The sequence below is a fragment of the Lampetra planeri genome, chromosome 77 (genome assembly GCF_965212315.1).
Source record: "Lampetra planeri chromosome 77, kcLamPlan1.2.h2, whole genome shotgun sequence".
NCBI lineage: Eukaryota > Metazoa > Chordata > Hyperoartia > Petromyzontiformes > Petromyzontidae > Lampetra > Lampetra planeri.
The window spans coordinates 3,011,751-3,155,929 of record NC_136182.1 but is presented as its reverse complement, the minus strand read 5'-3'; the positions used below and the strand labels follow the sequence as shown (position 1 = coordinate 3,155,929).

The window sequence follows — 144,179 nt, the reverse complement described above, 5'->3', positions numbered from 1 at the left end:
GGATGACGTTATTGTCTTTGGTAAAACTTTTGATGAACATCTCCAGAGGTTGCGGGCGGTTTTCCTAAAGATGCGGGCTGCTAATTTGAAATTTAAGCCCCAAAAATGCCATTTGTTACGCGAGTCGGTGCGTTATTTGGGGCACATCGTAGGGCGCTCGGGTATTGCTACCGATCCCGCCAAAACGCAGTGTGTCAGCTCCTGGCCGACTCCCACCTCGGTGGGAGAGGTCAGGAGTTTTATTGGCTTCGCATCATATTACCGACGCTTCGTCGCTAATTTTGCAACAATTGCCAAACCCCTACACGCGTTAACATCTAAAGGGGTTCGGTTCCACTGGGGTCAGGATGAGGAAGCTGCTTTCTGCTCCCTTCGGGACGCGCTGGTGAAGGCTCCTCCCTTGATTTACCCAGATTTTTCGAGGCCGTTTTTGCTCGACACCGACGCGAGCAACACGGGTATTGGAGGCGTGCTTTCCCAGGTGGTTGACGGCGTGGAACGGGTGGTCGCGTACGGCAGTCGGGTGTTGTCTCCAACGGAGCAAAGATATTGTGTCACCCGTAGGGAACTGTTGGCAATTGTCTATTTCATCCAACAGTATCGCCCATATCTGTACGGTCGGCATTTCACCGTCCGCACAGATCATGCGGCACTGCAGTACGCCCTGAAGGTTCAACAGCCATCGGGACAATTGTCCCGATGGCTGGAGGTCCTCCAGGATTTCAGTTTTGAAACCACTTATCGTAAGGGCGTTCGCCACACCAACGCTGACGCTCTGTCACGGATGCCAACCGCCTCCGAATGCGCATGTCTCCTGGGGTCGGGGCGTTGCAAGCCAGTGGGGGACGTGATGGTTCCGGTCCTGGCGGCGGCCGCCGACGATGAAACGGTAGTCCCCATTGATATCGCCGAACAGGGGAGAGATTCCCTGCTTGGATTGCCCGTTGATGAATGGGGGCGCCTCCAGTTGGAGGATGCCTCCCTCCTCGCGTTGCGTCGTCGCGCCGGGGAGAGGGGGCGTGTGACGGGTCATGCCGACGCATGGGAAACCCATGCGGGCTTGCTTATGCATTGGGACGGGAAATCCCAGCGTCACCGGCTGGTGGTCCCTTCTGGCCTACGAGGTAAGGTGGTGTGGGCTGCTCATGAGCGCCTCCTCCACCTAGGTACCCAGAAAACACTCGCCTTGCTTCAGCTGAATTTTTTTTGGCCGGGTATGACAAGGGATGTTGCTGATCTGTTGGCGGCATGCCCTCAGTGTGCGCAGCGCAAACCACCGGCACGGGAGTCGAACCCGCCCTTACAATCCATCCAGGTCTCCAGAATAAATGAACTGGTCGCACTGGATATTCTGGGGCCATTCCCCGCCACCTCCAGGGGAAATAAATATTTGCTTACTGGGGTCGAATATTTTACGCGCTGGCCTATGGCCTGGCCCCTGGCGAATCAGTCGGCAGCAGCCATCGTCGACGCCTTTGTCCAAGGTTATGTCATGGACAAAGGTGCCCCGGAGCGGTTGTTGACCGACCAGGGTAGAAATTTTTCGGGGAAACTCCTAAAACAAGTCTGTGATCTCCTGGGAACGAAAAAAATTCGAACCTCCCCCTATCACCCGCAAACGGACGGGATGGTCGAGCGTCTGCATCGCACCATCACGTCTATGTTGTCGCAGCAAGTTTCGGACTCACAGGCTGATTGGGACTTACAAATTCAAGGGGTTCTAGCGGCATACAGATTGGCTCCCCATGCTGCGACGGGGTTTTCACCTTTCTTTCTTATGTATGGCCGCGAACCCGACCCACCTGTTCGGGCACAGTTGCAGATCCACGTGCCGCTGGGCAAATCTAAATTGGACGATCACGTTAAATTTAACCTTGACAAACTGACTGAGGCGCGGGATGCGGCGAGGCTAAATTCTGACAGGCGTCAGAAGGCGAACGAGCGCCTCAGACTGGCTCGCGCGCACGTGCTGCAGTGGAAGCCGGGGGACAGGGCATGGCTGCACTGTCCCCAGGTACCACTCGCGACCTCCTCTAAACTCGTACGCCCGTGGCGGGGCCCCGTCGAGGTTATTGAGGTTTTGAGGCCTCAGTGCGTTCGAATCCAATGGGGGAGGCGCCGGTGGTTTGTACACCCCTCTAGGCTGAAGCCGTTTGTTGCGGTGCGGGGGCCCACGCCACGCACGCGAGGCCAAGCATGTGGGGGGTCGACCGACTCGGAGGGTCCGTCGCTGCTCTCGCCTGATGTGTTGCCGGCTGTCCCACCCACAGGTGTACCGGGAATGACGGGCTCACGCCCTGGAACCCCCACAGGAGATGCCGACAGTCGCGCGACTTCAATCGCGACCTCACCTCGAATGGGACAGCCGCCACCGGATGGTCCGCCGTCCGGGGTTGCCCCGTGTGACGGGCCTGCGGCAAGGACGCGCGCTAAAATGCGCAGACTCTTATAATATACAGCAGGAAGAAAAAGGAAAAAAAAAAAAAAACTTTTCTTATTTATTTTCCTTCACGTGTCATGGTTACTGTATGCTGCGTCGGTGGTGTGCTCCTTGCACACTGAGTGTGTTGTGTTGTGTGGGCGCGGTGTGTGTGTTGTGGGTGCGTTGTGTGTCGTGGGTGTGCTGTGTGTGATGGGGGAGTTCCTGGCTAGTTGTACATACGTGCTTACGGATTTCGTATTTATGCGGGGGGGGGGGGTGCGTCGGACATTCCCTTCGGGGGTATGGTTGTTGTTCTTGTTGTCGTTCTGCTATTTGCATTTTGTTGAAAAAATGAGGCACACACGGGGTCGAGGGGTAATTGTTCCTTTATTTGGAATTGTTGCAGCCGGGACGGCTGCGAGCTGTAATGGGGGGGGTGATGTAGGGCTGTTACGGGAGGGCTGTAAGTGCATACGATCCAATGGGTAACAAACACAGTGGGCGGAGTTACGGGAGTACACGGGGGGGGTGCCCGCAGCGACGTCCGCATCAGGCAGCCTGGGGGGTTGTGATCCTGATGGGGGGTATAAAGGGGGAGGACAAAGAGAGCTCGGGGCTCAGTCTGGGAACGAAGGAGGAAGAGTGAAGATCCTCTAGCTAGAGCCCTGGACTCCCCTCGACGCCGCCCTTGTCAGGGCTGCAGAGGAGCGAGCCAGAGGCGTGGTTCCGTGAACCAGGGTTAGACCCTGGGACTCCGGAGACCGTAGCCCGACTCACCAGTGTCGGGCCAGTTAGCCTCCCCTAGCTCGTTAGAGGAGGACTTGGGGATAGGTGAGATTAGCTAGGGGGTATCCCCAGTTATCCGGGTGAGGGGGCCGCTACCCCCTCTAGTGTTGTCCTGTACCGATAAGCTGAAATAAATATACGTGTGCCTCAACCTGGGTGTCCAGCGTCTTCACCGGTACTTCACCTGCACTGAATGAGATGCACACACAGTCACTCACCTGCACTGGTTGAGATGCACACGGTCACACACCTGCACTGATTGAGATGCACACAGTCATTCACCTACACTGGTTGAGATGCACACAGTCACTCACCTGCACAGGTTGAGATGCACACGGTCCCTCACCTGCACTGGTTGAGATGCACACAGTCACTCACCTGCATTGGTTGAGATGCACACAGTCACTCACCTGCACTGGTTGAGATGCACACAGTCACACACCTGCACTGAATGAGATGCACACAGTCACTCACCTGCACTGGTTGAGATGCACACGGTCACTCACCTACACTGGTTGAGATGCACACAGTCACTCACTGTACTGGTTGAGATGCACACAGTCACTCACCTGCACTGGTTGAGATGCACACAGTCACTCACCTGCACTGGTTGAGATGCACACAGTCACTCACCTGCACTGAATGAGATGCACACAGTCACACACCTGCACTGAATGAGATGCACACAGTTACACACCTGCACTGGTTGAGATGCACACAGTCACACACCTGCACTGATTGAGATGCACACAGTCACTCACTGTACTGGTTGAGATGCACACAGTCACACACCTGCACTCATTGAGATGCACACAGTCACACACCTGCACTGATTGAGATGCACACAGTCACTCACCTGCACTGGTTGAGATGCACACAGTCACTCACCTGCACTGGTTGAGATGCACACAGTCACACACCTGCACTCATTGAGATGCACACAGTCACTCACCTGCACTGGTTGAGATGCACACAGTCACACACCTGCACTGGTTGAGATGCACACAGTCACACACCTGCACTCATTGAGATGCACACAGTCACTCACCTGCACTGGTTGAGATGCACACAGTCACACACCTGCACTGGTTGAGATGCACACAGTCACACACCTGCACTCATTGAGATGCACACAGTCACTCACCTGCACTGGTTGAGATGCACACAGTCACACACCTGCACTCATTGAGATGCACACAGTCACTCACCTGCACTGGTTGAGATGCACACAGTCACTCACTGTACTGGTTGAGATGCACACAGTCACTCACCTGCACTGAATGAGATGCACACAGTCACTCACCTGCACTGGTTGAGATGCACACAGTCACTCACCTGCACTGGTCGAGATGCACACAGTCACACACCTGCACTGGTTGAGATGCACACAGTCACTCACCTGCACTGGTTGAGATGCACACAGTCATACACCTGCACTGATTGAGATGCACACAGTCACTCACCTACACTGGTTGAGATGCACACAGTCACTCACCTGCACTGATTGAGATGCACACAGTCACTCACCTGCACTGAATGAGATGCACACACAGTCACTCACCTGCACTGGTTGAGATGCACACGGTCACACACCTGCACTGATTGAGATGCACACAGTCATTCACCTACACTGGTTGAGATGCACACAGTCACTCACCTGCACAGGTTGAGATGCACACGGTCCCTCACCTGCACTGGTTGAGATGCACACAGTCACTCACCTGCACTGGTTGAGATGCACACAGTCACTCACCTGCACTGGTTGAGATGCACACAGTCACACACCTGCACTGAATGAGATGCACACAGTCACTCACCTGCACTGGTTGAGATGCACACGGTGACTCACCTACACTGGTTGAGATGCACACAGTCACTCACTGTACTGGTTGAGATGCACACAGTCACTCACCTGCACTGGTTGAGATGCACACAGTCACTCACCTGCACTGGTTGAGATGCACACAGTCACTCACCTGCACTGAATGAGATGCACACAGTCACACACCTGCACTGAATGAGATGCACACAGTTACACACCTGCACTGGTTGAGATGCACACAGTCACACACCTGCACTGATTGAGATGCACACAGTCACTCACTGTACTGGTTGAGATGCACACAGTCACTCACCTGCACTGGTTGAGATGCACACAGTCACTCACCTGCACTGGTTGAGATGCACACAGTCACTCACCTGCACTGGTTGAGATGCACACGGTCACTCACCTGCACTGGTTGAGATGCACACAGTCACTCACCTGCACTGGTTGAGATGCACACGGTCACTCACCTACACTGGTTGAGATGCACACAGTCACTCACCTGCACTGGTTGAGATGCACACAGTCACTCACCTACACTGGTTGAGATGCACACAGTCACTCACCTGCACTGGTTGAGATGCACACAGTCACTCACCTGCACTGGTTGAGATGCACACGGTCACTCACCTGCACTGGTTGAGATGCACACAGTCACTCACCTGCACTGGTTGAGATGCACACAGTCACACACCTGCACTGAATGAGATGCACACAGTAACTCACCTGCACTGGTTGAGATGCACACAGTCACTCACCTGCACTGGTTGAGATGCACACAGTCACACACCTGTACTGGTTGAGATGCACACAGTCACTCACCTGCACTGGTTGAGATGCACACAGTCACACACCTGCACTCATTGAGATGCACACAGTCACACACCTGCACTGATTGAGATGCACACAGTCACTCACCTGCACTGGTTGAGATGCACACAGTCATTCACTGTACTGGTTGAGATGCACACAGTCACTCACCTGCACTGAATGAGATGCACACAGTCACTCACCTGCACTGGTTGAGATGCACACAGTCACTCACCTGCACTGGTCGAGATGCACACAGTCACACACCTGCACTGGTTGAGATGCACACAGTCACTCACCTGCACTGGTTGAGATGCACACATTCACTCACCTGCACTGATTGAGATGCACACAGTCACTCACCTGCACTGAAAGAGATGCACACACAGTCACTCACCTGCACTGGTTGAAATGCACACAGTCACACACCTGCACTGATTGAGATGCACACAGTCACTCACCTACACTGGTTGAGATGCACACAGTCACTCACCTGCACTGATTGAGATGCACACAGTCACTCACCTGCACTGAATGAAATGCACACACAGTCACTCACCTGCACTGGTTGAGATGCACACGGTCACACACCTGCACTGATTGAGATGCACACAGTCATTCACCTACACTGGTTGAGATGCACACAGTCACTCACCTGCACAGGTTGAGATGCACACGGTCCCTCACCTGCACTGGTTGAGATGCACACAGTCACTCACCTGCACTGGTTGAGATGCACACAGTCACTCACCTGCACTGGTTGAGATGCACACAGTCACACACCTGCACTGAATGAGATGCACACAGTCACTCACCTGCACTGGTTGAGATGCACACGGTCACTCACCTACACTGGTTGAGATGCACACAGTCACTCACTGTACTGGTTGAGATGCACACAGTCACTCACCTGCACTGGTTGAGATGCACACAGTCACTCACCTGCACTGGTTGAGATGCACACAGTCACTCACCTGCACTGAATGAGATGCACACAGTCACACACCTGCACTGAATGAGATGCACACAGTTACACACCTGCACTGGTTGAGATGCACACAGTCACACACCTGCACTGATTGAGATGCACACAGTCACTCACTGTACTGGTTGAGATGCACACAGTCACTCACCTGCACTGGTTGAGATGCACACAGTCACTCACCTGCACTGGTTGAGATGCACACGGTCACTCACCTGCACTGGTTGAGATGCACACAGTCACTCACCTGCACTGGTTGAGATGCACACGGTCACTCACCTGCACTGGTTGAGATGCACACAGTCACTCACCTGCACTGGTTGAGATGCACACAGTCACACACCTGCACTGAATGAGATGCACACAGTCACTCACCTGCACTGGTTGAGATGCACACAGTCACTCACCTGCACTGGTTGAGATGCACACAGTCACACACCTGTACTGGTTGAGATGCACACAGTCACTCACCTGCACTGGTTGAGATGCACACAGTCACTCACCTGCAATGGTTGAGATGCACACAGTCACTCACCTGCACTGGTTGAGATGCACACAGTCACTCACCTGCACTGGTTGAGATGCACACGGTCACTCACCTGCACTGGTTGAGATGCACACAGTCACTCACCTGCACTGGTTGAGATGCACACAGTCACTCACCTGCACTGGTTGAGATGCACACAGTCACTCACCTGCACTGGTTGAGATGCACACAGTCACTCACCTGCATTGAATGAGATGCACACAGTCACTCACCTGCACTGGTTGAGATGCACACAGTCACTCACCTGCACTGGTTGAGATGCACACAGTCACTCACCTGCACTGAATGAGATGCACACAGTTACACACCTGCACTGATTGAGATGCACACGGTCACTCACTGTACTGGTTGAGATGCACACAGTCACTCACCTGCACTGGTTGAGATGCACACAGTCACTCACCTGCACTGGTTGAGATGCACACAGTCACTCACCTTCACTGGTTGAGATGCACACAGTCACTCACCTGCACTGGTTGAGATGCACACAGTCACTCACTTGCACTGGTTGAGATGCACACAGTCACTCACCTGCACTGAATGAGATGCACACAGTTACACACCTGCACTGATTGAGATGCACACGGTCACTCACTGTACTGGTTGAGATGCACACAGTCACTCACCTGCACTGGTTGAGATGCACACAGTCACTCACCTTCACTGTTTGAGATGCACACGGTCACTCACCTGCACTGGTTGAGATGCACACAGTCACTCACCTGCACTGGTTGAGATGCACACAGTCACACACCTGCACTGGTTGAGATGCACACAGTCACTCACCTACACTGGTTGAGATGCACACAGTCACACACCTGCACTGGTTGAGATGCACACAGTCACTCACCTTCACTGGTTGAGATACACACGGTCACTCACCTGCACTGGTTGAGATGCACACAGTCACTCACTTGCACTGGTTGAGATGCACACAGTCACACACCTGTACTGGTTGAGATGCACACAATCACTCACCTGCACTGGTTGAGATGCACACAGTCACTCACCTGCACTGGTTGAGATGCACACAGTCACACACCTGTACTGGTTGAGATGCACACAATCACTCACCTGCACTGGTTGAGATGCACACAGTCACTCACCTGCACTGGTTGAGATGCACACGGTCACTTACCTGCACTGGTTGAGATGCACACAGTCACTCACCTGCACTGGTTGAGATGCACACAGTCACTCACCTGCACTGGTTGAGATGCACACAGTCACTCACCTGCACTGGTTGAGATGCACACAGTCACTCACTGAGACTTCGTCCCACCGACTTATTCCTTAAGTGGTGCTGCCTCTCTACTTCTCTGGCCCCGCCCATCTACTTCTGGCCCCGCCCCTCTCCTTCTCTTTCTGCGCGCTTCGCTTGGCTGCCACCGGAGTTGATGGAGCCCCGAGTCGCATTCACTGCTGGCGTCTGAGAGTGGCGATGCAGCAGCGTGCTGGGCTTGCGATGATGGCCTGGATGGTGCTGCTGGCTCTACCGCTGCTCACGGTGGCGCAGCAAGGTACCAGCTACACCCACACGTGCACGCGTTTACATAACTGAGTGGCCGATGTAAATTCTAGTGATATTCTAGAAGGCATAGAAAGCTGAGTGATATAAATTCTAGTGATGTTCTAGATAGGCTAGAGAGCTGAGTGGCTGATGTAATTCTAGTGATATTCTAGAAGGGCTAGAGAGCTGAGTGATATACATTATTGTGATTTTCTATAAGGGCTAGAGAACTGTAGTGAGTGATGTAAATTCTAGTGATGTTCTAGAAGGGCTAGAGAGCTGAGTGATGTAAATTCTAGTGATGTTCTAGAAGGGCTAGACATGCGAATAGTTAAATTATAGTTGTGATATTGAAAAACTAGAGAGCTGAGTGATGGATATACTAGTGATGTTCTCCAAGGGCTAGATAGCACACAATGACTCACAGACTCTCACATAGACCCACAGACTCACACAGAGACCCACAGACTCACATAGAGACCCACATTCTCACACAGAAACCCACAGACTCACACAGAGACCACAAGACTCCCAAAGAGACACACAGGCTCACATGGAGATCCACAGGCCCACACAGAGACCCACAGACTCACATAGAGACTCTCAGACTCACACAGAGTACCACAGTCTCACATAGAGACCTACAGACTCACGTAGAGACCCACAGACCCGCATAAAGACCCACAGACTCACACAGAGACCCACAATCTCACACAGAGACCCACAGTCTCACATAGAGACCCACAGACTCACGTACAGACCAACAGACTCACGTAAAGACCCACAGACCTCACGTACAGACTGACTGACTCATATAGGAAACCACAGACTCACGTAGAGACCCACAGACTCACATAGAGACCCACAGACTAACCTAGAGACGCACTGACTCATATAGAAACCGACAGACTCACGTAGAGACTCACTGACTCACATAGAGACCCACGAACAACATTTGAGTGGCTTTCCGCTTGCCTAACACTTTGATAGTTTTTTTTTTAAACTTGGAAGATACAAACAGGTTGTCTCTCTCATCCCTACAAACACGGCCACTACAACCATGACCACCACTGTCACCATCACCATCATCACAGTCAGCAGGATCAGCAATACAACCATAACCACTACTAACACTATCAGCACCATCACAATCAGCACCATCCCCACGGAAACCATCACCACCACTGCCATCATCATCATCACCACCGCCATCATCACAATACCACTGTCACCATTACCACCACTGTCACCATTACCAACAATGTCACCATCACCACCACTGCCATCATCATCACCACCGCCATCATCACAATACCACTGTCATCATCACGACCACTGCCACCTTCACAATACCACTGCCACCATCACAATACCACTGTCACCATCACCTCCACTGTCATCATCACGAACACTGTCACCATCATGAACACTGCCACCATCACAATACCACTGTCACCATCACCACCACTGTCACCATCACGAACACTGCCACCATCATGAACACTGCCAACCATCACAATACCACTGTCACCATCACCACCACTGTCACCATCACGAACACTGCCACCATCATGAACACTGCCAACCATCACAATACCACTGTCACCATCACCAACACTGTCAACACCACTCCTACAGCGGCACATTGCTGCCCATTCTCCACACGGCGTGGCAGTGAAGAGTGGCGGTCATTTTTGATTGCGGAGTTGGCAGCTGTTGGTTCACTTGAATGTGTGGGGTAAGGAAAGTGTGGACGCGTGACCAAGACAGCTGAGGCCAAAGAGGAAATTGAGCCACGGAGTTTCTTAATGAGAGAGGCTTTGAGGGCAGAATAAGTGAGAAGCGAGCTTCTGAGAAGTGCCAGAATGTGATGACACCACACGACCCACCCACACCCAACGGGAGAGCCCAGCAAGCGGGACTAGGGTAGTGTAGTATATAGTAGTGTAGTCTATCGTAATGCAGTGTACATTGTATAGTAGTGTCGTGTATAGTGTAGTGTATAGTGTAGTCTATCGTAGTGTGTGTAACACAGCAACACAAATGCTAGCTTCTGCAGTGACGGGTACACGGGGATTCTCATCGATGCGGAACTACAGACGAGACCTTTATTTAGAGCGGTAGATACAAAATGACAGAGAGATATGGGAAGTGGGCGCATTGTCCGCATGTTCATTTTGCTACTTACATCCTCCCAACAACGCAGGGGCGTTGTGTAATGCATGGTTTTGTGTGTACGTTTAGCGAGAAGCCGTAGACATCTGACAGGCGCATGTCCAGCGTGGGTTCAAGCGAGCCCTGACTGTGGCGCTGATGAGGCACTGAATGCCGAAACCGGCCCAGAGTTTCCTTGTCTTAAACCAGTGCTGGTTATTAACATTTGCTGCAGCCTTGCACCCCTTTGGTTCTCTCATTTGTTAACAATGTACAATGTTAATACATACATAGACTTGGTGAAACAAAGCAGTTGTACTTACGTGCCCGTGTTGAAGTTGTGTTCGATGATTTACCTTCTAAGAAAATCTGGCCATGTCTCGCATTCCTAGAAAGGTCATCTCGCAAACCAGTGGGTGCGTGATGCGTCTCAAGTTAAAAAGCGCCACTGCCTCCCAGTAGGCTGGTGGCTGAGTGAGGAGTGGATTGTCTCCACACTTATCATTGCCTCCTCCTCCTCCTTCAACTCCGCTGGCTTCACGTTCACTACACCGCCGTCTTCTCAGATACCCGACGACGCTATACGGAATTGAAATCTCAGAATCAGAATGTTTATTTATACTGCAGCAGGAGGAATCCAAAGAGCTATTCATATCTTTATCACAGATGTCCAGCAGGGGCACGGGGTCAGAACGTTACAACAACAAACACGATACTCACAAACACGATAGGAGTGCAAAGTATAGGAAAGGTAAACAAATCACTTCACAAAGTAAACAAATACAACTAATGAAAAAAGATTTGACCAGGTAAGGTCCACCATTGAGCTATGCAGCTCTTTTTCAGAAGCGACCTGGCTATCACAAATGACAGCTCAACGAAGTGGCTTGTCATCATCATCATGTGGACATTTCTCACAGCCAAATGCTCTAAACGCGTGTTTCTAAATGTGGAGGGAAAACCAAGAGGACCGCGAGAAAGATCCACGCGACTACGGGGAGAGAGAGAGACACGCGCACTCAAAATATACAGCAGCAGGCGTCATTGTCGGGATCGAACCCACCCACGACCTCCTGTATACCAGGCGAGGTAGTTAACATCTCAATCTTAACTTGGAGCTTTCGTGACTGCAGGAATTATTCTTTGTTTTTTTCGGTAAAGTCACGTATAAAGAAAAAATAATAAATTAAATAATAGCATACGACGTTTCGATTGCAACACAAGCAATCATCATCAGGTATAATGAAATAGCGACATCTCGCCATCGCGGCACTCTACCTGGGAATAAATGCCCCCCTCCCCTTTCCCGCATGGGTTTTGAGTTGACAGTCACTTTCGGAACCTCAAAGACAAAGATCCCCCGTTTAGCTTTAACAGACTGTAGGGGCAAGTGCTGTTAGCGAGCACCTATGAAGGCCGGAACGGTACACGAGGGGGTGGGTGGCCAGCACCACGCCCAACCGCCTTTGTCTCCCAGTGGCGATGTTTACTACACACTGCACCAGGTACTCATTTGAGACTGAGACGACCTAGGGGAGGCCCAGGACCGGCTCAGATAATCGTCACCGGTGTTGGCCGTGAGCGGGAATCGAACCCGGGTCGCCAGGTTCGTAGCGCAGCGCGCTAAACCGCTACTACACTACCGCTCCCCACACTATGGGCTCCGAGTTGACAGTCACTCTCGTAGCCTCACACACAGACACACATCACACACGCTCGAACCACAGCGCCCCATTGCTCCAGAGGCCCCCCCTCCCACCCCCCAGGTCACGCTCACAGAAAGCAGAAGCGCCGTGTGCCCCTTGCGAGGCACCGCGTGGCGCAATCCGACCGCAGGGCGGCGCTTCCGTGTTGCAGCGCCACCCCCTCCGCTCACTTCACGACCTTTTGTTTTTGCTACTGCTGCTGCCTTCCACCCGAGCAGTAAAAGTATCAGCAAACACGAGGCATTCTGAGACGTCAACCGATATTTGTGTTTGCCTAGCGTCTTTCACGGCAACAGCAGCAGCAGTAGCAGCGTGTCGACTCGTTTTACGGTGAAATAATTTGTAATGAGGAAGTAAAAACTGGAAAAGTGCGAAAAGACAAAATTGTCTCGGAAGGAAAATATTTTGACATATATGGCCACTGATAGCTAGTCAACAACTTGCCCCACCATATTTTTCCACTCTTGTATCTTTCTCTGTGTCGCCTTCTCGCCCACTACGTTCTAAATCGTTGCTGTCTCTCTCCCTCTCTGTTCCTTCTCCTTGTGCTCAATCCAAGCTTTTGTTCTTTCTCTGTCTTCTCTCCCACCCCATTAACTGGAAGAAACTATCCCAGTCTCCATATTAAGCAGTCGCCTTCACTCAATAGTGTCCATTCCTCACTCAAAGCTCACCTATTGTTCCCTAGCTCACCCCGACGACCCCCCTTAATCTCCCCCTCACCACCACCGGTTTCTGTTCCCTCTTCATATTCTCATTACACGGCTATCACTCATCAACCCCACTCATTCAATCCATGCATCATCATTCACTGTCATCAATTTCACTTTCACCAAATACACGCATCATCACCACAGATTCGCCTCCCATCGCTTTCGCTCATCTATTTAATTCACCTCATTTTCTCCATCACATTCATATATTGTGTACTCTTGTTCGATTCTTTGGCAAAGCCGACTAAATCCACAGCTCGAGGCTCCTCTGGTTAACGCTTTGAGTGTTAACGGCAGGACTGTGGACATCGTAGCACAATTGTTGCGACAATGCAACAAAATAACCCGGGTTTTCCACTCCCGCTCACGGCCAACACCAGTGACCATTAATTAAACCGGTCCAGGGCCTGCCCAAGGTCTACTCATCCTAAAATGGTGCCTTTTGAAAGCATCGCAACTGGGGAAACAAAGGCGGCAGTGCGTGGTGCTGGCCACCCACCCAGTTGCATGCCGTGCTGGCCTTCGTATGTTCTACTCATTTATAGTACTTGCCCCAACAGTTTGTTCATGCTAAACGGGGGACCTTTGTCTTTTGCTATTGTACTTGGCAGGTCAATGAGAGATGGCGACGGCTTGGGGAGCTCTTCATCCAGCAGTGGAATGAGCTCCATTGAGGTTAATTAAGACATCGGTGTTTATACATTTCTGTGTTTATACATTTGTGTGTTTGTGTGCAATTAAAGACCTCGCAATCGACAATTCTGGGGTGTATGCAGTCAAGGACACGAGAAAATCAGCCAAGATGGAGCAGCATTCCAAGAGCGAGCAGCAACTGGTTGTCGATGAGGAAGTCGCTAATGGTGAGGAGGCGGAGAGAGAATATCTCGCGAATCTCTCAGATCTGCTCTCTCTCGGCGGGGTGTGGGAATCCGGTGCCTGTTTTGTCAGCTCCTGCTGGACTGAGGCTGTGGAAAAAGTTCACAATGTTCCAGCCCTTCCAACCACTGCCATTGGAGCAAAATTGTAAATACAATTTTAAAAATTGCGTCCTATACTTACATTTATAAGCGAACCACACCATGATGTGTGCTCTCAAAAAATACCTCGCCTCCCCTTTGGCCGAATTCCTCAGAACCTGATTGGTTCTGGGCTCATCCGGTGCCTCAGCGATTGTCAGTCTGCTTGATGTCACGAGCCACTCGTGTCGTGACAAGCCCCTCGTGTCGTCACAGGACCCTTGTGATGTCACAAGCATCTCATGTCACAAGCTGCTCGTGTCTTAACAAGCCCCTCATGACGTCATAAGTCCCCTGTGTCATCACAAGCCGCTTGTGCCGTCACGGAGCTTGTGATGTCCCAAGTCCCACTATGAGGCAGAAATGAGCTTTTATTGTACTGTGCGCGTGTGTACCCATGTGTGTGTCTCGGGAGCGGTAGTGTAGCGGTTAGCGTGCTGCGCTACAAACCCGGTGAGCCAAGTTCGTTTCCTGCTCATGGCCAACACCAGTGACATCTGAACAGGTCCTGGGCCTCCCCTAGGTCGACTCAGTCTCAAATAAGTACCTGGTGTGGTGTCAACATCGGCAATAGGGAAACAAAGGCGGGCGGGTGTAAGTGCTGGCCATCCACCCTGTCGTGTGCCATGCTGTCCTTCATAGGTGCTGGTCGCTAACAGCACTTGCTCCAACAGTCTGTTAAGGCTACGCGCGGGATCTTTGTCTTTGTGTGCGTGTTACCATCAGCCCCACCAAAACTAAGCATCTGTACCATCGGACACTCCACCCCCACAACTCCCAATTGTTGATGGAGAAGTTGTGGAAAGAGTGGAGAGTTTCCCATACCTGGGCAGTGTGCTGATGACCGGCTCTGGTTTGACAGCAGAGGTCTCACTCCGAATCAGTCGAGCGGGATTATCTTTTCATCGGTTGCATAACGCTGTGTGGAAGCTACCTGGTCTGTCACTCCGCACGATTCTTCAGGTCTTCTCAGACACAGTCATTCTCTCCATTCTCTACGCTTGCGAAACGTGGACCCCCCCTAAAAGAACATCTTCACCGGTTAAAAACATTTAGGCTGGCCTGCCTACGATCCATCCTGGGCTGGATTGTGTCAGGAGCTCACAAATCCTTGAAAGATCTGGACAAAGTCCCATCGGTGAGCTCCTCCAGCAGGCAAGGCTGCATTGGAGCCACTGCACGCCTAAACAGTTTTTGTTCGACCGGATCGAGGGGGCTAAACGCGTGTGTCACGGGCTAGAGAAGAGATGGAGTGATGTGGTACTGGAGGACATGGAGCTGAGTGGACTTGCCAATGACTGGTCCAGTGGTGTCAAGATCGGCCTCTGTGGAGGAGGCTCGTGAAGGACGCTACTGGGCAGTTGGAGGCAGTCGCCCTCCAACGACAACGGAGGGGGGAGGAGCGACGCTCACAACAATGAGCGGAGCACCGGGTGGATAAAGCACATGTAAGTTGACATAGTAGGGGGCACATGTGGTGCATCAGCCAGTCATCTCAGTCAGTCGACCTGTGGCACCTGGGTCTGCCCCATGACCTGCTGCCAGTGGGCATTCGACACTTCACGTGGCCTCAACGTGCACATAGCCTGGCACAATCGTCATGGTAACATCACCGCCACTTCGTGGCAAATGGCGGTTGTTGTTGTGTGCGTATACCCAAGTGTGTGTGCATGTACCTATGAGTGTGTGCGTGTACCCATGTGCGTATACCCATGTGCGTATACCCATGTGCGTATGTGTACCTATGAGTGTGTATCCATGTGCCTCCTCCCCTGTGCCCCATAATCTTTCAGACTGTAATCTTTCGATCCCGCCGTCTCCACTCCACTCGACTCCACGTGCGACCACCACTCTCCCGTGTCACGCCCGCTCTTCGCGCTGCATCCTCGAGATGATCACGTGGTCGAGAGTGATTTCCATTGAGGAAGCAGAGACGATAGTGACCTGCAACGGGAGCCTTTGTAAGGTCACGGCATCAGGGTACCAGGGCAGAGTTCGCCTGGTCACGTCGCAGCCCCACAACGGCTCACTGATCCTCACCGATGTGAGGTTAAATGACACCGCAAAATACGGCTGCGAGCATCAATGGAGACGCGGAGATGTAATCCAGAAGAACACGATCACCGTGGATCTCAACGTCACTGAACGTGAGTGCTGGTTGCTACGTCATCATCGGAGGGCGAGCTCCCAAACACACACGCCAGAGAAAACATCGCATAGGTTGATGTCCATGGGTTGTTGCCAGGGTACAAATAATAATAATACACATTTAGAAGCAGTTTTCACTCGCTTTCAAAGAGGAAAGATTTAGTCAGATGCACGAGTAACCAACGGACCAAAGGGAGGGTTGCCGGGCCGCGAGCTGTCTCCAACAATCACCTAAGCTCTGCGTTCAAGTTCATTTATTAGGTATAGCCCTGTGAGCCATTCGGCTCTTGAATCGGGTGCAACCGCAACAAACAAAAACACAAAAACATGAACAAAAAAACATCTTAAAGTGAATATGTGACTGAGTGCAAACAGAAAATCCAAGAAAAGACAGCAAAATATTGCAGAAAAAACACCGTACACCAACGCTGTGTGCAAAAATCCCAGTGAGATGCAAGTCAAACAACAACAACAAGACAACTTAGATTAAGGCCATCAGTCTAACTCTGTACTACAACAAACAAACATGGCTAAACCAATACACTTTTCGAAATCACCAAAATAAAGCCATGAAAGCAATGAAACAGTGATCATAGGAACTGTGATGGAATTTTCACAATAAATTACATAAACAACATGTATTACCAAAACCCTGCAGCCATAGCTGGCTGCATGAGTCACTCCACAACAGCAGGAGCATCAATCGGAGTATTATAATTTTTCAATGCACTTTTAAGATCAGCACACTAAATCAAAACACAGGTCATACTTTGCAGCGATCATCCGGAGCGAAACATTTTATTTTAGGCCACTGAATAGCACTGGCAGCTAGGGGTGTACAACTCCTCTAGAGCAGTTTTGAGTGAAGATCTCATAGGTAGTGACTTCAATTTATTGGCAACAGCATTCCAGACCCTGGGGGCATCAATAGCAAAGACCCTTCCTCCAGTATTTGTACGGCAATAGGGAATATGAAGCTGGTAAATGAGTGTAGACCTTAGGTCAAATTTGTTCTTGAAACAGAGAGGAGATCCAGTAGGTAATCTGCGGATTTTTTTGTAAGTACATCATGAATAAATAAGATCTGGTGCACAAGCCGTCGAACATTCAGAGATGTTAAGTTTGACCCAATGTAGAGATCACAGTGGTGAGTCCTATATGGGCAGTTCAATGCAAATCTTAAGGCCGAATGATACATTGAGTCAAGCTTCTTCAGTACAGTACTTGGGGCTGATTTATACACGATGTCACAGTAATCAAGTAGAGGCAGTATGGTAGCTTTTATCAATTCCAAACGGAACATAGGGGGGTAGCAGTGCTTGTGTCGATATAGAAAACCAATTTTATTTTTTGTCTTTTTCCCAATATAATCAATGTGATCTTCAAAATTCAGTTTTGAATCCAGGATGACCCCAAGATACTTATAGATCTTGACTTGCTCTATTTGATAATTATTTAAGGAATGCAATTGGGGGAAAATAACTTCCTGCTTTAGTCCTGGTGAGAAGCATAGCACCTTGGTTTTGGCAGGATTTAGGACTAGTTTAAGAGCAACTAGCTGATGTTGCAGTTTGTTGAAATCACTCTGGAGCTTAGCAATCACGTCATCCGGAGAGCGGCCAGCAGTAATCAGTACCGTGTCATCTGCAAAAGATTTACCCTGGAGTGATCCAGTTCAGTGCCCAAGTCATTTACATAAAAAGAGAACGAACAAGAGGGGGCCGAGAATGGAACCCTGTGGAACCCCTTTCGACACATGGAGATGTTTCCAGCCAAACTACACATCCTGCTCAATTCCATTGCAGTATTTTTCCCTTCATAAATACATATCATATAATACTTTTCAAATCGTGTTTCACCTCGTTATCTTCACAATCTCCCTTTCGACTATTGTATAATTGGAGTGATAATTGAATTTGTTAATTTTACCAAATCCATCACGTACGTTTCCAACCGTGATGATCGGAGGTGTGGGGGGAAGGACAACAAACTAAACACAACAATAAGCAGCCGTTTTAAAGAAAACAGTTTGCCAATTTAGATGGATGATTTAAAAGTTGCATAGCTTCCAAATATTGGAAGGGAAGAATGTTCCAGACGGCCACAGCAGCAGCACATCTGAAAGCGCCGCGTGATGATGCGGTGACCAACGTCTTTGTTCGATGGAGAGCCAGAAGTGGAGTGTATTGTGTAGTGTATAGTGTAGTGTATTGTAGTGTATAGTGTAGTGTATTGTAGTGTATAGTGTGTGTATAGCGTAGTGTATAGCAGTGTATAGCAGTGTCTAGCGTCGTGTGTAACGTAGTGTATAGTGTAGTGTATAGCGTCGTGCATAATTATAGCATCTAAAAGCACCACGCGATGATGACTAGCAGTAAAAAGCCGCTGCTGCTGCTGGGAGGAGGCGTTCTGAGTCTCTCGTTCTCCAGAGGGGACCACGATTTCGCCTCAAGTCACCGAAGCCGGGCAAAAGGAACGCAAATCGGACGAAGGCCGAGGGAGCCATGGCATGGTTGAAGCAGTGAAGCCAGGTGGGGGGTGGCGTTTCATTGGGCTGCTGCTGCTGCTTGCCGCTTTGTCTGACCGAGTGTGGCGTGAGCCCTCTCAGCACTTGGTCCACCATTTGCTACGTTGTTCAGTGTTGACCAATTACACGCGATAATCACCATCATCATCGGCTAGATGGCACAGTGGTAAGACTCGTGCCTCAGAAAAAAAGCAGCTGAGTTTGATTTATTTCCCGTGGTGGTACTGCTGTTTGTACTTTCTCTCCCTATGTTCTGCTTTGCATTCCTCTGGGTGTGCATTGGTTTTCTCTGGGTTCTCTGGAATCGTCCCATAGCTAACAACAACAACAAATTTGGTAGAATGAAACTTGTATTAATACCAAACAATCCGTTGCTTGGAAACCTCCCTGCCTGTAATTTACTCAACTGGGACTACACACAGACACATTGAAAACGACTGAAAACCCTTATGGAAAAAAGGCTTGATATATAGTCAGGCTTTACTGGGTGAATGGGCATAATAGATTATCGAAAATTATCATCACCATCTTCATCAATTAACATCGTCTTAAACAACACCAAGTATTGTAGTAGATAATTCTGGGTAATGCTTCTCACCTATAAGTCTTATTCTTTTTACGACACAACCAAAATGTCGTATTTTAGCCGGTTTGTCTCTCGCCTTTCCAAACTTTGCAAACACCAGCGGCTTTTGTGTGAGCACACAAACTCTGGATCGGACTCGCCATTGCGTGGCTCATCAGCAGTGTGAGGTGTAACTTAATGAGAGGGAATGCTCGTGACGATGGCAATGGCTTTGTCGTTGTATGCGTGCTTTTTCCCCTCTGGAAAACGAGAGAACGGGGAGCGGTCGTGGAGTGGTTTGCACGCTGCGCTGCAAATCCGGCGACCCGAGTTCGATTCCCACTCACGGCCAAGACCAGTAACGATTATCTGAAGCGGTCTTGGGCCTCACCTAGGTCGACTCAGCCTCAAACGAGTACCTAGTGCAGTGTGTAAACTTCACTACTAGGGAGACAAAGGCGGCCGGGCGTGGTGCTGTCCACTCACCCCCTCGTGTACCGTTCCGGCCTTCATAGGTGCTCGCTAACAGCACTTGCCCCAACAGTCTGTTAATGCTATAAGGGGGATCTTGTCTTTGTACCTGCTTCAATATTAAGCTGCACTTTCATGGCATTTCACAGATTCGCATTAATGTTGCCTTGAGCCCGGAGTGCCCTTGACGTGGTTATAGACAAAGGCGATGACATTGAGGCATTGAGAGAAAAGAAGCAAGAATAGAAAATAGTGAGATTGCGAATGTGAAAGGAATGTGTATGCTTGGGAAGTCGACTGCCATGGGGCAATGATTGCACGATGACACAATAATTATAATAATTTAAATTTATAAAGCGCCCTTAAATAATCGTTCTAAGTAGGAGCGAGGAATGGCAGAGAGCAAGAGGAGTAATGGCAGGGTGCTGTAACATCTGGAGAATAACATGCGTGTTCAGTAAAAGCCTTGTACGTTTTCCTACGTAGCAGGCTTTTGCAAGCAACGTAATTCATAATAAAGGATATGTTGGGTTAGATGGCGTAAGTATACATTTATACTATTTTATACCTACGTGACTTTACCGAAATAACCAAAGAGTATGGATCTCTGTAGTCACGAAAACTTCAAATCAGGATATAAATGTGTCGTTTGCCCTCCACCACCCGACACAGCCAATTCTGGCACAATTTTCCCGATGATGCTGGATGTTGTAATTACCAGCGGAACATCTCGGTACTCAAAGTTGTTAATGTATTCGATTTACTCTCCAACACACCGATTAGTGCTGAACTAATAACTAATTTTACATGTGCTGTGTTACATGACAAACCTTACTAATTGGCCGTGTCGGGTGGTGGCGTCTTTAACGGCGCATTTTTATTTACGAATGCTATTACTAATTCCTAGATTGAAAACGAATTTCTTTAGAACTGCAGCTTATTGTTGTGTTTAGTTTGTTGTCCTTCCTAACCTCCGATTAGCACGGTTGGCTACGTACGGTGCAAACGAAGTTCAACATACATACTACACTAAACACTACAATAAACAATACACATACACTACATACTCACTACACACGACACTATAACAACTATATACTACACTACTATATACGATACACTATTCATTACTACATTACTATACCAAATTTAAAACTAATTTCTTTAGAACTGCTTTTTGTGTTTAGTTTATCATTCCCCTGCACCACCGATTAGCACAGTTGGCTATGTATAGTGTGAAATAAGTTCAACAATCACACCCCACACTATGCACTACACGATACTATAATACACACAAGACTAATATACAACTATACATTGCACTATTATATATATACACTACACCACTATACTAAATTAAAAGCATATTCAACATACACACATAGTCTGTGCATTCTTAAACCCATCTGTTTCCTGCCAGAATGATGCTTTGTGTTGTAGGTTAGAGCCACCCCTCGGACAGTGGTGGATTTGGTCTCTGTTGCCTTCTCAGAGCAAGAAACCAACACTGCAGCCCATGTGCCTATGTGGTACTACATGCCGGCAGTGGTGCTAGTGGTGGTGATGGCAGTGGGTCTGCCACTCCTGTATCATTTCAAATGTAAGTACAAATATAATAATTATTAATTATTGGTTGTTATTGATAACGCCGGACCATTTTGCATCACATTCACAATCGCCGTAGTGTAGAGTGTAGTGTATAACAGTGTATAACAGTGTATAGTGTATAATAGAGGTTTTTGGGTTAGATCGCGTAAACATATAAATGTGTCGTTAAAACCCGCCACCACCCGACACAGCTCAACTAGTAAGGGTTGTCATGTAAACAGAACATGGCAATTCGTCACTAGTACAGCACACCGGTGTGTTGGAGAGCCAAGCCATAACATTTACAATCTGAGTACGACGTTTCGCCAGTAATTACAAATAGCTTCATCAGGCGACAGCCAGATTTGTGGAGAAGTCTTACTGTTTCGTTCCTTATATAGAGGCGTAGATGTGTTGATCACCCTTCTGTGCTCTTGCACAATGTTGGCGGGGGGGGGGGATTACTGAGGCAACGTACATTATGCATCTGCATTATGCGAGCCCTTTGAACTTGTCCTTCCTGTTTATTGTGTCTATTAAAATAGCCCTACCCCCCTTTTTTCTGGCAAAAAAATGGAAACCTTTTTTTACAAGGAATCATGTGTGCATTAGCCACAACACTTGTCAAAATGCAAACAAAAAATACATTGTCCTTGAAACTGGTTGGTCCACACCAGAGACGGCTTTCTTTTGAGCCTCGTCTCAATTGGTGCTAGACCAGAGGACGCCAAAAGGCGTACAGCTCAAAGACAATGCACTATCAAAGTAATGAGGGCTCGGGGTAAGCATCTACATCATTATACCTCCTTTGCCAGTACCAAAATATAATAATAGGGTTTACCCCCCCCCCCCCCCTATTATTATATTTATCATATTTTGGAACTGGCAAAGGAGGTCTAATGTTATTTTGATTTCGAAAAATTATCTAATTAGTCTTGGCCAGTAGTAACTAGTTTTGCACAAAACTTCAACATTATAAAAATCAATTGAGTGTCCTTGTTGGCACACGTGTTCTGCTATTGCTGACAGTTGTATTTTGGAAAATGTAATATTTATCTGAAATATAAAATTCCCTGAAATATTACATTTCATCTCTCCCGACTCCACCCGTCATCTTTGACCCATATATTGTCCTCTTAGGATTGGATGGCGATTACATAATAGTGCCTGTACCCAGTTACCCTCTTGCACCCACTAGATGGCGCTCTCTTATTACAGTAGTGTAGTGTATATTATAGTGTATGTTGTAGTATACAGCAGTTTATAGTTTAGTGTATAGAAGTGTATAGTGTATTCTATAGTGTAGTGTGCAGTGTATAGTGTAGTGTATAGTGAAGTGTATAGTGTGCAGTGTATAGTGTAGTGGAAAGCCGTGTATAGCGTAGTGTATAGTGTTTTGGAAAGCAGTGCATAGTGTAGTGTATAGCAGTGTATAGTGTAGTGGAATGCCGTGTGTAGTGTAATGGAAAGAAGTGTATAGTGTAGTGGAAAGTACTGTATAGCGTAGTGTATAGTGTTTTGGAAAGCAGTGCATAGTGTAGTGTATAGCAGTGTATAACATCGTGTATAGTGTAGTGTATAGCAGTGTATAGTGTAGTGGAAAGCATTGTATAGTGTCGTGGGAAGCAATGTGTAGTGTAGTGGAAAGCAGTGCATAGTGTAGTGTATAGCAGTGTATAGCATAGTATATTGCGTATTGCATAGCAGTGTACAGTGTAGTGTAGAGGAGTATGTAGTGTGGAGTATCGTGTATAATATAGTGGCGTGTATAGCAGTGTATAATGCATTGTATAGTGTAGTGTATACTGTTCAGTGTGTAGTCTATATTGTGTAGTGTACAAAATAGTGTATAGTGTAGTGTAAAGCAGTGTATAGTGTTGTGTATAGTTGTGTATAGTGTAGTGTATAGAGCATCTGAAAGCGCCACGCGATGATGAGGTGGCCGTTTTTGTTTCACATTCGCAATAACAATGATAATAAAAGCCATTTCGCCGCGCTCTGACATTCCAAGGTTTCGTCGTGATGATGCGCAACATCATCTGCAGTGCAACGTGCGTCTCTAATTGCTGTCGTAAGGAATCGTGTGCAACTTATCCGTGGACTAAGACCCTCCCCTCCCCCATTCTGGCCTTTGCATCCTGAGTGGCTCACAATTGACGACATCAAATTCATCCCTCACTCTACTTAAGACCAAAACAGGAGAGGAGGATTTCTCCACAACTCTGGCTGTCGACTGATGAGTTTGGTTTGTTTTTGTTTTTGTAATTACTGGCGAAACGTCACCAGCTACTTTTATTATAAATGTCAGCTGTGGGTTTACTCTCCAACACACAATTAGTTAGTGCTGAACTAGTAAATAATTGACACATTTTGTTTACGTGACAAACCCCTTACTGATTGGCTGTCTGGTGGTGGTGGTTACAGGTTTAACAACTTATTCATATTCACGTGATCTATAACCCAAAAATATGCTATTATGGACCATGATAATCATACAGTGCATTCATTAACGCGCCAATTACTATTAATAATAACAGGGCGCCACGGTGGCTAGGAGATGTTAACTACCTCGCCTGGTATACAAGAGGTTATGGGTTCGATCCCAACACTGACGCCTTTTGTATATTGGAGTTGGCATATCTATCTCCCCGTGGTTGCATGGATTTTTCTCTGGGTCCTCCGGGTTTTCCCCTCCACATATAGAATCATCATCACGCGGTTTAGAGTAATTTGGCTGCTATAGATTTACACACGATGATGATAAGCATCTGCATTGAACTATTATTTGTGATAGCCAGGTTGCTTTTGAAAAATAGCTATATAGCAGCTCAATAGTGGTAAAAAACTAAAAACATTGTTAAGGTTATTTAGTGTATTTGCTTGCACCGCAGGCGAGAGGTGATATGTGTGTTGGCTATGTCGGTTGATGGAGGTTTATCATCAATTCAACACCTATGTGGCTTTCACAACCAATATAATCCATAATAGAGGTTTTTGGGTTAGATCACATATATTTAAATGTGTCGTTAAACCCACCACCACCTGACACAGCCAATTAGTAAGGTTTGTCACGTAAACAAACATGTCAATTCGTTACTAGTACAGCACACCGGTTGCGTGTTGGAGAGTAAACCCACTACAACATTTACAATTCTAGTACCGTGACTTTTCACCACTATTTACAACAACCAGCATAATCAGGCAACAGCCAAAGTTGTGGAGAAATCCTCCTTCTGTTTCGGTCTTATTAAATATTTGATTCAGAATTCGTCGGATAACTCACGTGGCCACGATCAAAAAAGAGCCAACGACGATGGTGAACCACCGTAATGGAGTTATCATTTCCCCAAAGGTAAGAAGAAATCAGCGGCGGTGCCGCCGTACCCTTCCACGAGCCTGGAAGGGCGGATCGAGCCACGCGCCATGCAGAATGTGAGCTTCAAAGCAGTACACTAAAAACCCGGTGTTTTTATAAAAACCGTATAAAAAAGACTACAATATACACATTTAATACACAGATAAACTAATTGTTGTGTTGAATTTGGTATCACCCCCCCCCCCCACCGCATTTCCATTTGAAAATAACTCACAAACAAACACCGCCTTATCATGGGACCTTTTTCCAGTTTCAAAGTATTAAAAATAAGCATAGGTTTTACCCTTTCTGACACTAAAACAGATGTTAAAAGACCAAAAAGGTATCCAATGATATAGTTACTCACCCCGAGCTATAAATGTTCTGACACGTGCATTGTATTTGTACAGTTCACATTTGGGCATTGTGCTCTGGTCTGACATTGCTAGTGAGACTCAACCATGATGAAGGCTGTCTGTGGTTCAGGCCAATCAGTTTAAAAGACAATGCATATGTAATAATTCTCCAGAGACGGATTCGGAATCGGTCCTCTTTATTTTCACTCCACGGTACACTTTCTCCCACACGCTCCGTTGCTGGCAGACAACGGAGTGTCGGAGGACTCCCACCAGCTTCCACCAAGCACGTGGCAATCCGAGCCCCGCTCGCGCGTGGCTCTCGCCCCTGTTCAGTTCCCAGTCTCCTCCCGATCCTTCCTCTCTCTCTCTCTTAACCCCTTCGTCACGTGGTCCTCCCAGCCAATCCTCCATGGGCAATCTCGACCGTTCCAGATGGTTCCCTGTCAATCCCGGGACCACGCCTCTTACCCGGATCCCCATTGGCTGGGGCCCCAATTGGCTGGGCCAATCACTCCTGATGACATGCCGTGATCACGCCGACCCCACGCTCCCTATCTCAACCCTTATTGGCCACAAGCAGGACCGGCAAGCCAATCCCCCACGTGAACCCATCATAGCTGTTATTACATCACCCCCCCCCCGGTGAAAAAAAAATAGCCGTCTCGGCTGGGAAAGGGTGATAAACCAATTCCGAACATATTATTAGGGCACCAAGGTGCGTTTAACGATATGAGGGTGAACCGGCGTCCTTGCGCCTACAACATTTAAAAGTCACCCAACAACAAAATCACAACATACATTAGGGCGCCCCTGCAGCGCAGTGACAACAGTAACAACAGGGAATTAAACGAACGGACAAACGTTAACGAAACGGGAGAGATTTCGACTGCGTACGTGACGCGGGACCCCCTCCGCTTGCAGCGCCTGATCCCTTCGCTTCCGGATGGACAGGAGGTGGTAGGCTCGAAGAAGAAGTAGGTTGTGGATGCTTGGTCACGTCCAGGTCAGGTTCCCTTGGAGGGGGGGCGGTTGGGGCCACCTCAGCCCTCAGAACCTGTTCATCTGTAGGATGCACAACACAGTCCCCCTTTGGATCAATGGGTGTGGCAATCGGCGTGGTCGGCTCGACGGAACCCGGCAGGTCAACTAATGGGGATGACGGGCCGACACGCGTGTCAACATAGGGTTTAAGCCGTGAGGAGTGGACATACCACCGCCGATTTTCATACTGAACACGGATACTCTGCAAGTTCCGAACATCTATTAGTGTTACAGGCCCACGCCACGGCCTGTGCAGTTTGGGGGATGTGCCCGCCGGCACCTGGGGGCAGTGAAGCCACGCCCGGTCCCCCACTGACCAAGACACGTGAGTATGCGATCGACGCGCATAACGTTCGTTCCTTGCCTGAGCACGGGCTGTCGCACACCGGGCAGCCTCTCGCGCCTCCGTCACTCGTTCAAGCGATTCACGCACGTGGTCAGGCAAGGAACGGGACGGTCGTTTGCCCTGCTGACCCAATTGCACGTCGATGGGCGGGACATTCTCACGGCCATACATCAAAAAGAATGGTGAGTATCCCGTGGATGTGTGAGGAACCATGCGATAAGCCGCCAAAACGCCTGGTATGTGCAGGTCCCAATCGGTTTGCTTTTCACTGACCGTGTGACAAAGCATAGCCGAGAGGGTGCGGTTGAATCGTTCCACCATACCATCTGTTTGTGGGTGGTAAGGGGAAGTGCGAATTTTCTTCGTACCCAACGCGTCACAAACTTCCTTAAGCAATTTGGAAGAGAAATTCCGCCCCTGATCCGTGAGCAGCCTTTCAGGTGCCCCTTTGTCCATGACATACCCGTTCAAGAAAGCGTCAGTAATGGATGCTGCCGTCTGGTCGGGTAGGGGCCAGGCCATCGGCCATCGAGAAAAATATTCCACCCCCACGAGAAGGTATTTATTGCCTCTCGCCGTCGGGGAAAACGGCCCCAGAATATCGAGAGCGACCAATTCGTTAATGCGGGACACCTCAATGGAACGTAACGGTGGTACATAGGGGTTCCGAGGCGGCTTCCTCTTTGCACAGTCCTGGCATGAGCGAACAAAGTCATTGACGTCCGCCGTCATACCGGCCCAAAAAAAATCCTTTTGCAGCGCGCCCAAAGTCTTTTGGACGCCGAGGTGCATCAATTTATCAGCGTGCAAAGCACGAAGCAGGTCATAGCGAAGCGAAGTAGGCACCACCAAGCGTGGTCGGTCAGACAACCCATCAGTACACATTAACAATCCTGACTTGCCTCGGAACATTTGCCATTTCCAACCCGCCAATCGAGATTTTTGTTTCCCTATCAATTTCCGTAGTGGAGACAGCGAGGCATCAGCCTCCTGCTCCCGTAGCCAGACCGCGTGTGGCAGCCGTAAAATATCGTCCGTGTCCACCGACCCTTGCTGGTCGGCCTCCCTCGCACCCGCCCCTGCATCCTCATCCGCTATTGCCCCCATAACCGGACAAGGTAAAGCGGCCGGTGCCGCACAGCGGTGCGTGCCCGTCAGGCAAGTGCACGGAGGAAGGGGCGGCAGCCTTGAGAGCGCGTCAGCGTTCGCGTGACGGGTCCCCTTTCTGTATGTAATATCAAAGGAAAATTCTTGTAACGATTCCAACCACCTAGCCAATTGGCCTGACGGTTGATCCAATTTCAAGGAGTATTGTAAAGCCGCATGATCTGAGCGAACTAGGAATTTCCGTCCATACAGGTACGGCCGGTACAATCGGACAAAGTGAACAATTGCCAAAAGTTCCCGCCTCGTCACACAATAGCGTGTTTCCGCAGGAGACAAAACCCGGCTGCCGTACGCGATCACTCGCTCTACCCCGTCCTTACGTTGCGACAAAACGGCCCCAATGCCAATATCACTAGCATCCGTATCGAGGATGAAGGGCTGTGAGAAATCTGGGTAATCCAGCGTCGGCGCCGTGGCGAGGTGGTCCCGAAGTGCCATAAAAGATTTTTCCTCTTCCGCTCCCCATTTAAACCTTTGATTTTTGCCAGTCAGAACATGTAAAGGCTTTGCCAACGTCGCAAAATCCTTGACAAAGCGGCGATAATAGGAAGCGAACCCAATAAACCGCCGAACGTCTCCCACCGAAGTGGGTGTGGGCCATTCTCGCACACATTTCGTTTTCAGAGGGTCAGTGGATACGCCGTCCGAACTGACAATATGACCCAAGTAACGGACAGAGTGTTGCAGAAGGTGGCATTTTTTAGGTTTAAATTTAAGGTCAGCCGTACGCATTCTTTGAAAAACCGCCTCTAGACGTTGGAGGTGTTCTTCGAACGTGCGGCTGAAGACAATTATATCGTCAAGATATATGAGGCACGTTTCCCACTGCAGTCCGGTCAGCACCAATTCCATGAGCCGCTGAAACGTCGCCGGTGCCGCATTCAAGCCCATAGGCAACCGATTAAATTCAAAGAGACCTTGCGGCGTGCGGAATGCCGTTTTTGCCTTCGATTCATCGTCGAGGGGAAGCTGCCAGAACCCCGAGGACAGGTCAAGGGTGGAAAAAAACTTAGCACCCGATAAAGCGTCCAATGAATCGTCCATCCTCGGTAAGGGGTATGCATCTGCCACCGAAACTTTGTTTAACCGGCGGAAATCAACACAAAATCTTGTACCGCCATCTTTCTTCTTTACCAGAACAACGGGCGCGGCCCAAGGGCTGTTGGACGGCGAAATGATGTCCGCCGCCAACAATTCATTTACCGCTCCGCGCACGTGATCCCTTTCCGCCGGGCTCATGCGATGAGGGTGCATAGAGATGGGAGGCGCCGCACCGGTGTCAATATGGTGCGACAAAAGCGACGTGCGGCCGAGGTCCAAATCATTCTTACTGAAAACATCAGTGTACTGTATTAATAATGAACGCAGGGCGTTCCTTTGTTCGTTCGACAAGGAAGAATTTTCTCCGCACAATTCTGCGATCCAACGTTCTTGAGAGCGATCGTGTGGGGGCCTACCAGCGGGCATCCGTGCGCGCGGCGCCGCGTCGCAAGAGGCGAAGTCGGTAGTGGCGTGAGCCAACACCGACCCCTCTGGAACAATAACGCGGTCAGGTCCCCCATTTAACACCTGTATAAAAGGTGCTTGACCCGGTCGCACGATCGTTTGCGCCGCTGCTAAAGAAAATGATTTTGATGCCGAATTAGATGGGGATAGCAGCACGCCTTCTGCACCCTTCCCCATTCGAAGGGGTTTACGGTAACGCAACGGTATTAACATCTGTGCTCCCGGCGGCACTTCCACCGTAGCGGCAACAACGGCAGTGACTGCGTTACCTGTGGGCGCGCTGGCCAACAAGGAAGGCAGGAACGCCATACGACGACCCCCCGGCATTTCTAAACAGTCCTGGTCGACTCGTATTTTCAGTGGCATCCGACGCAGGAAATCAGTACCGAGTAAGCATGGAACAGCGAGTGAGCGAGAGATCAACACAGGTCCTGCGGCTGTAATATTTCCAATTGCGATGCTCACATCTACCTGGCCACAGATACCCATGCTTCCTCCATTCGCGGCGACACACGCATCATTAACCCTACGTATCTGCGACGCAGGGATGGACAGCAAATGAAAAATAACGTCAGAAATGATGGTGGCCGACGCGCCCGTGTCCACCAAGATGCGCACATCGACGCCGTCGATGGTACCGCGTACCGTCGACGAGCCCGAAGCCGCAGATACCACCCTGCGAGCCAATTTCTTCCACTGCGTAGCAGAGCGAGTAACTGTGGCGGGGGAAGTAAATTTTTGCTGAGGAGTGTGAGAATGAGTGCGAATGGATGGGTGATGTGACTGGACCTGCCGGGTGTCCGATATGTGCCGACTCGCCCGAGGTTGTTGCGGCTCCGCGGCAGGTGGAGGAGATGGAGGTCCCCTCATCGGCGGAGGCGACGGTAGAGGCCGACAGCGGCAGTCACGGGCGAAATGGCCCCGTCTGCCACACTTGAAGCAAGCCGCCGATGTCGGCCGGCGGTCGGACGACCCGGCCCTTGCACGCGGACGGCCCATGTAGTTGCCACGCTGGTCGCGCAGCCGTCGTCCCGGAGTCCCGTGCGAAACAGCAGCAGTCAACATGTCGTCGTCGCCCGAGTCGTCGGAGCAGTGGACCACCAGTCGTGGAGACCACCCCAAGGGTGGGCCGTCGATCTCTGGTTTCCCCGTCCACGCCGCCATCTGGTCCCAACGCCTGATATTAAATTTTGCGTCCAGGCAGCGCGCCACCCATCGCGATGTAAGCGGTTCGTGGCCGCACACAGGCAGCGAAATCTTGAGTTCCTGAGCCAACTCCAGCATACGGGAGAGGATGAGAGGATCCAAATGGTCGGCCGTCGCGTCGGGGTAGGCAGCCATGGCCAACGCCATCAACGCCCCACGATAGGCCAACGGCGATTCCTCCGATGCTCGGCGACGTAACATGAATTTTCTGGTGGCAGACGTCGGTGGGTCATAGAATTCCGCCATCTCCGCGAACGCGTCCCGCAGTGTCTTCTTCTTGACCGCCGGGATGGAACGGAAGACCCCCAGAGAAACATCGTCGAGCAGTGTAGGAAGCGCTCCCAGTGCTTCCTCCTCCGTCCAGTTGACGGATCTAAAAGCTGATTCGAAACGCCATGTGAAAGCACTCCAATCACCCCCGGCGATGAATTCTTTGATTTGTGGAAGGCGATGTCCGCGGTGGCAAGCGCGCGCCGCGGGCGTCTCCAACTGCCGTTCCCGCTCTCCACCCGTAGCTGACAAAATGGCGGCCGGCGGCCGCGTGGCGGTGGGCGCGTCTAAAATGGCGGCCGACGGCTCCGGCGCAGCCGCTCCTCCCAGGATGGCGGCGTCTTCCCGCGTAGCAGAAGGAATGGCGGACGCAGGTTCCTTGACCGGATTCCTTCCCACGGCGTCCAGGTGCTCGGCAATCTGGCGGCCCGCAGCTGGTGAGGATGCCACCGCGGTCACCAGACTAAGCAGAACGGCGCGTAATGACTCGATCTGCTCCGCCATCATCTGCCACTCGCCTTTTGTTCCAGGAGCGGTCGCATCTTCCGTCGGTCGACGCTGAGAGACATCGAGAGGTACATTTTCAGCCGGCGGCATAGGGGCTGTAGCTCCCAACAGCTCATCTTCATCCGTCTCGACTTCCTCCTCCTCCGATAGAGGTACAGGTGGGTTCTTTCTTCTGGGGTGCTTGGACATCTTGACGATCGTCCAAACAGTCGCAGAAGTACTTCTGACACCAGTGTAATAATTCTCCAGAGACGGATTCGGAATCGGTCCTCTTTATTTTCACTCCACGGTACACTTTCTCCCACACGCTCCGTTGCTGGCAGACAACGGAGTGTCGGAGGACTCCCACCAGCTTCCACCAAGCACGTGGCAATCCGAGCCCCGCTCGCGCGTGGCTCTCGCCCCTGTTCAGTTCCCAGTCTCCTCCCGATCCTTCCTCTCTCTCTCTCTTAACCCCTTCGTCACGTGGTCCTCCCAGCCAATCCTCCATGGGCAATCTCGACCGTTCCAGATGGTTCCCTGTCAATCCCGGGACCACGCCTCTTACCCGGATCCCCATTGGCTGGGGCCCCAATTGGCTGGGCCAATCACTCCTGATGACATGCCGTGATCACGCCGACCCCACGCTCCCTATCTCAACCCTTATTGGCCACAAGCAGGACCGGCAAGCCAATCCCCCACGTGAACCCATCATAGCTGTTATTACACATATATTACCAGAGAATGTTTGCATGTTCACCACAAGTACGTGTGGTTAATGCAGAATTGATTCCTTGCAAAAGGTAACTATTTGGTGTTTGCAAATCTTAACTCCTGTTTTATTGCCAGAAAGAGTAAAACCTGTTCTTCTTTTGCAAATAACTGACAAACAGACACAGCCTTTTTGTGAAGTACCCCAAACGCAGACAATCCCTGGGGTTGGAACTTCACGAAGCTGCTCATGGTCCCACCCTGAAACCGCAGCAACTGCACAAACCATGGCAGCAGCAGTAGATGCAGATGATAGCTGCTAATGCAGCATTGGAAAATGGAAAACTCTCTCCAGTAGCAGTGTTGCCATGACTGTGGTCATCCAGAACAGAGCCGTACCTCCTGTATACCAGCCGAGGTAGTTAACATCTCTGAGCCATCTGTCTGCTTCCAGGACGCTGCTGGCGAGGTCTTCTACGAGACGGTGAACATGGGCGATGGAGAGCGACGCGATTCTATGGCGGGCGAGGAGCCCCACATCCACGGCTCCATCGACACACACTCATCCAGAGACCCATGAACTCATCACACAGAGACGCAGAGACTCTCCACACAGAGACACACAGACTCACACAGAGACTCATAGACTCACACACAGATCCATTTACTCTCCACACAGAGACCCATAGACTCACACAGACCCATATACTCTCTACACAAAGACCCAAATAGATATACACAGACTTACACAGAGACCCAGACTCACACAAAGATCCATAGACTCGCACAGAGACCGATATACTCTCCACACAAAGACGCACACAGAGACCCCCAAGCTCACACAGAGACCCATAAGCTCTCAGAGATACCATAGACCCACATCGAGACCGATTGACTGGCGCAGAGACCAATTAGATTCGGACACAGATCCACAGCCTGAAATATCGCATCGCAATTGTACCGTGACTCAAGTACTGTGTGATTGTTGCAATGTGTGATTGTTAGGATTCGATGAAATATAATTTTTTGTCGACCCAGGTCAAGAGTGGTGAACATTGAAAATTCATTTCTTTAGAAGTGCTTTTTGTTTTTAGTTTGTTGTTCCCCATCCCACACCTTCGATTATGGTGGTTGGCTACGTACAGTGAGAGAGAAGTTAAACATATATAACGTGTACGTTATTACTCTTGCATATTTTTCCAGCAAATGCGAACTCCGGTTATCCTCGCAGCAGCAGTGACGATATTTGGGCTAGCTCATCGAACAATGGCAGTCACCGTATCGCGCGCGTGAGTTCAGATGCGCTTCTGCGGCCGACTGGAACGCTCTTCCTTCCGCTACTAGGAAGTCACTGGGAGCTATGATGCACTTAAAAAAACTCGAGATTGATAAACTAATTTCTTTAGAACTGCTTGTTGTTGAGTTTAGTTTGTTGTCCCCCCCCCGCACCTCCGATTAGCAAGGGGGTCTCGGTCTTAAATCACCTCGTTGTTTATTTATATATACTTGACTCTCAATTATCCGTGCTAATGATGGAGAAGATTGGCGCGAATATTTCAAAATCTTAAATAATCCAAAAATATAACTATTTCCCACGGATATCTATGCCAAAAACGAACAAGTGACCGATCCATGATGGGCGTGCTCAGCGATAACACGTTCCTGCTCCGGTCCAGCAGAAGACTTGTCCCACTAAGTGGATGATAGCAGAGCCACAGCCAATCAACATCAAACTCTGCCCACTAAGTGGATGATAGCAGAGCCACAGCCAATCAACATCAAACTCTGCCCACTAAGTGGATGATAGCAGAGCCACAGCCAATCAACATCAAACTCAGCCCACTAAGTGGATGATAGCAGAGCCACAGCCAATCAACATCAAACTCAGCCCACTAAGTGGATGATAGCAGAGATACAGCCAATCAACATCAAACTCAGCCCACTAAGTGGATGATAGCAGAGCCACAGCCAATCAACATCAAACTCAGCCCACTAAGTGGATGATAGCAGAGATACAGCCAATCAACATCAAACTCAGCCCACTAAGTGGATGATAGCAGAGATACAGCCAATCAACATCAAACTCAGCCCACTAAGTGGATGATAGCAGAGATACAGCCAATCAACATCAAACTCAGCCCACTAAGTGGATGATAGCAGAGATACAGCCAATCAACATCAAACTCAGCCCACTAAGTGGATGATAGCAGAGCCACAGCCAATCAACATCAAACTCAGCCCACTAAGTGGATGATAGCAGAGCCACAGCCAATCAACATCAAACTCAGCCCACTAAGTGGATGATAGCAGAGCCACAGCCAATCAACATCAAACTCAGCCCACTAAGTGGATGATAGCAGAGCCACAGCCAATCAACATCAAACTCAGCCCACTAAGTGGATGATAGCAGAGATACAGCCAATCAACATCAAACTCAGCCCACTAAGTGGATGATAGCAGAGCCACAGCCAATCAACATCAAACTCAGCCCACTAAGTGGATGATAGCAGAGCCACAGCCAATCAACATCAAACTCAGCCCACTAAGTGGATGATAGCAGAGATACAGCCAATCAACATCAAACTCAACCCACTGAGTAGATGATAGCAGAGCCACAGCTTATCAACATCAAACTCAGCCCACTAAGTGGATGATAGCAGAGATACAGCCAATCAACATCAAACTCAACCCACTGAGTAGATGATAGCAGAGCTTGAGCTAATCAACATCAATCAAATTCAGCCCACTAAGTGGATGATAGCAGAGCCACAGCCAATCAACATCAAACTCAGCCCACTGAGTGATAGTAGAGCCTCGCCAATCAACATCAATCAGATATTGCAACTGCTGTCCTGTCGCGGCAATATTGTGGATTTCGGATTAACCGGAGCAACATTTTTGTCGGTTAAAGAACGTGCCTTACAATGAACATTTCCAAGAATAACAATATGTAATTCATATTCTTTGGGTCTTTCGGTAAAGCCACGTAGATAGAAAAATTATAAAATCAAAATCACGACGTTTCGATCACAACACAAGCAATCGCCTTCAGGTGAAAAAGAGGAAAATCCGTTGAGGCAGGCTGTTTATACAGGTTTGGAGATGGGCGGGACAGCTAATGTTAATGTAGGGGCGAGTGGGAGAGGGCCGAGTGGGAGAGGGCCGAGTGGGAGAGGGCCGAGTGGGAGAGGGCCGAGTGGGAGAGGGCCGAGTGGGAGAGGGCCGAGTGGGAGAGGGCCGAGTGGGAGAGGGCCGAGTGGGAGAGGGCCGAGTGGGAGAGGGCCGAGTGGGAGAGGGCCGAGTGGGAGAGGGCCGAGTGGGAGAGGGCCGAGTGGGAGAGGGCCGAGTGGGAGAGGGCCGAGTGGGAGAGGGCCGAGTGGGAGAGGGCCGAGTGGGAGAGGGCCGAGTGGGAGAGGGCCGAGTGGGAGAGGGCCGAGTGGGAGAGGGCCGAGTGGGAGAGGGCCGAGTGGGAGAGGGCCGAGTGGGAGAGGGCCGAGTGGGAGAGGGCCGAGTGGGAGAGGGCCGAGTGGGAGAGGGCCGAGTGGGAGAGGGCCGAGTGGGAGAGGGCCGAGTGGGAGAGGGCCGAGTGGGAGAGGGCCGAGTGGGAGAGGGCCGAGTGGGAGAGGGCCGAGTGGGAGAGGGCCGAGTGGGAGAGGGCCGAGTGGGAGAGGGCCGAGTGGGAGAGGGCCGAGTGGGAGAGGGCCGAGTGGGAGAGGGCCGAGTGGGAGAGGGCCGAGTGGGAGAGGGCCGAGTGGGAGAGGGCCGAGTGGGAGAGGGCCGAGTGGGAGAGGGCCGAGTGGGAGAGGGCCGAGTGGGAGAGGGCCGAGTGGGAGAGGGCCGAGTGGGAGAGGGCCGAGTGGGAGAGGGCCGAGTGGGAGAGGGCCGAGTGGGAGAGGGCCGAGTGGGAGAGGGCCGAGTGGGAGAGGGCCGAGTGGGAGAGGGCCGAGTGGGAGAGGGCCGAGTGGGAGAGGGCCGAGTGGGAGAGGGCCGAGTGGGAGAGGGCCGAGTGGGAGAGGGCCGAGTGGGAGAGGGCCGAGTGGGAGAGGGCCGAGTGGGAGAGGGCCGAGTGGGAGAGGGCCGAGTGGGAGAGGGCCGAGTGGGAGAGGGCCGAGTGGGAGAGGGCCGAGTGGGAGAGGGCCGAGTGGGAGAGGGCCGAGTGGGAGAGGGCCGAGTGGGAGAGGGCCGAGTGGGAGAGGGCCGAGTGGGAGAGGGCCGAGTGGGAGAGGGCCGAGTGGGAGAGGGCCGAGTGGGAGAGGGCCGAGTGGGAGAGGGCCGAGTGGGAGAGGGCCGAGTGGGAGAGGGCCGAGTGGGAGAGGGCCGAGTGGGAGAGGGCCGAGTGGGAGAGGGCCGAGTGGGAGAGGGCCGAGTGGGAGAGGGCCGAGTGGGAGAGGGCCGAGTGGGAGAGGGCCGAGTGGGAGAGGGCCGAGTGGGAGAGGGCCGAGTGGGAGAGGGCCGAGTGGGAGAGGGCCGAGTGGGAGAGGGCCGAGTGGGAGAGGGCCGAGTGGGAGAGGGCCGAGTGGGAGAGGGCCGAGTGGGAGAGGGCCGAGTGGGAGAGGGCCGAGTGGGAGAGGGCCGAGTGGGAGAGGGCCGAGTGGGAGAGGGCCGAGTGGGAGAGGGCCGAGTGGGAGAGGGCCGAGTGGGAGAGGGCCGAGTGGGAGAGGGCCGAGTGGGAGAGGGCCGAGTGGGAGAGGGCCGAGTGGGAGAGGGCCGAGTGGGAGAGGGCCGAGTGGGAGAGGGCCGAGTGGGAGAGGGCCGAGTGGGAGAGGGCCGAGTGGGAGAGGGCCGAGTGGGAGAGGGCCGAGTGGGAGAGGGCCGAGTGGGAGAGGGCCGAGTGGGAGAGGGCCGAGTGGGAGAGGGCCGAGTGGGAGAGGGCCGAGTGGGAGAGGGCCGAGTGGGAGAGGGCCGAGTGGGAGAGGGCCGAGTGGGAGAGGGCCGAGTGGGAGAGGGCCGAGTGGGAGAGGGCCGAGTGGGAGAGGGCCGAGTGGGAGAGGGCCGAGTGGGAGAGGGCCGAGTGGGAGAGGGCCGAGTGGGAGAGGGCCGAGTGAGTGGGAGAGAGAGAAATTTGCTTGGAAATGTAAGCTCTGTGGGGGCCAAGCTCAGCTCGGGCCCGGACGATGCAGTGGCATACTCTTAGGATTTTTTTTGCAGTGGCAAGCCGCCATATACTAACACACCTAAAGGTTAGCTGTGTTAGTGAATGTAACTCAGAGAGTCGAACATAACTGCTAACATAGGTATGTAGGATAGGAACATCACAGCCAGTTATGACCTAAACTGGTTAATAACGTCCTTCCAATGATTGCTTAGTTTGTACCCATCTTCTCGGTTGAAATTGTGTCTGTGTTTATTTATCTGGATGGCTTCATGAACGAATCTTTGCTGATAGCCAGTGGGTTTGCAGAGTACCTTCGTCTTGGCAAAATCAATTTAATGTGTGCCCACCGCGTTAAAACAATGATCAGCCACGGCTGAGGTATTGGTCCTACCGTGTTTCAGATCTGCCTTATGTTCACGAACCCGGTCCGAGACATGTCGCTTAGTTTCCCAATGCAATTGCTGCCGCAGACACAGCTTAGTTTGTAGACACCGGGGTATAACATGTCAGGGATCGCATCCTTCACAGATGGGATCAAATCACAAATTGTATGTACTGTGTTGATCCGTACCTGGATATTGTGTTTGCTCATGATTTTTGAAATCTTATTGGTGAACCCTGCTATGTATGGCAAGGTGATGTGTAATTGTTTTTAGATGATTCATTTGGGCTTAAGGGAAAATCTCATGAGTTGTTAATTTGTGTCAAAATCTCAGGCGCGTGGCTAATCATCTAATCCGATACACCGCCGCGTGGATAATTGAGTCTACTGTATATACAGTGAGGGAAAAAGTATTTGATCCCCTGCTGATTTTGTACGTTTGCCCACTGATAAAGAAATGATCATTCTTTGGTTCTTTTCGGTTAAGTCACGTCTAAAAATAAAATAATAAATTAAATTAACATATTACGACGTTTCGATTGCAACACAAGCAATCATCATCAGGTATAAAAGAAATAGCAACAAAAATCTAACTAGAAAACTATAGACAGACATACAAGCAGACAGACATCACAACGGCACACAGCAAAAGGACACACATCGGCACAAAGAGAGGGGTCGTTTCTGTGACGGTCCCTTAAATATAGAGAGGGGGGGGCGGGGACGGAGAGAGGGAGAGGGCAGAGAGAATTAGCATATCAATGAGTGTACGGCCACGTACTCCTGTTGCAAGTAAGATGACAATGTGGAAGGGGCACGCAAAATTGAGTACGTGGCCGTACACTCATTGATATGCTAATTCTCTCTGCCCTCTCCCTCTCTCCGTCCCCGCCCCCCCTCTCTATATTTAAGGGACCGTCACAGAAACGACCCCTCTCTTTGTGCCGATGTGTGTCCTCTTGCTGTGTGCCGTTGTGATGTCTGTCTGCTTGTATGTCTGTCTATAGTTTTCTAGTTAGATTTTTGTTGCTATTTCTTTTATACATGATGATGATTGCTTGTGTTGCAATCGAAACGTCGTAATATGTTAATTTAATTTATTATTTTATTTTTAGACGTGACTTAACCGAAAAGAACCAAAGAATAATTCCTGCAGTCACGAAAGCTCCTAAATTAAGAAATGATCAATCTATAATTTTAATGGTAGATTTATTAGAACAGTGAGAGACAGAATAACAACAACAAAATCCAGAATAACGCATCTCAATTTTTTTAAAAATTGATTTGCATTTTAATGAGGGAAATAAGTATTTGACCCCTCTGCAAAACATGACTTAGTACTTGGTGGCAAAACCCTTGTTGGCAATCGCAGAAGTCAGACGTTTCTTGTAGTTGGCCACCAGGATTGCACACATCTCAGAAGGGATTTTGTCCCACTCCTCTTTGCAGATCCAAGTCATTAAGGTTTCAAGGCTGACGTTTGACAACTCGAGCCTTCAGCTTCCTCCACATATTTTCTTGGGGATTAAGGTCTGGAGACTGGCTATGCCACTCCAGGACCTTAATGTGCTTCTTCTTGAGCCACTCCTTTGTTGCCTTGGCCGTGTGATTTGGGTCATTGTCATGCTGGAATACCCATCCACGACCCATTTTCAATGCCCTGGCTGAGGGAAGGAGGTTCTTACCCAAGATTTGACGGTACATGGCCCCGTCCATCACCCCTTTAATGCGGTGAAGTTGTCCTGTCCCCTTAGCAGAAAACACCCCCCAAAGCATAATGTTTCCACCTACATGTTTGACGGTGGGGATGGTGTTCTTGCGGTCATAGGCAGCATTCCTCCTCCTCCAAACACGGCGAGTTGAGTTGATGCCAAAGAGCTCCATTTTGGTCTCATCTGACCACAACACTTTCACCCAGTTGTCCTCTGAATCATTCAGATGTTCATTGGCAAACTTCAGACGGGCATGTATGTGCTTTCTTGAGCAGGGGACCTTGCAGGCGCTGCAGGATTTCAATCCTTCATGGCGTAGTTTGTTACCAACTGTTTTCTTGGTGACTATGGTCCCAGCTGCCTTGAGATCATTGACAAGATCATCCCGTGTAGTTCTGGGCTGATTCCTCACCATTCTCATGATCATTGCAACTCCACGAGGTGAGATCTTACATGGAGCCCCAGGCCGAGGGAGATTGACAGTTATTTTGTGTTTCTTCCATTTGCGAATAATCGCACCAACTGTTGTCACCTTCTCACCAAGCTGCTTGGCGATGGTCTTGTAGCCCATTCCAGCCTTGTGTAGGTGCACAATCTTGTCCCTGACATCCTTGGAGAGCTCTTTGGTCTTGGCCATGGTGGAGAGTTTGGAATCTGATTGATTGATGGCTTCTGTGAACAGGTGACTTTTATACAGGTAACAAGCTGAGATAAGGAGCACTCCCTTTAAGAGTGTGCTCCTAATCTCGGCTGGTTACCTGTATAAAAGATACCTGGGAGCCAGAAATCTTTCTGATTGAGAGGGGGTCAAATACTTATATCCCTCATTAAAATGCAAATCAATTTATAACATTTTTGACATGCGTTGTTCTGGATTTTTTTTGTTGCTATTCTGTCCCACTGTTCAAATAAACCTACCATTAAAATTATAGACTGATAATTTCTTTGTCAGTGGGCAAACGTACAAAATCAGCAGGGGATCAAATACATTTTTCCCTCACTGTATTAAAATGTATTCACAACAAAACACGAGCTCTCCTCTATACAACATGACGGAAGATTCCAGGGGCTGGAGGTTACAGAAAACTGTCGGTAGTTCATTCACCACGAACACTCCCCTCCCCTACGTTGCCACAGCCAAGTGAGGGAGCTCGCCTAGTGGGGGACGGTGGGGGGGAGATGAAGATTTACATGGGTTGGAAAAGAGGTGGGGGGGGGGAAGTAGTTGAGTGAGTGAGTAGGTGAGTGAGTGTATGGGTGAGCGAGTGAGTGAGTGCGTGGGTGGGTGGATGGTTGGGTGAGAAGTCTGGTAAGTGAGTGAATGGGTGCAGTTGTGGTCACGAAGTTTATGCTGTCAATAGCGCTGTTGAGAGACGCCACGTGGTCGCAGTCGAGGGACTTGGCCAGTGTCGCCAACCACACGTGGCTGCAGGCTTAGTCCAGGAGCTGCCCGTCCGGCAGTCTTTGGTGGTCTTCTCCCAGAGTCTCTCTCTCCCTCCCTAACAACCAATCAGCCACCTGTTGCTGGGTGGCAGACATTCGTCACGTAACATCAGCAAAGATGAGCGTTTTGAATTAGCTCAATTATAAAGAGGGATGACATTGTCATCCTCTCAGCCGACAAAGGCAATGCCACTGTCATCAAGGACAAATAGAATACAACAACAAAATTCAAGAACTACTCAACGATGGCAGCTATACAAAAATAACAAGTATAACCCGTAAAAACAAAGTTTTTCACTATAAATCCTTTATATGCGTGGCGGCTAGAGTCCTCTCGTCCTCTGGCTTGAGATGGCTGCCACCTATGGGTCAGATGATTGCATGCCACCATTAAGCAATTGGTAACTAAATATAATATTTTTTCCTAAAAAGTGTACAATTTTTGAAAAAAATTTTCACGAACATTAATTGTCACGCACAACGAGTCTGTGTAGAAAATATCAGCTCGATTGGATCACGGGAAGTGGGTTAAAAAACGACCGAAAAATTTGCACGGTCGTAAGCAAGCAAGCGAACTTAATATAAAGGATTAAAAAATATATTCGCCTGTGGAGGACTCGGGGATCGATCCCGCGACCTTTGGCATGGGAAGCGAGGGCGCTACCAACTGCGCTACTCCGCCAGGGCCTGTGGAGGTGTCACGCTCTGGGCTCCTACACTGTGACGTTCAGCCAAAGCCATGAATGAGTTCTATTTGAATAAATGTAAAATAATTTTTTTTTGCCTAAAAAGTGTAAAATTTTGGAAAAAAATTTTCAGGAACATTAATTGTCTCGCACAACGAGTCTGTGCAAAATGTCAGCTCGATTGGATCACGGGAAGTGGGTTAAAAAACGACCGAAAGATTTGCACGGCCCTAAGCAAGTAAGCGAACTTAATATAAAGGATTTAAAAGATTTTTCACCAACATTAATTGTCACGCACAACGAGTCTGTGTGGAAAATGTCAGCTTGATTGGATCACGGGAAGTGGGTTAAAAAACGACCGAAAGATTTGCACGGTCGTAAGCAAGGAAGCGAACTTAATATAAAGGATTTAAAAATATATTCGCCTGTGGAGGACGCGGGGATCGATCCCGCGACCTTTGGCATGGGAAGCGAGGGCGCTACCAACTGCGCTACTCCGCCAGGGCCTGTGGAGATGTCACGCTCTGGGCTCCTACACTGTGACGTTCAGCCAAAGCCATGAATGAGTTATATTTGAATAAATGTAAAAAATATATATTCGCCTGTGGAGGACGCAGGCATCGATCCCGCGACCTTTGGCATGGGAAGCGAGGGCGCTACCAACTACGCTACTCCGCCACGGCCTGTGGAGGTGTCACGCTCTGGGCTCCTACACTGTGACGTTCAGCCAAAGCCATGAATGAGTTATATTTGAATAAATGTAAAATAAAAAATTTTTGCCTAAAAAGTGTAAAATTTTGGAGAAAAAAAATTTCACGAACATTAATTGTCTCGCACAACGAGTCTGTGTGCAAAATGTCAGCTCGATTGGATCACGGGAAGTGGGTTAAAAAACGACCGAAAGATTTGCACGGTCCTAAGCAAGCAAGCGAACTTAATATAAAGGATTTAAAAAGAGACCCCACCAACAGCCTCGTCATTAAAACCAACAAAATCATTTCTTATTCAACCGCATTAATTGATCAAACCAAACAGTTCTCGTTGAAACCCTCTGCAGCCAGGCCACCAAGATTATATGGCTTGCCAAAGATACATAAAGAAAATACACCTCTTCATCCCATTGTATCTACCATCAACTCCCCAACCTACAAACTGGCTCGTTTTTTGTCTAAAATCCTGCGGCCTTTCACTGGAAAAACCACCTTTGCGGTACTAAACTCTATTGACCTGGCATCGACAATCAAGGGAATTTCCCTGTCCCCAGACGACCTGCTTGTCAGTTTTGATGTGGTTTCCTTTTTCACCAAAGTTCCTGTACCTGACACCATCGCAATCATTGAAGACTTGGTTCATCAAGGATTGAATACTGGGGTACCCCCCCTGGTGAGACACTGCTTAACCAATACATACTTCACCTGGAATGGAATTTTCTACAAACAAACTGAGGGCACCCCAATCGGCTCCCCCCTATCTCCGGTTGTAGCCAACGTTTTCATGGAGAAATTTGAGACTGACGCAATCCAGACTGCTGCTCTACGCCCGACCTTTTGGAAGAGGTACGTAAATGACACTGTTGTCATCTGACCACATGGCCGGCCTGCTCTAGACCAATTCCTCGACCACATCAATTCCATACACCCAGCCATCAGATACACCATGGAAGTCGAAAAAGATGGCAAGCTACCCTTTTTGGATGTCCTAATTAAAAGAAGACCTGATGGTTCAATGAGTCATTCTGTCTACAGGAAAGCCACCCATACGGATGCTTACCTAAAACCGGATTCCCACCACCATCCATCCCAGAAGAACTCCCTCATCAAGACTCTATACCATAGAGCCCAAGGCATCTCCGACCAGGAACACATTGCCAATGAACTCAAACACGTACGCCAAGCTCTTAAGGCTAATGGTTACTCCGACTACACAATCCGCAAAGCCATCACTCGAACCATCAAGAAGGATCCTGTTGAGGTGCCTTTCAAAACCATCACCTTACCCTACATTGCTGGGGTCACAAAAAAGATCTCCAAAATCCTGATTAAACACAAGATCCAGGTCCGATTCAACACAGTACATAAAATCCGTGATCTGGTCCCGTCTGTAAAAGATGTGGTTCCAGACATACAGTACCCTGGCGTCTAGAAACTAAGTTGTCTCTGTGGTAGCAGTAACATTGGAGAAACCAAACGACATGTCTCGGACCGCATCCGTGAACATAAAGCAGACTTGAAACACGGTAGGACAAACACCTCAGCCGTGGCAGATCACTGTTATAATTCAGTGGGCTCACATGACATTGACTTCTCCAAGACAGAGATTCTCTGCAAGCCATCTGGCTACCATGAGAGATTCGTTTATGAGGCGATCCACATATACAAACACAGAGACAATTCCAACCGAGAAGATGGATTCTGGCTCAGCAATCATTGGAAGGACGTAATAAATCATTTCAGATCTTAACTGATTGTGTTCACGTTTACGGTAACTTTCAGACCGCAGTCCACTCACCGGCATTGACTGTGTATCTTGTGTTCTCCATAGGGAATGGATTATTTGCTCTGCTGCGGGTCTCCTTCCACCGCTCTTCCATTGATATGTTTCGTTGCTTCTACATACTATTAAGATTCCCTCCCTTTGTTAATGCTACCCCCTCCCTTTGATGCTGCTAATCCTGCATAATGCATGGGCATAATATGACTTTGAAAACCCCCCGCCCACCTCCTACGCATTTCCCATAAATATGCTAAATCTCTCTTGATATACAAATTCTTTTGTCAAGGCGCTCTTCTTCCCCCTCCAACCCAGCTTAAATATACGCTCCAAGCTTGGTGGCGTTTCATTCTTCACCTAAGGACGGCTGCTTGCGTTGTAGCCGAAACGTCGTGAGAATTATTTTATTATGTTTTTTTGTATTATTTTATTATTTTCCTTCTACGTGACTTTACCGAAAGAACCAAGAAGAAGGTGCAAAAGCTTGAGAGAGGGGGCGGGGGCGGAGAGAGAGGGAGGGGTTAGAGAAATTAGCATGTCAATGAGTAGCAAGGTGAGTGGTGCGGTGCGAAAGCTTGAAAAAATTAGGAGACAGGGAGATAACCTAGCAAAATATCGTAATATAATGCAACACAGAAAGTCGGTCAACACACAATTAACGCATAGCCTGGTTGATTACGTTTTTCAAAGATTGTTAAGTTAGAAGTTAAGCGTGAAATTTTAAAGAGAGACAAGACACAAACACGAAGAACAGACAAACGCAGAGAGGGAGAACATAAGAACATAAGAACGACAAAACGAGTGGAGACAGAGAAAGTACACTAAATCAAATAAACCTAGCAAAATTTCGAAATGTAATGCAATGCAACACAGAGGGTCGGTCAACACACAATTAACGCAAAGCCTGGTTGATTACGTTCTTCGAAAAGTGCAATAAAACATGCTTTGATAATATGTGCAAACATGCTCTGATAATATATGAAGGAGGTTGTGGGTTCGATCCCGACACTGATGATGCCTTCTGATGTATATTTGGTGTTTGCGTCTATCACTCTCTCCCTTCGCAGTTGGTAAGATTTTTGTCAGAGTCCTTCAGTTTTTCCCCTCAACATTTTTGAATCAACATCACGTGTTCAACATTATTTGACTGCTTCTATCATTTTCTCTCATGATTAAATCAGGAACTTCGGTGAGCTATCATTTGTCATAGCCAGGTTGCTTCTGAATAAGAGCTATGTAGCACAGTGGGACCTTATCTGGTAAAGTTAAATTAGTTTAGTTTTAGTCTCCATGTGTCTGCTCTGTAGAGCAGGATAGGTAACACACAAAAAGAACAAAGATCCCCCGTATTTCCTAAACAGACTGTTGGGGCCAGTGCTGTTAGCGAGCAGGACCTATGAAGATCAGCATAGCAAATGAAGGGGGTGGGTCGCCAGCAACAGACCCGACAGCCTTTGTCTACCTTGTGGCGACGTTTACACATCACTCACCAGGTAACTAATTTGAGGCTGAGTCGACGCAGGGGAGGCCCAGGACCGGTTCAGATAATCGTCACTGATGTTGGTGACCGTGAGTGGGAACTGAACTCGGGTCCAGCATAGCTTGTACATACCATTAGACATCTAACACTGACGGCGATGACTGAAATAGCCAACTACTATCCTTTGTAGCGCAATATCTAGCAGAGACGTTTAGTGACGATGGTGACGAGATGACAGCAACGACGAGACGACAACGACGAGACACGTCCACTCCCAGAACCGGCAGCCTCGAGTTCCCACTCTAGGCTCTTTTTAAATCCTTTATATTAAGTTCACTTGCTTGCTTGCTTAGGACCGTGCAAATCTTTCGGTCGTTTTTTAACCCACTTCCCGTGATCCAATCGAGCTGACATTTTGCACACAAGACTCGTTGTGCGTGACAATGCATTTTCGTGAATTTTTTTTTCCAAAATTTTACACTGTTTAGGGAAAAAAATGTAAATATTTAATTACCAATTGCTTAATGCTGGCAGACAATCTGACCCATATGTGGCAGCCATCTCAAGCCAGAGGACGAGAGGACTCTAGCCGCCCGTTTCAAAGACCAATGTGGGCTGAAATAAAACCGATGCTACGCATATAAAGGATTTATAGTGAAAAACGTTGTTTTTACGGGTGAATTTTTTATGCTACCAGCGCGGCCTGGCTCTGCCCTCGTCTCCTTTCTTGAACCTGCTCGCATGTTCCAGGAGCCTCCAGATGGGGTCCTCTGTGACCCTAACCCTAGTTCCTCCTCTCTGCCACCCTCACCAGCGTACTGTCTGTCCACCACAGTTGCCACTGCGGTCCACCAGTCGGCACTATTACACTACACATACATAGGGTTTGAAGACACAAAGTAGTTGTACTTAAATTCCTATGCATAATTTGCATTTCAATTATTTGCCTTCTTTTAAAAAATTCTGGCAACGTCTGGCACCCACAGAAAGGGCAGCACAGGGGGTTGCTTTTTGCATCCCAGGTTAAAAAGCACCACTCATTTAGGCTCTCACTCCAAGCAATCACTCCGTGGCATTGGGCCATGCTTTCGGCTAGACGTTAATCTCTCTGCAAGTTGCGGTCGCCATCTGATTGATTGACTTTTTGCTGAAAGCGTCGGAAAAAAAACATAACATTAAGAGGTTGGCCGCAGAGACTTATAAAAAGAACTCGACTCTGTCACTGGCACGAATCGGTGGAGTGAGGAGGCCGTGATGTGGGCTTTGTGGTCACGGTGCTGCACGGCGATAAGTGTGTGAGAGAGAGAGAGAGAAAAAAAAAGAACCGCATGCCAAAATTCGCGAAAAACGAGGGCCTTGTATGTGTGCTACGCTGTGTGCGCAGGCATGTGAGGGTAACTTGACCATACTTCTCCACGCTGGTCCGTACGGGTTGGTGAGGTTGGAGTGTGCAGGGACAAGGGATGCAGTTGTCGGTTCACTCATAAGTCATCCTCAACGTTAGCCATAGTTACAAAATTTAACTCGGGTTTCCCGGGTACAGAGGGCGAGTGTGATGCCCACCCTGCGACACCGCTCCCTACTTATGCGCAAAAACAAAGATCCCCCGTATAGCATTCCTGACTGTAGAAGCAAGTGCTGTTAGCAATAAGCACCTATAAAGGCCGGAAAGGCACACGGGGGGTGGGGGGTGGGTGGCCAATACCACGCCTAGCCGCCTTTGTCTCCCCAGTGGCGATGTTTACACACCACACCAGGTACTCATTTGAGGCTGAGTTAACCTAGGGAAGGCCCAGGACCGGTTCATATATTCGTCACTGTTGTGTTGGCCGTGAGCGGGAATCAAACTCCGGTCGCCAGATTCGTAGCGCAGCGTATCGCTAACCGCTACGTCACCGCTCACAAACGCTCGCACGCCGCACACTATATAAACCCGCATGTACATGGGCACACGGCACACACAATGGTAAACACACACACGCAATCTTCTTACCTATAAAAGTAATTTTTTGTCTGTCTGTCTGCGTTCGCACACTTGTGAGAGATTTGGCTCTCAAATGGTGGGGTTTACGCAAAAAAAAGTAGCCCGGTAACATGCCATATGCCCCGCGGTGGGCAAGCTCTAATTCGTTTTCCCGTCCGTCACCTTTTAATTAGTTTAAATACGGTTTTTAGCGATGTCGTTTAAATTAATGATTTAGTTGAGCTATAATTTATTTATTTCCATTCACCGCTCGGGGCGGGACAATGCAGCAAGCTGCGCACAACACTCATCACGGTTAGCCCCTAGCAAACCACACGCTCCATCGCAGGTGTGTGGGGGTTTTTTTATTCGCCGCACACTCTACAAGGTAAGTCGCACACATTAGTATTATAAGAAAGAACCAAAGAGTATAGTATTATAAGCATTTATTAAATTACACTTTGCACTGCTGACAGGGGTTGACCCTAGCAACGCCCACATGATCGGCACAAATTTTCATTTGCGTTAAACATGGCAGAAAAAAACACACAAAACGCTGAGGTTATTCTTCACATTGTGATGTCCTCTTCTCCCCACCCTACCCTAATGCGTCCTGTTACTACTATAGTGGCCCTAGATATTAATATTATAGCGCTTAGATAGTATTATTGTAGCATGACCGGGGGGAGCGGCCCAGCCAACAGTCTGCTAAGGTGACACCTCGGCCGACTCGGCAATCTAGGCGAGGCCAGGGGCTCTGCACGGGACTAGGCCTCACTACGGCAATGTTAAGTATCATTTCCTTGCTTCTTTCCCTAACCTCACCTTGATAGAAACCCAGTGTTTTAATAATCACCTTGCTAATATTACATTCACTATGTGTGCAGACTACTATTTTTGTTTGCCTGCTCACAACTAATCTTTAAACAATCACTTGCTAATTATTATTATATTAATTATTTGTCAACTCACCTTCATAGAAACCAATTTTTCCTATGACCACCTTGATAATATAACATTAATCCTGTTTGTGTGCAGCAAACTAATATTTCTCGTTCTTGCTTCTTTCACTAAACTCACGTACTTAGAAACCTGTTATTTTAATAATCACCTTGAAAATGTGAAAAAAATGCTTTTTGTGTGCTCACAACTAATATTTTTTAAATACCTTGGTCATTAATAATAATCTTATTATTGTGTCAACTACCTTTCACAGAAACCTGCTTTTTAAAGAATCACCTTGCAAATATTACATTCATAATGTTTGTGTGCTGACAACTAAAATTTCGAAATTTACTTGATCAATATTAATATATTTGTAATTGTGTCTAAGTCCTTGTGTGCGTGTCAGTCCATGTGCGTGTCTGCCACCATGTGTGTGTGTGTATCAGTCGATGTGTGTGCGACTCGATGTGTGTGTGCATGAGTTGATATCTCTGTGTGTCAGTCGCTGTGTGTGTTTTAGTCAATGTGTGTGCGTGGTGTTTGTGTGTGTACACAACTAATATTTAACAATTAGGTTACTTCAATTTTAAATAATAATGTGTGTGTCTGCGTCGATATGTGTGTGTGAGTCGACGTGTTTGTGCGTGAGTCGATATGTGTGGGTGTCAGTCAATGTGTGTGTGTGGTTTGTGTGTGTAGACTAATATTTTACAATTAAATTAGTACATTTGTTTATATTTATGTGTGTGTCTAAGTACATGTGTGCGTGCGAGTCAATGTGCGTGTCTGCATCGATGTGTGTGTAAGTCTATGTGTCTGTGTGTGTGTGAGTCGATGTGTGTGTGTGGCTCCATTTGAGTGTGTAAGTACATTTCTTTGTGTGTGTAGGTTCATATGTGTGTGAGTCGATTTGTGCATGAGTCGATGTGTGTGTGTGGCTCCATGTGTAGTAGACACCGTGAAGACAGAGACGTTGAGGTAGAGGCAACACTTATTCATGAACACTTAGCCCCCGTTACAGCTCCACACTGGAAGAGGTAACGGCCTTTTCACCCTCTGCTCTCAAGGGAGGTATTCCCAACTAACTAGCGTACTGCCCACCTATACATCGACTCTCCTCTTAAGGAGGCTACCTGACCTGGCCCAGCCAAGGCGCAGGTCTCGACCACCAGCCACACAGACCCGGCCCTTACAAGGACGTCAGCTCCAAGGCTCTGGGGTTGCACACTAGCTTTCTTTGCCCTGCCCTTACAAGGACAGCGGGTCAGAGGAGTCCCAGGGTCTAGCTAGCTGGCCTTCAGTCTTCAGCTGGTTCTTCAGGCTTCGGCTTGTCCGTCCTACCAAACTCTCTCGGGCTCCCGCCTTTTATACCAACTCCCCATCGAGGGGCGGGGCTCTGTGGGATCACAGCACACCCCGCAGCCCCCACCTGTTGGGAGGGGCGCGGGGGATCCAAACACCACACAGCCCCAACCCCCCGGGAGGGGCCCCGGCTAGGGATATCACAATCACTCCGTACATGTAAGTAATGGGAGTTAACCGGCGCTGGTGTGCGTACGTCTCAATACCACCATTACACATGTGAGTGTGTTAGTCCATTTCTTTGTGTGTGTGTACGTGCATATGTGTGTCAGTCGATGTGTGTGTGAGGAAAGGGCGGTCCTGCACAGATGCCATATTTTCTGTCCGTCTGCTACAGCAGAGGTGTAGGGAATTCCAACAAGACCTACATCTCTGCTTTATTGACTTGGTCAAGGCCTATGATACCATCAGTAGGCCTGAGCTCTGGGCTATTCTTCGTGCTTTCGGAGTCCCTGACCCTCTGCTCACGATCATTAAGGACCTTCATGATGGTGAGCGGGCCCGGGTAAAACTACGTGGCCGGCAGTCAGAGCCTTTCCTTGTACACTTTGGGGTGCGACAGGGATGTCCTCTGGCTCCCACATTATTTAACATATATTTTGACTGCGTAGTTTGTGAAGCCTTCAATAGCTGTACCGGGGGAATTTCCATTTGGTACAGATGTAATGGGAGGCTGATCGACGCCCGGGTGCAATCAAGGGATGGCTCCCTATTGGTCAACCACGTTATGTATGCCGATGATTTGGTAATAGCTACTCATTCAGAAGAGGAGTTGGAGACGCTGCTGCTGAGACTGGAACGTGCCACCAAGAGGTGGGGCCTTACCATCAGCCCCACCAAAACTAAGCACCTGCCTGGGTATTTTGTACCATCGGAGTCTCCACCCCCACAACTCCCAATCGGTGATGGGGCAGTTGTGGAGAGAGTGGAGAGTTTCCCATACCTGGGCAGTGTACTTATGACCGGCTCCAGTTTAACAGCAGAGGTCTCACTCCGAATCTGTCGAGCGGCAATATCTTTTCATCGGTTGCGTAACGCTGTGTGGAAGCTACCTGGTCTATCACTCCGCACGAAGCTTCAGGTCTTCTCGGCCACGGTCATTCCCTCCCTTCTCTACGCTTGCGAAACTTGGACCCCCCGAATGGAACATCTTCACCGGTTAGAAACATTTAGGCTGGCCTGCCAACGATCCATCCTGGGTTTAACCAGGCTGGATTGTGTGAGGAGCTCACAAATCCTTGAAAGATCTGGGCAAAGTCCCATCGGTGAGCTCCTCCGGCAGGCAAGGCTGTGTTGGCTGGGTCATGTAGCCCGCATGCCCAGCCACCGCATGCCTAAACAGCTTTTGTTCGGCCGGATCGAGGGGGCTAAATGGGCGCGGCACGGGCTAGAGAAGAGATGGAGTGATGTGGTACAGGAGGAAGTGGAGCTGAGTGGACTTGCCGATGACTGGTACCAGCGGTGTCAAGATCGGCCTCAGTGGAGGAGGCTCGTGAAGGACGCTACTGGGCAGTTGGAGGCAGTCGCCCTCCAACAACAACGGAGGGCGGAGGAGCGACGCTCACAACAATGAGCGGAGCGCCGGGTGGCTAAAGCACAGCAAGTTGGTACAGTAGGGGGCACAGGTGGTGCATCAGCCAGTCATCTCGGTCATCTCGGTCAGTCGATCCGTGGCACCTGCTGGGTCTGCCCCGTGACCTCCTGCCAGCGGGCTTTCGACACTTCACGTGGCCTCAAGGTGCACTTGGCCTGGCACAAGCGTCGTGGTGACGTCACCACCACTTAGTGGCGAATGGCGGTTGTTGTGTGTGAGTCGATGTGTGTGTTTGAGTGTCCATGTGTGTGTGTAAGAGTCTGTGTGTGTGTGGCTCCATGTGAGTGTGTAAGTCCATTTCTTTGTGTGCGTGTAGGTGCATGTCTGTGTGTGTGATTCCATGTGTGTGTGTAACTCCATGTGTGTATCTAAAGTCGATGTCTGTGTGTGTGAGTCCATATGTGCGTGTGTAAGTCGATGTCTTTTTGTGTGTAGGTCAATGTCTCTAAGTGTGTGTAGGTCGATGTGTGTGTCTGTCTTTTTCGCCTGGGCAACGCCGGGTACTTCCCGCTAGTATGATATATAAACCTAACAACCGCCATTCGGCACTCAGTGGTGGTGACGTCAATGCTGTGCTTGTGCTAGGCTAGGTGCACTTTGAGGCTACGTGAACTTTCGAAGGATCGCTGCTGAAGGTGGCCACGGGACAGACCCAAGTGCCATCGGTTGACTAACTGAGATGAATGGCTGATCCACCAACTGTGCCCGCTACTGTACAAACTTGCTGCGTGTTATCTGCTTCCAACTGCCCGGTAGCATCCTTTGCGTGCCTCCTCCAAAAAGACAAAGCTTTACACTGCTGGTACCAGTCATCGGCAAGTCCACTCAGCTCCATATCCTCCCATACCGCATCACTCTATATCTTTTCCAGCCCGTCCCAAGCCCATTTAGCCCCCTTTATCCATCCAAACAAAAGCTGCTTGGGCATGCGGAGGCTGGGCATGTGGCCAAATGCCCCAGCCTCACCCGATGGGAAACATTTTCTAAAAGGGGCTCCACTTTGTGATTGTTTTGCAGTGCGGAGATCGGGCTCTGTCCCCTCCGACTGAAGATTGGGGATGATTGTCCCCATCTAGAAGGGAAAGGGAGACGGAGCTGACTGCAGCAATCACCGTGGTCGCTGTGGCAATGTTGTCTTGGGAGGTGTGGCAAGGTAATCAGCCAACACTCTCCTGTCAAGAGTCCACAGACACTATCTGATAGAGCACAGGATACAGAACAGGGCCGGATTCACATCGAAGAGATCAATGGACAGACCAGATCCTGGCCCCTTCGGGACTATCCGGACTATGGGCAGGTGCTCCTCGTGGCCATAATTGGCTTGAAGAAGGCCTTCTACTCAGTGCACTGGGAGACCCTGTGGGTTTTCCTGCGACTCGCAATTTGTTGGTCTAATCTCTCTCCTGTTCTCCGTCACCAGAGTGCTGTTAAATGGGGTTGTGGGGGGCGAGCTGGGGGAACCTCTGACTGTTTCCCGTCCAATGTCCAGGTGAGGCAGAGGTGTGTTTTTTAAACCCCCACCACCTAAACTATTGAACACCTGCGTGGACTGGAAATTGTTCGGATTCGGCTATCAAGTTTGTGTGGTTAATGCAGTACTTAATGCCTTGAAAAATGTATCTGTTTGGTGTTTGAACATCATAAAACTTCCTTTGTCATAAAGGATTAAAACATATTCTTATTTTTAATAATTTTAGACTCTGGCAAAAGGTCCATTAGATTTAACTGCTCGACCAGAGCTGTAAGTGTTCTATTACGTGTGTAGTGGGTATTGTTAGCGTAATACGCCGTCACCACTACTGACCTAGTGTAGCGCCAGTCAAAGTTCAATAGGGTGACAACAGCGAGTCCAGCCTGTACTAAGTAACGCCGTTAGGCCAGGGAACCCAGAGGGTGGTTGGGAACCGGAGGTACACACCCCAGGCCCCCAATGGGGGCTGGGGGATTACACAATAGTCCAGGTCCCTTACAGAAGGTTCTAAAGAGTAGGCGTGGCCAGGGGCAGAGTGACCCTGGGAACCGTATCTTTGTCGAACCTCTAAACGGTTTTGACAGTCGTCGTCAAGCAGAAGACTGAAGAGCCAGCCCAGAATAGGACCCTGGGAACCCCCGGACCTGAAGTACTTGTCAGGGCTGGGACCGAGTGGGCCAGTGATCGGGACCCGAGGACCTCGGCTGGGTCGGGTCAGGCTAGCCTCCCCTAGGTCCCCTCCTAGCCGGAGGGCTGTGATACAGAGTGGTCCCAGTGATTAGGGCACGCTAGCCCGGAGGCTATACCTCCTCTGGGTATTGGGTGAAGGGGGCCGTTACCCCTTTGTGTCAGGGACCTTGTGTTGCCATTATTATTGTCATAAATAAACGTGTTGCCTCCAGAGAAGACTTGGTCTCCATCTGTACCAACTGCACGTGCATTGTCATTTGCATTGCTCAGTTTCTGTCTTTCTCTGGTTTAACACTGTTAATGATACTAGGCCATAAAGAAGGCTGTTTTCTTTGGTGTAGGCCAATTATTTTCAAAGACAATGCAAGTAGATTATTATTATCATCATTATCAGAGCGTGTTCGTTTGCATGTTTTGCCACAAGTACGTGTGTGGTTAATGCAGTACTTGATTCCTTGCAATGCTGGGCATCTAATTGGTGTTTGATAATCTTAACACAACTCCTCTTTATTGCCAGAAAGGTAAAGAAGCCTATAATTATTGTTAATAATCATTAATTTATATGTAGTGCCACTTTCGTTATGAACAACTTTCACGGTCTCGTCTGCACACACTCCACAGTAGCTCAGCCTAGCCTGTACACAACACCAGCCGTATAACACTGACAGCGCTGACTGAGATAGCCAACTGCTATCCTTCGTAGCGCAATATCTAGTGGAGACGTTTAGCGACGACGGCGACGAGACGACAGCAACGACGAGACGAATCCACTCCCAGAACTGGCAGCCTCGAGCTCCCACTCTCGGTTCCTTTTATGCTACCAGCGCAGCCTGACCGCGCATCCCTTCTCGAACCCGCTAGCAGGTTCCAGGGGCCTTCAGATGGGGTCCTCCGTGACCCTTGTCCTAGTTCGTGCACACCCTCACCAGCGTGTTTACTGTCTCTCCACCACAGCTGTCCGCCAGCCAGCCCTATTACACTCCACATTTTTTTTGCTATGACATTGCACTGTGCATTCTTGAATCCACGCGTTTCTGTCTCTGAATGCAATTCCTGTCAAAACAGAATCAGAATCGGAATGTTTATTTTGGCTGCAGCAGGAGGAATCAGATGAGCTATAAAGCTCTTTCACAGATGCTCAGTACCGGGGCACGGGCCCAGCAAAGTTACAATAGCAGCCAACGCAATCATTGCCTTGCCTCGTGAATTCATCATCACCTCCGATAAAAGAGAGCGAGCTCCATCTCACCTCCAGGTCCACTCAGATTTAAAAGCCCTGCATTCTTCTAATTCCGCAAAGGATGAAACCTATTATTATTATTCTTGTTTCATAATTATAATAACAGTTAATACTTTCATGGGACCTCCTTTGCCAGTACCAAAATATGATAATAGGTTTCCCATTTTCTTCTGGCAACAAAACAGGTGTTAAGATGTGAAAACACCAAACTGAAACCTTTTACAAGGAATCATGTCTGCATTAACCACAATACTTGTAGTCAGAATGCAAATAAAAACACTCTGATAATCTTTATTTGAAGCTGACTGCAGGAATTCATACTCTTTCGTTCTTTCCGTAAAGTCACAAAGATAGAAAAAATAATAGATCACGACGTTTCGATCGCAACACAAGCACTCGTCTGATAATATATGCATTGTCTTTGAAACTGATTGGTCCACACCAGAGACAGCTTTCTTTTGAGTCTAGTCTAGTCTCAAAACGGTATGAGACCAGAGGACGCCTTTTGGCGCCTTGTGGCGTCCTCTGGTCTAAGCGGTCGTCCATAAATGACGTCACGCACCTGGGGGGGGGGGGGGGGTTCAGAAATGTGACGTCACATCAAAATGCACAACTATAAATAAATATAGACACACATTCTACTTAATTAAATATGCTTTTAAATACATGTTTTCTCCTACAACATCAGAGTACAGCGCCACATTAAATACGCACTACAATGACAACAAGTTTAAAGCGATTTGAAGCATGTTTTTTTTTTGGGGGGGGGGGGGGGTGCAGAGCTTTGTGACGTCTTATTTGAGGGGGGGGGGGGTTGACTTTTCGTGACGCCGAGTGACGATGGGAGTGGGGTCAAAAATCGTGTAAAGTAATTTATGGACGGCCCCTAAGTTGTGTTTACCATGAGACTGCATGTTTTGAAATCCACACGTTTCTCTCCCTCAATGTAATTCTGATCATAAACAACAGGATGAGAACATACTCTTTGGTTCTTTCGGTAAAGTCACGTAGGTGAAAATAAAATAAAAAAAATAAAGAATAAAATAGAAATAACTAAATTCAATCACGACGTTTCGAAAGCAACACAAGCTTCAAGCTTCCGTTATCAGGTGGGACAATCACAGCAAAAAACTAAATTACTGTAGAGAGAGGATGAGAATCAGAATGTGTATTTAGACTGCAGCAGGAGGCATCCGATGAGCTGTGCAGATATTTAGACATCACAAATGTCCGGTACGGGGCAAGGGGACTGCAACGTTACAACAACAGCCAACGCAGCAGGTATAATAATAATTACAATATATTCTTGGTTCTTTCGGTAAGTCACGTAGAAGGGAAACAATAAATTAATAAAAAATATAAAACGATACAATTATCACGACGTTTCGACTGCAACACAAGCAATCGTTATCAGGTTTGAAAACCACAGCAAGAAAATGTTCTTGCTGTGGTTTTCACACCACAGCAAGATGATGATTGCTTGTGTTGCAGTCGAAACGTCGTGAGAATTGTATTGTTTAATATTTTTATTATTTTATTGTTTCCCTTCTACGTGACTTTACCGAAAGAACCAAGAATATGATTCCCTGCAGTCACGAAAGCTTTAAATAAAAAATAATTACATTATCTTGTGCATTTTGTCAGCACCTCAGACTCGACGAGCGAGCTCCATCCCACCTTCAGGTCCGCTCAGACGTAAAAGCCCCGCAATATAGTAAATACGATAGGGTAAGTAGTTAATAAATAAACAGAACTAATAACTATTTCTTGTTTTACAAGGTAAAGCCCACCACTGAGCTGCGTAGCTCTTTATCAGGAGCGACCTGTCAATCACAAATGATAACTCAATGAAGTCGCTAATATCTTCATCACGTGGAAATGAATAACAGTAGCCAAATAATGTAAAACGCGAGATGTTGATCCTAAATGTGGAGGGAAAAACCGAAGGATCCGGAGAAAAATCCACGCGATAAGAGAGAGATATGCAGACTCCAAATATAAATCAGGCGCCAGGGTCAGGACCGAACCCACGATTCTTGTATACGAGGCAAGGTAATTAACAGCTCCTAGCTACCGTGGCGCCCCCAAATAACGTATCACGAAGCAATCACATAATGAGCTGCGTGCAGCACCGGAAAAGCAGGATCGACAAACCCTGCTTTAGAAAACAAGCAAACTTGTTTCCGGAGCTCCGTGAGTAGGGAGTGATCAGCCCCAGCTCACCCCCTTTCTAGCCCGCTCCACGGCCCAATACTTACGAGTTTGCAGAAGGTCTGTATGATGGCTCCAGCACGCCCAGCCCTGCTGTTTGGAATGGTCTGCTTGAGTGTGGTGACGGTGATCTGCAGCGCAGGTGAGTGGGCACTAGCCCTACGTTCTATCTTTAACACGAGCCCTTGCCTCTACCTCTAACACTAGCCCTACCTAGATTGGAAGTTTTCGTGATGGCAGGGATCCATACTCTTTGGTTCTTTCGGTAAAGTCACGTAGGTATAAAATAAAATAAATTAATTTTAAAATAGGTATGAAATAAAATAAATTTATTTTAAAATAAATGTATTTTATTTTATACCTACGTGACTTGACCGAAAGAACGTAAGAGTTAGCCCTACCCTCTATTTATAACAGTAGAAATACCCTATGTCTCTAACACTATAAAGACCCTGTGTCTCTAACACTAGAACTACCCTCAATCTCTAACACTATAAATACCCGATATCTCAAACACTAGCCATGCCCTCGATATCTAACCCTATTCCTCCCCTTTATCTCTAACACTAGCCCTGCCCTCCATCTTACATTAGCCCTACCCTCTACCTTGAACACCTTCCCTACCCTCGATCTATAACACTAGAAATACCCTCTAGATCTAACACTAGCCCTACCCTATACCTCTAACACTAGCCATGCCCCCTATCTCTGACACTATTCATCCCCTCTATCTCTAATGCTAGCCCTGCTGTCAATCACTATCTCTAACACTAGCCCTTGACTCAACCTTTAACACTAGCCCTTGACTCAACCTCTAACACTAGCCCTTGACTCAACCTCTAACACTAGCCTTACCCTTAATCTGTAATACTAGAAATACCCTGCATCTCTAATACGAGCACTACTCTATCTCTATCCATACCCTATATGTCTAACACTAGCCCTACTCTCTATCTATAACACTAGAAATACACTCTGTCTCTAACACTAGAAATACCCTTCAACTCTAACACTAGCACTACCCTATATATTTAGCACTAGCTATGCCATCTAGCTCTTACATTATTCCTTCCCTCTATCTCTAACACTAGCATGCCTCTCAATCACCATCTCTAACACTAGCCCTGCTCTCTATCTCGAACACTCGCCCTACCCTCATCTATAAAACTAGAAATACCCTCTCACTCTAAAAGTAGTGCTGCCAAATAACTCTAACACTCGCCGAACCCTCTATCTCTATCTCTACCCTCTATGTCTAACACTAGCACTACTCTCAGTCTCTAACACTAGAAAAACCCTCTGTCTCTAACAGTAGAAAAACATCTATCTCTACCACTCGCCCTACCCTCTATCTCTAACACTAGCCATGCCGTCGAACTCTAACATTATCCCTGCCCTCAATCTATATCTCTAACACTAGCAATGCCTTCAATCTCTGTCTCTAACACTCGCCCTTTCCTCTGTCTCTTACACTCGCTCGAGCCTCTACCTAAAATAATAGAAATATCGTCTGTCTATCACTATAAATACCCTGTATCTCTAATACTAGCACAACCCTCAATCTCTAACACTATAAATACCCTGTATCTCTAACTATAGCCCTACCTTCTATCTCTCACTCTAGAAACACCGTCTATATCTAACACTAGCCCAGCCCTCTGTCTCTAACACTAGCCCTACCCTATATATCTAACACTATCTCTACCCTCTATATTTAACACACTAACCCTACCTCTATCTCATACACACGCCATACACATTATATCTAACACTAGCCCAGCCCTCTATCTCTAACACTAGTGTAGTGACCTAAAATGAGTCACTATGACGTTTCGTGCCAGCTTCTGTCACAAGAGTGGAACTGTGCATCTTTAGCCTCTCTCTGGCACCAGAGTAGGTATGGCATGGAAGCGGGCCCTATGGGGCATGGTTCTGGTGACGGTCAGAGAAAGGGCAATTGAGGACGTGACAGTCTGGGTGGACACGGGAGGGCACGTGACCAGGACAGGATAATGAGGGGGGCCAAAAGGGGACGAGAGGAACACGTGATGTATAGCCCAGAATCTTCTAGTAGGATCTAGAAGGGGGTGTTGCTGAGGGCGCAGCCAGGCCACGCTCAGGGGCATAAAAGGGAGGCCCCGAGAGCTGATCAATGCTATCTTCTAGAATCAACCCGTCGGTGCCAAGTCTCTTCGTTCATCGGTCCTAAGTCTTCGGTCTTCACGCTCGGCATCGTTATGTAGTTACCCCGTTGTGGTCTAGTTAACCAGTGTGCGTTTATGTAGTTAACCTGTTGGGGGTTTAAGAATGAACGTGTTGCTTCCAAGTTCAAGTATATGCCTCCTTGGAACCCACTAGACTAGCACTGCCCTCTATTTATAATACTAGCCCTAACCTCTATCTCTAACACTTGCCCTACCATCTATCCCTAACACTAGCCCCACTCTATCTCTAATACTTGCCCTACCCTCTATGTCTAACACTGGCCATCTTTCTTCTTACCTATAAACGTCACTTTTTGTCTGTCTGTCCGTCTGTCTGTCTGTCCCTCTGTGTACGCTCGCTTGCGAGGGATTTGGCGCTCGGGCCGTGGGGTTTAGGACGAACATTTTTTGCCCGGAGGCACGTCCCATGCCCCGCAGTGAACATAGGCATTTCCGATTTTTCGTCCGTCGCCTTTAAATCGGTCCGATTATCGATTTAGTGCGATTTCTCTTTATTTATTTATTCACTATTGCCGGCCGCCGCGTGACGAAGCACGCCGTGCGCATGCGCGAGACGCTGACCAGGGCGGTTGCCCCTGGCAACGGGCAGCAACGCCGTCGCTGCGGGGTGGACGCCATTTTTAATTCCCGTAAAAAATATGCACACGCGTTCACACGTGACGCTGAGGTAAATTCATCAAAGTTTCACATCCTCTTCACTCCCCCCCACTCCAGTGTGCGCAATTACTATTATAGGGTCTGTAGATAATAACATTATAGCGATTAGACAGTATCATTCTAGCGCGGGGGGGGGGGGGGGGGGGCGGCCCCAGCACCCAGCCTCGGCCAAATGGGCAATCTAGGCGAGGCCAGAGGCTCTGCACGTTACTAGGCCTCGACACCCCACACTTGTCAGGCGAGGACTTTGTGCTAAAAACTCTATATACCCAGCGTTGCCCAGGTGAAAATACATTTAAAATCTGAAAACTTTAAAACACAACATACCAATGAAAATACCAATGTGTAATTAAAATGTTAAACCCGACAGAGCCAAGAATCGATTCTCTGGTGAGCGTGAGTGGTGAGGGTGTGTGGTGAGGGTGAGTGGTGAGTGGTGATGGTGAGTGTTGATGTTGAGTGTGAGTGGTGAGGGTGAGTGGTGAATAGTAAGGGTGAGTGGTGAGGGTTAGTGGTGAGGGTGAGTGGTGAGGGTTAGTGGTGAGGGTGAGTGGGGAGGGTGAGTGGTGAGCATGAGTGGTGAGGGTAAGTGGTGATGGTGAGTAGTGAGGGTGAGTGGTTAGGGGTGAGTAGTGAGGGTGAGTGGTGAGGGTAAGGGTGAGTGGTGAGTGGTCAGTGGTGAGGTTGAGTGGTGAGTAGGAAGGGTGAGTGGTGAGGGTGAGTGGTGAGTGGGGAGGGTGAGTGGTCAGTGGTGAGGGGTCAGGGTTAGTGGTGAGGGTGAGTGGTGAGGGTTAGTGGTGAGGGGTGAGTGGTGAGTGGTGAGTGGTAAGGGTGGGTGGTGAGGGTGGGTGGTGAGGGTGAGTGGTGACGGTGAGGGGTGAGTGGTGAGGAAGAGTGGTGAGGTTGAGTGGTGAGTAGTAAGGGTGAGTGGTGAGTGTGAGGGTTAGTGGTGAGGGTGAGTGGTAAGGGTGAGTGGTGAGGGTTAGTGGTGAGGGTGAGTGATTAGGGTTTGTGTTGATGGTGAGTGGTGAGGGTGAGTGGTGAGTGGTGAGGGTGAGTGGTGAGGGTGAGTGGTGAGGGTGAGTGGCGGTTGTGAGTGGTGATTAGTGAGGGGTGAGGGTGAGCGTGAGTGGTGAGTGAAGAGGGTGAGTGGTGAGGGTGAGTGGTGAGGGTCAGTGGTGAGCGGTGAGCGTGAGCAGTGAGGGTGAGCAGTGAGGGTGAGTGGTGATTGGTGATTGGTGAGGGTGTGCTTGGTGAGGATGAGTGGTGAGTGGTCAGGGTGAGTGGTGAGGGTGAGTGTTGAGGGTGAGTGGTGAGTGGTTAGGGTGAGTAGTGAGGGTGAGTGGGGAGGGTGAGTGGTCAGTGGTGAGGGGTCAGGGTAAGTGGTGAGGGTGAGAGGTGAGGGTGAATGGTGAGGGTGAGTGGTGAGGGTGAGTAGTGAGTGATGAAGGTGAGTGGTAGGTTGTGAGTGTGAGTGGTGAGCGGTGACGGTGAGCAGTGAGGGTGAGTGGTGATTGGTGAGGGTGTGATTGGTGAGGATGAATGGTGAGTGGTGAGGGTGAGTAGTGAGGGTGAGCGGTGAGGGTGAGTGGTTGTTGTGAGGGTGAGTGGTGAGAGTGAGTGGTGAGGGTGAGTGGTGAGCGTGAGCAGTGAGGGTGAGTGGTGATTGGTGAGGGTGTGATTGGTGAGGATGAGTGGTGAGTGGTGAGGGTGAGTAGTGAGGGTGAGTGGTTGTTGTGAGGGTGAGTGGTGAGAGTGAGTGGTGAGGGTGAGTGGTGAGCGTGAGTGGTGAGGGTGAGTGGTAATTGTTGAGGGTGTGATTGGTGAGGATGAGTGGTGAGGGTGAGTAGTGAGTGGTGAGAGTGAGTGGCGGTTGTGAGTGGTGATTAGTGAGGGGTGAGTGGTGAGGGTGAGTGGTGAGTGATGAGGGTGAGCAGTGAGGGTGAGTGGTGATTGGTGAGGGTGTGATTGGTGAGGATGAGTGGTGAGTGGTCAGGGTGAGTGGTGAGGGTGAGTGGTGAGGGTGAGTGGTGAGCGGTGAGGGTGAGTGGTTGTTGTGAGGGTAAGTGGTAAGGGTGAGTAGTGAGGGTGAGTGGCAGTTGTGAGTGGTGATGGGTGAGTGGTGAGCGGTGATGGGTGAGTGGTGAGTGGTGAGCGTGAGTGGTGAGGGTGAGTGGTGAGGGTGAGTTGTGAGGGTGAATGCTGAGTGGTGAGGGTGAGTGGTGAGAGAGTGGTTAGTTTTGAGGGTGAGTGATGAGGTTGACTGGTGAGGGTTAGTGGAGTGTGGTGAGTGGTGATTGGTCAGTGGTGATTGGTCAGGATGAATGGTGGGTTGTGAGGGTGAGGTTGAGTGGTGAGGGTGAGTGGTGAGGGTGAGTGATGGTTGTGACGGTGAGTGGTGACGGTGAGTGGTGAGGGAGAGTGGTGAGGCAGAGTGGTGAGGGAGAGTGGTCAGGGTTAGTAGTGAGAGTGAGTGGTGAGGGTGTGTGGTGATTGGTGAGTGATGAGGGTGAGTGGTGAGGGTGAGTGGTGATGGTGAGTGGTGAGGGAGATTGGTGAGGGAGATTGGTGAGTGGTGAGTTGTGAGGGTGAATGGTGACGGTGAGTAGTGAGTGGGAGTGGTGAGTCGTGAGGATGAGTGGTGAGGGTGAGTTGTGAGTGGTGAATGGTGAGAGTGAGTTGTGAGTGGTGAGGGAGAGTGGTGAGAGAGAGTGGTGAGGGTTAGTGGTGAGAGTGAGTGGTGAGGGTGTGTGGTGATTGGTGATTGGTGAGGGTGAGTGGTGAGGGTGAGTGGTGAGGGTGAGTGATGAGGGAGATTGGTGAGGGAGATTGGTGAGTTGTGAGGGTGAATGGTGAGGGTGAGTAGTGAGTGGGAGTGGTGAGGATGAGTGGTGAGGGTGAGTTGTGAGTGGTGAATGGTGTGGGTGAATGATGAGTACAGTCAATATGCACTGCTGTAATCATAGCAGGTACCACCACCACAATATGTACTGCTCTCATCAGAGCAGGTACCACCACCACCACCACAGTATGTACTGCTGTCATCATAGCAGGTACCACCACAGTATGTACTGCTGTCGTCATAGCAGGTGCCACCACACTCAGTATGTACTGCCGTTATCATACCAGATACCACCACCACAATATGTACTCCTCTCATCATAGCAGATACCACCACAGCAGTATGCACTGCTGTAATCATAGCAGGTTCCACCAAAATATGCACTGCTGTCATCATAACAGGTACCACCACAGCAGTATTCACTGCTGTAATCATAGCAGGTACCAACGCAGCAGTATGCACTGCTGTAATCATAGCAGGTACCACCAGTCAGAATGCACTGCTGTAGTGATATAAGCAGGTACCACCTCAATCGGTATGCACTTCTGTCATCATTGCAGGTACCATCAGTCAGTATGCTTTGCTGTTATCATTGCAGGTACCACCACAGCAGTTTGCACTGCTGTAATCATACAAGGCACCACCACAATATGCACTGCTGTAGTCATAGCAGGTATTCCACAGTCGGCATGCACTGCTGTTATAGCAGGTCCTACCATCACCAGTGAGTGGTTAGTGGTGAGTGTTGGTGTTGAGGGTGAGTGGTGAGGGTGAGTGGTGAATAGTAAGGGTGAGGGTGAGTGGTGAAGGTGTGTGGTGAGGTTGAGTGGTGAGTAGTAAGGGTGAGTGGTGAGGGTGAGTTGTAAGGGTGAGTGGTGAGGGTGAATGGTTAGGGTGAGTGGTGAGGGTGAGTGGTGAGGTTGAGTGGTGAGTGGTGAGCATGAGTGGTGAGCGTGTGTGGTGAGGGTGAGTGGGGAGGGTGAGTGCTGAGGGTGTTGTGAGAGTGAGTGGTGAGGGTGAGTGGTTAGGATTTGTGGTGATGGTGAGTGGTGAGGGTGAGTGTTTAGGGTGAGTGGTGAGTGGTTAGGGTGAGTAGTGAGGGTGAGTGGGGAGGGTGAGTGGTCAGTGGTGAGGGGTCAGGGTGAGTGGTGAGGGTGAGTGGTGAGGGTTAGTGGTGAGGGAGAGTGGTGAGGGTGAGAGGTGAGGGTGAATGGTGAGGGTGAGTGGTGAGGGTGAGTAGTGAGTGGTGAGGGTGAGTGGTAGGTTGTGAGGGTGAGTGGTGATTGGTGAGGGTGTGATTGGTGAGGATGAGTGGTGAGTAGTGAGGGTGAGTGGTGAGGGTGAGTGGTGAGGGTGAGTGGTGAGGGTGAGTGGGGAGGGTGAGTGGCGGTTGTGAGTGGTGATTAGTGAGGGGCGAGTGGTGAGGGTGAGGTTGAGTGGTGAAGGTGAGGTTGAGTGGTGAGGGTGAGTGGTGAGCGATGACGGTGAACAGTGAGGGTGAGTGGTGATTGGTGAGGGTGTGATTGGTGAGGATGAGTGGTGAGTGGTGAGGGTGAGTAGTGAGGGTGAGCGGTGAGGGTGAGTGGTTGTTGTGAGGGTGAGTGGTGAGAGTGAGTGGTGAGGGTGAGTGGTGAGCGTGAGTGGTGAGGGTGAGTGGTGATTGTTGAGGGTGTGATTGGTGAGGATGAGTGGTGAGGGTGAGTGGTGAGTGATGAGGGTGAGCAGTGAGGGTTAGTGGTGATTGGTGAGAGTGTGATTGGTGAGGATGAGTGGTGAGTGGTCAGGGTGAGTGGTGAGGGTGAGTGGTGAGGGTGAGTGGTGAGCGGTGAGGGTGAGTGGTTGTTGTGAGGGTAAGTGGTAAGGGTGAGTGGTGAGGGTGAGTGGCAGTTGTGAGTGGTGATGGGTGAGTGGTGAGCGGTGAGGGGTGAGTGGTGAGTGGTGAGCATGAGTGGTGTGGGTGAGTGGTGAGGGTGAGTGGTGAGGGTGAATGCTGAGTGGTGAGGGTGAGTGGTGAGAGAGTGGTTAGTTTTGAGGGTGAGTGGTGAGGTTGAGTGGTGAGGGTTAGTGGAGTGTGGTGAGTGGTGATTGGTCAGTGGTGATTGGTCAGGATGAATGGTGAGTAGTGAGGGTGAGGTTGAGTGGTGAGGGTGAGTGGTGAGGGTGAGTGGTGGTTGTGACGGTGAGTGGTGAGGGTGAGTGGTGAGGGTGAGTGGTGAGGCTGAATGGTGAGGGTGAATGGTGAGAGTGAGTTGTGAGTGGTGAGGGAGAGTGGTGAGGGAGAGTGCTGAGGGAGAGTGGTCAGGGTTAGTGGTGAGAGTGAGTGGTGAGGGTGTGTGGTGATTGGTGATTCGTGAGTGATGAGGGTGAGTGGTGAGGGTGAGTGGTGAGGGTGAGTGATGAGGGAGATTGGTGAGGGAGATTGGTGAGGGAGATTGGTGAGTGGTGAGTTGTGAGGGTAAATGGTGAGGGTGAGTTGTGAGTGGTGAATGGTGTGGGTGAATGATGAGTACAGTCAATATGCACTGCTGTAATCATAGCAGGTACCACCACCACAATATGTACTGCTCTCATCAGAGCAGGTACCACCACCACCACAGTATGTACTACTGTCATCATAGCAGGTACCACCACAGTATGTACTGCTGGCATCATAGCAGGTGCCACCACACTCGGTATGTACTGCTGTTATCATACCAGATACCACCACAATATGTACACCTCTCATCATAGCAGATACCACCACAGCAGTATGCACTGCTGTAATCATAGCAGGTTCCACCACAATATGCACTGCTGTCATCATAACTGGTACCAACACAGCAGTATGCACTGCTGTAATCATAACAGGTACCAACACAGCAGTATGCACTGCTGTAATCATAGCAGGTACCAACACAGCAGTATGCACTGCTGTAATCATAGCAGGTTCCACCACAATATGCACTGCTGTCATCATAACAGGTACCACCACAGCAGTATGCACTGCTGTAATCATAGCAGGTACCACCAGTCAGAATGCACTGCTGTAGTGATAGCAGGTACCACCTCAGTCGGTATGCACTTCTGTCATCATAGCAGGTACCATCAGTCAGTATGCTTTGCTGTTATCATTGCAGGTACCACCACAGCAGTATGCACTGCTGTAATCATAGCAGGTTCCACCAAAATATGCACTGCTGTCATCATAACAGGTACCACCACAGCAGTATTCACTGCTGTAATCATAGCAGGTACCAACACAGCAGTATGCACTGCTGTAATCATAGCAGGTACCACCAGTCAGAATGCACTGCTGTAGTGATATAAGCAGGTACCACCTCAATCGGTATGCACTTCTGTCATCATTGCAGGTACCATCAGTCAGTATGCTTTGCTGTTATCATTCCAGGTACCACCACAGCAGTTTGCACTGCTGTAATCATACAAGGCACCACCACAATATGCACTGCTGTAATCATAGCAGGTATTCCACAGTCGGCATGCACTGCTGTTATAGCAGGTCCTACCATCACCAGTGAGTGGTTAGTGGTGAGGGTTGGTGTTGAGGGTGAGTGGTGAGGGTGAGTGGTGAATAGTAAGGGTGAGTGGTGTGGGTGAGTGGTGAATGTGAGTGGTTAGGATTTGTGGTGATGGTGAGTGGTGAGGGTGAGTGGTGATCGTTGACGGTGAGTGATGTTGAGGGTGAGTGGTGAGGGTGAGTGGTGAATAGTAAGGGTGAGTGGTGAGGGTTAGTGGTGAGGGTGAGTGGTGAACATGAGTGGTGAGGGTAAGTGGTGATGGTGAGTAGTGATGGTGAGTGGTTAGGGGTGAGTAGTGAGGGTGAGTGGTGAGGGTGAGTGGTGAGGGTAAGGGTGAGTGGTGAGTGGTCAGTGGTGAGGTTGACTGGTGAGTAGGAAGTGTGAGTGGTGAGGGTGAGTGGTGGGTGATGAGTGGTGAGGGTGAGTGGTGAGGTTGACTGGTGAGTAGGGAGGGTGAGTGGTGAGTGGGGAGGGTGAGTGGTCAGGGGTGAGGGTTAGTGGTGAGGTTGAGTGGTGAGTAGGAAGGGTGAGTGGTGAGGGTAAGTGGGGAGGTTGAGTGGTCAGTGGTGAGGGGTCAGGGTGAGTAGTGAGGGTGAGTGGTGAGGGTTAGTGGTGAGGGTTAGTGGTGAGGGTGAGTGGTGAGGGTGAGTGGTGAGGGTGAGTGGTGAGCATGAGTGGTGAGCATGAGTGGTGAATGGTGAGGGTGAGTGGTGAGGGTTAGTGGTGATGGTGAGTGGTGAGGGGTGAGTGGTGATCGTGAGTGGTGAGTGGTAAGGGTGAGTGGCGAGGGTGAGTGGTGATGGTGAGGGGTGATGGTGAGGGTGAGTGGTGAGGTTGAGTGGTGAGTAGTAAGGGTGAGTGGTGAGGGTGAGGGTTAGTGGTGAGGGTGAGTGATAAGGGTGAGTGGTGAGGGTTAGTGGTGATGGTGAGTGGTTAGGGGTGAGTGGTGGGGATGAGTGGTGAATGGTTAGGGTGAGTGGTGAGGGTGAGTAGTGAGGTTGAGTGGTGAGGGTGATTAGTGAGTAGTGAGGGTGAGTGGTGAGGGTGAGTGTTGATGTTGAAGGTGAGTGGTTAGGGTGAGTGTTGATGTTGAGGGTGAGTGGTGAGGGTGAGTGGTGAATAGTATGGGTGAGTGGTGAGTGGTGAGGGTAAGAGGGTGAGTGGTGAGTGGTCAGTGGTGAGGTTGATTGGTGAGTAGGAAGGGTGAGTGGTGAGGGTGAGTGGTGGGTGGTGAGGGCGAGTGGTGAGGTTGAGTGGTGAGTAGTAAGGGTGAGTGGGGAGGGTGAGTGGTCAGTGGTGAGGGGTCAGGGTTAGTGGTGAGGGTGAGTGGTGAGGGTTAGTGGTGAGGGGTGATTGGTGGTGGTGAGGGTTGGTGTTGAGGGTGAGTGGTGAGGGTGAGTGGTGAATAGTAAGGGTGAGTGGTGTGGGTGAGTGGTGAATGTGTGTGGTGAGGTTGAGTGGTGAGTATTAAGGGTGAGTGGTGAGGGTGAGTGGTAAGGGTGAGTGGTGAGGGTGAATGGTTAGGGTGAGTGGTGAGGGTGAGTGGTGAGGTTGAGTGGTGAGTGGTGAGCGTGAGTGGTGAGCGTGTGTGGTGAGGGTGAGTGCTGAGGGTGTGGTGAGAGTGAGTGGTGAGGGTGAGTGGTGAAAGTGAGTGGTTAGGATTTGTGGTGATGGTGAGTGGTGAGGGTGAGTGGTGATCGTTGACGGTGAGTGATGTTGAGGGTGAGTGGTGAGGGTGAGTGGTGAATAGTAAGGGTGAGTGGTGAGGGTTAGTGGTGAGGGTGAGTGGTGAACATGAGTGGTGAGGGTAAGTGGTGATGGTGAGTAGTGATGGTGAGTGGTTAGGGGTGAGTAGTGAGGGTGAGTGGTGAGGGTGAGTGGTGAGGGTAAGGGTGAGTGGTGAGTGGTCAGTGGTGAGGTTGACTGGTGAGTAGGAAGTGTGAGTGGTGAGGGTGAGTGGTGGGTGATGAGTGGTGAGGGTGAGTGGTGAGGTTGACTGGTGAGTAGGGAGGGTGAGTGGTGAGTGGGGAGGGTGAGTGGTCAGGGGTGAGGGTTAGTGGTGAGGTTGAGTGGTGAGTAGGAAGGGTGAGTGGTGAGGGTAAGTGGGGAGGTTGAGTGGTCAGTGGTGAGGGGTCAGGGTGAGTAGTGAGGGTGAGTGGTGAGGGTTAGTGGTGAGGGTTAGTGGTGAGGGTGAGTGGTGAGGGTGAGTGGTGAGGGTGAGTGGTGAGCATGAGTGGTGAGCATGAGTGGTGAATGGTGAGGGTGAGTGGTGAGGGTTAGTGGTGATGGTGAGTGGTGAGGGGTGAGTGGTGATCGTGAGTGGTGAGTGGTAAGGGTGAGTGGCGAGGGTGAGTGGTGATGGTGAGGGGTGATGGTGAGGGTGAGTGGTGAGGTTGAGTGGTGAGTAGTAAGGGTGAGTGGTGAGGGTGAGGGTTAGTGGTGAGGGTGAGTGATAAGGGTGAGTGGTGAGGGTTAGTGGTGATGGTGAGTGGTTAGGGGTGAGTGGTGGGGATGAGTGGTGAATGGTTAGGGTGAGTGGTGAGGGTGAGTAGTGAGGTTGAGTGGTGAGGGTGATTAGTGAGTAGTGAGGGTGAGTGGTGAGGGTTAGTGTTGATGTTGAAGGTGAGTGGTTAGGGTGAGTGTTGATGTTGAGGGTGAGTGGTGAGGGTGAGTGGTGAATAGTATGGGTGAGTGGTGAGTGGTGAGGGTAAGAGGGTGAGTGGTGAGTGGTCAGTGGTGAGGTTGATTGGTGAGTAGGAAGGGTGAGTGGTGAGGGTGAGTGGTGGGTGGTGAGGGCGAGTGGTGAGGTTGAGTGGTGAGTAGTAAGGGTGAGTGGGGAGGGTGAGTGGTCAGTGGTGAGGGGTCAGGGTTAGTGGTGAGGGTGAGTGGTGAGGGTTAGTGGTGAGGGGTGATTGGTGGTGGTGAGGGTGAGTGGTGAGGGTGAGTGGTGAGCGTGAGTGGTAAGGGTGAGTGGTAAGGGTGAGTGGTGAGGGTGAGTGGTGAGTGGTGAGGGTGAGTGGTGATGGTGAGGGGTGAGTGGTGAGGGTGAGTGGTGAGTCGTAAGGGTGAGTGGTGAGGGTGAGGGGTGAGTAGTAAGGGTGAGTGGGGAGGGTGAGTGGTCAGTGGTGAGGGGTCAGGGTTAGTGGTGAGCGTGAGTGGTTAGGGTTTGTGGTGATGGTGAGTGGTGAGGGTGAGTGGTGAGGGTGGGCTTTGACAATGCCTTAGTATCTGTGTATATATGTAAGGTTATTAAGAAATATATTTTTCACCCGGGCAACGCCGGGTACTTCTGTTAGTTAATATATAAAAGTATCCGCGCGCTTGCGAGGGCTTTGGCTCTCAAACGGTGGGGTTTATATATACATTTTTTTGCCAGCCAGCATGCCCTAAGCCCCGCGGTGGGAATAGGCTATTCCTTTTTCACGTCTGTCACCTTACATTAGGTAATTAGCGATTTTGTGGGATTTTTCTCTATTTGATAGTAGGGTTTTACCCTTTTAACTGGTACAAAACTGACACCTTTATTCAAGGCATCATGTTTGCAATGACCACAACACAAGTTGTCAAAAAAGCAAACAAAAAGAAGCAACTCTGATAAGGATGATAATATGCACTGTCCTTGAAGTTGATTGGCCCACACCCGAGACGGCTTTCTTTAGAGCCTAGTCCCCATTGGTGTAGGGCCAGATGACACCAGAAGGCGTACAACTCAAACACAGTGCAATATCAGAGTATTGAGAGCTCGGGGTAAGCATTTACACTATGAGATCTCTTTTACCAGTGGCAAAATATGATAGTAGGTTTTTACCCTTTTAACTGGTACAAAACTGACACCTTTATTCAAGGCATCATGTTTGCAATGACCACAACACAAGTAGTCAAAAAAGCAAACAAAAAGAAGCAACTCTGATAAGGATGATAATATGCACTGTCCTTGAAGTTGATTGGCCCACACCCGAGACGGCTTTCTTTAGAGCCTAGTCCCCATTGGTGTAGGGCCAGATGACACCAGAAGGCGTACAACTCAAACACAGTGCAATATCAGAGTATTGAGAGCTCGGGGTAAGCATTTACACTATGAGATCTCTTTTACCAGTGGCAAAATACGATAGTAGGTTTTTACCCTTTTAACTGGTACAAAACTGACACCTTTATTCAATACTCTGATATTGCACTGTGTTTGAGTTGTACGCCTTCTGGTGTCATCTGGCCCTACACCAATGGGGACTAGGCTCTAAAGAAAGCCGTCTCGGGTGTGGGCCAATCAACTTCAAGGACAGTGCATATTATCATCCTTATCAGAGTTGCTTCTTTTTGTTTGCTTTTTTGACTACTTGTGTTGTGGTCATTGCAAACATGATGCCTTGAATAAAGGTGTCAGTTTTGTACCAGTTAAAAGGGTAAAAACCTACTATCATATTTTGCCACTGGTAAAAGAGATCTCATAGTGTAAATGCTTGCCCCGAGCTCTCAATACTCTGATATTGCACTGTGTTTGAGTTGTACGCCTTCTGGTGTCATCTGGCCCTACACCAATGGGGACTAGGCTCTAAAGAAAGCCGTCTCGGGTGTGGGCCAATCAACTTCAAGGACAGTGCATATTATCATCCTTATCAGAGTTGCTTCTTTTTGTTTGCTTTTTTGACTACTTGTGTTGTGGTCATTGCAAACATGATGCCTTGAATAAAGGTGTCAGTTTTGTACCAGTTAAAAGGGTAAAAACCTACTATCATATTTTTCCACTGGTAAAAGAGGTCTCATAGTGTAAATGCTTACCCCGAGCTCTCAATACTCTGATATTGCACTGTGTTTGAGTTGTACGCCTTCTGGTGTCATCTGGCCCTACACCAATGGGGACTAGGCTCTAAAGAAAGCCGTCTCGGGTGTGGGCCAATCAACTTCAAGGACAGTGCATATTATCATCCTTATCAGAGTTGCTTCTTTTTGTTTGCTTTTTTGACTACTTGTGTTGTGGTCATTGCAAACATGATGCCTTGAATAAAGGTGTCAGTTTTGTACCAGTTAAAAGGGTAAAAACCTACAATCATATTTTGCCACTGGTAAAAGAGATCTCATAGTGTAAATTTTTCTCTATTTATTTATTGCTCGACAACGACCGTACCAACTCACGCCAATTGCATGGGGGGGGGGGGGGGGGTGCGGACCCTGCCAAGTGATGTGGTTTCGGGTCGAGCTCACACCCGACATTTTCTTTTACACGTTTCACATGCTATAAATATACACATAACGCTGCGGCTATTTCTTAACAGTGTCATGTCCTGATAATTGTTTTTTTACCCTTCTATCTGGCAACAAAACTGACACCTTTTTACAAGGAGTCATGTTTGCATAGACCACAATACCTGCAGTCATAATACAAACAAAATACAACACTCTGATAATGTGCACTGTCCTTGAAGTTGATTGGTCCACACCCGAGACAGCTTTCCTTAGAGCCTAGTCTTACATGTGTAGGGCTGTTACGGGAGGGCTGTAAGTGCATACGATCCAATGGGTAACAAACACAGTGGGCGGAGTTACGGGAGTACACGGGGGGGGGTGCCCGCAGCGACGTCCGCATCAGGCAGCCTGGGGGGTTGTGATCCTGTTGGGGGGTATAAAGGGGGAGGACAAAGAGAGCTCGGGGCTCAGTCTGGGAACGAAGGAGGAAGAGTGAAGATCCTCTAGCTAGAGCCCTGGACTCCCCTCGACGCCGCCCTTGTCAGGGCTGCAGAGGAGCGAGCCAGAGGCGTGGTTCCGTGAACCAGGGTTAGACCCTGGGACTCCGGAGACCGTAGCCCGACTCACCAGTGTCGGGCCAGTTAGCCTCCCCTAGCTCGTTAGAGGAGGACTTGGGGATAGGTGAGATTAGCTAGGGGGTATCCCCAGTTATCCGGGTGAGGGGGCCGCTACCCCCTCTAGTGTTGTCCTGTACCGATAAGCTGAAAATAAATATACGTGTGCCTCAACCTGGGTGTCCAGCGTCTTCACCGGTACTTCATCTGGTGTCAGAAGTACTACGGACATGGAAACACGTCAGACAGCTCGAGCCAGAGTACCGGAGGAGGACACTGCTGAAGTCGTTGAGCCCGAGGCGGCTCACCAAGACATGGCGCAGCCGGGGGCCGACGCCTTCCTACCGGGGCATCGGCATGAAGAGGGGCCGCAGCCAGACGCGCTACGGCTGGCTCACGAGAGACTGGCGGAGCTACTGTACGCCGCTGCCGCCACGCTGGAAAACATCACGCGGCTGGGGGCTGGTGGTCCACCACGGGGCGAGGGGAGTCGTCAACCTGAGCGCCTTCCCGCCATTTCTGAAAACTCAAACTTTGAATTTCCCGCCATCGTCACGGCAGCTGCGGAGGGCGTGGCCGGGCTCAACCTTGGGTCCGACACCGCTCTCGCTGGGACAGCTGCGTCATCTCCAGCGGAGGGAGCGTCATCACATCCGCGACAGGCGATTCCATCTGCCATTCGCGCCGACGCACAGCCGAGTCCCGGGGATAGCAGCCTACAGACGTCCAAGGCGAACGCTGCGCTACAACAACGGCTGCCTCCGCTGAAAGAATTTGTTGGTGCAGAGGGCGACTGGGGCGGCTTCCAGCGACGCTTCATCGCCCACCAAGAAATGGCAAGGTGGTCCGACGATGAAGCCCTCTGCGCGCTGCCGGCGCTCCTCGACGCAGACGCGCTCGCCGCCCTCACATCGGCGCCGAAAGAGAAGCGGTCTACTCTGCCGAAAGCACTACAGCTGCTGGCCGGGGTCTATGGACCTTCAGCGGAATGCAGAGAGCGGTTCTACGAGCGCAAGCGGGGTGAGAAGGAGTCGCCCCTGGCATACAGGACGAGCCTCCTAGCGCTGGCTAAGACGGCTTTTCCCCGTATGGACGACGATGGCGTGGACGCGATGGTCACGGAGAAAATACTCCTCCTGGCAGACGACCTGGACATCGCTGTCGTCGCACAGGAGGACGCCGAGATGACCTCTCTTCAGGCGGCGCGCCTCCTTCACGCCAACCTTCTGTCCCTGCGGCGGAAAGCCAGCAGGGCATCGGCAGGGCGTGCGGTGGCTGCAGCCACCCTTCCGACGGAGGAGCTCTTCGCCGTCGACCATCGACGGCAACAGGCGCAAGAAGTACGGTCGGCCCGGGACGGGTCAAGCCGTTTCAACCGCCCGTCGTCTCCACCGGGGCTCCCGCGGTGTTTCAACTGCGGCGTCCGGGGCCACGTCGCCTCGGGGTGCCGCTCTCCTCGACAGCGCGGGACGACGGCTCGACGGGACGCCGGGCCTCCTCCTCCCAAGCTCCAGCAACATGACCCGGCGAGTCGCGGCACCACACATGTTTGGCCAAAGCACCTACCCGTTGCACGCTCTCGCACCACAACAAACGGGGGGCCGATGTCGCGTTGCGTGGGGCCAACGCGGATCACTGCGGGGACTCAAATCGAGCCCAAACAGTGGTCCGTGTTGGCCCATCGCGTGGTAGCCGCGTCGTCAGGGTCGTCGGCCGTAGTCGGACACATTGACGGGGTAGAAGTACGCATCTTGGTCGATACGGGGGCATCGGCGACAATCATTTCGGAATTAATTTACAATATTCTGCCCGTACAAAGCCGGCCTTTACTGCCGGTTAACGTCCCATTCTATGCCGCTAACGGGGGCTCTCTCGGCATCATGGGACAGATTCGAGCGCAAATTTCTATTGGGGACATCAAATTGTCGGGGCCGATTTTCGTTTCCTCCTCGCTGGCGGTTCCGTGCCTGCTGGGGACGGATTTCTTAGGTAAAATGCCCATTCGTATTTTGATCGACCAAGGATGCATTGAGCTTCCATCGGGGCGGCGCATGGCGTTCCTGCCATCCCCTGCGGCGGCTCGGTCGGCGTTCGCGACGGTACCGGCGTTCGTCGTTGAAACTGTTCGTGTGCCGCCGGGAGCTCAAATGCTAGTGCCTCTCAAACTTCGTAAGCCCTTCGCTAAGGGCATAGGGGATCAGGGTGTTTTGCTGGGACCGTCTAGGGCCGGGGTTAATGGGCCTCATTTGATTCCGGCCCAGACCGTCGTAAGAGGGGACGGGGACCCTTTCATCGCGGTCCTAAATGTGGGATCGCAGACGGTGGTGGTTCCTCAAGGGACGGTGCTCGCTCACGCGACGCCAGTGCCCTGCGAGGAACCTGTCGCGAACCACGTTGGCACTGCTTCCCGGATGCTCCCACATTCGGACAGCGATGAAGGGTGGATCGACGCGCTTTGTGCGGGATCGACGGACCTGACAAATTCAGAGCGCCAACAGCTTAGAACGCTACTGAGGGAATTTTCCGACGTTTTCAGTCGTGATAAATATGATTTGGGTTGCACTCACCTGCTGCGTCACCATATTGACACGGGTGACAGCGCGCCAATTCGCCAAAATCCGTTTCGGTTAAGTCCCGCCGAAAAGGACCATGTCAAATCGGCTGTTGATGACATGTTAGCCGCCGACATCATTTCTCCCTCCACCAGCCCGTGGGGAGCGCCGATCGTCCTGGTTAAAAAGCAGGACGGCTCGTTGCGGTTTTGCGTGGATTTTCGGCGCCTTAATAAAATTTCGGTTGCCGACGCATACCCGCTCCCACGGATGGACGAATCGCTGGACGCTTTGGCGGGAGCGCGATTCTTCTCCACACTAGATTTACTTTCGGGATTCTGGCAGCTTCCTCTGGACGATGATTCTAAACCTAAAACTGCTTTCCGTACACCGCACGGCCTGTTCCAATTCAACCGGTTGCCGATGGGCTTACACTCAGCGCCGGCAACTTTCCAGCGATTGATGGAATTGGTTTTGGCTGGATTGCAATGGGAATCGTGCCTGATTTATTTGGATGACGTTATTGTCTTTGGTAAAACTTTTGATGAACATCTCCAGAGGTTGCGGGCGGTTTTCCTAAAGATGCGGGCTGCTAATTTGAAATTTAAGCCCCAAAAATGCCATTTGTTACGCGAGTCGGTGCGTTATTTAGGGCACATCGTAGGGCGCTCGGGTATTGCTACCGATCCCGCCAAAACGCAGTGTGTCAGCTCCTGGCCGACTCCCACCTCGGTGGGAGAGGTCAGGAGTTTTATTGGCTTCGCATCATATTACCGACGCTTCGTCGCTAATTTTGCAACAATTGCCAAACCCCTACACGCGTTAACTTCTAAAGGGGTTCGGTTCCACTGGGGTCAGGATGAGGAAGCTGCTTTCTGCTCCCTTCGGGACGCGCTGGTGAAGGCTCCTCCCTTGATTTACCCAGATTTTTCGAGGCCGTTTTTGCTCGACACCGACGCGAGCAACACGGGTATTGGAGGCGTGCTTTCCCAGGTGGTTGACGGCGTGGAACGGGTGGTCGCGTACGGCAGTCGGGTGTTGTCTCCAACGGAGCAAAGATATTGTGTCACCCGTAGGGAACTGTTGGCAATTGTCTATTTCATCCAACAGTATCGCCCATATCTGTACGGTCGGCATTTCACCGTCCGCACAGATCATGCGGCACTGCAGTACGCCCTGAAGGTTCAACAGCCATCGGGACAATTGTCCCGATGGCTGGAGGTCCTCCAGGATTTCAGTTTTGAAACCACTTATCGTAAGGGCGTTCGCCACACCAACGCTGACGCTCTGTCACGGATGCCAACCGCCTCCGAATGCGCATGTCTCCTGGGGTCGGGGCGTTGCAAGCCAGTGGGGGACGTGATGGTTCCGGTCCTGGCGGCGGCCGCCGACGATGAAACGGTAGTCCCCATTGATATCGCCGAACAGGGGAGAGATTCCCTGCTTGGATTGCCCGTTGATGAATGGGGGCGCCTCCAGTTGGAGGATGCCTCCCTCCTCGCGTTGCGTCGTCGCGCCGGGGAGAGGGGGCGTGTGACGGGTCATGCCGACGCATGGGAAACCCATGCGGGCTTGCTTATGCATTGGGACGGGAAATCCCAGCGTCACCGGCTGGTGGTCCCTTCTGGCCTACGAGGTAAGGTGGTGTGGGCTGCTCATGAGCGCCTCCTCCACCTAGGTACCCAGAAAACACTCGCCTTGCTTCAGCTGAATTTTTTTTGGCCGGGTATGACAAGGGATGTCGCTGATCTGTTGGCGGCATGCCCTCAGTGTGCGCAGCGCAAACCACCGGCACGGGAGTCGAACCCGCCCTTACAATCCATCCAGGTCTCCAGAATAAATGAACTGGTCGCACTGGATATTCTGGGGCCATTCCCCGCCACCTCCAGGGGAAATAAATATTTGCTTACTGGGGTCGAATATTTTACGCGCTGGCCTATGGCCTGGCCCCTGGCGAATCAGTCGGCAGCAGCCATCGTCGACGCCTTTGTCCAAGGTTATGTCATGGACAAAGGTGCCCCGGAGCGGTTGTTGACCGACCAGGGTAGAAATTTTTCGGGGAAACTCCTAAAACAAGTCTGTGATCTCCTGGGAACGAAAAAAATTCGAACCTCCCCCTATCACCCGCAAACGGACGGGATGGTCGAGCGTCTGCATCGCACCATCACGTCTATGTTGTCGCAGCAAGTTTCGGACTCACAGGCTGATTGGGACTTACAAATTCAAGGGGTTCTAGCGGCATACAGATTGGCTCCCCATGCTGCGACGGGGTTTTCACCTTTCTTTCTTATGTATGGCCGCGAACCCGACCCACCTGTTCGGGCACAGTTGCAGATCCCCGTGCCGCTGGGCAAATCTAAATTGGACGATCACGTTAAATTTAACCTTGACAAACTGACTGAGGCGCGGGATGCGGCGAGGCTAAATTCTGACAGGCGTCAGAAGGCGAACGAGCGCCTCAGACTGGCTCGCGCGCACGTGCTGCAGTGGAAGCCGGGGGACAGGGCATGGCTGCACTGTCCCCAGGTACCACTCGCGACCTCCTCTAAACTCGTACGCCCGTGGCGGGGCCCCGTCGAGGTTATTGAGGTTTTGAGGCCTCAGTGCGTTCGAATCCAATGGGGGAGGCGCCGGTGGTTTGTACACCCCTCTAGGCTGAAGCCGTTTGTTGCGGTGCGGGGGCCCACGCCACGCACGCGAGGCCAAGCATGTGGGGGGTCGACCGACTCGGAGGGTCCGTCGCTGCTCTCGCCTGATGTGTTGCCGGCTGTCCCACCCACAGGTGCACCGGGAATGACGGGCTCACGCCCTGGAACCCCCACAGGTGATGCCGACAGTCGCGCGACTTCAATCGCGACCTCACCTCGCATGGGACAGCCGCCACCGGATGGTCCGCCGTCCGGGGTTGCCCCGTGTGACGGGCCTGCGGCAAGGACGCGCGCTAAAATGCGCAGACTCTTATAATATACAGCAGGAAGAAAAAGAAAAAAATTTATTTTCCTTCACGTGTCATGGTTACTGTATGCTGCGTCGGTGGTGTGCTCCTTGCACACTGAGTGTGTTGTGTTGTGTGGGCGCGGTGTGTGTGTTGTGGGTGCGTTGTGTGTCGTGGGTGTGCTGTGTGTGATGGGGGAGTTCCTGGCTAGTTGTACATACGTGCTTACGGATTTCGTATTTATGCGGGGGGGGGGTGCGTCGGACATTCCCTTCGGGGGTATGGTTGTTGTTCTTGTTGTTGTTCTTCTATTTGCATTTTGTTGAAAAAAATGAGGCACACACGGGGTCGAGGGGTAATTGTTCCTTTATTTGGAATTGTTGCAGCCGGGACGGCTGCGAGCTGTAATGGGGGGGGTGATGTAGGGCTGTTACGGGAGGGCTGTAAGTGCATACGATCCAATGGGTAACAAACACAGTGGGCGGAGTTACGGGAGTACACGGGGGGGGTGCCCGCAGCGACGTCCGCATCAGGCAGCCTGGGGGGTTGTGATCCTGTTGGGGGGTATAAAGGGGGAGGACAAAGAGAGCTCGGGGCTCAGTCTGGGAACGAAGGAGGAAGAGTGAAGATCCTCTAGCTAGAGCCCTGGACTCCCCTCGACGCCGCCCTTGTCAGGGCTGCAGAGGAGCGAGCCAGAGGCGTGGTTCCGTGAACCAGGGTTAGACCCTGGGACTCCGGAGACCGTAGCCCGACTCACCAGTGTCGGGCCAGTTAGCCTCCCCTAGCTCGTTAGAGGAGGACTTGGGGATAGGTGAGATTAGCTAGGGGGTATCCCCAGTTATCCGGGTGAGGGGGCCGCTACCCCCTCTAGTGTTGTCCTGTACCGATAAGCTGAAAATAAATATACGTGTGCCTCAACCTGGGTGTCCAGCGTCTTCACCGGTACTTCACATGGATTGGACCAGATGACGCCAAAAGGCGCACAACTCAAAGACAATGCACCATCAGAGTATGAGAGCTCGGGGGGTGAAACCAACAGCGAGAAAACCTAACTTCAAAATATAGAAAGTCTATGTGCGTTGGTGTGTTTATGTGTGTCAGTCAATGTGTGTGTGTACGTCCTTCATAGGTGCTCGCTAACAGCACTTGCCCCTACAGTCTATTAAGGCTATATGGGGGGATCTTTGTGTGTACGTCCATGTGTATGTGTGTGTCAGTCCATGTGTGTGTTAATTCTAGATTTGAAGCTTTCGTGACTGCAATGATTCATATTTTTAGGTTTTTTCGGTAAAGTCACGTAGGTAAAAAATTAAAATTAAAATTAATAGAAGTAAAAAAAAATCACGACGTTTCGGAGGCAACACAAGCTTCCGTCTTCAGGTGGAACCGTCACAGCCACGACAGCTGTATCAAGTAAATGAGAGATTACAGGAGATACCACTCCGTATATATATAATGGTTGAGGGGGGAAGGGCCAGGAACGGCACACTTTTTATTAATATGGTAAGGTGAGGCTTAAGACTTAGTGTGTTAGTCCACATGTGTAAGTCCATACATGTGTGCGTGTCACTCGATGTGTGTGTGTAAGTCAATGCGTTTGTCTGAGTTTATATGTGTGTGTAACTCCATGTGTGTGTATCTAAAGTATATGTCTGTGTGACAGTTCATATGTGTGTGTACGGCAATGTGTGTGTCACTATGTACAGTGAGAGAAAAAAGTATTTGATCCCCTGCTGATTTTGTACGTTTGCTCACTGACAAAGAAATTATCAGTCTATAATTTTAATGGTAGGTTTATTTGAACAGTGAAAGACAGAATAACAACAACAAAATCCAGAAAAACGCATGTCAAAAATGTTATCAATTGATTTGCATTTTAATGAGGGAAATAAGTATTTGACCCCTCTGCAAAACATGACTTAGTACTTGGTGGCAAAACCCTTGTTGGCAATCACTGAGGTCAGACGTTTCTTGTAGTTGGCCACCAGGTTTGCACACATCTCAGGAGGGATTTTGTCCCACACCTCTTTTCAGATCTTCTCCAAGTCATTAAGGTTTCGAGACTGACGTTTGGCAACTAGAACCTTCAGCTCCCTCCACAGATTTTCTATGGGATTAAGATCTGGAGACTGGCTAGGACACTCCAGGACCTTCATGTGCTTCTTCTTGAGCCACTCCTTTGTTGCCTTGGCCGTGTATTTTGGGTCATTGTCATGCTGGAATACCCATCCACGACCCATTTTCAATGCCCTGGCTGAGGGAAGGAGATTCTTACCAAAGATTTGACGGTACATGGCCCCGTCCATCGTCCCTTTGATGTGGTGAAGTTGTCCTGTCCCCTTATCAGAAAAACCCCCCCAAAGCATAATGTTTCCACCTCCATGTTTGACGGTGGGGATGGTGTTCTTGGGGTCATAGACAGCACTATGAGACATCTCCTTTACCAGTGGCAAAAAATAGTAATAGGTTTTTACCCCTTCAACTGGTACAAAACTGACACCTTTATACAAGGTATCATAGGCAGCATTCCTCCTCCTCCAAACACGGCGAGTTTAGTTGATGCCATAGAGCTCCATTTTGGTCTCATCTGACCACAACACTTTCACCCAGTTGTCCTCTGAATCATTCAGATGTTCATTGGCCAACTTCAGACGGGCATGTATATGTGCTTTCTTGAGCAGGGGGACCTTGCGGGCGCTGCAGGATTTCAGTCCTTCATGGCGTAGTGTGTTACCAACTGTTTCTTGGTGACTATGGTCCCAGTTGCCTTGAGATTATTGACAAGATCCTCCCGTGTAGTTCTGGGCTGATTCCTCACCGTTCTCATGATCATTGCAACTCCACGAAGTGAGATTTTGCATGGAGCCCCAGGCCGAGGGAGATTGACAGTTCTTTTGTGTTTCTTCCATTTGCGAATAATCGCACCAACTGTTGTCATCTCACCAAGCTGCTTGGCAATGGTCTTGTAGCCCATTCCAGCCTTGTGTAGGTCTACAATCTTGTCCCTGACATCCTTGGAGAGCTCTTTGGTCTTGGCCATGGTGGAGAGTTTGGAATCTGATTGATTGATTTCTTCTGTGTACAGGTGTCTTTTATACAGGTGTAGGACTCGTACTTCGGTTGTCTTTCTCGTTCCGTTTATTTGCACTTTAGAGTTCACACCTTCTCCTCATCACCGCTCCGTGTCTCCCCGTTCGCTCCATTATGCTATCCGCCATCAACGACACTCTATGTCTCTCCGTTCTCTCTCCTGCTCTCCCAAGGTCCGTTACTCCGCTGCTACCCTACTCTGTATCTCTCCGATGCACTGCTACCACTGCTACCGCTCACTGTGTTCTCTCTATCCACTGCTACCGTACTCTACGTTCTCTCTCTCCACTGCTACCGTACTGTCCTATCTCTCTCCACTGTTACCCTTATCGTATCTTCTCTACTCACTGCTGCTCCTCTCTTTCCCGGGCACCGATCACTCCAACTCCCACCAAGACTCCCGTCTCTCCATTACTCTGTTCTTTTATCCCCACACCATTCGGTCCCAATCAATTATCTCACCCCCCCCCCCCCCCGCTTCGCCACTCGCCCCCAGGTCCCCAGCCTCAAGTGATCTTGTTATTCCCGCCAGAGTGGCGCCGGTCATTAACTACTCACCCTCCAAACCAATCACCGGCCTGCGTCCTCGGTTACCCCTAACACCTGTCGCACCTCTTAACGACGTCTCCCTCACGCCCGACAACAACAATCCTGTCCTCAGATACCCCCACTGTACACTGCTCGCTTGCATAGCAACAGAACAACAGAACGCGTGGCGCGTCATATTTCAAGTCCTACACAGGTAACAAGCTGAGATTAGGAGCACTCCCTTTAAGAGATTAGGAGCACTCCCTTTAAGAGTGTGCTCCTAATCTCAGCTCGTTACCTGTATAAAAGACACCTGGGAGCCAGAAATCTTTCTGATTGAGAGGGGGTCAAATACTTATTTCCCTCATTAAAATGCAAATAAATTTATAACATTTTTGACATGCGTTTTTCTGGATTTAGTTGTTATTCTGTCTTTCACTGTTCAAATAAACCTACCATTAAAATTATAGACTGATCATTTCTTTGTCAGTGGGCAAACGTACAAAATCAGTAGGGAATCAAATACTTTTTTCCCCACTGTATGTATGTGTATAAGTCGCTGTATGTATGTACGTCGATATATGTGTGTAACTCCATGTGTGTGTATCTCAAGTGGATGTCTATGTGTGTGTGAGTCCATATGTGTGTGTGTAAGTCGATGTGTTTGTGTGTGTGAGTCGATATGTGCGTGTGTATGTCAGTCCATGTGCGTGTGTGTTTGTCGCTGTGTGTGCGTGGCTCCATGTTAGTCAGTGTAAGTCCATTTCTTTGCGTGTCTGTAGGTCCATGTGTGCGTGTTAGTCCATGTGTGTGCTTGATTCACCTGGTCAAGGCCTATGATACCATCAGTACGCATGGGCTCTGGGTAGTTCTTCGTGCTTACCGAGTCCCTGACCCACTGCTCACGATCCTTAAGGACCTTCATGATAGTGAGCAGCCCCGCGTCAAACTACGTGGCCGTGAGTCAGAGCCATTCCCTCTACACCTTGGGGTGCGACAGGGATGTCCTCTGGCTCCCACATTATTTTACATGTATTTGAACCACGTCGTTCGTCAAGCCTCCAATGGCTGTACTAGAATAATTCCCATCTGCTACAGATACAATGGGAGGCTGATCGATGCCCGGGTGCGGTCAAGGGATGGCTCCCTATTGGTCAACCACGTTATGTATGCCGACAACCTGGTAATTGCAGCTCACTCAGAGGAGGAGTTGGAGGCATTGATGCTGAAACTGGAGTGTGCCACTAAGAGGTGGTGCCTTACCATCAGCCCCACCAAAACGAAGCACCTGCGTATTTTGTACCATCGGACACTCCACCCCCACAAATCCCAATTGGTGATGGGCCAGTTGTGGAGAGTGTGGAGAGTTTCCCATACCTCATTGCCAGTGTGCTAATGACCAGCTCCGGTTTAACAGCAGAGGTCTCACTCCGAATCTGTCGAGCCACATTATCTTTTCATCGGTTGTGTAACGCTGTGTGGAAGCTACCTGGTCTATCACTCCGCACGAAGCTTCAGGTCTTCTCGGCCACGGTCATTCCCTCCCTTCTCTACGCTTGCGAAACTTGGACCCCCCAAATGGAACATCTTCACCGGTTAGAAACATTTAGTATGGCCTGCCTACGATCCATCCTGGGTTTAACCAGGCTGCATTGTGTGAGGAGCTCACAATACTTGAAAGATATGGACAAAGTCCCATCGGTGAGCTCCTCTGGCAGGCAAAGCTGCGTTGCCTGAGTCATGTAGCCCGCATGCCCAGCCACCGCATGCCTAAACAGCTTTTGTTCAGCCGGATCGAGGGGGCTAAATAGGCGCGGCACGGGCTAGAGAAGAGATGGAGTAATGTGGTACTGGAGGACGTGGAGCTCAGTGGACTTGCCGATGACTGGTATCAGCCGTGTCAAGATCGGCCTCTGTGGAGGAGGCTCCTGAAGGACGCTACTGGGCAGTTGCCCTCCAACAACAACAGAGGGCGGAGGAGCGACGCTCACAACAACGAGCGGAGCGCCGGGTGCCTAAAGCACAGCAAGTTGCCACAGTATGGGGCACAGGTGGTGCATCAGCCAGTCGTCTCAGTCAGTCGACCTGTGCCATCTGGGTCTGCCCCGTGACCTCCTGCCAGCAGGCGTTCGACACTTCACGTGGCCTCAAGGTGCACATATCCTGGTCACTTAGTGGCGAATGGCGGTTGTTGTTTTGTTAAGTCTATGTATGTATGTGTAATGTAGTAACTTGGCGGGAGACGACTTTACGGGTAGCACACTTTTATTAACACCAAATTTAGTTACACGTATGGCCACTGTAGCCTAAGCTGCGCGGGTTCCCCGGCTACACACCCACGGGCTCTTCCGCCCCGTAGCTTCTCGGGAAACCACCCCAACTGGGGTATCAGTCTCAACCCCTGGGTCCCACAGTCTTGCCCCACATGGACGTCAGACCGCGGGTCCCACAGTCTCGCCTCTGAGCCGCACAGGGCCCCGGCCCTTACAAGGACAGCGGGACTAGGGGTCCCAGGGCCCTATCTCTCCAACTCCGTCTTCGATCTTCACTGGTTAACAACTCCCCGAGTGCTCCCGCGCGTCCCCCTTTATAGTCCTCCGCTCCCGGGGGAGGCGGAGCCCATGCGGACGTCGCTGAGAGCACCCACCCCAGTTGCCCAATCACCACGCGCTGCCCCATGATCCTGTTTCCCATCTTGTGTCAGCGCACACAACCACGCACCACGCGCTGCCCCGTGATCCATCACTGTCAGCGCGCGTCACCGCTATACCATGCGATGTGACCACACCCGGCGCGCTCACACACGCGCCCCCGTTGTCAGCGCGTACCGCCACTACATATGTGTGAGTCGATATGTGTGTGTAACTCTGTGTGTGTGTGCGCGCGCGAGTCGATTTGTGTGTGTAACTTCATGTGTGCGTCTAAAGTCGATGTCTGTGTGGGAGTCCATATGTGTGTGTGTGTGCGTGTAAGTCCATGTGTTTCTATGTGTGTGGGTCGATGTCTGTGTGCAAGTCCATGTGTGTGTGTGTCTGCCTTTTTCGCCCGGGCAACTCCGGGTACTTACCGCTAGTACTCTATATCTCTACCCTCTATATTTAACACTGTAAATACACTATCTCTACCACTAGCTCTACCCTCAATCTCGAACACTTGCCCTACCTTTTGATTTAAAGCTTTCGTGACTGCAGGGATTAATATTCTTGGTTCTTTCGGTAAGTCACGTAGAAGGGAAATAATAAAATACAAATATATTATTGTTTTTATTGTTTTATATTTGTATTTTATTATTTCCCTTCTACGTGACTTTACCGAAAGAACCAAGAATATACTTGCCCTACCCTCCATCTCGAACACTAGCCCTACCCTCAATCTCTAACACTCTCACTAACCTATATCTCTAACACGAGCCCTACCCTACCTATATCTCCGTAGTGATTATTTTTTATTTCACTCGGACAACTACTTCTTTTCTCCTGCGTCACATTTATTTGAACAGAACTCCTCGCGTTCGACACCCCGTAACCCCGTCGTGATTTTTCCCACTTGCGCCGCTTCGCCCGCTTCGCCCGCTTCATTCTCTTTCACTCTCTCTCTTAGCCTCTCCACTGCTTGCCTGCTCTCTCACTCTCCTAGCCTCTCTACTGCTAGTCTGCTCTGACTCTCCTAGCCTATCTACTGCTAGTCTGCTTGCCCCGCTCCGCTGTCTCCTTCCGCTATACACTCTGCTAGCTTCTCCACTGCCAGCCTTCCGCTATGTACACACTGCTAGCTTCTCCACTGCTAGCCTTCCGCTACTTACTCTGCTAGATTTTCCACTGCTAGCCTCCACTATGTACTCTGCTAGCTTCTCCCGCTCACACTTAGCATTCCGCGAGCTCCTCTACTGCTAGCCTCTCACACTTACACTTAAGATTTCACTAGCTTCTCTACTGCTAGCCTCTGACGCTCACACTTAGTATTCCGATAGCTTCTCTACTGCGAGCCTCTCAAGCTCACACTTAGGATTCCGATAGCTTCACTACTGCTTGCCTCTCATGCTCACCCTTAGGATTCCGATAGCTTCTCTACTGCTCTCGTCTCCCCAACCTCGCTCTTCTTTCCAGCGGGGGTTCAGCCAATACCGAGGGCGAGATGTGAGAAGCGAGGCTTGTGACCAACTCCCCAAGTCTCTCTCGTGCCTCTGTATATATCTCCCTGCTTATTAATTCCTAATTAAGCTGCCACCCCCCCTCGCCGCCGCCTCGCGCCCGTGGCTTCCGCCGCTATCGCCCCATCTCCCGTCCACCTGGCGCCTGTTCTCGCCTGCGTGCGCAACCAGCCAATCGCTTCCACGCATCTCAATTCGCCGTCTCCCTTCCGTCGTTCTCTGCCGTCGCACCTGCCCGACCCGATGCGACCTCACTGTCCGTAACTTCGCACATGCATGCACACCGCTTTCAAACCCCCGTGCGTGTTATTCTACTACACCTCTATCACTAGCACTACCCTCTATCTATAACTCTAGCGCCGCCCTCATGATCGTCTCACCAATCCCTATATCCCTAAAACCTGCCGCGTATCTTGACACTATCCCTGCTCTAACGCAAACAGAAGCCTGCTCTCCAGCCCCAATACTCGAGTTAGCCGTCTCATCCAACGGAATATTTAACACCAGGGTTCTAGCGATATTGCTTTACAGTGATAAATCAAATATGTGATACTCACGATAATCGTATTGGTCGTTTTCAAAAATCATGATTTCTCTCTCTCTCGTTAATTTTGTCTTAATTATTTCATTTCCTGACAATGCCGCTTTCTGTTCTCCTATAACGTGTTCGAATTGTATGAAGAACACCACGTTATGCAAAATCGCTTTCTAATAAATAACAATATATAGTGTAGGGGGTAAAGCACAGTCCGCGATAACACTGTGAGATGATGACGTAACGCAGGCTGAACAAAGATTGAGGCGCGTGGTTGCGTAGCAACTACCAGAAGCATCCAGCAGCATCCCAATGCCTCGTGCGATGAGAACGATGCTAGGCCCAGGCAGCCTTACCACCACCACCGACTGCCGCTGTGACGTTGCTCCGTTCGACTCGATCGCGTTGTAATCAATAATGATACATTACATAGGAGGTGTAAAGCACAGTCCACATTAACGTGTGAGATGGGTGACGCACGGCCTGGACATAGACCGAGGGCGCGTGCGTGTGGGTAGCATCTAGAAGCATCCGGCAGCATCCCGTGGGTGATGACAACGACGATGACGACGACGATGATGCTATGCCGAGGCAGCTGTGATGTAGCTACGTTCGCTCGATCGCGTTATATGCAATTCGCATCCACGTCTTGGACAAAAAACGTGTTCCCTATGATACATTCATCATCGCTTTAGGGTTATCCACCTTTAGCTTCGTGAAAACAACACGCTGCGCTACGGGAGAACGGACTGTGTAGATTATTTAATTTTCTTACAATATTTTTGAAGTAACAATCAAGGCAGTTGTCTCACTCTCTGTGTGTGTCCTTCCTCAAAGACAGGCGATCATCTTCCATTGAGCTATGTCCATGATATTTGCTCAACAACTCTGCATCATTTTACATCTTTAATATTTATAATATTGCTTATATTTTATGTATTGTCTATTCACTCTGGCTGCCTTGTCCGTCTGCTGGCCGAGTCAACCTCGAACGAGACCCGTAATAACTCAATATGGGTAAACTTACTCGGATAATACGAATACTAATATTATTATAAAAACTCCTTCCGAGTCGCATGCATTTGTTCGAACTGCTTCAGTAATTAATCCGCTGTATTCCCCAGCTTCTCGTAGTATACATCGATAATTTTGGCAGTCTAAACACACACGTATATACATGTAAACATGACAAGGCACTTTGTTGAGCTATAATTATGTTGCCAGGTCGGTTCCGAAACATAAGTTAATTCCTCAGCAGCTTTTTCTGGCAAGATACAACAAATCTAAGTGAGTGAGCCAGTCTATCATCGATTATCCGGATAATAACTAATCATAATGATTTAAAATAGATAATTTTTCCACATTTTTGCATGGCGTTATGTTTGTAGGTGTTGTGTGTGTTTATCTTTTTGTGTTTTACATTTGTTTACTTTGGGAAATTGGCATAAATATACATACAAATAGACAGCAATAAATAATCCTGCTGATGTGAACGCCAAATTTCACTTTTGGCCGGATCGCATTGTTACGTGATTTCTGTTTTTTTGACTGGAGTTAATAGTAATCAAACATATTTAGAGTGCAGTATTGTCATCATTTAAGTTGTATGTAGTATATAGGGTACTGTATATAAGTTAACACTGAAATCAAGCGCAGATACTGACTGACTGGAGCCTTCGGAGCGGTTTTGCCTGATCGGCCTGGGATCGGCCAGATAATGTTGGAAGACGGATAATTTATAGTTATTAAAGTGATGTGTTTGCCTTTCCTGTACTTTGCACTCCGATCGTGTTTGTGAGTATTGTGTTTGTTGTTGTAACATTCGAACTACCCGGTACCCTCACTGGACATCTGTGAGCAAAGAGCTTTATAGCCCATCGGATTCCTCCTCCAGTATAAATCAATTATTACACATCCAGCAAATAGAATTTGCCTTCCTTCAATTATTCGGAGTCATTACCGAGCAGTACACCTGCCTCGTATACACAAGCACATAAATGTTACGCATCACGTCTGCCCGTGAAATGTGGCACACCCTCCTCCTCCTCGGTTAATGTCGCATTTCTGATTGCTTCTCGTTTGCCTATGTGGGTTTATTTTTAAATTGTCCAGCTTTGTACGTATGTACGTATGTTGAACTATGCATAGTGTAGTGTACAGTGTAGTGCATAGTAGTGTCGTGTATGGTGTAGTGTGTATTGTGGTGTATAGTGTAGTGTATAGTAGTGTAGTGTAATGTTTCGAATTGTAGTGTAAAGTGTAGTATATAGGGTAGTGTAGTTTTTAGTGTAGTATGTAGTATATTCTTGGTTCTTTCATTAAAATCACGTAGATAGAAAATATAATTAAAATAGTATAATACAAAACAAATCTTTGTAATAACATTTTTATTTTAAATACATTTTTTTTGCTATCTACGTGACTTTACCGAAAGAACCAAGAATATCAATTTCTGCAGTCACGAAAGTTTCAAGTCAAGATTTAGTATGTAGTGTCGTGTGTATTGTAGTGTATAGTGTAGTGTACATATGTTTAATTTATTTCACAACGTACGTAGCCAACGGCGCTAATCAGAGGTGCAGGAGTAAGGACATCAAACTAAAACAAAATTTCTCGTTTGCTCTGTGGGTTTTGAATGTGCATTCGTGTAATTTTGTGATTGTGCGGCTTTAACATTCCTACAGGAGAACAGACGGCGCCGAACACTGCATAATTCTAATCAATGTTCCCATTATTATCACTTTCTTATATTTTCGCAGATCCCATTTGCCGCATGAACTGAGTGCTGTCCGTGCATGCGTAAGCGTAGCTCACCAGATTAAACGCTCGCAATAATGCCCCGTTTGTATATACCCTGCGTGGTATCTATAAGAACATTGATGGTACTCACCTCGCTTGTCCGTGAAATGTTTAACATCCTCCTGCTTAAAAGTCGCGTTTCTGTTGCTTCTCGTTTGCTCTGTGGGTTCATTTTCGTAATTGTCCAGCTTTATACTTCGTAAATATGTTGAACTATTTATAGTGTAGTATATAGTGTAGTGTATATTAGTGTATAGTGTAGTTCATAGTCATGTAGTGTACAGTGTAGTATATAGTGTAGTGTATAGTGTAGCATATCGTGTAGTATGTAGTATTGTAGTGTATACTGTAAGGTATAGTGAAGTATATAGTAATACAGCGTATAGTGAAGTGTATGATGTAATATATAGTAGTGCCGTGTATAGTGTAGTATGTAGTGAATAGCGTAGTGTATCGTGTTTGTATGTTGTGTAGTGTATAGTGTAGTATATAGTAGTGTATAGTGTAGTGTGTAATGTATTGTATAGTGACATGTCTATTGTATGTTCATAATGTTGCGTATAGTAGTGCAGTGTATAGTCGAATATAACGTGTAGTGTATAGTGTATGTTGTAGTATATAGTCGTGTAGTGTTAGTTTATACTGTAGTGTATAGTGTAGTATATAGTAGTGCATAGTGTTGTGTATAGTGTAGTATATAGTAGTGTAATATAGTGTATAGTGTAGTGTGCAGTGTAGAGTATAGTGTAGTGTATATTATAGCGTATAGTGTAGTGCATAGTAGAGTAGTGCATAGTAGTTGTAGTGTATAGTAGTGTACTGTATAGTGTAGTGTATATTAGTTTAGTGTATACTGTAAGGTATAGTGTAGGATATAGTAGTCTAGTGTATAGTATAGTGTATGGTGTAGTATTTCCTAGTGTAGTTTATTGTGTAGTGTATAGTAATGTAGTGTACAGTATAGTGTGTATTGTGGTGTATAGTGTATTTTATAGTTGTGTATAGTGTAGAATTTAGAATTGTATTGTATAGTATAGTATATAAGGTAGTGTATAGTAGTGTAATGTATAGTGTAGTGTATATTGTAGTATATAGTAGTGTAGTGTGTAGTGCATAGTAGTTTAGTGTATAGTGTAGTGTATATTGAAGTATATAGTAGTGTAGTGTGTAGTGCATAATAGTTTAGTGTATACTGTAGTGTATAGTGTAGTGTAGAGTAATGCATAGTGTTGTGTATAGTGTAGTTTTTGGTAGTGTAATGTATAGTGTAGTGTACAGTGTAGCATATTTTGAAGTGTATAGTGTAGTGTATAGTGTAGTATGTGAAGTATTGGAAAATGACGGCAGGAAACTCCTTGACGGGAACACACTTCTTTTATTAAATCTTGACTTGTAACGGTACAACGCGTGGCCTCTCTTCTTCACAATGCGGTCACCATACAACGGTACAACTCGTGACCTCTTCTCTCCGCCCTACGCTTCTCTCAACTCTTGTAGATTCTGTGCTGCTGGCTCTCTGTGCCTCGTGTAGACTCCGCGCCTCGGCTACACTCTTCTCTCGTCTCGTGTAGACTCTGCGCCTCTGCTACACTCTTCACTCGTCTCGTGTAGACCTTACGCCTCTGCTACACTCTTCACTCGTCTCGTGTAGACTTACATCTCTCTCTGGCTACACCGTATGCATACTCGGCTCGTGTAGACCTTTCTCTCTCTCTGGCTACACCGTATGCATACTCGGCTCGTGTAGACCTTTCTCTCTCTCTGGCTACACACTATACATTGCTCAGCTCGTGTAGACCTTTCTCTCTCTCTGGCTACACACTATACATTACTCAGCTCGTGTAGACCTTTCTCTCTCTCTGGCTACACACTATACATTACTCAGCTCGTGTAGACCGTTCTCTCTCTCTGGCTACACACTTATACCTTACTCTCCTCTACTCTCCATTACTCTCCTCTCCGGGCTCTATCTCTGCACCTTCGTCTTCATTCTTAGATGGTTCCACTTCTGCCCTCTACTCCTCTGTGCATCACCTTATATCTCTCTTCCTCCCGGGAGACGGAGCGGATGCGGACCTCAACGTCGGCACCGCTCCTCAGTTACCCAATCACCACGCGCTATCCCTACGATCCGTTTCCGCCCAGCGCGTGTTTCCACTCCCCGACCAATCACACCGCGCTGCCACCCGATCACTCCCTCTCAGCGCGTCACCGGCATACAGCCAATCAGCAGCACTACCCCCACCCGCGCACTGACGCCTGCTCCTCCCCGCCAGCGCGCGTCGCCACACACACACCCGTACATACGCGCTGGCACACAACGTATACACCCAGCGCGTATCACCACTACATCACCCCCTCCCACATAGCTCGCAGCCGGCCCGGCTGCTAACAACAACCAACCGCAACAATAAAACGACAACCAAACAAAAAAAACCCTGTAACCCCCCAGTGTGCCCCGTAACATAACAACAACAACAACTATGTACAGATTGACAATGAACACGAAAAGTCAACAATAACACAATACAAACAAATTCAAAAAACGAACGCGCCCCATGTCCCTGCGCCTACACGCAGTGACGAGGCGCTCCAACTGCCCCGACTCCTCACGAGGCAGGTCACGCAAAGTAGCGCGACCTGGCGCGAGTCCGTCTGGCTGGTCCGTCGTATGGGACGGGACACTGACGACCGTCCGGCGGTTCCGGCTGCTCCCGACGGCGCGGAACGGGCCTGAAAGGGCCGGCCCCGCCGCGGAGATCCGGCCGCCGGTGATCGGCAGCTGTCAGTTCCGAGACACCTGGGAGCAGATCAGGCGAAGAAACGTGTGGATCAGGCAGAGACATTTCCCCCTCTGGGTCGCCGGTCACGTCACACGCCCGGCCATCACGACACAAGGGGAGGCCATATGGAGGCGAGAACGGTTTCAGTCGGGAGGGGTGAACGTACCAACGGCGCTTTCCCCACTTTATCTGAACGCACTGAGGCCGTGCAACGCGCACGACCTCCACAGGTCCCCTCCACGGTCTCAACAATTTAGGCGACGTAGCCAAGGGTGCCTGAGGGCAATGCAGCCAGGCCCTGTCACCTGGTTTCCATTCGTGCATGGACACCTTCCGTGCCCGCAACCGTTCATTAGCAATTTGGCGAGCCCGCGAATTAAGCCGTGCGGCTTCCCTCGCCTCTGTCAGCTTGTGAATATTAAACTTAATATGTTCTGCCAATTTAGAATTATTTCGTGGAGCGGACAGGCCAAGTTGCGTTTCCATTGGCGGGTCAGCTTCCCGACCGTACATCAAATAGAATGGGGAAAACCCCGTAGCTGCATGGGGGGCCATTCTATACGCGGCAAGGACTCCCGGGACCTGCAGGTCCCAATCTACATGTGCCTCGCACACCTGCTGGCACAGCATGGAAGTCAAAGTTTTGTGGAGTCTCTCCACCATCCCGTCAGTCTGCGGGTGGTACGGGGAGGTACGCACCTTCTTGGTACCCAACAGATCACACACCTCTTGCAACAATTTACTCGAAAATTTTTTACCTTGGTCGGTCAGCAGGCGTTCGGGAGCCCCCTTGTCCAGGACATAGCCCTGGACGAAGGCGTCCGTCACAGCCGCTGCCGACTGGTTAGCGAGAGGCCACGCCATAGGCCATCGGGTAAAGTATTCGACCCCCACTAACAAATATTTATTCCCTCTCGGCGTGACTGGGAAGGGCCCCAAAATATCGAGTGCAACGAGCTCGTTAGTACGCGAGACCTGAATAGATTGCAGCGGTGGATTAGCTGCCACGGGCGGTGGTTTACGCCTGGCGCACTCAACGCACCCCTTCAAAATATGTATCACATCACTTCCCATTCCCGGCCAGTAATAGTCACGCTGAAGCAGGGCAAGCGTCTTGTTAACTCCCAAGTGCAAGAGGCGTTCGTGTGCCGCCAAGACAACCCTCCCCCTTACAGCGGAAGGCACCACGAGTGCGTTCCGCCGGGACAAACTGTCCCATCTCAATAACATGCCCTGCTTAAGTACATAGGAGCCGGTATGCTCCTGGTCCCCCTCGGGACCCCCAACTTTGCGGCGCAATGCTAGCAGTGAGCTGTCCGCCATCTGGAGACGGCCCCATTCGCTGAGCGACAACGAGAGCAGCGAGTCCCGACCCTGAGAGGCAGTGGAATCATCCACGATCGGTGCGCTCTCTGTCGCAGCCAGTGCCCCCATCTCCCCCGCAAGCGTCGGTTTACAGCGCGCCGATCCCGACAAACACGCGCATTCATCGCAAGGCAACAACCGCGACAAGCAATCGGCATTTGTGTGTCGCAACCCCTTACGGTACGTAGTCGTAAACTGATAGTCCTGGAGGACTTCCAACCAACGCGACAACTGGCCCGAGGGTTGGGCGACCCTCAATGAATACTGTAGCGCCGCGTGGTCCGTTCGGACCGTAAAGTGACGACCATAGAGATATGGCCTAAACTGCTGCACAAAAAAGACAATGGCAAGCAGCTCGCGACGGGTGACGCAGTAGCGCTGCTCCGCCGGAGACAACACCCTACTACCGTAGGCGACAACTCTTTCGACACCCCCAACGACTTGGGATAGCACCCCCCCAATGCCCGTGTTGCTAGCATCCGTGTCCAGCAAAAAGGGACTCGCAAAATCGGGATAACACAAGGGTGGGGCACCCACCAAGGCGTCCCGGAGGGAGCGAAACGCGGCCTCCTCCTCCGGTCCCCATTTGAACTTCACTCCCTTCGCCGTTAGAGCGTGCAAGGGCTTTGCAATAGTGGCGAAGTGCTCAACGAACCGCCGATAATAAGAAGCAAACCCGATGAAACTACGCACGTCGGAAACGGACGTAGGTGTCGGCCACGAACCGACACAATCCGTCTTCGCGGGATCGGTGGAGATCCCCGAAGAATCGACAATGTGACCCAAGTATCTAACCGACTTCCGAAGGAGGTGACATTTGGCCGGTTTAAATTTCAGCTTAGCCGATCGCATTCGCAAGAACACCCCTCTCAATCGCTGGAGGTGTTCCTCAAACGTTTTACTGAAAACAATGACATCGTCCATATAAATCAAGCATGTATCCCACTGTAATCCCGACAAAACCAACTCCATAAGTCGCTGAAACGTCGCTGGAGAGGAGTGAAGTCCCATGGGTAACCGGTTAAACTGGAACAGCCCCCCTGGAGTCCGAAATGCTGTCTTAGGTTTCGACTCTTCGTCGAGCGGCAACTGCCAAAACCCCGATAACAAATCAAGAGTCGAAAAATATCGCGCACCAGACAATGCATCGAGGGACTCATCCATCCTGGGGAGCGGATACGCGTCAGCCACAGAGATCTTATTCAGGCGACGGAAATCAACGCAGAATCGCAGGGACCCGTCCTGCTTCTTAACCAGCACAATAGGCGCTCCCCACGGGCTAGAGGAGGGCGAAATAATATCGGCTTCTAGCATTTCGTTAACAGCCGACTGAACGTGTTCCTTCTCCACGGGACTCAGTCGGAAGGGATTTAGCTTGACCGGCGCCGCATCGCCCGTTTCAATGTGGTGGTGCAACAAATCCGTGCACCCAATGTCATACTTATGCTTACTGAACACATCAGAGAATTCTATGAGCAACTCGCGCAGCGCACCCAACTGCGCCGCCGACAAATCGTCCGAGGCGGCGCATAGCGAATGGACCCACTCAAGGTCTTCCCTTGGCTCAACGTCCCGCGCGGGGCTCGAGCCCACCTGCGCAACCAACCCATCATCCACAGGGACCCGCGCCGCGTGAGCCAGCACGGTGCCCTGCGGAATGACAGCCGGCCGCGACCCCGCGTTCAAAACCATCACAAACGGATCCCTGTCAGCTCGCACCAAAGTGTGAGCCACCGATAAATCAAGACCCCCGACAGCCTTGTTAGAAGGACCCAAAAGCATACTTTGTTCCGAAGCCTCCCTCACCCATGGTTTCCGCAACCGGAGGGGAATCAACATCTGTGAACCCGGGGGCACTTGCACGGTCTGTGTCGCCACCGCTTGTATCGTAGCGCACGCCGTCCGAATGTCAGTAGGGCTCGTCAAAAACGAAATCCGGCGACCCGATGGCAGTTCAATGCATCGTTGATCGATAAGAATTTTAATAGGCATTTTAGCCAAAAAATCAGTGCCCAAAAGACACGGAACTGCCAAAGAAGACGAAACGAAAACGGGTCCCGACAATTGATATCTCCAATGCAAATGGACGCCCTAACCTGACCGATAATGCCCAACGATCCCCCATTAGCGGCGTAAAATGGCACATCCACTGGAAGCAGCGGACGACATTGGACTGGAAGAATATTATAAATGAGGTCCGATATAATAGTTGCCGATGCCCCCGTGTCCACTAACACCCTAATCTCGACCCCATCAATAGATCCCGTAACAACGGACGAACCCGCCGAAGCAGCCACAATTCTATGCCCCAATTCCGCCCATTCAATGTCTCCCTGGTCCCGGCCGAACCCCCCTCGCCGAACCGAATCCCCGAACCTTAACCGGCCCTCCTCCGCCGCAACGCGGCGTCCCATGTGTGCCGAATAAACAGGCCGAGCGTGTGAGGTGCCGCGACTTGCCGGGGATTGTAGAGATGACTTGGGCTCTCGGTCGTCGTCCAGCCGAGCTCCCATGGCGCGCTGACGCGGAGCGCGGCACCCGGACGCCACGTGGCCCCGGAGGCCGCAGTTATAGCACGTGACGAGGGTCGGAGTAGATCTTGGTTGCTCCGACTTTCGGCCCGATCGCAGAGGCGACCGGGCCCCCGGCCTCCAGTCCCCTGGTCGTCCCGTGGCGAACGCCTCCTCTCGTGGGCTGACGACCTGGGGTTCGGTGATCACCGAGCCCGGGGCCGCGACGACAGCAGCGTTGCAACCAACGCCTTGTTTCCGTTGTAGGGCCTCGTGCGCTTGAATACTCGTGGCGACTCTCAAAGAAGAAATATCAATCTCGTCAGCTGTGTTGATAGGGACCCCCAGGTCCTGCGCCAACTTAAGCAGCTGCTCCAAAACCATCGCGTCTTGACCCTCCTCGTCCATCCGAGGGAACGCAGCATCAGCAAGAGCCAGCAACGCCGTGCGATAGGCCAGCGCGGTCTCCGTGGCCGCTTTCCGTCTTGCGTAGAAATTATGGCGGCACGCCGAGGGAGGTCCGTAGACCCTGGCCAACAAACCCAGCGCATCCTTCAGCGTGGAGCGGTCCGACTTCCGTGCAGACCTGAAGGCCGCGAGCGCGTCGTCGTCCAGCATGGCGGGCAACGCCCGCAGCACCGTAGCATCGGACCACGCTGACATCTCTTGATGCGCCAAAAACCTTCGCTGAAATTGGCCCCAGTCTCCGCCTTCCGCCTTGAAGGCTGACAACGTGGGCAGACGCTGCTGAAAAATGAAGTCATCCGCCTCGTGGTTCCTCTCCGCCTCTCCGTCGGTGTGTAAGATGGCGGCTCCAGCGGCAGACGTAAAATGGCGGACCCCCTCGCGCGCTGATGACGTCGATGCGCGCGCTTGGGAACCCACCACCACGTGGCGCTCGCCGTTCCCGCCAAAAGTAGGCCCAGGCGCAATGGCGGGAATCCCCCATTCGTTTTGGCGGGAATCTGCGGGGCGACCTTGTAAAATGTCCCCCACCGTCCCCGCTCCTCCCGACGAGCTGATCTCCGCCAAGATGGACGCGGCGGCGAGCAGCAGCTCCGCCAGTCGGGAGTGCGCCTCACGAAGCACGGCGTCGGTCCCCGGTCGCTCGGCCGGCGCCGTCGACGGATCCTGTAGCGTGGGCAAGTCCTCCTCCTCACCCCCCGCCACCAGCGGCCCCGAGTCGTCCAGGTTTTCCTCGCGGTCAATCCCGTGGGTCCTACGGGTCTTCCTCGTCTCCATGCTTGGAAGCCCGTTTCACTTCTGACGCCAGATGAAGTATTGGAAAATGACGGCAGGAAACTCCTTGACGGGAACACACTTCTTTTATTAAATCTTGACTTGTAACGGTACAACGCGTGGCCTCTCTTCTTCACAATGCGGTCACCATACAACGGTACAACTCGTGACCTCTTCTCTCCGCCCTACGCTTCTCTCAACTCTTGTAGATTCTGTGCTGCTGGCTCTCTGTGCCTCGTGTAGACTCCGCGCCTCGGCTACACTCTTCTCTCGTCTCGTGTAGACTCTGCGCCTCTGCTACACTCTTCACTCGTCTCGTGTAGACCTTACGCCTCTGCTACACTCTTCACTCGTCTCGTGTAGACTTACATCTCTCTCTGGCTACACCGTATGCATACTCGGCTCGTGTAGACCTTTCTCTCTCTCTGGCTACACCGTATGCATACTCGGCTCGTGTAGACCTTTCTCTCTCTCTGGCTACACACTATACATTGCTCAGCTCGTGTAGACCTTTCTCTCTCTCTGGCTACACACTATACATTACTCAGCTCGTGTAGACCTTTCTCTCTCTCTGGCTACACACTATACATTACTCAGCTCGTGTAGACCGTTCTCTCTCTCTGGCTACACACTTATACCTTACTCTCCTCTACTCTCCATTACTCTCCTCTCCGGGCTCTATCTCTGCACCTTCGTCTTCATTCTTAGATGGTTCCACTTCTGCCCTCTACTCCTCTGTGCATCACCTTATATCTCTCTTCCTCCCGGGAGACGGAGCGGATGCGGACCTCAACGTCGGCACCGCTCCTCAGTTACCCAATCACCACGCGCTATCCCTACGATCCGTTTCCGCCCAGCGCGTGTTTCCACTCCCCGACCAATCACACCGCGCTGCCACCCGATCACTCCCTCTCAGCGCGTCACCGGCATACAGCCAATCAGCAGCACTACCCCCACCCGCGCACTGACGCCTGCTCCTCCCCGCCAGCGCGCGTCGCCACACACACACCCGTACATACGCGCTGGCACACAACGTATACACCCAGCGCGTATCACCACTACATATGTAGTAGTGTAGTGTATAGTGTAGTTTGTTATTCCAGTCAACGAGTCAATTGATATTACTTGATTCTATGATAACGAACACAGGTTAAGCCAACGATATCCCACTACTAGCTGAATAATGTCTAAAGAAATCCTGTTTATTGTGGAAAGGCGATTTCTAGAAATTAAAGGATGGAGTAGCAATGGACTCTCATTTGTATACAGTGATTCATGCACACTAAAACCCTCTGCTTGTTTACATTTGTGGATGACACATTGGTGATCTGGTCACACGGCAATGATACAGTTAATACATTTCTAAAATCAACTTTACTCGCAAAAACCCGTCCATCCATTTCACCAAAGAAGTTAACAGAATTCTCCCATTTCTGTAAATTCTGCTTGGGCGTGGCCGGACTGATAAAATAATACACGGCATTTACCGAAAGAAAACGCATACTGACGCCTATCTGAATGCAGAGTAAAACCATTACCCTGCACAAAAATCATCTCATCAAGACACTCATACATCGGGCTAAAAAAAGTGTCAGAGATGGTGATAGTCTGAGAAGTTAAGTTGAACATGTTAAAACAGCGTTGTAATTGAACGGTTGCAATGATCCACAATGCAACAGGGCACTGAATGCCAAAACCAAATGAAATAACACGAAAGTTGAAATTGACCAAGTAATTAAAACGACCGTGCATGGCGGGAGTAACTGATAAACTCGCCAGATGGTTGGAAAAACAAAACATGCGAGTCAGATTTGGCACGGTACATAAAATACAGAATCTATATCTTCTTTGGTTCTTTTCGGTTAAGTCACGTCTAAAAATAAAATAATAAATTAAAATAAAATAACATATTACGACGTTTCGATTGCAACACAAGCAATCATCATCAGGCATAAAAGAAATAGCAACAAAAATCTAACTAGAAAACTATAGACAGACATACAAGCAGACAGACATCACAACGGCACACAGAGAGAGGAGTAAGCTGACAACGCGGCACGGGCACGCAAGCCTGACAATTAGGAGACAGGCACACGAAAATTAAATAACCTAGTAAAATATCGAAATGTGATGTAAAATATCGAAATGTGATGTAATACATCACATTTCGATATTTTACTAGGTTATTTAATTTTCGTGTGCCTGTCTCCTAATTTTCAGGCTTGCGTGCCCGTGCCGCGTTTATCAGCTTGGCGTGCACTCATTGATATGCTGATTCTCTCCGCCCTCTCCCTCTCCCCGTCCCCGCCCCCTCCTCTCTATATTTAAGGGACCGTCACAGAAACGACCCCTCTCTTTGTGCCGATTGGTGTCCTCTCTCTGTGTGCCGTTGTGATGTCTGTCTGTTTGTATGTCTGTCTATAGTTTTCTAGTTAAGTTTTTTGTTGCTCACACTTAAAATTCTAACTTGGCAAATTTTGAAACACGTAATCAACCAGGCTATGCGTTAATTGTGTGTTAACCGACTCTGTGTTGTATTACATCACATTTCGATATTTTACTAGGTTATTTAATTTTCGTGTGCCTGTCTCCTAATTTTCAGGCTTGCGTGCCCGTGCCGCATTGTCAGCTTACTCCTCTCTCTGTGTGCCGTTGTGATGTCTGTCTGCTTGTATGTCTGTCTATAGTTTTCTAGTTAGATTTTTGTTGCTATTTCTTCTTTTATGCCTGATGATGATTACTTGTGTTGCAATCGAAACGTCGTAATATGTTATTTTATGATAGTAGGTTTTTACCCTTTTAACTGGTACAAAACTGACACCTTTATTGTGTGGGCCAATCAACTTCAAGGACAGTGCATATTATCATCCTTATCAGAGTTGCTTCTTTTTGTTTGCTTTTTTGACTACTTGTGTTGTGGTCATTGCAAACATGATGCCTTGAATAAAGGTGTCAGTTTTGTACCAGTTAAAAGGGTAAAAACCTACTATCATATTTTGCCACTGGTAAAAGAGACCTCATAATGTTATTTTATTTTAATTTATTATTTTATTTTTAGACGTGACTTAACCGAAAAGAACCAAAGAATAATTCCTGCAGTCACGAAAGCTCCTAAATTAAGATTGAACCACTTCTACGGGGAAGTTTTAAGCTTATCCTTTTTTCTTTCTGGCTATTTGTTCTCTCTGCCTGTGTCCTCTCCTTGGAATTTTCACACTTAAAATTCTAACTTAGCAAATTTTGAAACACGTAATCAACCAGGCTATGCGTTAATTGTGTGTTAACCGACCCTCTGTGTTGTATTACATCACATTTCGATATTTTACTAGGTTATTTAATTTTCGTGTGCCTGTCTCCTAATTTTCAGGCTTGCGTGCCCGTGCCGCGTTTATCAGCTTGGCGTGCACTCATTGATATTCTGATTCTCTCCGCCCTCTCCCTCTCCCCGTCCCCGCCCCCTCCTTTCTATATTTAAGGGACCGTCACAGAAACGACCCCTCTCTTTGTGCCGATTTGTGTCCTCTCTCTGTGTGCCGTTGTGATGTCTGTCTGCTTGTATGTCTGTCTATAGTTTTCTAGTTACGTTTTTTGTTGCTCACACTTAAAATTCTAACTTAGCAAATTTTGAAACACGTACTCAACCAGGCTATGCGTTAATTGTGTGTTAACCGACTCTGTGTTGTATTACATCACATTTCGATATTTTACTAGGTTATTTAATTTTCGTGTGCCTGTCTCCTAATTTTCAGGCTTGCGTGCCCGTGCCGCGTTGTCAGCTTACTCCTCTCTCTGTGTGCCGTTGTGATGTCTGTCTGCTTGTATGTCTGTCTATAGTTTTCTAGTTAGATTTTTGTTGCTATTTCTTTTATGCCTGATGATGATTGCTTGTGTTGCAATCGAAACGTCGTAATATGTTATTTTATTTTAATTTATTATTTTATTTTTAGACGTGACTTAACCGAAAAGAACCAAAGAATAATTCCTGCAGTCACGAAAGCTCCTAAATTAAGATAGAATCTATATCTGGTACTAAATATGTATTACCGAAGCTATCAACAGAAGGTGCGTCCCGGATTAAATGCATTTGTGGCGAATGCGATGTTTGGCAGACAGGACGAATAATCAGCACGAGACTAAAAGAACACCAAAGGAATATAAAATACTTCATGGGACCTCATTTGCCAGTACCAAAAATATGAGAATAGTTTTCCCCCCTTTTTCTGGCAACAAAACAGGTGTTAAGATTATTTGGTTCTTTCGGTTAAGTCACGTCTAAAGATAAAATAATAAAATAAATTAAATAATAGAATACGACGTTTCGATTGCAACACAAGCAATCATCATCAGGTACAATGAAATAGCGACATAAAATCTAACCAGAAAACTATAGACAGACACATTAGCAGACAGACATCACCAAGATACATAGAGAGAGCAACACAGGCAACAGAGAGAGGTGATCGTCTCTGTGGGGTGGCCTTAAATAGACAGAGGAGGGCGGACGCAGAGAGAGGGAGGGGGGTTAGAGAAAAAATCAGCATATCAATGAGTGGACAACAACACGTGGTGCTGCAAGTGCGATGACACGGCAAGCAAGCCTGAAAATCAGGAGAAGGACACGCCAAAATTAAATAACCTAGTAAAATATCGAAATGTAATGTAATACAACACAGAGGATCGGTCAACACACAATTAACGCATAGCCTGGTTGATTACGTATTTCAAAGATTGCTAAGGTAGAATTTAAGTGTGAACATTCCAAAGAGAGGACACAGGCAGAGAGAACAAGTAGTCAGAGAGAGAGAAAAAAGAAGATACGTTTAAAACTTCCCCGTAGAAGTGGTTCAATCTTAATTTTAGAACTTTCGTGACTGCAGGAATTATTATTTGGTGCTTTCGGTTAAGTCACGTCTAAAGATAAAATAATACATTAAATTAAATAATAGAATAATAATTCCTGCCGTCACGAAAGTTCTAAAATTAAGATTGAACCACTTCTACGGGGAAGTTTTAAACTTATCTTCTTTTTTCTCTCTCTCTGACTACTTGTTCTCTCTGCCTGTGTCCTCTCTTTGGAATGTTCACACTTAAATTCTAACTTAGCAATCTTTGAAATACGTTATCAACCAGGCTATGCGTTAATTGTGTGTTGACCGATCCTCTGTGTTGTATTACATTACATTTCGATATTTTACTAGGTAATTTAATTTTGGTGTGTCCTTCTCCTGATTTTCAGGCTTGCTTGCCGTGTCATCGCACTTGCAGCACCACGTTTTGTTGTCCACTCATTGATATGCTGATTTTTTTTCTAACCCCCCTCCCTCTATCTGCGTCCGCCCTCTGTCTATTTAAGGCCACCCCACAGAGACGATCACCTCTCTCTGTTGCCTGTGTTGCTCGCTCTATGTATCTAGGTGATGTCTGTCTGCTAATGTGTCTGTCTATAGTTTTCTGGTTAGATTTTATGTCGCTATTTCATTGTACCTGATGATGATTGCTTGTGTTGCAATCGAAACGTCGTATTCTATTATTTAATTTAATATTTTATCTTTAGACGTGACTTAACCGAAAGAACCAAATAATAATTCCTGCAGTCACGAAAGATCTAAAATTAAGAGAGGTGTTAAGATGTTAAAACGTCAAACTGAAACCTTTTACAATTAATCATGTCTGCATTAACCACAATACTTGTGGTCAGAATGCAAACAAAAAACATACTACGATAATATATGCATTGTCTTTGAAACTGATTGGTCCACACCAGAGACAGCTTTCTTTCGAGCCTTCGACCAGAGGACGCCAAAAGGCGCCTTTTGTGGACCAATCAATTTCAAAGACAATGCATATATTATCAAACGATTGCTTGTGTTGCGATCGAAACGTCGTGATCTATTATTTTTTCTATCTACGTGACATTACCGAAAGAACCGATGAGTATGAATTCCTGCAGTCAGCTTCAAATAAAGATTATCAGAGTATGTTTTTGTTTGCATTCTGACTACAAGTATTGTGGTTAACGCAGACATGATTCCTTGTAAAAGGTTTCAGTTTGGTGTTTTAACATCTTCATTCCTCATCTTCTTGTTTTTTTCGGTAGAGTCACGTAGAAGGGAAATAATAAAATAATAAAAATAAAACATAATAAATTAATTCTCACGACGTTTCGGCCACAACGCAAGCAGCCGTCCTCAGGTGAAGAACAGGTCTGTCGGGAAGAAAGCTTTAAATCGACAAATCTTCACACCTGTTTTGTTGCCAGAAAAAGGGGGAAACCTATTCTTAATTTTATTTTATACCTACGTGACTTTACCGAAATAACCAAAGAGTATGGATTCCTGCAGTCACGAAAGCTTCAAATCAAGATCTATTCTCAATGTAAAATACTCCCAAATATAACTGTCGGCAGTGGCAGAACATGCGTGCCAACAAGGACACTCAATTGATTTTGATTGCGATAATGTTTAAGTTGTTTACAAATTCTAGATTTGAAGCTTTCGTGACTGCAAGGATTCATACTCTTAGGTTTTTTCGGTAAAATCACGTAGGTAAAAATAAATAATAAAAATAAGAGAAATAATAATATAAATAAAATACTAAATCACGACGTTTCGGAGGCAACACAAGTCTCCGTCATCAGGTGGGACCGTCACAGATAAATTTACTGTATCAAGTGAGGCAAAATTCCAAGAGACAAGCTCTTAAATACAAGTTAAGGGGGAGGGGCTTATCGGAATGTGGTAGCCAGTGAATGGAACGTGTTGGGGGGTGGGCGGTGCTAAAAGACAACAATCGGTGCAACTCGACTTGGGGTTGTCACCGGTGTTGGCTGACAATCCCAATACAAAAAAGGCAGTACTGTTAAACGCTGGGGATGTCAACACTCGGTAAAGTAGAATAGTACCTGTCAAATAAGATGGTACAAATGTGTAGTTAAATCTTTTTTACATGGTTAATAACATCTTTCCAATTATGTACCCATCATCACGGTTGAAATTATGTCTGTTTGTTTACAAATATATTTACTACTGACCAAGACTAACTAGATAATCTATCAAATTTGAGAGAAATAAAAATAATTTTAACCGTTAGGATTGCTATAGGCTTAGAGCTGTTTGTAAGGGAATTATCAAATAATACATTGTTTAAATACATCTATACAGGTCAATGGGGATTACCTGTACTCAAAATAACAGGTACTGCTCTTTTAGTGCACAAATCTAGTGTACGTATGTTGAATTAATTGTTCACCGTACATAGCCAACCGTGCTAATCAGAGGTACTGGGGAAGAACAAAATTTAAACCCAGCAACAACAAATCTAAAAAAATCCCTTTTTTGACACCCATACAGGAGAACAGACCACGCGTAACATAGCTCCGTTGTAATTATTTTTGCCATTATGATTTGAGGGACCTCGTTCTGTCTTGCGGTGGTCTAGGACTACTGCTGTTGTTGTTGTGCTGCTGCATTGCCGCAAGGTTGCTTTCCCTGTTGCCAAATCGGCAGTTATTTATGGACTTGTGGCACATGTGCTTATATACTTTATTTATTTATGTTAGTGGCCTGATTACTTGTTCTCGATTTTGCACTCATGTCGCGTTTGTGTATTGTGTCTGTTGTTGTTGTTGTGGCAACTCGCTGATCTTTACCGGAGATATGTGATAAAGAGCTTTACAGCTCATCGGATTCCTCCTGGATAGAGACAGATTCTGATTCTGAATGTAAATGTCTTCTATTATTCAACAGAAGTCCCATATTCCTGAACTAATATATGTGTATATATTTGCAAGTGCTATTCTTCTGTTTCTCTCTGTAACTCACGAATTTACACGTTCACAATCATGATTAATTATTACAAAAAGTCCTCATTACCGTAACATGGGTTATTGGTGGAGCGTGGTAACATCTGTGTACAAAGAGCTTCATAGCTCATCGGATTCCTCCTGCAGTCTAAATACAATATTATGATTCTGTAACGAGACCACGATGACAACTCATGTGCCGGGCCCATATCGAGCGAATCTCAGCTGATGAAACTGTAATCAATATTCAGTTTCGGACCTGGAAGCAAATCCACACACGGCAACACGGAGCGACAGTAAACTGATATTGAGAGACAATGGTCACGAAATTAAATTGCATTTCGCATCATATCGCGTTGTGTTGATTCTAAATGTGGAGGGGAAAAAGTGGAGGACCCGGAGAAAAATTCCACGCGACCATGGGGATTGAGAGAGACGCAGACTCCAAATATACGGCAGCAGGCATCGGAGTCTGGATCGAACCCACGACCTCCTGTATACTTAGCGAGGTAGTTAACATCTCCAAGCGCGCACCGTGGCGAGATGACAATCGTCACAACATTACATATGATTTCGTGTTTCTAGACGACGTGTCGCTGTGACGCGGTGTTGACACTCGCCGCTAACGCTCGCCGCTAACCCCCGAATCGTGTGTGGTCGGAATCAGTCTGCTGTGCAGCTGAACTTGACGATGACAAACGCACACACACAAACACGCATACACGCACGCATGCACACACACGCGCGCCCACACACACGCACACACAACGTGCCCTTAGATAAGAGCGATCACAATCTGCGCGTGCCACCTGGTGTGACGTGAGAGGTGCGGAAAAGCGGAACATTTAGCGGACGGTGCAATAAGAGAGACATCTGAAACGATCGCAGATAAGCACTGCCAGAATGCGTGCATAGAACGACACAGAGAGAGAGACCCACAGAGAGAGGGGGCGGCATTGGATTGGTGAACTCATGCAGGGTTTAACGGCATCTTTCAAAGCGACAGCGAAAGTACCGTGCGAACGTTGGGCGACATTGTCGTGGAGCGGAAGCCAAGGGGGTGTGACGGAACTCGCCCCATCGGGAATTCCACCCAGGGAGATGTAGCTTCTTAGGTGGATCGTTTCATTGCAGGGATGTGAGAGGTGAGGTGGAGTCGACATGGGAACAGCTTCACCCAGCAGTGGATTGACCTAATTTAACACCTACGAGGCTTTCGAGACCAATATGATTCGTAATAATGTTTTGTTGGGTTACATCGCACGAAAAGAAGTGTCGTTAATGCACCACGACCACCAGAAACAGCCGATTAGTAAGCTGAAGACTTCTTTACAATTCCGGCAAAATGTTGATGCCGCTGGTTGTTTTTGTTGTAATTACCGGCGAAACGAGACACTAAACGACACTTCAGCGAGACACTACAAGGCCTAGCCGCATATTGCATCGAGACACTGCACGGCATAGCCACATATCGCAGCGAGAAACTACGAGGCATCGCCGTCTGGCTGGAGACTGAGGCTTGGGCGAGTGGGTGAGCAGGTCGCCTATAGGAACACTTTAGACCAGGGGTCCTCAAACTACGGCCCGCGGGCCACATGCGGCCCGCCGAGGACATTTATCCGGCCCATGGTCACTAATTGGGCTGCGCTGGTGAGCACTCATTGGGCTGCGCTGGTGAGCACTCATTGGGCTGCGCTGGTGAGCACTCATTGGGCTGCGCTGGTGAGCACTGATTGGGCTGCGCTGGTGAGCACTGATTGGGCTGCGGTGGCGAGCACTGATTGAGCTGCGATCTGTGAACAAAACTGCAGGTGTAATTAACTTTTTAATGGCACCCGCACCAGTGTGAGCCTGGGGTAAAAGCGGAGTTCCCCCAATCAGACTGCATTGATGGGCAGTGCAGTCTGTATGTCTCTGTGTGGGCAAAGTTATTGCTGGTATATTGTTTTTGTAGCGCTGTATATATATAGGTATTTTACTAATAGCAATTTTGACTCCCTAGGAAACAATGATGTCAAGAAAGAGAAAAATTGACTCGGAGTGTAGGATATTCAAAGAACAGTGGACTTATGATTACTTTTTCATGCAGTACAAGGAAAGAGCTGTGTGTCTGATATGCCAGAATATAGTGTCTGTGTTCAAAGAATACAATTTACGTCGACACTATGAAACTCAACATAAAGATAAATATGATTGTTTGGTCGGAGAAGTGAGAAAAGATCAAATATTAAAACTGAAAAATACATTAACAACTCAGCAAAATACTTTTGTGAAGCAGAAGCAGCTAAATATTTCATCACTGCGAGCAAGTTTTCAAGTTGCCAAGCTAATAGCGTGCACTGGCAGACCATTCGTGGAGGGAGAATTTGTTAAAGAATGCCTTCTCTCTGTTGCCAAAGAGATGTGTCCAGAGAAGGCCGATTTATTTACTACAGTGAGTCTTTCAGGACCTACAATTACACGGAGGATTGAAGAAATGGAAGCCAATTTGCATCAGCATTTGCAAAACTCCACAAAAAAACTTTCCTATTTTTCCTTGGCATTCGACGAAAGCAATGATGTTCGTGATTCTGCACAACTTCTAATTTTTATTCGTGGGACGAATGACTATTTCGAAGTCACAGAAGAGCTTGCTGCACTGCAAAGCATCAAAGGAACAACTACAGGAGAGGATATCTATGAAAAGGTTTGCCAAACTGTGCATGGTTTGGAGCTGAACTGGGCTCAACTAGCCAGTGTGACAACTGATGGTACTCCTAGCATGGTGGGGTCTAAGAAAGGAGTAATTGCTCGCATTAACCAAGAGATGGACAAACATAACCATTCTCATCCAATAGCCATACACTGCCTCATCCACCAACAAGCGCTGTGTAGTAAATCACTGAAGTGGGACTCTGTTATGAAAATTGTGGTATCGTGTTAACTTCATTAGAGCTCATGCACTAAACCACAGACAATTTCAGGAATTTCTGTCTGAGCTAAATGTTGACTATGAAGATGTTCTGTACTACACAGAAGTCCGTTGGCTGAGTCGAGGGAGAGTTTTGAAACGTTTCTATGACTTACTTCCACAGATTACAGCTTTTCTGCTTTCAAAAAACAAAGAAGTACCAGAGCTCAATGATGCAGAATGGAAATGGCACCTTGCCTTTCTGACAGATGTAACAGAGCTACTCAACAGTTTTAATGTGCAACTTCAAGGAAAGGGGAAGCTCATCTGTGATATGCAATCACATGTCAAAGCATTTGAAGTAAAATTAGGCCTTCTCATCAAACAAGTGAAGGAGGAAAACTTCTGCCATCTCCCCACAACTCAAAATCTGTTAGCGGAAAAACCATTGGTTGCATTCCCAAACAAAACATGTGGATTCACTGGAAAAATTGCAAAAGGAGTTCCAATTTAGATTTAAAGAGCTTCATCTCCATGAACAGGACATACAGCTTTTCCGTAACCCATTTTCTATTGACATTGAAAATGTGGATACAATTTACCAAATGGAACTGGCTGAACTGCAGAATTGTGACTCTCTGAAAGACGCATTCAAGTCAAGCAGCCTTCATAATTTCTATGCATCTCTCCCCTCTGAGACATATCCTCATCTCAGGAACCATGCACTCAAAATGGCAACCATCTTTGGCAGCACTGATGTCTGTGAACAGACTTTTTCCAGAATGAAACATTTGAAATCTCCAACCAGATCTAGACTAAAGGATGCACACTTGCATCACTTGTTACGACTAGCAGTGACAAATATGGAACCGGACATTGACCATCTCATTAGCCAAAAGCAGGCCCATATTTCCCATTGAAATACTGGCAAGTTTGTTTACTTAACTTTACTTGTTCTTCATTTTAAATATTGTATTTGTTCCAGTTTTGTTTCTTCACTTCAAAATAAGATATATGCAGTGTGCATAGGAATTTGTTCATAGTTTTTTTTAACTATAGTCCGGCCCTCCAATGGTCTGAGGGACAGTGAACTGGCCCCCTGTTTAAAAGTTTGAGGACCCCTGCTTTAGACAATGACAGTTGCACCGTGCACAGTTACAGATCTATCATCATCAACACGATTCATGGAGAAGATAGCCCGTAGTGTATACTATAGTAGTGTAGTGTATAGTGGTGTAGTGTATAGTGTAGCGTATAGTAGTGTAGCGTATAGTGAAGTATATAGTAGTGTAGCATATAGTAGTGTAGCATATGGTAGTGTAGTATATATTAGTGTAAGGTATAGTACATAGTGTAGTGTATAGTGTAGTGTATACAAGTGTAGTGTATAATAGTGTAGTGTATAGTGCAGTGTATAACAGAGTGTATAATAGTGTAGTGAATAGTACTCTTTGGTTCTTTCGGTAAAGTCACGTAGGTAGAAAAAATTAAATACAAATAATATATCACGACGTTTCGATCGCAACACAAGTGTTCGTCATCAGGAAGAAGAAAGAGGGGGGCAGCTGCTGAGGCAGACTGTTTAAAAAGGTTCAAAATGGGTGTAGCCCAAGGGTCATTAACGGAGTGGGCGGGGCAAGTGATGTTAATGTGATAAATTAACATGTAAATGTAAGATCGGAGGGCGACCTTCAATACAGTTCACGAACTCCGTGATTTGATCCCATCTGTGAAGATGTGAAGGATGTCATTCCTGACATACAATACCCTGGTGTCTACAAACTAAGTTGCGTCTGTGGCAGCAGTTACATTGGGGAAACGAAACGACATGTCTCGGACCGTGTCCGCGAACACAAGGCTGATTTTAAACACGGCAGAACCAATACCTCTGCTGTGGCTGATCACTGTTATAATGCGGTGGGCTCGCAGGATATTGTTTTTTCCCAGACCAAGCTACTCTGCAAACCTTCGGGCTCGCATCAAAGATTTGTCCATGAAGCCATCCAGATATATAAACACAGAAACATTTCAACCGAGAAGATGGGTATGAGCTGAGCAATCATTGCAAGGACGTTATTAACCAGGTAAAGTAATAACTGGCTGTGATCTTCTTGGTTCTTTCGGTAAAGTCACGTAGAAGGGAAGTAATAAAATAATAATAATAAAACATAATAAAACAATTCTCAGTGAGAATTGTTTTATTCTGTTTTATTTTTATTATTTTATTACTTCCCTTCTACGTGACTTTACCGAAAGAACCAAGAAGATGAATCCCTGCAGTCACTGGCTGTGATGTTCCCATCCTACCACTTTAGTTGTTATTTTCGGCTCTTTGATTTTACATTAACAGGTTAAATTTCCCACACTAAAACAGCCACCTCGCTCGCAAGCTTGACGTTGCTGCTCTGCGATCTGCCATTAACATGCTAATTTCTCACATTAACATCACCACTTCCGTGTCTTCGTCAAGGAGGTCGCCCTCCGATCTTACATTTACATGCTAATTTCTCACATTAACATCACTTGCCCCGCCCACTCCGTTAATGACCCTTGGCCTACACCCATTTTGAACCTTTTAAACAGTCTTCCTCAGCAGCTGTCCACCTCTTTCTTTTTCCTGATGACGAACGCTTGTGTTGCGATCGAAAAGTCGTGATATATATATATATTTTTTTTCTACCTATGTGACTTTACCGAAAGAACCAAAGAGTGGATTCCTGCAGTCACGAAAGCTTCAAATCAAGATGTGTATAGTAGTGCAGTGTATAATGTAGTGTGTAGCAGTGTAGTGTATAGAGTTGCCTATATTGTTGTGTATAGCTTAGTGTATTATATTGCCGTGTATTGTGTTGAGTATAGTGTAGCGTATAATAGGGTAGTGTATGGTATAGTGTATAGAAGTGTAGTGTATAGTGTAGTGTTTCGTCGTCGTCGTCACGATCACCATGGGCAGATAGGCCGTTAGGTGTCCACTGCACATTTCGTATTTCGTTGTTTCCACTTTCCCCTCTCTGCCTTGTAGTGCCAATATGGCTCAAGTCGAGGCCACATCTTTCTAGCACCAATTTCTTCTCATAACGTCATTGTCAAGCCAATATCTGTTAGGTCTTCCCCTCTTTCTGGTCCCTTCCACTCTTCTAAACAACAAAAACAACACCATTGGAACCTCATTTGCCAGTAAAAAATATAATTGTTTTTTTACCCTTCTATCTGGCAACAAAACTCACACCTTTTTTTACAAGGAGTCATGTTTGCATAGACCACAATACCTGCAATCATAATGCATATTTTTTGTTTGCATTATGACTGCAGGTATTGTGGTCTATGCAAACATGACTCCTTGTAAAAAAGGTGTCAGTTTTGTTGCCAGATAGAAGGGTAAAAAAACAATTATCAACAACAACAACACTTGTAATGTTCCTGTTATTTGTCAATTATACTACATATGTGTGTCTAAATAGTGCCCAAGTCTCCTTCTCATCACTGCCTGCATCATAATCATCATTCTATGTTGCAACCTTTTTTTTACAATCAGAGGAAACAAGAAGATGCTCGGTGTAGTCGGCACTTTGCTTCGTTCATCATTTTTTTTCAATGCTTTCCTGTATGTGCCCCCCCGCCCTTTTTAAATGAAATATTTCACGAAAGATTTTACGCTCTGCTCCCCTCTTCTTACCCCTTCCCTCTCTCTGTACCCCCACTCTCCCTCCTCAATGTCTATGTTCTCCCTGTTTTCTATGTAAAAAAATTTTCCACTATGACAAGTGCTGCATCTGCACCCAGCCTTCCTCACAGTCCTACCCTCTGACGGTAGCTCATATCTGCATGCAGAGCTCTCCGTCTTCTGCCACCGAGCACACGGCCTCCTCCAGCGCCCACTGCTCATTGAAGGCCGGCACGGCGTGGGTCAGCCGCGCATACCGGAACTCAAGCCACACCCTAGCCTTCTGTTACGTCGGTCACCCTTTAAGTACAGCTTAGGGGCCGTCCATAAATGACGTCACGCGATTTTGGACGATTTTTGACCCCCCCCCCCCTTCGTTACACGGCGTCACAAAAAGTCAGACCCCCCCTCAAATATGACGTCACAAAGCTCTGCCCCCCCCCCAAATAAAATAAAACATGCTTTAAATCGCTTTAAACTATTGTCATTGTAGTGCGTATTTAATGTGACGCTGCACTCTGATGTTGTAGGAGAAAAAAAAACATTTATAAAAAGTATATTTTATTAGGTAGATCGTGTTGTCTATATTTATTTGAAGTTGCGCATTTTGATGTGACGTCACATTTCTCAAACCCCCCTTGTCACACATAGTCACAAATGTCTGACCCCCCCCCCCCCCCTAAGTGCGGCCCCTTAGATGCAGCAGCATCCTTCTGTAGCTTTAGATGACTGGAAACAAATCAAGTGCAAGCACCTTACATGTGTAGTGGGTTCACCCGTGACATGTAGAAACACGCATCGCTGTGCTTTAGAAGGAAGCGATTGCGATTGGAGGGGAGGGGCGGAGGGGGGGAGATTTCCGCATCTTGTATCGACGTGACATCAGGCTCGCACTCGATGGTCGCCGATGACCCGACCGTGGTAGTAGCCGCGATCCCGTTTCTCACAACAGCCGGTGGACCCCACACTGAACCGCGCTCGGATGCAGCACGGGAGATGTGCGTCATCACTGTTCCATAAATGGAAAATCAAATAATCGCCATTCTGTGACTGTGGTAAAGCCTAGACCATCAAATCACCGATGACGAGTTGCGCCATCCCACGCCACACACGCTGGCGGTATCGCTGCAATCCTTACAGCATCTACCGCCGCCTTGGATTGGTTGAATGACCTTAACATTGAACTGTGACATCATCTATGCAGCTGTTGCTCACATGCCATACGAAAGAAAACATCTGGCTCAAGTGGGCGAGTTGAAAGAGATTTAAACGCGAGATAGAGACAACATAGCTGCTATCTCTATCGTTAGAGTTTAGCCAGATGAAAGCTATAACGAGAGACAGAGGTTGTACACCCGGAGACAAAGAGATACAGATCACAATAGACGCGAGAGATGCACGAGAAGGATATCGGACATTTGGATACAAGAGACATAAACAATTGATAGATGAGAGATCTGTAGACAAGATGTACAGATCAGCCAAACGGAAAAAAACATAAGCGGGAGATAGATACGGGATAGCTCGCGTGGGGATGCTGAGAGGCAATCATATTACATAATACCATTTTTTAAAACGCGGCGTGAGGAGCCTTTCGTTGGCCGCGTGCCGCTCTAAGCGTTGATCACAGACTGTGCTTTGCCCTAACTATTACTAACCACTTTATAAGAGAACAACAACAGACTGTGGTCTCACGTCCGACCTCATAGTCCCCGAAACTGCACACAGCTGGGGAAACTAGTAGCGTAGTATTCACGTTTAAGAGAAAAAGGTACGAACAATATATTCTTGAAATGCTGATGGTATTGATGGTGGTGGTGATGTTGGTGATGTTTACGATATGAGAGCGAGAATGGTGATAACGCTGCTGCTGCTGATGATTATTGTTGTTACAATAATAAATGTTGATGACAATGGAGGTGGTAATTGTCAGAAGGGTGCCACGATGGCTAGATGTCAACTATCTTGCCGTGTATACAGGAGGTCGCGGTTCGATCCCGATCCCGAGCCTGACGCCTGTATATTTGGAATTTGCATGTCTCTCCCCCCCCCCCCCATAGTCGCGTGGATTTTTCTCCAGATCCTCTGGTTTTCCTCTCATTTATAATGAACATCACGGGTTAAGTGTATTTGGCTGCTAATAATTTCCACGTGATAATACACTTCATTGGGGATATCATTTGTGATGGCTAGGTCCCTTCTGATAAATAGCTACTGCATAACTCAGTAGTGAGGCCTTACCTGGTAAATTTATTTTTAGTTTTGTTGTTTCTTTTTTGGGTCTTTCGGTAACGTAGATAGGATAAAAAACATAATGAAATAAAATAATAATCTTTGGGTCTTTCGGTAAAGTCACGTAGATACGTGGTTTTACCGAAAGACCCAAATAATATTAATTCCTGCAGTCCTGAAATATTTAAATTAAAATCAACTAAGTATATTTTTACATAAACGAAGTTTATTTTTAATAATTTTTATTATTATTTTTTAAACCTATTTACGTGACTTTACCGAAAGACCCCAAAAATATGAATTCCTGCAGTCACGAAAGCTTTAAGTCAAGATTGATTGTTGTATAGTTTTTTTTAAAAGCTGACATTGTCCAACTCCCTCTCGTTAGGGAGCAGCGCAGATCGAGTCCGAGTGAAGTCCCGAGCTAATTTCAACATCACGCTGCCATGCCCCGCGGCTTCTGGCTCTGGGTCACAGCATGAACTCTCTGCTTGCGCCTCTGCCGAAGCCACGTGGTCGAAGGTAAAAAGCGATCAGGTTGTAGCGGCGACTCAGGGGCCATGGGGCAAGAGGATCGCAGCCGACGGCCGGAGCCTCTCGTTCTACTACTTGAGTGCACAAGACGAAGGACACTATGAATGCCAAATAACGTGCAGAGGTAAAACCTACTCCGGGACCGTGGAGCTGCTTCTGATTAACCGTAAGTTGGAGCCACGTCCCATGTCAAACGCAGGCCTTTAATGTGACAAGAGTCTTACAATTTGTGATATGTTACCGTGATAGGTTCTTATCAGCCACCCGACTTCACTGATGAATAATTTCCGTGTGATCTCTGACTTCGTAAGTGAATACTTTGTATACATGTTATCACAATTAATGGTCCTTGTAAATTATGAAATGTACTTATGCATGTGTCATGACTCTCGGACAATGCGAACAGTAAATGTTTCTTCATTTTTTATTAAAGGCGCTTCAAACAGATAACTTGGTCAGGGATTCATATTCTTAGGTTTTTTCGGTAAAGTCACGTAGGTAAAAAATTAAAATTAATAAAAGTAAAATAAAATAAAAATCACGACAACTGCAGCTCAGTTGCCACAACTGCAACTCAGTTGGTGATTGCTACATTGGAGAAACGAAACGTCATATCTCTGATCGTGTCTGCGAACACAAGTCAGATCTGAAACACGGCAAAACTGATTCTTCCACCGTTGCCGATCATTGCTACAACGCTGTGGGCTCTCATGAAATTGTCTTTTCCGAGACTAAGGTGCTCTGCAAGCCTCCTGGCTACCATCAAAGATTTGTACACGAGGCCATCCAAATATACAAACACAGACATAATTTCAACCGTGATGATGGGTACAAACTGAGTAATCATTGGAAAGATGTTATTAACCATGCAAAAAAGATTTAACTACACATATTTGGAGCATTCCTGACAGCGATTTCAACCGCACCAAATCTACATAACAATAAGCTCAGTCAACCATTTTACACAACAAAGACTAATTTCCTGGCAGCGAGTTAAGCCGCACCACCTCTACATAATAATAGGCTCAGTCAACCATTCTACACAACAAAGACTAATTACCTGGCAGCGAGTTAGGCCGCATCATCTCTGCATAACAGAATGGCTTAGTCCCTTTTGCATGCACCTTTACATCATCCGCACCTGGTTTGCACAACAAGGGCTCATTCCTAGCGGCGTGCTTCAGCTGCACCGAACCTCACAAAAAATGGTATTCAGGGTCTACCTTGGCTCCTCCCACCTTTAATCAGTATATATCGAGACACGGTTTTCCTGTAATTTCTCTCACTTGATACAGCTATCGTGCTGTGACTGTTCCACCTGAAGACGGAGGCTTGTGTTGCTTCCGAAACGTCGTTATTTAAATTTTATTTTTATTTTACCTTTATTAATTTAAAAATTTTCGTACGTGACTTTACCGAAAAAACCTAAGAATATTAATCCTTGCAGTCACGAAAGCTTCAAATTTAGAATTGGTCAGGGATGATACACAGATAACTTGGGCCAGGCATAGCACGCAAGTGGCGACAACGCGAAGACCACGACGATGCGAAGACAGCGACAATGTGAAGACAGCGATGGTGTGAAAACAGCGACAGCTTGAAGACAGTTGATCCTGATCCCACGACAGCCTCGAACCTTGCCTCTCGTCTCCTTTTATTCCCGGTGTGGCCCTCACTCCACCCCTGGCCATGCCCCCTTTCTTGAACTCTCTAGCTCGTTCCCAATCTTCCCAGCTGGTCCCCCCCTTCTCACAACTCGCTATCTGTTAATGTCCCCCTGTAATTACCCCTTGTGACCACGATGCCATATACTGTTACTGCACCCGCACTGTCTACACACACGCACTGTCTCTACATCACTGCCCCCCCCCATTCTCAAAAAAATCAGCCGTCTCGGCTCATATTAACAATGTACAGCATCAGGGAAGAAAATCGCATAAATAATAGCATTTTTTTAAACCCTACGTCCAATGAACATTAGGATAGATGAACCGCATATATAAATAGCCCGACGCCCGATGCCACCTGAAATGACCCTGGGAGATACTCTTAGCGTAATCGTAAATACTTTGACCGGGTCCGTGACGCCGGTCCATCGTTCTGGGAAGATTTCTGTGCATCTCCAGGCAACACGGGCTTGCACAAAAGCCTTGAAGGGGTAGACTCATCTCTGGACTCTTCGGAGGAATTTGGCTGGCTTCCAGCCAGCAGTCCATCACACGTGGCTATTTCTTGAGATTCCCCAGACTTGGAAACTGTGAGCGGCACAACAAATATTTCGCGAGGTACAATTTCCTTGGCCGATTGCCCCGTCTCGTCAGACACACCAGACATCGGCCGCACAGGTCTTGGCAGTGAGCTGTCTATAGGGGATGAACATATGGTTTCAGGCGCGATGGGTGAACGAACCAATAGCGGCGTCGCCTGAATTCTCACACACTGTGGCCTCCTGACTTCCACCACATCGATGAGACCATACCATGGCCGATGTAACTTGTGGTACGTACCCAGCAGTACCTGCGGGCAATATAACCATGCCCTGTCCCCGATTGCCCATGGAAACACGTGCTGACGCCACCCTGCGTTCTTTTCGTTAGCAGCTTGCGTCTTGTCAGTGTTTTCTCTAGTCGCTTCGCGAACTTCAGAGATACGACCCAGTGTAACCTGCAGGGAAACAGGTATGGCTGCTCTCTTTTTCCCCGATGCCATACCCAATTGTGGTTCAATGGGTAATTTGTTTTCCTGCCCGTACATGAGGAAAAACGGGGAGATTCCCGTAGAGGCGTGTGGGGCCATCCTGTATGCTGCCAAGAATCCTGGAAAGGCGATCTCGCAGTGCAGCAAACGTGGCCTCCTCCTCCTCCTGGCCCCATTTAAAATTCTGGTTTTTACACGTCAAGGCATGCAAGGGTTTTGCAACCATCGCAAACTGTGGAACAAACCTTCGTCAATACGACTCAAACCCAATTAAACTGCGCAATTCACCCACCAACTTGGGGATGGCCAATCGCGTACACACGCCGTTTTGTCCATATAAGTGAGCTATTGCCTTCGCACTAACAATGTGGCTCAAGTATCGGACTGAGGTTTGTAGCACATGGCATTTCGTGGGTTTCAATTTGTGATTAGCTGACCGTACCCTGGAGAAGACTGCCCGCAACCTCTGCAAATGGTACTCGAATATGCGGCCAAACACAATGATATAATCTAAGTAAATGAGGCAGGAGTCCCACTGCAGTCCTGCCAGGACCAACTCCATAAGTCGCTGGAAATTGGCTGGTCCCAAATGCAATCCCACCGGGAGACAAAAAAATTGTTCAGAACGCCATTTTTGGTTTGGACGACTCATCCAGGGAACCGAGCACCCGACAACGTGTCCATGGAATCGTCCATACGTGGCAGCGGGTAAGCATCTGCCACCGAGACTTTGTTTAATTTCCGAAAGTCGATGCAAAACCGTAAGATTCCATCCTGTTTCTTGACCAACACCACAGGGGCTCCCCAAGGACTGGTTGATCGTGAAATTATATCCGCCACCAACATTTCCTCTACCGCCTGATGTACATGTTCCTTTTCGACAGGACTCAACCGATATGAGTTCTGTAGAATAGGGGCTGCATCACCCATATCGATGTGGTGTTGCAGCAAGGAAGTATTCCTAATGTCAAATTTTCCTCGACTAAATATTTCAGAAAACTCCCTTAGCAACGATTGCAGTTCGTTCTGTTACGCCTGGGATAAATTTGGGTTCTCCGCACACAATTTATCTGCCCATGTCCCTGCGTCGGAGTCGACAACCTCACAACATGCAGCCATCGCGAGATCCAACACAATACCCGACTGAACCACAGCCGTTCCCAGACCTACATTCAGGACCTGCAAAAACGGTTCCTGATTCACCCAAAATATTGTCTGCGCCCCTACTAGCGCAAGTCCACGGGTCACTGTGTTAGATGGTGTAAGGAGGACTCCCGCCTCGGGGTCAGTCAATTGAAGGCATTTGTGGTAACGCAAGGAAACTAACATTTGCGTGCCTGATGGAACTCAATAGATTCCCTTACCAAGGCCTGAATTGTAACGTTCGCCACAGTGTTCCTATACGGGGAACCCAAAAAGAAATATCTTGTCCTGACGACATCTCGACACATCCTTGATCCGTCAAAATATTTACAGGCATTCAGCTAAAAAAAATTGGTCCCCAAGAGGCAAGGCACCACCAGCGTCTTCGAAATCAAAACGCCCCCCGACATCTCAATTTCACCCACTCTTATGTATGTCTTTATCTGCCCTAAAATGCCCATGCTCCCCCCATTAGCCGCAACACACACGCATTGTCTCTACATACGTATGTTTAACTTCTTTAGCACCATATGTAGCTAACCATGCCAATCGGAGGTGCGGGGGGGGGACAACAAACTTAACTCTTAATATTGAGTAATATTTGACCATACTTCACTGATCTGCTTAGATAACACTGGTGATGGGCCGAGAGTTGGTCCCCATGTTCTGAGTGTGCACAAATCGCTGGGCTACCGATCAACTCCCACCCACTAGAATCTGTCAACCCCCCTCTTGTGACTGATGTCGGGGTAGAGTGAACCCTTCCTCGCTGCACTTCATCCTTATTGTGATGTATTCAACTATCAGTTGTAAATAATCTCGCTACAATATTATCATCACCTCCGATAAGCACGGTTGGCTACGTACTGTATTAATACAATTATATGCACATTTTGCCATAATGTCCACGTACTTTTTTCTATCTCATCATTGTTTTGACCCCATCCTTATATTGTTGTGTTCCAAACCCCCCTCTTCTCTATCTCCCCCTGTCTACATTATCTATGTATGTGTTTAGTTGTTACCACCTCTCGTGGTTTTTCACCTCATCCTACTAGATATCTACACAACCTCTTCTCTCATCCATCTACAATCAGGCCTATCCCAACTTCTACCCCTATCACTACCCCTTTGACTACCCATATCATTACCCCTATCATTACCCTATCACTACCAACATTCCTGCGGAGGGAGCTGGTAGGAATGTTGGGTTGCTCGGTCAATGGCCAGGGTCAACGGCGGCGTGGTGTATTCCGCAAATATGGCCGACTGTGAGGGCGGGCACAAGCTGGCGTGAGTAGGTTAAACGTTGAGTTTTATAAGGGCACCACGGGGTGACCAGCCCCTCCCCACCCAGCCCCACCCTCCCCTCCCCTCCCCACCCAGCCCCTCTCCACCCTCCCCTCCCCACCCAGCCCCACCCTCCCCTCCCCACCCAGCCCCTCTCCACCCTCCCCTCCCCACCCAACCCCTCCTCACCTTCCCCTCTCCACCTAGCCCCACCCCTCCCATTTTTGATGCACGATGGACGGACGGACACACTAATCCCCTGTGGGCTGGTGTAACCAGGAGGTTCCTACCAGTATAACCCCAACCTCTACCCCTATCACTACTCCCATCGCTACTGTCGTGGCCCTTGCGACCCCCCCCCCATTCCACCCCTCCCTCGGTTCGGCGCAGTGGATTGCTGGAAGGGGCGGTGTCTCAGGGACAGGAAGGGAGGAGCCTGGATTGAGAGTGACAGGAGGGAGGAGGAACCAGGAGGGGCAGGATAGCGTGGCGGTGTGGGTGCCCGCGAGGTCGCCTCAAGTTTAATGTTGAGATAGGGGTGGACCATGAGTCAAGCGCCTCCACCCTCTCATCCTGTGCTGCTGGTGCTTCAGGGCGATGCGAGGCACACGAGGAGCATGACGCTGGGCTGCGTGAGGGTTGAGATAGAGGCGCGGCACAGGAGATTTGGCCTGAAGCCATGTGGAAGCCCGACCTCGCCTGGTAAAAGCTTGGGAAAGGGCATCTTATGCGGTGTTGTAGGGAGCATAGTCCTGGGTCTGGACAAGTCTGCTGAGCCTGGAGTTGCCAATGAGTGATAGGAGGTAATAAGGTGGTAAAATATTGAGTCAGAGAGAGAAAGACAGCCTCAGGAGCAGGTTGAAAAACATTGTTGTTATGCAGGTGGGCACATGCGCCATGCCTCGGGAACTTATGAAATACTTTTAGAAATGCTATCTGAGAGTTCAGGGCAGAGAGCTATTTTTCATTGTTTATATTTTAGGCTTCAGGTTAATTGGTTAACTGGTCGGGGTGTTTTACAAATATCAACAGGTGTGTGCTGGTAAAATTATTTCAGAGGAGTTTCATTGTTTAGGAACGCCATCACTCGTGACTTTTTAAGAGCCTTTATTCAGACACAGCACTTACGATGCCCAGGGCTGGGTCTTGAGGTTTGAGCTGGAGAGCCGTCTCCTCTCGAACGTCCTATCTTGTGCTGTCTCCTTTTATACCTGCCGAGCCCCCTCTCTGGAAGCTTCTATCACCCCACTCCCTTCGGCCAATCCTCACCCTTCCCCACCAACGTTTCTCAACCATCCTTCTACAGTCGACACTTGCTTCCTGCCTTTTTATCTTTCAAATATTTCCTCTAATCGCTTTAAATCTTGCCTCTACACCAATGGGAGGCCTTGGCCTACTTCATGATTGTTTATCTGACCGTACACTTGTGTCAGAAAAGCGGTCTGTTATCTTGGTCATTTCAATTTACATTTTAAATGTAAGTTTTCAGGCAGAGAGTCCTGGAGCTGTGTTTTCAGTTAGATTTTTTGACACAGGAAGTGTATCATCGGATTTCCAGGGTTACAGGCGGAGCAGTACAGGAAGCATATCGATGGTTTTCCAGGGTTATAGGCAGTGATACAGGAAGTGTATGAACAAGTTCAGTGTGACAGGCAGATGGTTTGAACGAGGCAGTGTGTAAACAGGTTCAGTTTTACAGGTAGGGTGGTATTTAGGCAATTACCGGCCATCGCAGTATCTGGGTAGCAGCTGTGACCTGCATCTGCCATGCACTTCAAGGAGGAAGCGTTTTCTGTTGTTGATGAACCTCCTAGGCCTCCACATTTCTGCAGCCTGTGACCTGTGGGCATCCGATGGCTATCGTATTGTCCAGAATGTAGCTCAGGGGTCTGAGGCTGCACACTGCTCCTGAGTGTAAATCAGGGGTCTGAGTCTGCAAGCTGCTCCTGAGTCTTGCTAAGGGGTTTGAGACTGCACGCTGCTCTTGTGTCGGTGGTTCTTTATTTCTGGCTGACTGTGCTGAAGAGTGACTGTGCACTGAGAGTTTGTGTGGACTGGACGGCTTCATGAGCGGTTTTGGAGAGAGGTCCTCACGGACCCCAACCCAACTGTCATTGCTACTCCAACCCCTCTGTAACCTCTCCCACCTATACTGTCACCATAACTCCACTACCGCATTTAATAACAACCTCACTATTTGTAATCAACCACTATCATTGTATTTACAATTATATAATTGCTCGATAGTGTCTTGGAAAAAGGTGCTATATATTTAAATCTATATAAGATTGACATCCTCATCGACACGGTTCTCCTGCAGAGATGGAGTTCACCTCTCCGGTACTCACGATCAGTGGCGTCGATGGAAGCAGCTCCACACTGCACTGTTTCAATTCAAGTCCCACGGTGCAACCGCGACGCGTGACGTGGTACAAGAACTACCCGGACGAGAAGCTCGCCTCGTGGGACGGGGCAGGAGGCGTGGTGTACCCCCCTCACGGAGGGAAGCTCTGGCACCTCCTGGGAGTTGAGGGAATGAACTGGAGCCTGAAGCTGAATACCACGCGGCATGAAGACGCTGGCCTGTACGCTTGCGATGCGCAATTGGAGGACGGACGGGAGGAGGTCACGGTAGTGCGTCTGAGCGTCATGCACGGTGACTCCCATAACGTGAACATTTGTCACTAGTATGCTGCACCAAGACAAGACAAATATCTCCCGTATAGCTATTAATATACTGTAGGGGCAAGTGCAGTTAGCGAGTACTTATGAAGGCTGGCACGGCACACGAGGGGGTGGGTTGCCAGCGGCACACCCTCCCGCCTTTGTTTCCGCAGTGGCGATGTTGACACACCACACCAGGTCCTCATTTGAGGCTGAGTAGAGCTAGCGGAGGCCCAGGACCAGTTCAGATAATCGCTATCATTGGTGTTGGTGGCCGTGAGTGCTAACCCCTGAACCATTGCTACCACCATGTTGCACCACTACGATTAACATGATCATCATCACCCATGTCTCTACTGGCACCACACGCATCATCATTATCACTCTAAACGTATTTATGGGTTATAGTCAGGTAACCATCTGACTACATTTGTGTCGGTGAAATGATCCAATGCTCAACAAAGCCAATCAAATGTGTAACACAGAAATTATTATTTCAGCACATCAGTAAATTCAACAATGATCACAACCACATCTAATTTATTTGAAACTGCGTCAAACATAATCGGACAAGAATATATGTCACACCGTATGTAGCCAACCATGCTAATTGACGGTGCGGAGAAGGACAACAAACTAAATACAAAAAGCAGTTCAATTGAAATGGATGTTGTGTCAGGTTAAATATCTAATTGTCAGAATAACAGTGTCAGCCGATCCAGGTTCTTAAATTAAACTATAAGACCCACTGAGCTGTGTATCTACTTTTCAGAAGTGACCTGGCTACCGCAAATTATATCTCAATTAAGTGGCTTATCACGTGGCTATCGATAGCAGCCAAATGCTCTAAACGCGTTTTTCTAAATGTGGACGGAAAAAACGGAGAAAAATCCACATGACCACGACGAGATTGACACACAGACTCGAAATATACAGCAGGTGTCAGGGTTGGGATTGAACCCACGACCTCCTGCATACCAGGAAAGGGAGTTAACATCTCGCCACCCAGGCACCCCAATTTATTATGACCTCATAGGAACAGCATTCAGATCTAAAATAGATACGAACAATTCGTAATTTATATATTTCTAGGTACGCTTAGTTTGGGTTAGAGCATGTAGTAGGTACAATATCACGTGATGTTTAACTATATCCCTGCCCCACCCGACAGAGGCAATCAAATCAAATAGTCACATGGACAAATATGTAGATTTGTTTGGTTTGATATCAAAACTCCCGGAACGTTGAATGCAAGCAAAATGTTTACATGTTTATACGAAACATCATCCAGAATCATCGGGCGTGAGCAAGAACACTGATCTCGTAAACAAGGGATTGTACTACAAGAAATTGGTGATAAAATGTGCACCATAGTATTTACAAGGTATACAGTAGAATGAAAACAATATGTGGACAGAGATGAAGATGGTGAGACATTATCTCATTGAAACTTGGAGGGACAGTGATAAGTTGACGTTTAAGCGAAGGAAAAAACTTGCAAAAAATGGAGTAAGGTTTAAGCAGTATGGTCATGAAAACTCAATCACCTTAACATGTGCATGTAAATCGTTGTCTCTTTGCATCTTGCAGCTTGCCGGGTCGTCCTGCCAAATGAAGAGATACTGAAAACGCTGGGTAACTCCGTTTTGTTTTCGGCTCAAATAACCACGCCTCCGAGATGCACACTCAAGACCATCATGTGGACCAAGGACTCATACATTGACAGAGCCAAAGGGACGTCATATAAGCTCCAGATCGCATCGTTCAACAGCTCGATACATGTGCACTCACGCTACCTGGGGAGAGCCTGCCTCTACGGTAACAACTCCTCCAACTCCTCACTCTCCATTGAAGTGCTCACAGCAGACGACGCTGGATACTACAAAGTTACAGCCGTTTGGGACTCGGACGAGGGGGAACTGCGATCTGAGAGCAAACAGATCTTAGCTGTTCGTGAAGGTAACGAGATGGCCTTGGTCCTGAGTACCTGCAGTCCCGTCTGGCCCCCCAGACATCTGGTAGATACATATTTTGTGCTCCTCAGGCCAGGGTCTGTCGAGTGTGGCTCCTAAGATCTGGAAGTCACTTCTGCCGGCCTCTCAGATTGGCTCCGAGCACCGAACAGTTCAGGAAACTCTGCAATACATTTTTTCTTTCTTTTAGCTTTTCCTTGAGTATGACCTTTCATTTTGATATTTAAAATGTGTCTTTATTTTATAGGTAGGACTACCTTCGCTTATTTTATACTGTAAAGTATTGTGATGCCCTCTTTAGTGGGGGCGAGTTCTTACTAAAAAAATAAATTTAATGAATGAATGGAAATCACTCAGTCGTGAGTGGTACAAGTGTGATAGCAGGGCAATGACCATTTTGTATCTTACCTGGTAAGGCCCCCATCGAGCTATGTAGCTATTTTCTAGAAGTTACCCGGCCACGAACTATAGCTGCCCAACGAAGTGGCTTATGTGGACATTTTTAGCAGCAGCCAAATACTCGAAGCACGTGACCGTTGATTCTTAAACCGGAAGACCCGGAAAAATTTACACAACCACCACGGTGGAGAGAGACACGCAAAACGCCAAATATACAGCAGGCATCGGCAAGGTCGGGATCGAACCCACGATCTACTCAGCCACCGTGGCGCCCATTACAATTGCCTTTCAGGATAGCCCTGACACATTTTCACAGTGCCTAGGCACCCATATACCCCAGCCGTTTCTGTTTGGCTAGATAAGGGGGGCCTAAATGGGTGCGGCACAGGCTGGAGTAGAGATGGGCTGATGGGGTACAGGAGGATGTGGAGCCGAGTGGACTTGCCGATTGCTGACCATCCACTCCCTCGTGTGCCCTGTTGGCCTTCATAGGCGCTACTCCCTAACAGCACTTGCCCCAACAGTATGTTTAGGCTATATGGGGGATCTTTGTCTTCTCTACTTGTGTGAATCCGTGTGTGTACCCTTTGTGTGTGTGTGTGTACCCATGTGTCTGTACTCATGTGTGTGTGTACCCATGTGTGTACCCGTGTGTGTACCCGTTTGTGTGCACACCCGTATGCCCAGCCACTGCCTGCCCAAGCAGCTTCTGTTTGGCCGCATAGAGGGGGCTAAACAGGCACAACATGGGCTGGAGAAGAGAAGGACTGATGCGGTACGGTAGGATGTGGAGCTAAGTGGACTTGCCGACAACTGGTACCAGCGTTGTCAAGATCGGCCTCTATGGAGGAGGCTCATGAAGGACGCTGCTGGGCAGTTGGAGGCAGTTGCCCTCCAGCAACAATGGAGGGCAGAGGAGCGATGCTTAAAACAGTGAGCAGTGCACCAGCTAAAATGCAGCAAGGTGGCACAGTAGGAGGTACAGCTGGTGCATCTACCAGTCATCTCAATCACCCGACCCAAGACGCCTGGGTCTGTTCCGATACCTCCTGTCAGCGAGCCTTTGACAATTCACGTGGCCTCAAAGTGCACCTGTCTTGGCACAGGCGGCGTGGTTATATCGCCGTCACTTAGTGGCGAATGGCGGGTATTGGTATTGGTGTACCCGTGTGTGTGTGTGTACCCATGTGTGTGTTTTACCTCTCTGTCCCTCTGTGCCCTCTCGCAGGCTGCGAGGTTTACACTCCACGGGATTCACGTCGCTGCGCTCCTGGGGAGACGGTGACGCTCCCGTGCCAGGCGTACTCTCCGCTCTGTGCCCTCGACACGGTCACGTGGCTCAAGGTCACCTCAGGGAATCAGTCAATTGTGAGACGCATGAAGACCGGCAATAACCACACGGAAGCTGGGTACAAGGGCAGGGTCCGCCTGGCCGCCTTGGGAGCCCACGACGCCTCCCTGATCCTCACCAACGTCAGGCTCAACGACAGTGGAATCTACACGTGCCAACATCGATGGGGACCCGAGAACGAAATCCGTTCCAGCGATGCATCCGTTACGCTCGAGGTCCAACGTGAGTTCTTGCCGAGGCCCCGGAGTAAGGACGATTCTTGAGAGTGAGTTTCACGGTGTTGGCCATGGGCGGGGGAGAGGTGGAACTTCGTCAAAACAGACTCAGGCTACAGACCCAGCCACGTGAGTTTGATTCAAGGTGACGGGCTAACATTGGTGGTGAGCAATATCTAAATCTGTCCGAGTGCGCCCTTTCCCTCGGGCGTGAAGTATTACTCAGCTGCTATGTAGCACTTTTTCAGGAGTGACCTCTCTATCACATGTGATAGCTCAACAAAGTGGCTGATATCATCAGTATCACGTGGAAATGTGTAGCAGTCAAATACCCTAACCACGTGATGTTGATTCTAAATGTGGACGGAAAAAAAACAGAGGACCCGGAGAAAAATCCACAGAACCACAGGGAGAGAGGCACGCAAACTCCAAATAAAGGGCAGGCGTTAAGGTTGGGATCGAACCCACGACCTCTTGTATACCAAGCGAAGGAGTTAACATATCCTAGCCACTGTGATGATGACAGGGAGACATGCAAACTCCAAATATACAGCAGGTGTCAGGGTCGGAATCAAACCCACGACCTCCTGCATACCAGGTGAGGGAGTTAACATATCCTAGCCACCGTGATGATGATGAGAGAGAGACATGCAACTTCATATATTAGAGCAGCCATCGTCAGGGTCGGGATCGAACCCCCGACCTAATAATAATAGTCAGAACCTCTATTTTACAAAGCGCCTTTTATATTTGATGTATCTCAAAGCGCTGTATGTAAAATAACAACTCCACTCACAAGTACAGCAGATGCAATCTCAGCGAATCAGAAAGCTGACACGAACAACATCAATGACTCTACGCTCGAAATTCCAATAACATGAAGAACTGTGATTAAAGCAAATAATAACACTGGTCTACAGACAATATGGTTCCGAAATAAATGTAGTCCAACTTTACTAATGCTGGGTAACTGAGAATGAAAACGATGCTTAAAATTGTTGATTGGCTCTAGTTTTCAAGATATGTTACTGGGTCAGTATATACGACCCTAGATGTGGGAATGGCGGAAGATAAGCGGGTTATAAAGAGAAGGGATCTCAATTTAAACCAGAATTGACTAAAATACATCTTTGACTGGATCTATGAATAAATATATGACTGGGTTTGGACAATACATATTTTTGAGCAAAATAATGAATAATGCAATCTGAACCTGGTATTGTATCATACATTATATGAATTGCATCATGGTATTCCAATAAGTCATCGATGATGTAATCATTACTAGGCTTACATCCCTCTGCTGAACAAATTGCCCTATATCAGCTCTAGAAATTGTACAGTGTTGTGCTCTCTTATTTGTCAGTGTTTGATTTTGCAAAGGGACACATTTCTGTTTAGCCAAAGTGAGCAGAGATGCCCCGTACTTGTGTGAACAAAGCAGATACATTTTGCTATGTTTGTGGTGAAGTGACTTGCATCACAAAAGCGCAGTATAACCACTATGGTTAAGAAAGCCTATCACCTTCATTTTGGCTGCAAAATTGGAGATCAGGACAAGATGTGTGCCCCACACATATGCTGCAACACTTGTGCAACAAATCTTTGCCAGTGGTTTAAAATGTTAAGTAAATCTATGCATTTTGAAGTGCCAATGATTTGGAGAGAGCCAACATCATATCAGCATGGTGCCTCCAGTTGGGAAAGGTGTGTCAAAGAAGAAAAGTGAACTGCGCATTATCCAAACATTCCATCAGCTATACGCCCAGTTCCCCACGGAGAAGGACTTCCGGTTCCTGATGCACCAGAATCATTCTCACTTGAGTCAGATGAGGAAGAGTATGAAACTTCTGGTCCTGAACCATCAAGGTCACATGACCCAGATTTTATCCCATCTTCCTCCTCTGAGCCACGCCTCATAACACAAGGTGAACTGAAAGACCTTGTCAGGGATATGGAACTACCCAAGAGTAAGGCAGAGCTGTTGGGCTCCAGACTGCAGCACTGGAATCTCCTGGCAGGTGATGTCAGGGTTTCCATGTTCTGTGACCATCAAAAGGATCGTGTCCCATTCTACTTCATGGAAGGTGATCTTGTAGTTTGCAACAACATTGATGGTGTGATGGCAACCCTCAACATCGTTCATTATCCAGATGAGTGGAGACTGTTCATTGATTCATCGAAGATGAGTCTTTAAGCTGTTTTGCTGCATAATGGAAATGTTTTGCCATCAATTCCAATTGATCATGCAGTCCAAATGATGGAAACCTATGACAACAAGAAACAACTTTTGAGGTCAGTTTAACACGTAGGCTTTCGCGACCAATGTTATTCATAATCAACGATTTTTGGGTTTAGATCGCGTTATTTATAAATGTGTCGTAACCCTCCACCACCCGACCCAACTTTTGAGGTGCATAAACTATGACTAACATCAGTGGCAGCTTTGTGGCGATTTGAAGGTTGTTGCTCTCTTGCTTGTTCTGCAGACTGGATACATAAAGTACTAATGTTTTCTCTGAGAATGGGATAGTCGTAAGAGAGATTCCCACTACATCAAGATAGATTGGTCACTCCGACAGTCATTGAAGCCTGGGAGGAAAAGTGATTAGCATCCACAATTTGTTGAATCAAGAAAGATTTTGTTACCACCCTTAGACATCAAGCTGGGTCTGATGAAGAACTTTGTAAAAGCCATGGACAAAACACAAGCAGCTTTCAAGTTCCTCCGTGGAAAATTTCCAAGGTTAAGTGAAGCTAAGAAAAAGGAAGGTGTCTTTGTTGGTCCTCAGATTCGTGAACTTCGAGATTATGCATTCGATAGTGCACTGCGTGGCAAGGAAAAGACGGCATGGAGAGCCTTCCAGTTAGTGCAACAAATTTTCTCGGAAATAACAAGGCAGACAACTACAGGCAAACAAAAGCCTTGGTTGCAACATGTCACGAAAGATACACCTTTTTCACTCTCATCTAGATTTTTTCCCACCGTACTGCGGAGCAGTGAGCGGCGAGCATGGCGAGTGATTTCACCAGTACATTGAAACAATGGAGAAACGCTATCAGGGCAAATGGAGCCCATCAATGCTAGCAGACTATTGCTAGACATTGACAAGAGTTGCTCTATTTAATGAATACAAGAGACAACCAAGAAGCACCTAGTAAACACCAAATGAGGACTAAACTATGTACTTATATATACATGATAGTTTTTTGCCTTTTTTTTCATAATACAATTTATTTATATAACCCTTTTGATGATTTTTAAAGTGTTACATGAATAGGACATGTGACATGTTACAATTTAAAGCAACCATAAACACATGATCAGACCTAGGTTTACAATTTATGAGTAAAACTCGACTATGTACACTATACATGATGTAAAATGTAAAAACTTAATATCTTGGGAACAGTAGCCAATCAGTTGTTTTAATTGTCATATTTATTTCAGCACATCAAAATCCATAATAAACAGCACATTTCATCCCTGAAGCAGACGTCGTTGAAAAAATTGTAGACCAGTGTGATTGAAGAGCAATCAAATCAGATGACAAGATTTGGATTTTAAAAAAATCTTAAGTTACAGGGAAAGCCCGCAGGTACACATCGGTGAGTTTTTTTAGACGGTGACTTTACAAAGTGAAGCAGACCCAGAAGAGTCACTCACGGACTGACGGAAGAGGATTCCAGAATCTTTGGATAAAATATTTTTTTTGTTATCTTCACTTCACACGTTGGTCGCGTTCACCGTTCAAGCCTTAAGTTTGAGCGGCCAGTGCCCTCTGGCGGTGGTCACAGTTTATTTTCCCATCCACATTTATAATCAACATCACGCGGTTAGAGTATTTGGCTGCTATACATTTCCACGTGATGCTGATGATGATATCAAGCACTTCAGTGAGCTGAAATTTGTGATAGCCAGTTCACTGCTAATAAGTAATATATAAAAAAAAAACTTTTTTAAAAACATGCTTTTATGAAATGTACTAGTAATGGCAGAACTCCACGACTCCAGGAAGTGGCCCTGAAGCTTGCCATAACGTAAGGGACCGTGGCCAATTACAGCCAACGTCAGTTTACCATGGACAATTAGACCCAAGCCGAAACATAACATAAAATAAAATGTTTAAAAATATATATATATTTATGATAGAATATAGTATTGTCATCAGTATGACATAGGTATACCAAGTTTGCAGTCGATACATTGGGAAGTGGGTTAAAATGGAGTTACAAGATTTGAGGATACAACAACGACAACATCGACAACAACAGAGTTAAAAGAAAGCGTGTAAACAGAGCTGCATAGCATCTCGGTAGTGGGGCTTTACCTGGTAAAATTTAAATAATAGTTGTATTTTAGTTTCTAACCGTGGCTTAGATACAGCTCACTCGAGGCACAGAGTCGAGTTTGAGTGGAGGCACAACAAAGACGACGCCTCTTAAGTGTGGTAACGGAGGTCCAGTGAAATTAATTGAGAATTAGTTGTGTTGTGTGTGTATTGAGTGTGTGGTTGTGTGTAAATGTGTGTTTGCGTGTGGTGCGTGCGTGTGCTGTGTGTGTGTGGTGTGTGTAGCATATGTAGTGTGTGTAGGGTGTGTGTGTTATGTGTATGTGTGGGGAATCATTCACTGGCGTCATTCTCGAAAACGTCCGTGTCGTTTTGTTCCAAGACGCGACCACTGAAAGTGCCGCTGCCTCAGCCACCCCGAGAAGAGGAGGAGGAAGTCTCGCTCGAGGTATTCACACCGACAGACCAGAATTGATACAGCGCGTCCAATACATTCCCACGTGATGATGATATCAGCCACTTTGTTGAGCTATCGTTTGGGATGACCAGGTCGCTTCTGAAAAAGAGCTAGTCAGGGACTCCTTTTCTCACGAACGAGTTAGGTTCCAGAGGTCTGTTTGTAAGTCGATTTGTTCTTAAGTCAAACTTTACTCCGGTCGATTCTAAACATGTTGTACGACATCTACACTAAACACGTGGAATGGCTTTATGAGTTGTATAATCTCCTGTAGATATAGATGCCATTGGTTGTTCACGTTCTGTAGATGTACTACCCTTTGGTGCTCGTGTTTCCTCTCTACTCTCTTGAATGTTTTACCAAGAGATGTCTGCACAGTTGCTCTCTTCAGAAATCAACTTGTAACAGGCATTACCATCGTGAGCAGCTGCAACTGGACATATGGACAGGTTTGTTCGTATCTCTGAAAGTTCGTAAATCGAATGTAGAGGAGTCCCTGTATGTTGAGGCTGTGGCTAGTGGTGTATCGCGAGTCTGTATGTCCATCCGTCTTCTCGCTGCAGCTCACTACCTCACTTTACACATCATCTCTGCGGTGCTGGTCTTCGCCGGCATGGCGCTGATTGTCCTGCTGTACTTTGCGCGTAAGTCTGAACTCCTACAAATTAAACTGTTTTAAAACTATAACCTATTTTTTTTTTATTTTACCAGGTGTATGGCCCACTACTGAGCTATGTAGCTTTTTTTCAGATGCGACCTGGTTATCACAAATGAGAGCTGCTCAACGACGTGGCTGGTATCATCGTCATCACGTGAAAAATTATAGCAGCAGCCAAACGCACTAAATGCTTGTTTCTAAATGTGGAGGGAAAAAAACCGGAGGACCCGGAGAAAAATCCAGGCGACCACCGCAGGGAGAGAAAGATGCAGACTCCAAATATACAGCAGCAGGCATCGTCAAGGTCGGGATCGAACCCATGACCTCCTGCATAACAGGCGAGGTAGTTAAGATCTAGCCATTGTGGGCGCCCATTTGTTGCCAAGTTGACATCGAATCTGCAAGGTCTGCCCTTACTATCTCATCACCACCACCTGGAATATGAAAGTGTATGCGTATGTTTGTAGTGTATAGTGTGGTGTATAGTGTAGTGTATATTTGTGTATAGTGCAGTGTACAGTGGCTTCCCAGTATCGGAAGGAAGAGCGTTCCAGACGGCCGCAGAAGCAGCGCATCTGAAAGCGCTGCACAATGATCCAGTGACCACCGTCTTTGTTTTTTGGCCAACCAGAAGTGGAGCGTATAGTACAGTGTATAGTAGTGTATAGTGTAGTGTATAGTGTTGTGTATAGTGGTGTATAGTGGTGTCTAGTGTAGTGCATAGTGTAGTGTATAGTAGTATAGTTTAGTGTATCTATAGTGTATAGTGTAGTCTATATAGCAACTGAAAGCGCTACACGATGATGCGATGACCATCGTCATTGTTCGATGTCTTGCAGCCACAAGAAGGCTCAATGTGAAGACTCAGTGTAGAGTTCAATGTAGCTGATAACACAACTCTGCCTGTCTGCCTGATGATCCTGGTTGATGTGCATACTGGCGAAATGTCACGGTACTCGAACTGTAAATGTTGTAGTGGGTTTACTCTCGAACACCCAACCAGTGTGCTGTACTAATAACGAATTTAACTGTTCTGTTTACGTTACAAACTCCTTAATAATTAGTTGTGTCGGGTGGTGGTGGATTTAATGGCACATTCATACTTACCCGATGTAACCCAAACAAACCTCTATCATGGATAATATTGGTCGCGAAAGCCTGCTACGTGTTGAACTCTAAACTATCAGTTTATTTATTTATTTTTGTTTTCTTTATGAAGGGAAGAAGCTGCTGGGCTGTGCTTCCAACTGCCTGGCTAAGCACACTCGCTCCAAGGCCAACATAGATGTGAGTTTAAAGCATGCACCATTCTGATTTCCCTGAAACAGACGTGACTTGGCCTCACTGGCTCGGTGATAATGGGCACTGCCGTCTCTCATAGGAAAAACACTCTCCCAAAGCAGTGTTTTTTCTTCTTAACCTAGGGTTTTGTGGGTGCGAGACATGGCCAGATTGTTTTAGAAGTAAATCATCAAAACACAAATTAAGACACATAAGCACCACTACTTTGTTTAATCAAACCCTATATATTTATGTTTTTTTTTTACAATTGCGATCCAAAGGGGTGCAAGGCTGAACTAAAGGTTTAGAACCACTGAACTAAGCGCATTTATTATTCCCAAACTATATTTGAACATTGCATGCATAACGTGCACAGTATGTTGAATACAAATGCGTCACTCCATAACTTGCTTTTCGTTATTAGTTTGTTGTTCTTCCCCCATCACCTCTGACTGGCATGGTTGGCTATGCACGGTCATGCCAATGGAGTTCAATATACATACACTACACTACTATAGACTACAAAACACACTAAATACTACACTAACACTACACTAGACACTGTAAACTGCTATACACTATACTACTATACACTAAACTATACACTACACTATACACAACACAATACACTACGCTACACAGTAACACTATACACTGCAATACACTACACTATACACTACACTGTACACTACACTATACATTACACTATACACTACGCTACACAGTAACACTATACACTACACTATACACGTACGTACATAGTGACAGCCACCGTTAAATTGACGTGGACATTTAAAAACCACTTCCCCTTCTCCCTCCTCATCCTCCTCTTCGTCTCTCCTCTCTGTGTCTCTCAGGATGCTGCTGAGGTGGTCTACACGACGGTGACTGTGGCCGGCAAGCAAACCGCCGGTTCCTCGAACCGAGAAGATCACCACCACCGCCGCATCATTATCAACGATAACGACAATTCGGAGCGTGTGATTTACTCCACCGTTACATGCCACTCCTAACGCACTTCTCGGGGTTTCTGTCTCGACTCATCACATCTCCACTCATCACATCTTCCATGTACATTGGCCGAGTCTCTGTCCTTTCAACTTTTGTCTTCATCACAACTCAACCACGTGCGAGCCCCGGCTAACACGACGGCGATCGCAGAATGGAGGGTGTTTGGGTGGAACGTGAAGGGGAGAAAGATTTGGTCTCACCAGCCCTACACAAAAAATATATATACTCAACTATGTTTTTATTTAACCAGCTGTAAGGCCGTCAGCTGAGCCATATATACATATAGAGCAGAGTCTCGATTTTAAACATATAATTTCGTGACCAATATTAATCATATTTAAGGTTTTTGGGTTATAACCCTCCATCACCCGACACAGCCAGTAAGGTTTGTGATGTAAACAACATGCCAGGTAGCTACTACTTCAGCCCACTGGTGTGTTGGAGAGTAAATCCACAACATTTACAATTTGTACTCTTTGGTTCTTTCGGTAAAGTCACATAGGTATAAAATAAATTAAATCACAATTTGAATACGACGTTTCGCTGATAATTACATCCAGCATTATCGGGCGATTTGCCAAAATAGTGAAGCAATCCACCTGCTTGTGGTCTTAAATAGAGCAAGATGACAGCATCACTGTGAGCACATCAGGTGTAGGGATCAGAGGGGGAGTAATTAGTTTTACACAACACTTAAACGTTATCAAAAGCAATTGAGTAGCCTTTTTGGCAAGCATGTTCTGCAACTGCCGACAGTTGTGTTTGAGAGTTTCATATTTCTTCGGTGTTTTTTTAATCATATGCTAATGTTACGTCCCGTCTGTCCAATATAGCATCTGCTACATAAGCAATTAATCCGATATACACCTTCTGTTAATAACGTAGGCAATTGATTTTTAGTACTAGATACTAGTTTTAGAATGCTGTGTACCGTGCCAAATCTTGCTTTTTTATTTTTCCCAAATTATGGCTAGTTTGTCAGTTAATCCCGCAATATATGGTATTTTAATTGTTTTAATAACATCGCTTTCAGCAGTATTTTTGTTTGATCTTGGTTTGGCATTCAATGCCCTGTTAATTTGAGCATTATTGTAGCCATTTAATCATAGCGCTTTTTTAACATGTTTAATCTCGCTCCTCAGACTTTCACCATCTGACACTGTTTTATCCCGATATATAAGCGGCTTGATGAGAGAGCATTTCTGTGCGGGGTGATGATGCGAATCTGCGTTCAGATTGTGTCACTGTAAAATAAAATAAACATGAGAGCGACATGTGAACTTGGGTGTGATACTGTCCCACCGAGCAGAGCTCAGATTCCAAATCCCTCCCTTCCGTTCCCGACCATCCCATCCCCACCCACGCACCATAGTGATGGGGGCGTCATCCGGTCTCTCATAGAATTCATTGTTAAAGGCTTTTATAGACGTCAATCTTAAAAGGCTCCCAGTATATTCGTGTTGTAATATGCGGTTCACAGATAATACAAAACGGTATTGATATCTGATTTTTGCGTGTTTTTTTATATTCGGTTCATATAGTCGATCAGACTGCGGTGTTAAATAGCTGTGTAAAAACCTTTCTTAAATCCTTTATATTAAGTTCGTGTGCTTGCTTGCGTGCTTGCTTGCTTGCTTAGGACCGTGCAAATCTTTCGGTCGTTTTTTAACCCACTTCCCGTGATCCAATCGAGCTGACATTTTCCACACAGACTCGTTGTGCCAGACAATTATTGTTCGTGAAAAAAAATTCCCAAAATTTTACACTTTTTAGGCAAAAAAAAAAATTATTTTACATATATTCAAATAGAACGCATTCATGACTTTGGCTGAACGTCAGAGTGTAAGAGCCCAGAGCGTAACCCCTCCACAGGCCGTGGCGGAGTAGCGCAGTTGGTAGCGCCCTCGCTTCCCATGCCAAAGGTCGCGGGATCGATCCCCGCGTCCTCCACAGGCGAATATATTTTTAAATCCTTTATATTAAGTTCGCTGCCACGCATATAAAGGATTTATAGTGAAAAACTTTGTTTTTACGGGTTATACTTATTACACGTAAAAATACATATGCTGTCCGATTTTGTCATAGCCGCGATTCAGTGTATTCCGATGTCCTACTTTATCTTAAACTTGATTCTGAGTATAAGATTACGTGTTTTGCTTTATTCACTGAGTACAAACAATGACAAACACAAAAAGGGAGATGTGAGTAGCACCTCAAATGGTGCCACACACCCTAGAGAAATAGAACCACAAAGCCACACGCATAAGGCGTACACAATCAGAACTTCACTCACGCCTATGGCCTTATGCAATCCTGACGCACACACAGTCTACCGATTCCATGTCTGCACGGCGCATCTTCTCCACTGAATTTCAGCTGGGAGGCCAGCACTCAAGCTTCAGCTGGCAGCAATCTTGGTGAGGGTAGAGGCCTGGGCTGGATCCTCGGACCTGCCCACTCCCTCCGGTCTACACAAGACGCGACTCGATGTGCTGCCTCTGGCTGCTGCGGCTACCCTGTCTCTGTTTTTGAAATCTATTGAATTAGGCGAGTGATGGAGAAGATATTGGCGGTAATGGGACCAGGATTGGTTTCAACACCCAACCTAATAATGTATTTTGTAATAGAATGCTGTCCAAAATGATGTGTTCTGACATGTAGAGATACGTGTCTATAAGTACAGGTGTAGTGGCAGCAGTGGAGGCCACTGCATGAGGTATAAGCCGGCCTGTGTGAGGCACGATGCGCGCCGCTCATACCAGCCACATGCAGTGCCAGCCTCTGGCGGTTAGGGTGCGCAAGGGTTCACCTGGAGCGCCATGGCTCCAGGTGAACCCGGAGGGCCTGGTGACCGGAGGTATCGGCCAAGGGGCCCCAAGGAAGGGGCTGGGGGGACCACGGGACCAGGACCAGGTCCCTCTCGAAGGCTCGAGAAGGGAGGCGTGGCTAGGGGCGGAGGAAGCCCCGGGACTGGCAATATAAGCCGGACCCTGAACGGGTCGAGGGGCTGTTGCAAGACTGAAGACAGAAGCTGCCACCCGGAGAAAACCTGCCTGACTACAGGAGCCGGACCTGAGCCAGGGTCTGGTCCGGGATAGCCACCCCGTGTGAGCGAGGTTTAGCTAGGGTTAGCTAGGGTTAGCTAGGGTTAGCTAGCACGGGGGAGATACCTCCTGAAGATAGCTGGTGAAGGGGCAGTTATACCCCTTCGTGTTTTAGTGCTTATTGTGAAATAAACGTGCTGCCTCCCTCGCGTGAACCACTACACAGGTGACAGGTAGAGACCTATGAAACGCAAAATATGACGTTGTAGAATATTGTAGACTGGATGAAAAGAATTAATAATATGGGAGGTGCCATTCTTTTATAAACCGCTATTTGTTTTTAGTTCTGCATGATTTTGTAAACTCTCCGATCTCGTGATGAAGAGCAGCAGCCCCGCATGTTTTGTCAAAGGCCACTGGTGTCATTGGTGGCCGTGACCAGCGTGGTGAAGTATGGCTAATCAGCCAGTAGTGCATAGATCATGGCTGATGCTCAAGTACTAGTCTTCTTCCGTGTGGTTGATGTAGATGCAGATGTGACCCACGCCCACTGTGCCTCGGTTCTTCCTGGCCGTGATCATCCTCTTGGGCACAGTGCGGGTGGTCAACAATAATTAACAAAAAAAAACGATAGTTCTCTAGCATGATCTTCTTTCTCTCCACGCTTGGATACACGAAATCCAGGTGGAAACTCCATTCACACGGTCGGTTTAGTGAACCAGTATCTTCATTACACGAGTATGTCGGACCATCTGAAATGACCAAATGTGCTGTCAACTTCATGCCCCACGCCTCACTGATCAAACCCCTGCGCCACGCCAAGCCGATTCTCAAATCCACAACTACATGCGACTCTTCGTGGAAGATCAAACCCAGGAATCTTCTTCGTTGGGTCATTCACAAGGTGTCTGTGAGTTATTTAAACTCCAGCTCTCCGGACTTCATTTGCGTTGAATTTGCTTTGTTTAAGGTTAAGCGCATGGATCCAAAAGGGCTTGTGTGACTTCAAGCGATGACGAGCGATGTTATTGAGATCCGGTATGTATTAGTGCAGGATTGGGGAGGCCTTCATCCAGTTGTGGATAGACTGGCCAATTGTGAATAAGAGGGGTGCGGGAAGGCTTGGGGAGTGAGGCATTCATCCAGCAGTGGAGAGAACCTGGCTTATACTGATGATGAATTAGAGGGGGGGGGGGGGGGCGAAGGCGAGGTGAGGCCTTCATCCAGCAGATGGCTTGACAAAAGACCTATGTATAAAAAACAATTCACATCAAGAACTATGTACGTTGTGGAGAGCGAGAACCCCTTACCCCGAGAATTGTTTTCTATACACTCACATAATTAATATTAATGTAGTGCTCGACTCGACACGACAGCTTCTTGTCTTTCCTCTTTAATTCTAGATGTGAAGCTTTCGGGACTGCAAGGATTCATATTCTTAGGTTTTTTCGGTAAAGTCACGTAGGTAAAACATTAAAATTAATAAAAGTAAAATAAAATAAAAATCAAGACGTTTCGGAGGCAACACATGCTTCCGTCTTCAGGTGGAACCGTCACAGCCACGACAGCTGTATCAAGTAAATGAGAGATTGCAGGAGCTACCACTCCGTTTATATAATGGTTGGAGAAGGTGGGGGGGGGGGGGGGTAAGGGCCAAGTACAGCACACTTTTTATGAATATGGTAAGGTGAGGCTTATGTTTCTGATCATGTCCGCGAGCACAAGTCAGATCTGAAACACGGCAGAACTGATTCTTCGGCCGTTGCCGATCATTGCTACAACTCGGTGGGCTCTCATGAAATTGTCTTTTCCGAGACCAAGGTTCTCTGCAAACCTCCTGGCTACCATCAAAGGTTTGTACACGAAGCCATACAAATATACAAACACAGACATAATTTCAACCGTGATGACGGTTACAAACTGAGTAATCATTGGAAAGATGTGATTAACCATGCAAAAAAGATTTAACTACACTTATTTGACAGACAACAATTACATGTTTACCATGTTTAGTGGTTTTCTCCTTGTCACAGGTTGAGTCACAAACCGTACCTCTCCATAACAAAGGCTCACCCTCTTAAGCCTCACCTCACCATATTAATAAAAAGTGTGCTGTACTTGGCCCTTACCCCCCCCTCCCTTCTCCAACCATTATATAAACGGATAGGTAGTTCCTGCAATCTCTCAATTACTTGATACAGCTGTCGTGGCTGTGACGGTTCCACCTGAAGACGGAAGCTTGTGTTGCCTCCGAAACGTCGTGATTTTCCTTTTATTTTATTTTACTTTTATTAATTTTAATGTTTTACCTACGTGACTTTACCGAAAAAACCTAAGAATATGTTTCCTCTTTCACTTTATTTCGCGTATTTCGATCAACACTCCTCCATCCAACATCGCTCAACGTTCCTCCAGCCAACACCGATCCACGGTTCTCCACCGCGCTCTCCGCTCACTTGCCGCGTTCCGCCGGCCTCACTCGCTCCACCTCACTCTTCCGTCGACTCTCCTCGCCACTCTCCCCGCCACAGTTCGGCTGCTCTTTATCAGCTCCGCCGTCCCACTCTGTCGTAACTACATCAGCTTCTGTTCCCACACGGCAGCCGCTTTCTACTGGCTTTGTCGTCTCACTGCTAATCTACACTCTCCACTGCTACCCTACACTTCTCCACTGCTACCATACACTTCTCCACTGCTACCCTACACTTCTCCACTGCTACCCTACACTTCTCCACTGCTACCCTACACTTCTCCACTGCTACCCTACACTGTTATTAGCTCTGCTGCTCCGACTCTTCCATCCTCTGTCTCCTCCCAGGCGCGAACTCCCGTCTCCTCCAAAAACCCCTGTCTTTATCCCCGAGCCAATTAATCCCCAATTAATCAGGGGCATCCCCCGCGACGCCACTCGCCCCCAGCCCCCGCTGCCACTTGGCATGTTTTTCCAGACAATGCGGCGCCACTCCGCGACAACAACACCCTCTCGGCCAATCAGCACCCTGCGTCCTTAATTACTCCCTGCCACCTGCTACCACCTTCAGATAGCGCGGCCCACATCTCGACAACAACAATGGGCAGCCAATATTTGCTCCCACTGTACGCCGCGTGCGCGCACACCAACCTCAGCGAGTGACGCGTACTTTCAGGCACTACATCAACATATAATCGGGCATGAGAATTGCACTGTTTTTGTATGCACTTGTTGAATCTAGTTTCAGATAAAAACGGACATCATAATTCAAAGTTTCCTCATTTATATAAAAACGGAAATGAAAATTAATAAAAACACAAAAAAGTTACCGGGTTAATCATATTGTGCAGGATACTCGCTTGCTAATCGATCCACGTATCTAGTAATTATGTGACACGCCCCCCAACCCCCCCCCCCGCCCTCCCACATTCATTGGATTGGCTAATATCAGCGAGATTGGCGATTGGTTGCAGTCCGCATTGATTGTTACCCCCCCCCCCCCAACATAGGGAAGAGAGTGGGCATGGCTTTGTCCGAATGGGGGTGTGTTATTGCCTGTTACAAGTTGATTTGTGAAGAGAGAAGAGAACAACTGCACATACTTCTCTTGGTAAAACATTCAAGAGAGTAGATGGGAAAAACGATAACCAAAGGGTAGTAGCATCTACAGTGCCATCTACATCTACAGAACGTGAAAAACCAGTGGCAACTATGTCTATGAACATGAATAAGCAATGGCATGTTAATCTGCGGAAGCTGAAGAACCAGTTGCATCTTCATCTGCAGAACGTGAAAAGACAGTGGCCTCTACATCTTCAGAACAGGAAGAACCAGTGGCATCTGTATCTGCAGAACATGAATAAGCAGTGACATGTAAATCTGCAGAAGCTAGAAAACCAGTGGCATCTTCATCTGCAGAACGTGAAGAACCAGTGGCATCTACATCTGCAGAACGTGAATAACCAGTGCCATCTGCATCTGCAGATCGTGAAAAACCAGTGGCATCTACGTCTACAGAACGTGAATAAACGGTGGCATTTACATCAGTGGAACATGAATAACCAGTGGGATTTACGTCTATAGAAAGTGAAGAACCAGTGGCATCTATGTCCACAGAACCTGAAGAACCAGTGGCATCCACATCTGCAGAACATGGAGAACCAGTGACATTTACATTTGCAGAACATGAAGAACCAGTATCATCTACATCTGCGCAACATGAAGAACCAGTGGCATCTATATCTGTAGAACGTGAAGAACCTGTGACATCTTCATCTGCAGAACATGAAAAACTATTGACATTTATATTTGCAGAACAAGCAGAACCACTATCATCTACATCTGCGGAACATGAAGAACCAGTGTCATCTACGTCTACAGAACGTGAAGAAACGGTGGTATTTACATCTTCAGGACATGAAGAACCGGAGACAACAACATCTGCAGAACATGAATAACCAGAGGGATTTACGTCTACAGAACATGGAAAACCAGTGGCATCTACGTATATAGAACGTAAATAACCAGTGGCATCTACATCTGCAGAACATGAAGAACCAGTGACATTTACATTTGCAGAACATGAAGAAACAGTATCATCTACATCTGCAGAACATGAAGAACCAGTGGCATTTATATCTGCAGAACATGAAGAACGAGTGGCATCTACACCTGTACAACATGAAGAACAAGTAGCATCTATGTCTACAGAATGTGAAGATCCAGTGGCATCTACATTTGCTGAACATGAAGAACCAGTGGCATCTACATCTGCAGAACAAGAAGAACTAGTGTCATCTACATCTACAGAAAGTGAAGAACCAGTGACATCTACATCTGCAGAACGTGAAGAACAAGTGGCATCTCCATCTGCAGACCAGAAAGAACCAGTCCCAGAACATTAATAACCAGTGGCATCTATATCTGTAGTAAGTGAAAAACCTGTGAAATCTCCATCTGCAGAACATGAAGAACCAGTGACATTTACATTTGCAAAACATAAAGAACCAGTATCATCTTAATCTGCGGCACATGAAGAACCAGTGACATCTACATCTACGGAACATGAAGAACCAGTGGCATCTATATCTGTAGAACGTGAAGAACCAGTGGCATTTTCAGAACGTGAAAAACCAGTGGCATCTACGTCTACAGAACGTGAAGAAACGGTGGTATTTACAGCTTTAGGAAATGAAGAACCGGTGACAACAACATCTGCAGAACATGAATAACCAGAGGAATTTTCTTCTACAAAACGTGAAGAATCAGTAGCATCTGCAGAACATGTAGAACCAGTGGCAACTACGTATATAGAACGTAAATAACCAATGGCATCTACATCTGCAGAACATGAAGAACCAGTAACATTTACATTTGCAGAACATTAAGAAACAGTATCATCTACATCTGCAGAACATGAAGCATCAGTGGCATATACATCTGCAAAACGTGAAGGACCAGTGACATCTACATATGCAGAACATGAATAACCAGTGGCATCTACATCTGCAGAATATGAAAAACCAGTGGCATCTACATCTGCAGAACATGAAGAACCAGTGGCATCTACATCTGCACAGCATGAAGAACAAGTGGCATATATATCTTCCGAACGTGAAGAACCAGTGGCCTCAATGTTTACAGAACGTGAAGAACGAGTGGCATATATATTTGCAGAACATGAAAAACCAGTATCATATACATCTGCAGAACATGAAGAACCAGTGGCATCTATATCTGTAGAACGTGAAGAACCAGTGACATCTGCATTTGCAGAACGTGGAAAAACCAGTGTCATCTACGTCTACAGAACGTGAGCAAACGGTGGCATTTACAGCTTCAGATCATGAAGAACCTGTGAAAACTACATCTGCAGAACATGAATCATCAGTGGCATTTACATCTGACAAACGTGAAGAACCAGTGGAATCTACATCTTCAGAACGTGAAGAACCAGTGACATCTTAATCTGCAGAACATGACTCATCAGTGGCATCTACATCTGCAGAACATGATGAATCAGTAGCATCTACATCTGCAGAACATGAAGAACTAGTGTCATCTACATAAAGTGAAGAACCAGTGATGTCTACATCTGCAGAACGTGAAGAACCAGTGGCATCTCCATCTGCAGACCAGGAAGAACCAGTGGCATCTACATCTGTAGAACATGAAGAATCAGTAGCATCTACATCTGCAGAACAAGAAGAACTAGTGTCATCTACATCTACAGAAAGTGAAGAACCAGTGACGTCTACATCTGCAGAACGTGAAGAACCAGTGGCATCTCCATCTGCAGACCAGGAAGAACCTGTGGCATCTACATCTGCATAACATGAAGAACCAGTGGTATCTACATCTGCAGAACATGAAGAATCAGTAGCATCTACATCTGCAGAACATGAATATTCAGAGGGATTTACGTCTACAGAACGTGAAGAACCAGTGGCATCTACATCTGCACAACATGTAGAACCACTGGAATCTGCATCTAGAGAACGTGATGAACCAGTGACATCTACATCTGCAAAAACGTTAATAGTCAGATGCATCTACATCTGCAAAACGTAAATAAGTAGTGGCATCTACATCTTCAAAAGGTGAATAACCAGTGGCATCTACATCTGCAGAACATGAAGCATCAGTGGTATCTACATCTGCTGAACATGAAGAACCAGTGGCATATACATCCGGGTCAATTGGTAGAGTCACGAAGCTGGACCACATTGGGTGGCTGGAGGAGATCCGCGCCATCAGCCACGTGGCCGGAGAAGCTTCGAGCACACCGTCGGCTAGCGGTGTGCGGAAGCGGGAAGCGGAGCAACTGACGGGAGAGCGCGTGCGGGGCGCGCGCGAGGAGCAACTGGTCCACTGTCGGGACCAGCGGAGTGCGAACATCAACCAGAATAAAGAGTGACGGAGACCAAGCAGTGTGTCGGCAAAGTCCATTATTACACAGGTATGGGCGTGACGTCCGCCCGTTCCATTTCCTCCTCTACTGCATTGGTCGGCTCCCGCTGGGCCTCTGCCGACCCAGTGAAGGGGCCCTGCTTGCAAGCGCCCTCTCTGAGGGATTTGCTCGTGCTGCTGGCCTTGGAGCCGCACGGGGTTAAACCACACCTCCGTGCACACCACAGTTGTCTCTAACAAAGGGGCCGCGAACCTCACTATCACCTGCGAGCGATAAACTATCAGCTGCGCTGTGGCGACCGTGCACTCCCGCCTGGACGCGATTACCTAAGCGCTGCGGTGAACGCGGGCCTCACACACACAGCCGCTGTCACTAACCGGAGGGCTACGAATGCACGCTTCCACCTGCGTACAATTAGCTCTTAACACGCACGCCTATACACATCGCGGCCCCGCTGACAAAAGGGGGCTGCGAGCGCGCTTACACCTGCATGATTACCTCACCCACGCAAACGTGGTAGCGATTCCGCGATCTACATCTCAGGTTCACTCTCGGCATGCGTTTCCCAACTGCTACCCAGGACTCAGCTTGCACACGTAGTCGCTCCACACAGAAATCGCAGACACCACAACACATTCACACTGTGCTAACTTTTATTCTCGGCGCAAACCAAAATCCTTTACAGTAAGCTGCTCGGGGAGAGTATCTTGTGAGAAAAGCCTAGCCGAGTGCCGCCTATGCCTACGCAGTCACTCAAGCGTCCTACCACGCACCTCCTAGCTGTAGAAGGCAGGATGGGGGTGTGTATTTGGTGTGGGGGTCAGGGGGGGTGACCCTGGTGCTGCGTTCCCCTGACCTCATATTCAGCTTTTTTCGCTTATTTCGCCCCCGGATTCTCCCGATGCCGTGAATGACTCATCGCGGCTGGTCCGGTAACTTTTTTGTGCCCATACACTATTAAGCCAATTCAGGGGCACTGCGATGTAAATTGTCGTGTGAAGGTCTGCCAATCCCCTGGAATCGGGAAACCGTGGGACTTTCCTCATAGGGACCCTTCGGATTAAAACCCGTTGTGCCAAGCAAACTCATGCCAGGATACTATGTGTGTGCGCTGTGTGTGTGTATTCAGTATGGGGGCCAGGGGGAGGTCGCGGCACTTACAGTTTGGATTCGAGGCCGTGGCACCACAGATCCTTATT

The 144,179-nt window shown here is 48.3% G+C and overlaps 1 protein-coding gene and 1 long non-coding RNA gene across 4 annotated transcripts; both read left to right on the top strand.

Annotated features, from left to right (window-relative positions):
- The first annotated feature begins 18,928 nt into the window (after positions 1–18,928).
- LOC144738106 (uncharacterized) lies at positions 18,929–33,259 on the top strand. Its single transcript, XR_013589134.1, has 4 exons — positions 18,929–19,150; positions 21,675–21,782; positions 25,122–25,201; positions 32,671–33,259. It is a non-coding gene; the product is annotated as an uncharacterized LOC144738106 (long non-coding RNA).
- A 23,662-nt stretch (positions 33,260–56,921) lies between these two features.
- On the top strand, positions 56,922–134,327 carry LOC144738065 (uncharacterized). 3 transcript variants are annotated; one of them, XM_078620975.1, is made up of 9 exons: positions 56,922–57,122; positions 113,479–113,790; positions 121,075–121,410; positions 123,009–123,377; positions 125,019–125,363; positions 130,031–130,096; positions 130,669–130,749; positions 131,983–132,050; positions 132,902–134,327. In XM_078620975.1, the coding sequence occupies exons 1-9, from the start codon at positions 57,047–57,049 to the stop codon at positions 133,055–133,057; spliced, it is 1,809 nt and encodes a 602-aa protein (XP_078477101.1). In that variant the 5' UTR covers positions 56,922–57,046; the 3' UTR covers positions 133,058–134,327. The 3 variants fall into 3 exon arrangements, with proteins under 3 accessions (XP_078477101.1, XP_078477100.1, XP_078477102.1); XM_078620974.1 differs by lacking the exon at positions 56,922–57,122 and adding an exon at positions 82,987–83,274; XM_078620976.1 differs by lacking the exons at positions 56,922–57,122; positions 113,479–113,790 and adding an exon at positions 119,251–119,456.
- Positions 134,328–144,179: the final 9,852 nt, after the last annotated feature.

Bases quoted from the DNA above. Each gene is read 5' to 3' on its own strand.
- LOC144738065 (XM_078620974.1), top strand. From the start codon at position 83,163: ATGGGGCACAGGTGGTGCATCAGCCAGTCGTCTCAGTCAGTCGACCTG. The intron at 121,411-123,008 runs GTGACTCCCATA...TGCATCTTGCAG, and splicing joins GCGTCTGAGCGTCATGCACG to CTTGCCGGGTCGTCCTGCCA. The intron at 125,364-130,030 runs GTGAGTTCTTGC...TTTTGTTCCAAG, and splicing joins CGTTACGCTCGAGGTCCAAC to ACGCGACCACTGAAAGTGCC.